The following is a 142,967-nucleotide window of genomic DNA, read 5'->3' on the forward strand; positions in this document are numbered from 1 at the left end:
CCGTCGGTGGCGAAGCTGTGTGGACTCCCTCCCCGCTATCTCCCAGTTCATCCTCCCTCCTGTTCCTGGAAGCTCCCGGGCTCCCACCTTCTTGCCCCGGGACAGGCTCCACCCAACGCGCCCTGTCTGTTCCATCCCACACCAGTGCTCTCAGCCTCTCACAGTAGGGTCACCAGGGGACTTTTAAAACCTATGGGGGGAGTTCCCATTGCGGCTCACTGGTTAACGAATCTGACTAGGAACCATGAGATGGCGGGTTCCATCCCTGGCCTCGCTCAGTGGGTTAAGGATCCGGCGTTGCCGTGAGCTGTGGTGTAGGTTGCAGATGTGGCTCAGATCCCGCGTTGCTGTGGCTGTGGTGTAGGCTGACAGCTATAGCTCCGATTGGACCCGTAGCCTGGGAACCTCCATATGCCTCGGGTACAGCCCTAGAAAAGACAAAAAACAAAAACAAAACAAACAAACAAAACAACCTATTGGGGAGTTCCTGTTGTGGCTCAGCGGTAACGGATCTGACTAATATCTATGAGGACGTGGGTTTGATCCCTGGCCTCACTCCGTGGGTTAAGGGTCTGGTGTTGCTGTGAGCTGTAGTGTAAGTTGCAGAAGCAGCTCAGAGCTGGCATTGCTGTGGCTGTGGTGTAGGCCGGCAGGTGCAGCTCCAAGTGGACCCCTAGCCTGGGAACCTCCACAGACCACAGGTGCACCCCCCCAAATATAAAATAGAATAAAACCTGTCAGTGGGCTTCTCTCCAGATGAAGTAAATCAGAACGTGCGGGGAGAGCCTCCGACTTGGTGATGGTCTGTGGAGCTCCCAGGTGGTGCTTGGGCAGCCGGGTTGGCCTCGGCGTCCAGCCACAGGTGTGGTCCTGGGAGCATCTCCCAGCCCAACCTGCTGAGCACACAGCCTGCAGTGGGGCTGGGACCCGGGTTTCAACATGCTCTTAGGGGTCCTGCATGCAGATGGCGAACAGGTGTCACCGCCTGGGGCCTTCGAACACCAAAGACGACACCTCAGCTCCCCAGACCTGTAGAAGCTTCCGTCCCTGAGAGACAGGGGCTCCAGACCCTTCTGGATGCCTCTCACACGCCTTAGGCTCCAGCTGTCTGGACCAAGCACACCTCTGACACGGGTCCCCAGGGCTTTGTGGGTGGCACCTGCCGACTCCCTGTTCAGAGGTACCCTGCCCCCCAGAACCCCAAGCCTCGGTCTCCTCCTCACCCACAGGAGGCTCCGGCAGAGCCGAGCTGGGGGTCTGGTCCCCAGTGGCCGGCAGGTTCATGGACCAGCTGAGCTGTTCCGTGTCTCTCCAGCCTCAAGCCCACTGGCCACATGGGTGAATCTGGCCCGCTGACAAGTGACTTGGATTTCAGGCCTTGGGGACCTGCCTCAACAAAGGCAATTTAGACCGGACACGTCACGATCCTGAGCCCCCGGCCCCTTCCCGAGGGGGACCGCCGGTCTGGGTCCACTCAGCCCAGTGCCGCTACCTCTGTGCTTCAAGGGGTCCCCCGGACATCCATGACCAACTCACTTAGGTCGTGTGTGTGTGTGTGTGCGCCCGCAGGTGCATCGTGAAAGGAGAACAACCTGTGTGTGAACCTCTGATGCTGACTCAGGACCCAGCCCCGCGCAGATGTGACCCCCGCCCCCCACTGCTGCATCTCTGGCCCCAGACAGGCCTTCTCCCCTCTCCCTGAAGCTCCGTGTCCGCCGAGGTCCATCACGCCACTTCCTTGTGCGCCCCCCCGATTTCCCAGCGTTCAGAGAGACACAGCTGCAAACAACTGGCAGCTCAGAGCTTTACTCGCCGAGCGTCAGCTTTATTCCCTGCTTACAGGGCCAGCTGAGTGTGGTCACGCTGGGGGGACCAGCCCCACATCTCGGTGACATTTGTGTCACATCAGCCACAGGCCAGGCTCCCCCCTCCCCAGATTCTCCCTGAGACGGGCTGACAGCCACCTCCCAGGGACACATCTTAGGGCAGAGAAAGAACTGCGGTGCAACCTGGGGGGGGACACAAGGGCCGAGTCCCAGTGCCTGACAGCGGGGTGGGGTGGGGGCAGTTCTGGGGGGGAATGGGCGGGACAGATGGCAACTCCAAAACAAAGGAGACCATCCACTGTGGTGGTTCCCTTCTTGGAGAGGAGGTGCTTCTCTTCCACAGGGAGAATACACCCCTTCCTCCCCAAGGGAGACCCTCCCCACCCCCCCGCCCCCAGGCTCCGCTTCCAGGACCCAGGATTCACAAATCCCAGCGGGCGGTGCTGCAGGGGCAGCTGGACTGGAAGGTTCCTAGATCAGCTCCTGCTGCCTCTCCCGGAAGTGGGTCCCCGGCCAGGCTCTCAGGCTTTTGGCTCAGGCTTCTGGAAAGTTCTGCCTTTCCCTGGCAGGGATGCACCCAGGGGAGGGGTGACAGAGAATGGCAAACAAAGAGCTCGCTCCACCACCCTGAGCTTTGCTCCCTTCTCAGTGTTGCTGAAACTTGGCCTCTGTCCACTGGTGCCGAAGAGAGATGCGGAGACAGCGTTTGGGGCAGAGAAAAAAAATAGCTTTATTGCTTCACCAGGCAAAGGAGGCCACAGCAGGCTGATACCCTAAAGACTGTGCCATCTTTGGGGAAAGATTAGGAGGTGCTTTTATAGTTTGGGAGTGAAAAATAGGGCCGCAGAGAAGGATCCGGATAGATCCAGGCTCAAATTCTTCTTCAAAGCTGGCGTTGAGTGGCCCTGGGACTGGTTCTGGTGGTTCTGGAATGAGATGTCTTCACCAAGTGAACGTCTTCCATGTGCTGGGGTGTTCGCTCTGCAGAGGAGCTCAAAGATGCTGTTACGTGAATCCCTGGAGGAGGAGCCCGGACCCGCCCCATGGCTGCCCTGTTGCTTCCTGACAGTTCTTCCTCCGTCTCTGCATCCTGGCCCTTCCCTGGTTAGCACCTGTTAGAACCTGCCCTTTGGAATTCAGGGAAGGTCATGGAGGCTGAATGAGGCCTACTTCCTAAAAATAAGAAGTGGTGGGGAGGTCCTGTCGTGGCTCAGCAGAAACAAATCCGACTAGTATCCATGAGGATGCGGCTTTGATCCCTGGCCTTGCTCCGTGGGTGAAGCATATGGTGTTGCCATGAGCTATGGGGTAGGTTGCAGACTCGGATCCCAAGTTGCTGGGGTTGTGGTGTAGGCTGGCAGCTGTAGCTCTGATTCTGCCCCTAGCTGGGGAATTCCATATACTGCAGGTGCGGCTCTAAAAAAAAAAAAAAAATAAAAAAAAAAATAAAAAAAGAAGAAGTGGGGGACACAGAAAGGCCTTTGTGCCCAGGAGCCCACAGGGCCCTGCTGGGTTTCCTCAGTACTTTTGAATCTAAAACACAGATGGGTTCTTGTCTTGGCCAGAGGCATTGAGTTCAATTTCCTTGAAGGGGCCGTGAAGCCCAACAATAGGCCAGAAATGGATTTATTAAGAGAGGATGATTTTGAGGGTGCAAGCCTGGCAGGCGAGGATTAGGTGGGCTGCATTTTTATGATCCAAGAAAAGACTTGTCCTCTTCCTCATTCTTCGAGTAGACGTCAGGCTTCCATCACTAGCTCCTTTGTACCCCGTGAGCGAGTCTTTGACCCTCTGAGGTCAAACCGGGACTGTCCTGCTGCCTATTCAGATCAGCAGAAGGTGGTCAGGAGGCTGCAATATCTTGACTCACCTCTGGTTTCCATACAGTGAGAGTCTCCTCCTCGGGAATGGCCTCTTTCCCTGAAATTCCTGTCCTTGCTCCGAAGGACCAACATCTTGCCGAACTTGAATGCAGGTCTCATTTCACCTTTTACCTAATGACCTGAGGCCCATCTGGTGCTTTTATCTGTGGTTTTATAGTTAAGCAAGGCTGCTTTGTTCCACGACATTCTGATAGCTTTCTGGCTCAATCGCTAACTTAGAGTGGTGGCCCACAATTTCCCTCTCTGTCTGGGGTCCCCTCTGGGGACTTTTCTACAGCTGCCTGGGTAACCAACCCTGCCACTTCCATTTGGTGCTTTTCCCCCCTGAAGATTATTCTGTTAGAAATGAAATAGTCATCTAATTTCCCACAAACTATTACTCCCATAGACGCATCAATTATTTTATAGGTTTTCTTGTTCTCAAGTTCACTGCGGTGAAGAATCAGGTTTTATCTATTTTCAATTTCTTTTTAAAAGACCTACAAAAGGCAAGGCAATTTTTGGATCATTGATTTAACATATGTAACATTTCTACCCTCAGTTTTTCTAAAACATTTCAATTCCTCGCTGTCCGTGTCTGTATCTATCTCTCGGGGACCACATTGGAGCGTCTTTGTTCCGAAGAAAGCCCTTTGTTTCTCTGCGTGTGTTTGCATGTGTGCATAACGATTAGAATCTTCTAGGTGTGGCCTTTTTACAATCAGGAGACTCTGCTTAGCTCCTGGCAGACTGAAGGAGAGCATTTATCCCGATGAGGAGGCTTGCGTATCTTTCCGGACCTTTTATTTTTTTCAGGTTTCACTGCATTTCTATCTGAGGCCCCACCCTGCCTCATATTCCTCCCCGCTGTTTTCAGTTCAGTGCTTAGTTTCACAGTGTGTCCATTTGTCCTCTGCTCAAGTCACGTGCACAAGCACGGGTCGTCAGGTTTAATCCCTGGGCACCTGTACCCACCACGTCCCCCATCCCTTCGCAGGGTCATCTTCCTTTTTTCTGACTCTGTTTTGGAAAATACTTCCTTAGCTTTGGGAAGAGGCTCTGATCTCGTTCATCTTGGGTTTGCTCTGAAAAGCCGGTGAGGCAGCCCAGGGGCAGGCTGTTTTCTGCCCTCCGTCCTGCCCCGTCCATGATGCTCTGCGGCCTCTGGAAGGGGGTGCCGTCGGCCCAGGGTTCCTGGTTTTATGTTGCCATGTGACTTTCTTCCTTTCCTTCTTAAGGATGACAGGTGTTGAACAAATATTTATTGAGTTCCTTCTAGTGCCAGACACACTGAGGAACAAGCACTGTGCCAATTAGACGCTTGGCGACAAACAGTAGAAACAAATTCTGAATAACCTAAGCAAAAAAAAAAAAAAAGAAAAAAAAAGCGGTGTTAAGCAGCTCGTAGAGGAGACTAGAGGTGGGAAAGGGGGTGGGGACGGAGGCAGAGCATGTGTGGGCAAAGTCACGAAGGGGGAGAGTGACCGAGGGCCACCACGGCCACCACAGCTCCTCCAGCCTGCTGGTGCCCCACTGCGTCCGGCTGCCACTCATTCTGCGCCACCAGGTCAGGAATCCTAGTTCAAGCAAAACCTCCTGACTGGGCAAGGGCAGGGCTCGGCCCCCTGAAAGCTGCCAGGACCTGGGATTTGGGTAGAAGCGGGCCAGAGCTTCAGCAGAGCAGGGTGAGTGTGGACGGACCAACAGGGCGGGTGGGGTGGGGGGTCCTGTTGACTGTGCGTTTCTCCCTCCACCCCCCCCCCCCAGTGCTCTGGGACATCAGGAGGCTGTCTCCTGCGAAGGGGACACCGCCTCCTCTTTCAGGCGGAGGCGCCAGGTGCTGGGTGGGTGGCCCGCCCCGTGCCCTGGGGGATGCTGAGCAGCACCCGGGCCTCTCCTCACCCTCAGTTATCCACGCGGTCCTGCCTGCGGTCCCCACCCCAGCCCCCTCTGGGTTAGCGCGTAGGTTCCAAGCCCATGGCCGAGCTCCAGCAGCAGAAACGCTGCGATGTGAGGTCAGACCCCGTGTGGTTAACAACTTTCCCAGCTGATTTTACACACCTCAGGGTGTGGGCGCCGGGAAGAGGCGGGGCGATTCGTGAGTGGGGGCGGAAGGGCGATTCGAAAGGTCGCCTTGGGAGGCCGAGGGCCTGGGAAGGGCCGGGTGGGAGGGGGTGGGGGCTGGGACAAAGGCCCGCGGTGGACGTGGAGCAGAAGGAGCAGAAACCTCTCGGTGGGGTGGATGTCACAAGGCGAACGCCCTGATCGCAGCCCTGGGGAGGTGGGCCCCGCACCCCAGTTTGCGGACCCACAGCGGGGACGACGCAGCACGAGATGGGAACGCGGGAGAATGAGCTCAGATTTGAATACGCGGGGCTTCGGGGCTGAGAGGGACCCCGTGCGTGTGAGTGGGGAGTCAGGGTGTGGGGCCTTCGGCATCCGGGTGGTCGCGGTGTTAGGACCCAGAGGGCAGGGCTGAGCCCCCGCAGCCCAACCCTTGTGGGCAAGTGGGAAGACGGGTGACAGTGGTGAGAGGGGCCTGCAGAGGCAAAGGAGGGTTTTTGTTGGTTTTCGTAGCTTTTTGTGGTATCATTGGCATATAATATACAACAGTGTGTAAACCCATATAATTTGATACGTTTTAAATACGTTTTTACTGGAGTATAGTTGTCTTACAGAGTTGTGTTTGTTTCAGGTGTGTAGCAAAATGAATCAGTTATATGGATATACATAAATCCATTCCTTTTCGATTCTTTTCCATATAGGTTATTATGGAATATTGAGATTTCCCGGTGCTGTACGGCAGGTCCTTGTAGGTATCTATTCTATGCATAGCAGTGTGTATATGTTAATTCCAAACTCCTATTTTATCCTTTCCTCCGTTTGCCCTTTGTTAACCATAAATTTGATCTCAAGATCTGCGAGGGGAGTTCCTGTTGTGGCCCAGCGGTCATGAACCCGACTAGTATCCATGAGGTTGCGGGTTCGATCCCTGGCCTCGCTCAGTGGGTTAAGGATCTGGTGTTGCCGTGAGCTGTGGTGCGGGTTGCAGACTCAGATCGAATCCCAAGTTGCTGTGGCTGTGGTGTAGGCTGGCAGCTGCAGCTCCAATTCGACCCCTAGCCTGGGAACTGCCACGTGCCACAGGTGCAGCCCTAAAAAGCAAAAAGCAAAAAAAAAAAAAAAAAAAAAAAAAATCTGTGTCTGTTTTTATTTTATTAATAAGTTCATTTGTCTTATTTTAAAATTAGACGTCATACATATAAGTGATGTGGTTAATATATTTGTTTTTCTCTGTCTGACTTCACTTAGTATGAGAATCTCTAGGTCCATCGATGTTGCTGCAAAAGACATTATTTCATTCCTTTTTTACGACTGAGTAATATTCCATTCTATATATGTACCACATCTGTTTTATCCATTCCAACCTTGGTGCATTTTGACATATGTATGCACCTGTGAGACCACTGCCATGTTCCAAACAGTAAATGTATCATCGCCTCCTCCACGCCAAACCCCCTGTGTCCTTTTGGAAATCCCCCACCTTGTCCTTCTGCACTGCCCTCCCCTCATCACCCCAAAGCAATCACTGATTAGCTTTTGGTCACAATAGATTAGTCTGCACTTTCTAGATTTCTACCCAAGAGGAATCTTCCAGGATGCACTCTTTTTTATCTGTTGTTGTTGTTTTTTCCTCGCAGAGAATCAGTCTAGTGGCAGGATGGTGGGTGTAGCAATAACTTACCCCTTGTCACTACTCCATAGAATTCCATTCTGCAGTGGGGACCACCAAGCTCTGCTGCCCACATGCCGCTTTGTGGACACTGGGTTGTCTCCAGTTGCTATCTGTGTTGTGTAAGCTTGCTCTAAACACGCAGGCACATTCCCCTTCTCTGGGGCAAATCCCTGGGGTGAGAGGGGGATTTAAGTGCTAAATGGAGGTTCAGCTTATTAAGGGATGAAGCTGGTTTCTGAAGTGGCTGCACCTTTCACATCCTCGACAGCCACAGGCAGAGTCCACACGCCCCGGCCAGAACTTGGTGTGGCCACTCTTTGACGTCTACCTGTTCTCTCGGGTCCGGGCTGGGCTCATTCCCTGCTTTGATTTGAGTCCCATCTTTATCTGCCATCTCCATCTTCCTGGGCGGAGTATCTATTCAGATCTTTGCCCATTAAAAAAATGGATTGTTCCCTGATTATTATCCCCAGTCTAATGTTGAAGGGTTCCTGAAACCACTGAAAAGGGATCAAACATTTGACGAAAAGAAATTATAATGGATTTAGAAAACACTAGGCTTACACGGACGCAGTTGTTGGATGTGGTTTTCTTAAACAATTTCCTTTGCATTTGGTAACTTTGTCCTTAAGAACGTGTCTTCTTTCAACAAGTGAAAGATGGAGATGCAGCTGCTACCTAGGGAAGATGAAGCAGGATCCGAATAAAAATCCTGAATCTGCTTCTGAGTGACCACGTTACCACGCCAGGACCCTCAGGGCCGCTTTTGTGGCCTCTCTCCTGGGAGAGGGGAGAACACAAGCAGGGCCCTCTCTTTTCATCTTGTTTGTCACCAGCAAGGAGGGGGAGCCCTGGCCCTGAGTCTGCCGTCCAATCCTGAGCCTGGGGCTGCGGCCGTCACCAGGGGAACGGGGCTGCCTTTCTGTTCCTTCCACCCCAGCCGCTCCGAGTCCTCTGAACACATCGCTCATGTAGTAGGAAAAACACAAGAGTGGAGCTTTGCCTGCTGATGAAAACAAACCACTTGGCCCTGGGCAGGTCTGCTGCCCCGGCTCCAGGTCTGGGGGCTTCCCATGGACCCCCTGGTCCCCAAGTCTGTGGGGTTAGGGACTGGGGATGCACGAAGACCCCATACAGCTGGATCTCTCAGGCCCAGCAGGGGAACCACAGGACCCTACCAAGGGGGAGGTGGTGGGAGCAGGTTGCCATGGCAACACATCCAAAGGCCTGATCTGTCCCACTGGCCTGACTGATGGATAGAGCATCCTCTTTCTGTTGGAGGGTCGGGCCTCTTCCAGCCCCTCTCACATCCTCGCTGTGACCTGCAGGAGGAAATGTGCTTTACTTAGGGATTGTAGGTCTGTGTCTGAAACAAAGCAATGCAATGATGAGAGTTCCCATTGTGGCTCAGTGGGTTAAGAACCCGACATAGCGTCCGTGAGGATGCCAGCTCCGTCCCTGGCGTCGCTCAGTTGGTTAGAGATCTGGCACTGCCGCAAGCTGCAGAGTGGGTTGGTTGCAGATTTGGCTCTGATCGGGTGTTGCCACAGCTGTGGTACAGGCTGTCAGCTGCAGCTTTGATTTGACCCCTAACCGGGTACTTCCGTATGCTGCAGGTGCGGCCATAAAAAGAAAAAAAAAAAATGTAATGACACCACCACCCTTTCTCTTACTATGTGAAAAGCAGTCTCTTCTGCTCTGTTACCTGTATAGTATATAAGACATAAGACATTATTTTCTCTTCTATGACATAAAAAATTACTGGCTGGACTCACTAAATTGAATATGTGCCACTAGTGGTTGCAGACTTGAGGTTTGGGAACCTGCCCAAATTAATGTGTCCGTACTGGGAGGGGTGGGCTCTGACTCTTCTGGTCCCTTCTGCCTTCTCCCCTCCTCAGCTTCCAGGCTGAGCCAGAGGAAGGCACACAGCCCTACAGCCCCCGTCCATGCCTGCTGGTCCCCCGGGCTTCCAGGAGCTCCCCCAAAATGCGATCAGAGGCTCGCTGGCTTTCGTGCCTCTTTTACACAGAGGGCAACTGAGGCACAGACTCACAGAGTTCCCTCCCGTGGTCCTGGCTGAAGGGGCAGGGCCTGGGCGGGGCTCCCGCTCCTGGCAACCAGACCGGACTCTGCCCGTGTCCACTGCTCCCCATCTTAGGGGGAGACAACTGGATTCTCAACAGCTCACACTGAAATTAGGCAGCCTTGACTTGAGGGGCGGCAGCTAGGATGCAGGGGCCCTGGAATATCATTCCTTCCTTCTCTTCTCTTTTCTTTCCTTCTCTTCTCTTTCCCTCCTTCCCTTCCCTTTGACTGTGCCCATGGTTTTCAGAAGTTTCTGGGTCAGGGATTGAACCTGCACCTCAGCTGTAACCGAAGCCAGAGCAGTGACAATGCCAGATCCTTAAACGGCGAGGCCACCAGGGAAGTCTCTCGTTTTCTTTTCTTTAAAATGCTTGTCTTTTTTTTTTTTCCCCCCCCAGGAATAGGAGTTCATAGTCTTAGGATTCCAACATCTCCCAAAGCCATTCGCCTCAGCGTTTAGAACATTTTCTGAGTCGGTTTCCTTCAGTTTGGAAAGTTTATGGACGTTGTCGAGACTTTTTTCTCCAGAAATGCATTTTGATCTCTATTATTTTTAACATTGAGTTCATTCCACTGAAATTTTTCTTTTTATTTTCTTTTTCAATTTTTCAGAAAGTTTTCGTGGCCACACCTTCTGCATGTGGAAATTCCTGGGCCAGGGATTGAAGCTGCGTTGCAGCTGCGGCGACGCTGGATCCTTTAACTCACTGCGCTGGGCCAAGGATTGAACCCGAGCCTCAGCGGCCACCTGAGCTGGTGTAGTCAGGTTCTTAACCCACTGCACCACAGCAGAAACATGGCTTTTTGCTTTTTGGAACTGAGTTGTAGGTAATTGACAACGTGGTAAATCACGAGGGACCCACAAGCCACTAGTATAATCACTTATTTAAAAAACAAAAACAAAACAAAATGTGAGTTTCTGTTGTGGCTCAGTGGAAATGAATCCAACTAGTAACCATGAGGACGCAGGTCTGATCCCTGGCCTCGCTCACTGGGTTAAGGATCTGGCGTTGCCGTGAGCTATGCTGTAGATCGCAGGTGCAGCTTGGATCTGGCGTTGCTCCCCTAGCCTGGGAACTTCCATATACTGTGGGTGTGGGTGTGGCCCTAAAAAGCAAAAACAAAACAAAACAGGACAAAACAAAATCTCTGCAAAGAAACACAAAATTATGAGAATTCTCACCGTAGTGTAATATTTATTTCAAATCGCAAAAACCTGGTTCTGCGCTTTTCTCTGTTTTTCTCCCCCTTCCTTCTCCCCGTCCCTCCTTTCTTTCTTCACTTCTTCTCGTGCCCCTCCATTCAGCCTTGACACTGAGTGTGACTGTCTCCTGTGAAACGTCAGCTTCTCTTTAGGGGCTTATACTACAGTCCCATTAAATGCCCGAGCCCTGCAGTCTCAGCCGCCCGAGAGCTCGGGCTGCCCCAGCACAGGCAGGAATTCCCATGAAATACCAGAAAATGGACAGCATCCCTTCCAAAGCCTCCCTCTGAAATGCGGCGTGAGACGTCCCCGAGATTAGCATGGGAACACTGAGTTGGGGTGTGACAGACACAGGGGAAAATAATGCCGTCTTTCTTCGGGGCACGAGCCTGCCCGAGGGGTGTGCCGGAACAGCTGCCCTCCGCACTGACCTCACTTCTGGGGTGGCGTGGGGGAGAGGACCCACTCCAGGGCCCTCCCCCAGCCTCGCCCCCCTGCCACCAGGCTGCGCTGACCACCAGCAGGAAGGCGACACGGCACCTGCCTCAACGGAGCTAAGGAGAAATCCCAGGAGGAGGCTTTGAGTATAGCATCCGGAGACCTGCGGTGGGAGGCCAGCCCGTGACAACTTTTCAGGAGCAAAGGCGAAGGTACCTGGCAGGTCTCCAGGATGCCACCCCGGGTTTTGCGGTGCCTTTGACAAGTCACCTGCTAAGGGCTTCGTGCTGTTGCCAGGCTCCGGATTCCAGGAAGGGGGAAAAAAAAGCCAAGGAGTAGAACAAAGGTTTGGTGGTGGCTGAGTTCCCGGGCTGGGCCCGGGCTGAGCCCCAGCGACGGCTCCGGAGGGCGGAGCGGGTCGGGACTGGGAGCCACAGAAGGACAGCTCCCTCCGCAGCGGCCACAGCGGCTGCATCCTCCGTCCTGTCTCCACAGCCTTCCTCGTCTGTAAAAAGCTTTCTCCTTGCTCTGAGCCGGTTCCGTGTCCCAAGGGAGCCTGGAAGGGGGGCCGTTTGTGGCGCCCTCTTCGGCCGCAAGGACCGAAGGAAGGCCTCCCACCCGCGCTCCCCGCGGCCTTTGCGCCCCCCCGCCCGCCCCCCGCACTCCATCCTCCTGCTGAGAGTTTGCACTTGGCAGCCCTCTCCCGGCGACACAGGGACCACGTTGTGTTAAGTGTACGGAAAAAAGCAATACCAAACAAGTCTTAGAATGAAAATCATCCTGATGCAAAATTTGATACATTTTACAAAATTTGCAATATAGCTGGTTTGCAATCTTGTGTTAGTTTCTGGTGTACAGCAAAAATGATTCGGTTTTATATATAATATGTACATATATACATATAAACATGAAACATATGCTGTTTCATATTCTTTTTCCTTATGGTTTATCACAGGGTTTTGACTGTCGGTCCCTGTGCTATAAGTAGGCCCTTGTTGTCTATCCATTGCATATATAATAGTTTGCAGATACATCTTTTTTTTTTAATTTTCCTTTTTACACTGCACCTGCTGCATATGGAAGTTCCTGGGCTAGGGGTCAAATGGGAGCTGCAGCTGCCAGCCTACACCGCAGCCACAGCAACACCAGATCCGAGCCACATCTGTGACCTATGCTGCAGCTTGTGGCAGCGCCTGATCTTTAACCCTCTGAACAAGGCCAGAGGTGGACCCCGCATCCTCACGGACACTATGTCAGGTTCTTAACCAGCTGAGCCACAATGGGACCTCCTGCAGATACATTTTTTTTTTTTTTTTTTTGAATATGTGGTGTAGGATGTCTCCAATCTTCAAAGATCATCCAAAAAAGCTAAGGGACAGAGTCTCAGCCACAGACAGTTCACCCCGCCGAAGACGAAGGAAGACAGTACAACAGGGCCTTCAGAGCAAGTAGTGACTAAATGCATCTGTCCACGAGTTGAATTGGTCGTCTTTAATATTTACTTAATATCCTTGGGTCATACGTGACAACACAGCCATTATTAGTGGAAGAAAGTATCACTGTGCCTCTAGACTAAAAGCCGATAGTTCTGGCAAAATCAAAACTTCCTTTGAGAGTATAAATTTGCAATTTCTAACAAACCTTTTTGAAAAAGTCTTTTTTTTTTTTTTACATGAATGCATGTGAAAAAAATAAAACAGCTCTTGGTCATCCACGATCACAACCAAGAACATTAACTGAAATCAACTAATATTATGAAAAATCCAATCCAGACATGTATTTGGAATTCTTTCCCTGCCTGAGTCGAGATTTGCCCCAAGTAGCAGAGGAAGCGGCCGCTCCTTGTTCCATGGCGCCCTCTAGAGGAGAAAAGGGGAAGCGACGCGAGGCGGTCCGGTCTTCAGGTGGGAGCAGCTGTGCTCTTGGGAAAAGCAGCTGTGCCCCCACATGTGGCCTCAGCAACGTCTGGTTTGAATGATTTCAAGCTGTACAGACGCTCCAGGGTCCTCTCAATTTAAAGTTGAGAAACGTGCTTCCATAGAAGAGAGCTGTGTCCCACCCTGGCTCTTTGAGGCGAGGACCCGAGAGAAGAGGGACGCGAGCCCCTCCCGTTGTGACCACCTGTCAACAGGACATCGGTGCGCTGCAGGCAGGTCCCGGGATTTGGTGGAGCGAGTCTGAGGTCATCCCGGAGCTTTCTGTGCTCTTTGTGAGGGAAGGGCAGGGTCTGCAGCCCACAAGTGTGGGCGTTTCGAGAACATTCCAGGTGCCTGTTGTACAGAGAGAGCCAGCGAATGTCCACAGCTGGGGCTGGGTGAGCTTACCGAGCATGACTAGAAGTCAAAGGTTGGAACCTTGCTGGAACCGGTGCTAACTGTGCCCTGTTTTGCAAGCTGAAGCTGTGGTCCCAATGCTTCTCCACTAGACGCCTTAGCTCATTTTCTGCGCCGTGTGTGGCTTCGGCCTTGTTGCTTCACGGCTCTGTGCTAAGGTTTGCGCGGCTGTAAATGAGGCAACTACTCGCCCTACATTTTGGGTTTCGTGAGGGCGTAATGGGTTAATTTGTATAAAACACTTGGAGCTGTGCCTCTGAGACGCTCAGCCCCACTGGCCACCCCCAGAAAGCTAAGGTCGATGAGGCGGTGGCGAGGTTGGAGCCGGCATAGCAAGGGTTGTGGGGCACACTAGCCTTGTGGTCGGAGCAAGTGACACGCAGGGAAATTCGCTAACCACATGCACCTCTGTCCTCACCCTGGCGGCTGAATGGGAGCTCAGCCAAAGCGGCCCCCTCCCCCGCCATTTCCTTATCTCTAGGCAGCTAGATTAAGCAAAATAAATAACTTTCCCCCTTACGTTGCTCATAAGTTAAAGGATACTAATGGAAGACTGGCAAATTTCTAAAAAAGTTAAAAACCCAAGGTACTAGTACTGAAAAAAAGCACAAACCCTGCCACCCCAAAGCACCACCTCCCACACCCCTAAACTTATGAAACTTATGAATGCCCACAAACAGGAACATAAACACCCAGACACACGTATGTGAGCCTACAAGAGCACACACCCAGAAACACACACAAAGGAACACAGACATGCAGACACACATAGGAACACAGACACACGGGCTCACACAGACACACATATGTAAGCATAACAAACACATGAACACACACACAGACGTACACACAGAAACACACACCTGGCCATCTGTATGTTTTCTTTGGAGGAATGTCTTTAGATCTTCTGTCCATTTTTTCTTTTTTTCCATTTAGGGCCACACCTGTGGCATATGGAAGTTTCTGGCCTAGGGGTTGAATCAGAGCTGTAGCTGCAGGCCTATACCACAGCTGCAGCAATGAGGGTTCTGAGCTGCTTCTGTGACCTACACTGCAGCTTGCTGCAATGCCAGATCCTTAACCCACTGAGCAAGGCCAGGGATCGAACCTACACCCTCATGGATACTAGTCAGCTTCTTAACCCACTGAGCCACAATGGGAACTCCCAGATCTGTCCATCTGTCCATATATATATATTATATATATATGTAATATTAAGCTGTTCATATATTTTGGAAATTAATCCCTTGACGGTGGCATCATTTGAAAATCTCTCCCATTTTGTAGACTGTCTTTTTGTTTTGTTTATGGTTTCTTTTGCTGTCCAAAAGCTTTTAAGTCTAATAAGGTCTCATTTATTTATGTTTTTATTACTCCAGAGACAGATCCAAAACATATGACTGCAATTTATGTCTGAGAGTGCTCTGCCTCTGTTTTCCTCTAAGAGTTTTATAGTATCCAGTCTTACATTTAGGTCTTAATCCATTTTGAGTTTATTTTTGGTTTTTTGGGCATGCCTGTGGCATGCAGAAACTCCTGGGACAGGTATTGAATCGACACTGTAGCCGTAACCAGAGCCACTGCGGTGACAATGCTGGATCCTTAACCTGCTGTACCAGGTTACCAGCAGGAACTCCTGGGATATTGTAATTTCATTCTTTTATGTGTAGCTCTCCAGTTTTCCCAGCATCCATCACTTCCTGAAGAGACTATTTTTTTGCTCCATTGTATATTCTTGCCTCTTTTGTTGTAGAGTAACTGGCAGTAAATGTGTGCGTTTATTTCTGGGCTTTATATCCTTTTCCATTGAGCTATGTGTCTGTTTTGGTGCCATTACCATACTCTTTTGATAGCTGTAGCTTTGTAGTATATATAATCTGACATCAGGGAGCCTGATTCCTCAGCTCCATCCTTCTTTCTCAAGATTGTTTTGGCTATTCAGGGTCTTTTGTACTATCCATACAAATTTTAAACTTTTGTGTTCTGGTTCTATGAAAAATGCCCTTGGTGATTTTAGTGCACTGAATCTGTAGATTGCCTTGGGCAAGTACAGTCGTGTTGCAGTATTGATTCTTCCAATGAGGAACAGAGTATATCTTTCCATCTGTTTGTGTCGTCTTTAGTTTCTAAGTTGAACCAACTAAGTTTTATTCCAGGTATGCAAGACTGCTTGGTATTCAAAAATCAATCTATTTAATCCTTGCTGTGTCAACAGGCTAAAGATCACACGATTGTATCAATCAAGGCAAAAAAGACAATTGAAAATATTTAATACCCACTCATGATGAAACTTTCAGAAAAATAGGAGTCGAGGGGAACTTCCTTGTTCAGGATCTATAAAAACCCCTGCATATTTAACTTTACGCTTGATGCTGAAAAGCTGATTTCTTTCCCTCTAAGATGGGACCAAGGCAAGAATATCCACTTTTAGCACACTTATTCAACATACAGCCAGATCAAGAAACCAAGAAAAGGATATAAAAGGTACACATATTGGAAAAGAAGAAATTAAAATGTCTCTGCAATTTACAATCTTTTCAAAAGATAAAATGCTTTTAACAAAACAATTACAGTGTCTTCATGTTGAAAACTATACAAAGCGGATGCCAGAACTCAAAGAAGATCTAAATAAGTGGGAGACATACCGTGTTCATGGTGTGAAAGACAACATATCAAAGATGCCAATTCTTGGGATTCCCCCTGTGGCTCAGTGGATTAGGGATCCACCTAGCATCCATGAGGATATGGGTTCAATCCCTGGCCTTGCTCAGGGGTTAAGGACCCCGTGTTGCTGCAAGCTCCAGCATGGGTTGCTGATGTAGCTTGGATCCAGTGTTGCTGTGGCTGTGGCAAAGGCTGGCAGCTGCAACTGTGATTAGACCCCTAGCCTGGAAACTTCCATTTACTGGAGATGAGCCCATTAAAAAAAAGGAAAGAAAAAAATGTCCCAAGACAGACCCACACAATATGCCAACTGACTTTAACAAAAGTGCAAAAGCAAGTCAATGAAGAAAACACAGAAATGGTGCTAGAGTAATATGATAGCCATAGGCAAAACAAAAACAAAAACAAAAAACCTGTCTCACATTTACACAAAATTAAACTCAACTAGCACATGGATTTAAATGTAAACTGTAAGGAGTTCCCTGGTGGCTCAGCAGGTTAAGGATCTGGCATTGTCACTGCTGTGGCATGGGTTTGATCCCTGGCCTGGGCACTTCCAGATGCTGTGGGCATGGCCAACATAAATAATGAAGGTATAGAATACTCTAATCCCAGTACTTCCCTGTGCTGGGGGCCTTGCTTTAATCATTAATTCCCAATTCTGTAACAGGATATTTCTTTTTTTGTAACTTTTATTTTATTTTAAAAATATTTATTTATTTAGGCCATGCTGAGGTTCCCAGGCCAGGGACTGAACCTTCACCAAGGCAGTGACCCCATAAGGTGTTAACCCACAAAGCCACCAGGGAAGTCCATGACAGGCTATTTCTTTTGGCTTGACCTTGAGTTCCTCAAGGACAAACACAGACTGAGAAATGGTCTGTGGGTGGGACCCAAAGGTGCTCCATGTGAAGAAGAAGGAGCAACAGAGACTGATGAAAACACTTGACCTTGAGTTTCAACAGGACCTTGCAAATCCAAAGAGCAAGGTACTCTGTCATCTACTGTGCTTTCAGGCTGCTGTCACGTGCTCTGGGAAGTGACTTTCAGGCTTTTCCTTCCTAGCAGCACCTGGTGACACCTCAGCTGATGGTGTTATAACATGCGAGCCCTTCGGGTTGGGTTTTAGTGGGACCCTTTCTTTCCCAGATGAGAACGTGCCTTGGAGAGGGTAGACAGCTGGCCACAGGCACAGAGTCAGGCTTTGCTCCAGGTCTGTCATCATTATCAGCTTGTCTTTTTAGAGCCAGACCCGTGGCATATGGAAGTTCCCAGACCAGGAATCCAATCGGAGCTGCAGCTACCGGTCTACACCACAGCCACAGCAATGCGCATTCTGAGCTGTATCTGTGACCTACAACACAGCTCGAGGCAACGCCGGATCCTTAACCCACTGAGCAAGGCCAGGGATCAAACCCTTGTCCTCATGGATCCTCGTCGGGGTGTGTTCCTGCTGAGCCACAGTGGGAGCTCCCAGGCCTGTTATTATTCCTCACAGCCTCTGGCGAGACGCTGCCCCTGCTTCCTGCTGCCCACCCCCTCGACGTCCCAGGCCCAGGGGCCAGAGCGCCTACAAGCAGAGCCGTCCGGGACTGGCTCCTTCCCATGTCTCGCTCTGCATCCCTTCTCCCTGCGAGTTTTCTTCTCAAGGTCCCCAGACCGTCTCCAACACGTTCAAGCTCTAATATTTATTCCTTCCCGAGGCCACGTCCCTTCTCCGCGGGTGACCCGCCGGCCACAGGAAGGCTGGACCCGCCGGGTCCCCGTTTAGGACCTTTGCCCAGGCAGCCGCCCCCTCCCTCCCCTCTTCACGTCCGTCTTTGCTCCCCGGCACATGTCATCGTGTCATCGCGGGACCTGCCACCCACGCCACCTGCGCCTGCTGTGTCTTCCCAGCTGCTCCTTCCACACTCCCAGGTTTCATTGCTTTTCCCATCTGACCAGAGCTCCGGGCACCTTCTCACAGGCCACATCTCCGTCTCTGCTGGTCCCCCAACGTGAGCTCCATGGGGACAAGGCTGTTTTCTGTTTTGTTCACCAGCGTTTCCCCAAAGCCCAGCACAGTGCCTGCTGCAGAGGAGACTTCAAGAAATATTTTTGGGAGTTCCCGTTGTGGTGCAGCGGAAATAAATCCGACTAGGAACCATGAGGTTGCTTGCAGGTTCGATCCCTGGCCTCGCTCAGTGGGTTAAGGATCCAGCGTTGCTATAAGCTGTGGCGTAGGTTGCGGATGCAGCTTGGATCTGGCGCATTGCTGTGGCTGTGGTGTAGGCTGGTGGCTACAGCTCTGATTAGACCCCTAGCCTGGGAGCCCCCATGTGCCAAGGGTGCGGCCCTAAAGAATAAAAAAAATTAAAAAAGAAATATTTTTGATCAGATGCATAAATAAAATACAACTACCCTTTCTCTGAAGCATGTGTATAGCTTACAACTGGGTGCGATCTGTGGTTAAATGGCTTGTCTGTCTACCAGGAGCGAGTCTGTACGAAGGAGACAACCACAGGACGGAGAGCCAGGCTTTCCTGGGCTTCCTCGCCCCCCACCCCCCACCCCCTCCCCCGCTTTACCCAGCAGAGGTGGCTGGGCTTCCTAGGGGCACCACGGCACAATTCTGTCACCCCGTGAGTGGTGAAAACTCCAGGTTGCGCCCCTCTTTTAGGAGCAATGTGAGCTCTGGGGCTCAGAGTGTGGTCCTTGGACCTGCAGCACGGGCGTTAGGGGGAAATGCCTCGGCGATGCAGGGTCTCAGGCCCGCCGCGCCCTGCTGGACGGGAGCCTGGCCGGCGCAGCAGCGGGTGAGGGTGGGAGGGTTGCTGCAAACTGACGGCAGACGGTCCCGGTGACCCTGGTGGGCCCGGAGCTAAGAACCCCTGCTCTGGGCCGCAGAGTGACTCAGCACCTGGGGGCTTTGAAGGGGACGCTCACACCTTTCCAGAAAGCTCCTTGATGTGGAGGAAATTCCGCCAAGCACTTTACTCTCTGCCCCACTGAAGCAAGCCCTGCCTCCGTTCCCAGGCCCGGCTCGCCCCCGCCCCCAGCATCCCCCACCCCATGGCACCGTGTGATGGGATTTAAAAAATACGCCAAAACCCTTTCTGTTGACAATACGTCGTGTCAAATGCCACTGTGGTCGCAGGAGGCTTATTTGCATTCTATTAATATGTGCATAAAATGTTGTCTGGTCTGAGCTCAAATACACAGACGGGGGCAAATCAAAGAGAAAGCCTTCCCACCTTTTGCGGGCTTCCTCCTGAACAGTTATTTGCTCTAAAACAACTTCCTCAGGGAATTTCCTTTCTAAAAGAGACTCCTCTCCATTTTAAAGGAAAATTACCCCTTATTCCTCCCTCTGTAGCCCATTTCTGACAGGGAGGCCTAATGAGAGCGGGAGATTGCAACGGGCATTTTCCCTGCCCTCCTTTTTAAAGCTGGAGGCGAGGCCCTTTAGAAAATACTCGGAGGAAATTTGCTAACTACAAAGGGCTTGCCTTTTGCCTGGAGTTTATACTAACACCCAACTAATGCTTATATCTGGGGGTGGGGCAAACAGTTGCCGAAATGCAGTCGACTTTGAACCGTGTTCCTGGGAGGGCGTCTACGAAAAAGATTTCCAACCAAATGCTGAAGGACGTTAAAGAAGAGGTTTCCTGCCCCCAAGAGCACCCAGCCGTGGAAGCAGATTAAAAATGGCACGGAGAGGAAAAAGAGGGAAACACATCAATGCCTAATGCGAAGCTTTACGAAGTCTGATAAGGTTCAGGAGATGTTGCTGGCAAGTTTTTGATGCTTCCAAGAAGTTGAAATAGGCGCTCGAGGGGACAGAAGCGTGCTGTCCCTGAGACGGATTTCCTGAAGATCTTAGAGGTTTTCAGGGATTTAGTTATCTCATTTTCTCATGATCAAGGATGTGAAACTCTTTGACGTCTGTACAGATGCAGCGTTAAACAGCGCAGCAGTCATTTGGTCCAGCGCTTTGTGGAGAAGCTGAGGGCAAGGGGGTGCCGAGGGCGGCTGAATGGGGCCTCCCGAAGCCCCCCCCCCCAAGCTCAGTATCTGAACCAGATGCTTCAGAAATTACTCCTTTTTCGGTAAGATGCGTAACAGGTTTTAACCACTGAAGGCATCGTTTTCCACTGACTGGAAGGGAACGGGTTGGGACTGCAGTTTATGGTGTCTGCAGTTTACCAGGACCTGGGAGAAGTGACGAGACGCTGCCTGCTTTGTCTCGTTAAGGCTCAGCCCTGGAAAAATTGCTGCACTTACTGTCAGACTGACTCTGGACTCTAAAGTCAAATAGACTCTCTGGAGAGCAGAGTTGATGGTTGCATCCCAAGTTCTAGGCTCCAGGGCCCCTCGCCCATTTCAGCCTCCACTGCCTGCTTCGTAAGTAGGACGTGGAGGTTGGGGGAGGGGACAGGCCTGGAGCTGCTGGACCAGAGGACACCTGGGCTCCTGTCATCCTTACGGGATATCCATGGAATTCCTCGGGTGCCAAAGCTAAGAGCTTCAGTCTGTGAGGAGCAAAGTCTTTGCTTTAAAACACATTTTTACAATTGACTTTTGAGGGATTGGGCAGATTTTATATAGTTCAAGAAACATAATTAGGTGAGTTTCCAACTTAAAAAAATGACTTTGCTTCACTCCTGGGCACCTACCCAGAGAAAACCAGGACTCGCAAAGACACATGAACTCTGATGTTCATTGCAGCACTATTTACAATAGCAAGACATGGAAACAACCTAAATGTCCATCGACAGAGGAGTGGATCCAGAAGATGTGGTCCATACACACACTGGAATATTACTCAGCCATTAAAAAGAATGAAATACCAGCATTTTTTGCAACATGGATGGACCTAGAAACTATCATGCTAAGTGAAGTCAGCCATAAAATGAGACACCAACATCAAATGCTTTCACTGACATGTGGAATCTGAAAAAAGGACAGACTGAATTTCCTTGCAGAACAGATGCTGACTCACAGACATTGAAAAACTTATGTGCTTGGGCTGTGGGATGGAAATCCTGTGAAATCAGATTGTTATGATCATCATACAACTACAGATGTGATAAATTCATTTGAGTAATAAAAAATTAAAAAATAAAATAGGAGTTCCCATCGTGGCGCAGTGGTTAACGAATCCGACTGGGAACCATGAGGTTGTGGGTTTGGTCCCTGCCCTTGCTCAGTGTGTTAACGATCCTGCGTTGCCTTGACCTGTGGTGTAGGTTGCAGATGTGGCTTGGATCCCCAGCTGCTGTGGCTGTGGTGTAGGCTGGAAGCTGCAGCTCCGATTCCACCCCTAGCCTGGGGACTTCCATATGCTCTGGGCGCAGCCTTAAAAAGACACTTAAACAAAACAAAACAAAAAACAAAACCAAAACCAAAAACCAGTATGAAGTAGAACGACCATGTGATCCAGCGCTTCTACTGCAGGGTATTCATCTGAAGGAAACAAAAACACAAACTTGGAAAGCTATCTGCACGCCCACGTTCACTGCAGTGCTATTTACAGAAGCAAGATCAGAACAACCTAAGTATTCCCTGATGGATGAAAGGACAAAGAGCTGTGGTCCATATACGCAATGGAATATTATTTAGCTATAAAAAGAATAAAGTTTTGCCACTTACAGCAACATGGATGGACCTCAAGGGCATTATACTAAGTGAAATAAGTTAGACATAGAAAGATAAATACTGTATGATCTCTCATATGTGGAATCTAAAAATAACCCCCCCCCCCCAAGCCCATAGATACAGAGAACAGATTGCTGGAGTGGGAGTTGGAGGGGGGGAGAAATAGGTGAACTGATTTTTTAAAAAGAACATGTATTAAAGATTTAATTCAACTAATTAGTTAATAAAAGGGTAAAACGTCAAGACTGATTCAACTGAGAATTTCGGGTATGAAGATTTATATAGTGGCTTGTAAACAGCAAGGTTTCATTGAGAAAGATAAATGGACAGAAACAAAGGCATTAAAAAAAAAAAAAAAAAAAACCCAAACAGAAAACAGTAGAACGCCTTAATGAGGAAATACCACACTGCACTGCAATTCTTACTGGGATTATTTAGTTAAAGTGATTTGTGATCTCCCTAAACTTCATCAGTGTTTATATCTTTGTGAGTGTCTATAGATATATTTATGATTAAATATATTCTCTTCTTCCTACAAAGAGAACTTATCATCTAAAGAAACCATAAAGAAATAATTCTCAAGTCTTAGATGATGCCTAGTGAACCCTTGTTTGCCCAAGAATCTAATGCAGACGGAGGTTCCCAGTCCAGGGGTCCAATCGGAGCTACAGCCGTGGGCCTACACCACAGCCACGCCAGATCCGAGCCGCGACTTCGACCTACACCACAGCTCATGGCAACGCCGGATGCTTAACCCACTGAGCGAGGCCAGGGATTGAACCTCGCAATCTCATGGTTCCTAGGCGGATTCGCTTCCGCTGAGCCAGGACAGGAACTCCTCCCATTACTTTCTTTTAAAAAGTTTAAGATAAGCTCAAAAGGCAAGTTCTGTTGGAAGTTCCTCTGCACAGCTAAATTCCTAACGGCATCTCCGTGGGTGGTCTGGTGCTAAACCGGGTAGGGAGGACCCTGTGGGTTCCCAGGGCCCAGGGACCTGGTGGGACGCGGCAGGGTTTCCCGGGCCGCGCTGGGCTGGCCGCGGGGCGTCGCTGCAGCAAAGACCTGGCGCTTAGCGGAGGCCCCAGGCTGGGACCGCGAGCGAGGCGCCACCTGCCCCAGCGCATCCGCCGGGAGAAGGGGCCGCCGCTCCCAAATCAAAGCGAGCTGTAAGGTATTTAAATAGTTCAGGCGGAAGCGTTCGAGTTTGGCTCTTAGCCCTTGATTGAGAAACCACTGCTACTTGACAAAAATTTTAAAGAATGGTTTGAAATTTAAGGGACAAATTGGCTATTGGAACATGTGGTTATTCAAAAAGGGCTGATTTTTACAAGAAACCGCTTCAAAAGACTCTGGAAAGTGGGTTGGTACTCACATCCCCGTGCTCGCCCCGGGCTAGCGAAGCCCCTCACCTGGGAGCCGGCGGAGCCCCCCTCTCCCCTCCCCGCCCCCTGGGCGGAGGCTCCCACTCGCGGCCCGGGAAGACGTGAGAACGTGCGAGATCACAGCATCCCAATTTTCTTTTCTCTGTCCCCCTGGGGGCCTCTTATTGGGGACGACAGTAATTGCGGCTTCTAATGGCTCGACTTGAAGGGACAGAAGACCGCGGCAGGTTTACTGCTGCCAGCGGGGCTCCGGGCGGATTGGGGGCCGCGGCCGCTTCCTCGGCGGGCGGGGCGCGCGGCGGGCGGCGGGTCCCCGCTGCGCGCTCATTAGCGCCCACTCTCCTTAATGGCTTCCTGTGGCTGGATGTTTACTTGTCATTTGTTTTCGCCTTTGTTTCCCAGCTACTGCACCGCAGACTGACGGCGACGTTTCTTTCCTTCTTTGCAGCGCGCGCAGCTGGGGCTGGAGGGCGCCCCCGCGCACAGCCTCCGCGCGCAAAGCGGCTGCCCCGGCGCACCCCGCGCTCCGGCGCCCACTGGCTGGGACCCTGGCTGGGCCGAGGGCACCGCAGGCAATCGCGCGGCCGCAGTATTCTGTGTGCGGCCTCAAATGCGCTCCATCGTCAGAATGACTCAGGAATTAGGGTCCCGCCCCACCCCCAGCCCAGGGGACCAGCCTTTGCTCTTGGAGCCTCTCTGCCCAGGCTTAGGTGGCAGCAGTGGCCGCCCCCATCAGCCCCTCGGGGACACGTGAAATGCTGGCAGCTAGACAGAAGGGGGAGACTCGAACACCCTGACCCCCAACCTTTTATGATCCGGGGGGCTGTGGTCTGTGCCCTAGCACGGACTTGGGGTGAATCTCATTTTGCAGAGAGTCTGAAAACAGCTCTGTGAGAGAAAGGAGTGTTCTACTTGGAGAGGCCCTGTTTGAATATGAGAGGGAGTCCCCAGTCTCTACAGAAAACGCCCTCCCGTAAGGACTTGCCCTAGAAATTCCACTGGAAAAATTGTCTGATGGGTGCTGATGAGATAAGCTACACTGGTACCCCCGAAACATGCCCCGATCATTTTACAGCTCTGGGCTTCCTGATTGTCGCCTTGAACTGAATGGAGAATTCCCCCCCCCCCCCCGGGTTATAAATCCCTGGGGAAGTGAGAGGGTGCTTCTCAGGAGGAACTGCTTTAAAGCAGCTACTTCATGGATCTAGTTAAACCTCCTGAACAGGCCTTATCAGTTTGACGCGTCCCCCAGTTTCTAGGAGATGAAATGATATTTAAAAGAGGTGAGAATCCTGGCACCGGTTTTCTATGAACCTGGCAAATACACCCTTTATTGTCACAGGCAGCATATTTCTATGTGACAATTCGTTTATCGTCTATGGTAACTCCAGCGTCTCCATGTCAAAGGGAGACAAAACTAGAAATTGAATTTTAAGGGCAAGGTTGCTTTATCTACTTCCTTTCATCGTCCTCAAACCTTTCTCCTTTCCTTTCCTAAAGCTCTCCTCTCCTCTGGCACCCTGTCCAAAGAATTCCCTTGAAATTAACCTAGTTACGACCTAGGATAGAAAAAAATTGATTTCCCTTCAAATTGTTTACCTTAATTTTTAAGTGTAAATAATCCTTAGAATTTAGAGGCAGACTTTCAAAGGTGCTATTTAATCATTTTTGGGTGTCAGTTACCATCAAAAACAACCCTCTCCTAACTAGACAGCTGCAAGTTATCCTTTGATGCTTAGAAATGGGGTTTCAAATTTCTAATTACCTGCCGACTTATAATTTGCCGTTAAAATGTCACTCTGCTATACATCTGTATATTCATATGTGTATATTATATGCAGATATGCTGTATCTCTACATATACACTGATCTTTTTTGGAAATGAGATTCTAGGGTTGCAAAAGGAATTGACCAAAAGTGGAATCTTGAAAAACATGCGTGACAAGGAGGATTTTTGAAGCTGCTTCAGGAGGAAGCTTGTGGGACAGAAATCAAACAAAATGCCAGAATATAAAATTTAAAAGTTTGTTTTTATTTTTTTTCTCAATTTTAATAAATGCTTTCATTTTTTAGCAATTCGTTCTGGGAAGCAGTGATATAGTCTGCCTTACAATTGGGTTAATATTATAGGAGAGCTGTTTTTAAAATACTTTTAAACTGCATTTTTAAAACTATGTTACTTTTTCATAGTTTCTTATTTAAAATAAGCACTGTAGGCGTGCCCTTGGGGGCACAGCTGGTTAAGGATCCAGCACGTCACTGCTGTGGCTTGGGTTCCATCCCTGGCGGAGGAACTTCTTCATGTTGTGGGTGTGGCCAAAAAAAGCACTATACCGTTTCACACTTCCTTTAGTGCCTCTCTCTTTCATATCTTCCTTTAGTGTCCTAAAGGCCGTGATAGCAGATATCATCAAGAACTACAGGAGTTCCTGTTGTGGTGCAGTGGTTAACGAATCCGACTAGGAACCATGAGGTTGCAGGTTCGATCCCTGGCCTCTCTCAGTGGGTTAAGGACCCGGCGTTGTCATGAGCTGTGGTGTAGGTCGCAGACGTGGCTTGGATCTGCGTTGCTGTGGCTGTGGTGTAGGCTGGCGGCTACAGCTCCGATTAGACCCCTAGCCTAGGACTCTCCATATGCCACGGGTGTGGCCCTAGAAAAGATGAAAAAAAAAAAAAAAGATCTACAGTTTATTGGGATGGAAATGCTATAAAATTGGGTTGTGATGATCATTGTACAATTATAAATGTAATGAAATTCATTGAGGGGGAAAAAAAGAACTACAGTTTAGAGGGAGAAAAAACTCCCCCCCCCATTTTTTCCCTCACAAACTTACTTGGCTGCTTCTCTCCCCCAAGAGAAGACATCTATTTCAATAAAAGTGGGACACTTCCTTCTTACTCAGACCTGATGCAACCACAAAGAGCCTAAGGGACGAAACACCGGTGTTCCCAAAACATGTTTGAGATTTGAGAATATGAGATTTTAAAGCAGGGCTGCAAGGAGTTATGTAGGTTAATTTCTTTACTGAGTCCTGAAACACTAAGACATCACCCAGCAGGTGTCCTCTCGTCGGCATCACTGATGTTTACGGAAGCATAATTCTCAGCGAGTCACAGACGGCAGTGGTTTGGAAGGGAATGAAACACACCAGCCCCTCCGTGTGGCTTGAAGTGCATTGGGGTAAATTGTTTGGTTCATGAGTTTGGTGGCCCATAGAGTACGGTGGCTGGGTGCCCCATCTTCTCTGAGGCCTATGACGGAATATTCTGGGATTCTGGCATTCACTGCTCACCGTGCCAGGACTGGCCTGGCCCGTGTTGGTACTGGGTGAACACGACAGGCTGGCAGTCGGTGGTGGTTTTTGTGTGGGCAGAGTGCTGGGCGAAGTGCTTTCGGGTGAGCAGCACCCTTTCCTGACGAGGCCTTCACATCAGGATCCTGCGTGACTATTGCAGCCTTTCTTCTCTAACCTGTGTTCTGGGTTTTACAGGCAATGGTGTCTTTCGCGTTAACCTGTGTATTGTTGTGTGCTGTTTCCATAAAAATGTCTAAAGAGATCTTACTCAGACTTGCATATTGAAGTAATTTGCCATTTCATCCGTTTAATGTGATATTTCCAGAGAAGATTTAAACATTGTTAGTAGAGTGACTTTTTAAAATTTTCAATTTAATTTAATTTTTTGTTTTGGTTGTGCTTGCAGCAGGTAGAAGTTTCCAGGTCAGGACTGAACCCGAGCTACCTCAGTGACGACGCCATATCCTTAACCTGTTGAACCACCAGGAGACGCCTAGAGTGACTTTAAAAGAATTTTTAAAGGGGTTCCCATTGTGCCTCAGCGGAAATGAATCTGACTAGTATCCATGAGGATTCGGGTTTGATCCCCAGCCTCGATCAGCGGGTTGGGGATCTGGCATTGTTGCCATGAGCTGCAGTGTCGGTCGCAGATGGAGCTTGGATCCTGCGTTACTATGGCTGTGGTGCAGGCCGGCAGCTCTAGCTCCAGTTCGACCCCTAGCCTGGAACTTCCATATGCTGCTGTAAAAAGAAAATAAATACAATTAAAAAAAATTTTGAATAGTGTGTTGGGCAAAAGAACCCGTGGTTTTTCACAGGCACGCGGCCCTCCTGAAGGGAGGTGATAGCTGCTGGCCTGCTGGGGGAGCTGCTGGGGGAGCTGCTCCAAGTGGGGAGTTAAAGCAGCTGAGGTCCCACAGGGAAGGAGGGATTTGGGGACCTGGCCTGGAGCCAAATGCAGACTCATGTGTGTTGGGTCTGAACTGCCCTTTGTTAACTGGAAGGCAGGACTTCACCCTGGTAACTCAAGGTCTCTTTGGGGTTTTGTTTGTTTGTTTTTGTTTTTGGCCTTGCCCATGGCTGTGGAAGTTCCCGGGCCAGGGACTGAAGCTGCGCCACAGCAGCCACCTGAGCCACCGCAGTGACAATGCCAGATCCTTGACCCACTGAGCCACAATAGCACTCCACTCAGGGTCTTTTTGAATGGACGTGGAAAGCTGGCATATCTGAGCAAGGGTTTTATTTTATTTTTATTTTTTTCCACTCTTCAAATTGCTTATATCTTTTTAAATTGAAATATAGTTGATTTATAATGTGTTAATTTCTACTCTGAAGTGACTCAGCTATGCAAATATATAATTTGGGGGGGGGCTTTTTAGGGCTGCACCCAGGGTATATGGAAGTTCTCAGGCTAGGGGTCTAATCGGAGCTGTTACCACCGGCCTACACCACAGCCACATCCCCAACGAGGGATCTGAGCCCCATCTGTGACCTATACCACAGCTCATGGCAACGCCGGATCCTTAACCCGCTGAGCGAGGCCAGGAATCGAACCCGTATCCCCAAGGGTACTAGTCGGGTTTGTTACTGCCAAGCCACAGCAGGGACTCCTACGTTCTTTTAAATATCCTTTTCCATGATGGTTTATCGGAGGACACTGAATATGGTTCCCTGTGCTGTACAGCAGGGCCTTGTCGTTCATCCATTCTCCATGCAATAGTTTGCCTCTGCTAATCCCCAGCTTGCAGTCCCCCATCCCCTGGCAAACCTGTTCTCTAGGTCTGTGAATTGTTTCTGTTTCGTAAAAGGTCCATTTGTGTCATTTTGTAGATTCCACGTATAGGCGACATCATACGGTATTTGTCTTTCTCTGCCTGACTTACTTGGGATGAGAGTCTCTCGGTCCATCCGTGTTGCTGCAAATGGCCTTAGTCCATTCTCTCTTATGGCTGAATAGTGCTCCATTTGAACAAGGGGCTCAAATTAGAGGTAGAAGGTTAAGCAAAACAGCTTCCTCCCTGCTGAGACCCTGCGTGTGCGGAGGTGAGAGAGGAAAGTTGTTTTGTGTCGTGGGACAGGTCAGTGTGTGGTTGGTCCTGGATACCGCTGGAGAGCCCGCTCATCGCTGGTGATCAAAGATGCAGCCACTGTGGGAGGAGGCTTGGTGTCTCACGTGAGGGGATCTGAGCGCCAGTTCACAGCCTGGCAGAGATAGCCACCAAAATGAAATAGTACTCTTTTCTAGAAAGTACCAGACTTCGATCTAAATAGGTGTCTACCAATGTTGATTTCCGTCATTTTGAAATATTTAAATGGTGTGTATAAGTAGTTCCCCTCGTGGCTCAGCAGAAACGAATCTGACTAGCATCCATGAGGACGCAGGTTCAATCCCTGGCCTTGCTCAGTGGGTTAAGGATCCAGCATTGCCGTGAGCTGTGGTGTAGGTTGCAGACGTGGCTTGGATCCCGAGTTGCTGTGGCTCTGGTGTAGGCTGGTGGCTACAGCTCCGATTAGACCCCTAGCCTGGGAACCTCCATGTGCCGCGGGAAGTGGCCCTAGAAAAGGCAAAAAAATAGAAATAAAAAAATAAATTAAAAAATAAAAATAAAAACAGAGCAGGCCATTCGGTCTCGTGTATAAGAGAGCAGAGGTGGAGAAGAAACCCGGCTGCCCTGCTTCATAAGACGATAGAAAGGCCCAGCCCTGCATGGTGGCTGCAGGGACAGTGCAGGGGAGGTGAAGATGCAAACGTCGCTGGCTGCCCTGAGTCCCACCTGCAAAGGCCTTGCAGTGCCTGGACGCTCACATGCCTGTCAACTAAAAAATATGCAGGGGGTTCCCGTCATGGCGCAGGGGTTAACGAATCCAACTAGGAACCATGGGCTGGAGGGTTTGATCCCTGGCCTCGCTCAGTGGATTAAGGATCCGGCGTTGCCATGAGCTGTGGTGTAGGTCACAGACGCGGCTCGGATCCCGCATTGCTGTGGCTGTGGGGTAGGCCAACGGCTAAAGCTCCAATTGGACCCCTAGCCTGGGAACCTCCATATGCGGCCCTAAAAGACAAAAAAAAAAAAAAAAAAAAAGGGTAAATGGTGTCTATAAAGCTTTTTTTTTGTATCTACCAAGGCAAGTTTATTTTCTTTCAGAATTTTAAGAACTAAAACATGTTGCTAGGAGTTCCCGTTGCGGTGCAAGGGGATAGCAGCATCTCTGCAGCTCACCAGGATGCAAGTCTGATCCCTCGCCCGGCGCCGTGGGTTGGAGGATCTGGCATTGCTGCACCTGTGGCATAGATGGCAACTTCGGCTCAGATCTGATCCCTGGCCTGGGAACTCCATATGCGGCAGAGCAGCCATGAAAGAAAACAAATGAATAAATAAAATGAATTCTATATTAAAAAAATTTAAAAAGCCATATATATATTTGTCTTTTTAGGGCCGCACCCATGGCACATGGAGGTTCCCTGGCTAGGGATTGAACCCTCATCCTCATGGCTACTAGTTGGGTTTGTCAACCACTGAGCCACCACGGGAACTCCACATTTTTTTGACATTTATGCCATGATAAATAAGAAAAAAATCTCCCAGCATTTATGTTCGTACATAATAATACTCTGAAATACCAGAGTAAATCTTGCATAGCTGAAGGAACTATCATGTTCCAGTTTTATACCACAAGGGAGAATTTATTGCTCAAATGTTAAACTTGGCTTTAAATATTAAGCATTATTGGAGTTCCCGTTGTGGCTCAGCGGGTTAAGGAACCCCACTTTGTGAGGATGCGGGTTCAATCTCTGGCCTCCATCAGCGGGTTGAAGACCCAGCGTGGCTGTGGCTGTGGCCGCAGCTGCACCTGTGATTCGACCCCTGGCCCAGGAATTTCCATATGCCCCAGACGCTGCCATGAAAAGGAAAAAGAAAAAAACATAACAAGCGTTATATCTCAATGTGAATTCATGTTCTTTTCTCTTTAGAGGGTAATGGAAGTTAATGCTTTAAAGAGCTGCCTTCCTTCCACCAGCCGCATGAGCACAGAGGCTCCACTCAGCGTCTTTTCTCTTTCCAGCGTCTTCTGGACGAGGAGCCAGGCTCTCCGCCCGCCACCCTTGATTGGAGAAAAGAGGTGAGATTTCTCATACTGACGAAAAAATGTGTTTTCTAATGGTATCTTTTAATTTCCATTCGGTAATAATTTCTGCCTGTCTACTATGTTCCAAGCTTTTTAAGTACTTTGTTTTCCCGGGCTAAGGCCAGATCCAACCTGCAGCTGTGGGTCTACACCACAGCCACCGCAACGTGGGATGTGAGCCGCGTCTGGGATTTCCACCCAGCTCATGGAACTCCTTGCCAAGTCCTTTGAATTCAGACATTCAAAATGGTGAGTATAGTCAGCACTTACAAATTCTTTAGTGTTGGGCTTCCCCTGTGGCTCATCGGAAACCAATCCGACTAGCATCCATGAGGTTGTGGGTTCGATCCCTGGCCTCGCTCAGTGGGTGAATGATCTGGCATTGCTGTGAGCTGTGGTGTAAGTTGCAGATGTGGCTCAGATCTGGCATTGCTGTGGCTGTGGTGTAGGCTGGCAGCTGTAGCTCTGATTCGACCCCTAGCCTGGGAACTTCCATATGCTGCAGGTGCCGTCCTAAAAAGCATAAAAAAAAAAAAAAAAGAAAAGAAAAGAAAGAAAAAGATTCTTATTGTGTGCAAAATAATGTTTTGCATCATGCAAATGAAACTATCTGGATGATGTAAGAGAACAGTGTCTTGTTTCCTGCCCGCAGAGAGAACATAGTGTATTTTGGGAGAAAAAGCAGGCACTAAGCGGGACTCAAGGATCACACGGAAATCATTGAACAGAAACACCGTTGCTGAGAACGATAGTCTTTACTCTGTAAAATCAGGGTGGAAATGAACTTCGGAGGCTCCTGAGAAGGCAGGTCTTAGCACCCTCTTAAAGGATTTGCCTTTCTGGAAAGAGAGGGCTTGTCCCTTGCGTCTATGGAGAGTTTTAGCTGATGTGGCCTTTTTAGGTCCTGTTCGGCCCTGGAAATGGGTTTCTTTCTCTCCCGGCCTCTTCCTTTTGCTGTTCTGTTCTTCCTCATCCCTCCCAGGTGGCATTTTGACTGTTATTCTGGCACTAGGAAACACCTTCAGCAAGCTGGCGTGTCACGATTTGGAAATTAAAAGGCGGAAGGATCTAGGATGGAATGCCAAAGGTCATGAAATGTGTTTTAATGCCTGCGCTTCACCGGTTGGTTTCAAAACGCGGGTACTCTTTTGCCTTGGCTCAGGGGGTGGCAGCCTCACACGTGGCGGCAGCGTGAGAACGCTGAGCAGTCTTGGAGCCAGAACAACGTCTGGGTCTGACCCCTTGTGCTGCTCCTTTGCAGGTGTTCTGAGCAGGTCCTCAGACCCCCGAGTCCACCTGGGAAGTGGTGATCACACCTCTTTTATGAGGTTATTACGAGGGGAACCTCCCGTGCAAGGGCCTGGCACAAAGTCCTTTAAAGATGCAAGTGAAGAGTGTGTGCTGTTTAAAGTAGGTTTTAGGCAGTTCCTGCTGTGGTGCAATGCAGTCAGCAGTGTCTCTGCAGCACTAGGACGAGGCTTCGATCCCTGCCCACCAGAGTGGGTTAAAGGATCCCAGGTTGCTTCAGCTGCGGCTCAGATCTGATCCCTGGCCCTTATGCCTCGGGCCAAAGTTAGAAAAAAAATAGATTTTTAGGAGTTCCCTGGTGACTCAGCCAGTTAAGGATCCAGCCTTGTCACTGGTGTGGCACGGGTTCGATCCCTGGCCTGGAAAATTCTGTATGCCGTGGGCACAGCCAAGAAAGTTTTTTAAAAAATTAAAATAGGTTTTATTTTGTTGTGCATGGTTTTTATCAAATTCTTTCTCTGAACAACTTGATATGTTGTGTCCTGAGGTTTCTCTTCATGGGGAAAATGTGTGGGGGCACACGGTCACTGGAGCCGTGGGGGGACAGCAGGTGCTGGCTCTGCCTCTTCTCCCCAGGGAGGCCCGGCTGGGCGCTGTCCCCACCCTCCCGGGGTGGGGGTGGGCGGCCTCGCACCTGGGTGTCAGGAGCACAGCACCTTCCACCTGCCAGACAGGGCAGTATTTGGGGGCTGCTCTGTCAGATGGTTGGAGGTGGCAGAAAGTGTAATTTGCGTGAACATTCGTCCTGTGTGCTGCCTTCTCTGGTGAGAAGACAAAATGCTGTCAAGACTGCAGACTCCGAAGTCCCTCTTGGCACTTTTCAATCAACATAAAGCTTACGTGTTGATCTAAGAAAGGTGGTTTCCTCAAGTAATGTGGCAAATGTGGAGCTTTGGGGAAAAAAATCAGGATCCACCCGAAAGGAAGGCTGTATCATCTCTGCACATAATGGGAGAAATTAAGTGTTTTTGACATTAACGGTTTCTGGTTGGCCCTCTGATTTCGAAGAACATACGTGTGTGTGTGTGTGTGTGTGTGTGTGTGTGTGTAGAAGTATTTGCACTGGCAAGAGTGGGAAAGGTTTTGATAGACAACTTATAAGATATCGTGAAAGTTTCGAGACAAGGATGAAATGACGTCATACTTTTTTTTTTTTAAGAAAAGGCCTATATGGTAAGGTTCTAGAAACTTCCACCCAGGAAAGACTCAAACAGGTTTACCTGAGCCCAGGAAGACACATCAAGGGAGCATAAGTGGCCTCAGACATTTGAGAATTGCCTGTGGATTTCATATTTATTTCATATTTCAATAAACATATTTCAAATGTATTTCATATTTGCTCTAAGTAGCTTCAGAGACCAGACTAGGACCAGTGGGAAATAATTACAAAGAAGTAAATTCCACTTCGATATGAGAGGGAGTTGTTTTTAATGACGAAAGGTGTGTCCAGGCTGACCTGTGGTCCGTTGGAAGTATTTGAGCCTAAACTGGACACTGCCAACCCCTCCCCCCACCTGTCCTAGGGTTTCAGGTTTGAGACAGAGGTTCACCAAGGTGGATGCTAATGTTTCTTCCGATTCAAAGTGTATAATCATCTAAATACAGAGAAAAACGACTAGAAAAATAAAAATGCACAATGTGAAAAACACACCATACGGAACCCCCCCTCCAGAAGTCTGTTTGAGAGTATATACCAGGTCCTGAGCAGCAACCACGATACACCCGTGAGGGCTTGTCTGTGTGTGATCCTGCAATTAAAGTTTTCCATTTTATAGCTTTTTAGGGACGCCAATACTTTATATAAATAAAAAAAACCCAGAGCTGAATTAATGGTTATTTATTTTTGCCCACCCCTTCCCAGCTGAATTTAAATAAGACTTATTTTACAGGCATCAATCTGAGATACTTACAGTGTTAGGGGACAAGCCTTTAGAGAATGAACTAAAAATTAAAAGTATCCTACATGGAATTCCCGTCATGGCTCGGTGGTTAACGAATCCGACTAGGAACGATGAGGTTTCGGATTCGATCTCTGGCCTCACTCAGGGGGTCAAGGATCCGGTGTTGCCATGAGCTGTGGTGTAGGTCCCAGACACGGCTCGGATCTCCAGTTGCTGTGGCTCTGGCGTAGGCCAACAGCTACAGCTCTGATTAGACCCCTAGCCTTGGAACCCCCATATGCCGGGGGTACAGTCCTAGAAAAGACAAAAAGACAAAAAAAAAGTATCCTACATAAAATATTATAATAAGGAGAAAAATGATTCTTACCTTACGTTAAAGCAGTAAGGAGTTCCCTGGTGGCTCCGTTGTCATGGCTGTGGCTCGGGTTTGATCCTGGCACCGTGAACTCTGCATGCTGAGGGCAAGGCCCCCTGTCCCCCTAAAGCAATAAGATGTGGGCTGGACAAATGACTGCAGTAATAACCCTAACGTTTAGTTACTGGGACCTTTCCAGCACTGTTCATGGATTACCCCCATTAGTCCTTGCTCAAACCCTGTGAAATCACAAACCTACTTCCTGTTTTTTAGCAAAAACCATTTTGCAGATGAGGAAATGGGAGTTAGAACCATTGAAAACTCACCTGCCCAGATACTTGGTTAGCACAGCACAGACCCTGTGCTCCAACCTGCCTGTCTCCAAAGCTCAGAGTCCCAGCCATACTGTAGTCCCAACTCTCCAGGCTAGAACGTGAAATTACCCCAAGACGTACAAATGGACAGAGAAGGGGCCTGTCTTATGACCAGTGAACATTAGTCTACCAACTTCGATATTACAGTTCATTAAGAAAATGCCTAAAGTGCATTATAAGAAAAGACAACCACAGGTCCGTATCTCTTATGACACAGATACAAAAATTCTCAACAACATATTAGCAAATCAAATCCAAAAACGTCTGCAAAGAATTATATACTATGAAGAGATGGGATTTATTCCAAGTACACAAGGCTAGTTGAACATGTGAAAATTAATTAATGGGAGTTCCCATTGTGGCTCAGTGGAAATGAACCAGACTAGTGTCCGTGGTGATTCAGGTTCAATCCCTGGCCCCGATCACTGGGTTAAGTGTCCAGTGTTGCTGTGAGTTGTGGTGTAGGTCGCAGACGTGGCTCGGATCTGGCGTTGCTGTGGCTGTGGTGTAGGCCGGCAGCTGCAGCTCTGATTCGACCCCTAGCCTGGGAACCTCCATATGCCGCAGGTGCAGCCCTGAAAAGCAAACTAACTAACTAAATAAATACAAACTCATGCTCTGTGAAAGACAATGTCTGGACAATGAGAAGACAAGCCACATGACTAGGAGAACACGGTCACAAAAGACAACATCCAGTAAAGGAGTGTTACACACAAATATGCCAAGAACTCTGAAAACTCAACTGTAAGAAAACAAACAACAGCATTTGAAAATGGGCCAAAGACCATAATAGACCCTGCACGAGAGAAGACACACAGATGGCAAATAAGCTTGTGTAAAGATGCTCCACATCATACGTCATCAAGGAATTGCAAATTAAGACAGTAGTGAGGGACCGCTGCATACCTAGTACATTCCCAGTAGAATGGCCAAAATCCAGACAACACCAGAAGCTGGTGGGGAGATGGAGCAACAGGCGGGTGTGCAAATGGTACAGCCGCTTTGGAATACAGTTGGGATGGGTCTTACAAAACTACACACCCTCCTCCCATGTGCCCCAGCGATCACGCCTCCTGGTATTTACCCAAAGGAGGTGAAACCTGTGTCTTCACGCGAATGTTCGTAGCAGCTGCCCAAAGTGGAGGCGTGTCCTTCAGCAGGTGAATGGATAAACTGTGGCGCATCCAGACAATGGAATATTATTCGACACTGCAAAAAAGAACAAACAAAGAGCTGTCAAGCCATGAAAGACAGAGGCAACTCAGTGGCATAATATGAAGTGAAAGAAGCCAGTCTGTAAAGTGCACAGACTGTATGATTCCAACTGCGGGACATTCTGGGAAAGACAAAACTATGGAAAGAGTGAAAAGACCAGTGACGACCAGGGGTTGGGCATGGGGAGTGGGGGGGGCAGGGATAAACAGGCAGCACACAGAGGATTTAGGGGCGTGAGAATTCTCTGATAACATAATGTGGAATGGGCATCATTTTATGTTTGTCCAAACCCATAAACTGCTGAGAGTGAGATCCTTACTCTAAACGGCAGGCCTTGGGTCAGTGCACTGGTTCATTCCCGGTCTCAGACCCGAGACCCCCGTGAGTGAGGCTGGTAACCAGGGGGGTTATGCCAAGTCTGTAACTTCCTCTCGATTTTGCTGTGACCCTAAAAATCAGGTCTTCACTAGGAACAAAAGTGTAAACCATGGGCTACCACGTTTATTTGCGTGCTGAAAATAAAGTGGCTTCTTTCCAAATTTCCCAATTTCAGAAAATGATGTAAAGTGACTCTCAAGCGTGACAGTCCCTTTCTGGTCATTGCTTTTGGCTGTATGTAAGTATTTTCACCAGAAGCCTTTCTGCACAAGGACCCCTCAGGCGAAGGCGGAGCTTGGAGGGGGCAGCTCACGCCAAGCTGCGAGAAGGCCTCCCAGCCTTTCATCAGGCCCGTGGGTCTCTGCCGGCCCCGGAGCTCCTGTTTGGTTTGCCTGCATTCAGGCAAACATATCTCTGACTCAATGCTGTTGCTCCAGAGCTGACCTAAGGAGGAGATGGTTCGCAGAGAGGTGAGAAAAAAATAAAGCTGAAATGAGGCAAGACTCTTTTTAACATGAAAAGGAGACGTGCCACTCGAAATTAAATCCGAAATGAGTTTAAGGTGGTGTCTCTAACAACTTGTCAGCAGAGGAGAAGTGTGGACACATCAAGCTTTGGGAGAATGACAGGGAGGAAATGAGAGAGACACAGGAGATGGGAGTGGAACGCGGCCAGCCCGCCGCAGATTCAGGCACAAACCGTGGACTGCGCTGCGGGCAGGTGAATAAATTTGGCCTGGGCGGTTTCACACTTTCTTTCTAAAACCACCTGCACTGAGTGTGGCTTCTCTGGGTGAAGCGATCCAAGTGGATGCATGGCCACGGTTGCCGGTCGAGGGGCTGGCGACTCTTACCCAGAAAGCCTTGTATCTACTGCGTTCCTTGAACTTCAGAAATTCCAGAAAGGGTGCCCTTGAGATACTGAAACCAGGTGGACCATGTGGCCGTAGGTCCCCTTCGAGAGGCCCGCATCACTTTCCAGAAGCCCAGAGGCACTTTCTGCCGAGGACACGGGTTTGGGGGGCCATAAAAATAAGTGTCTGTCCAGAGTGGGGCTGCCCCATTCGATGCCAGACTCTGAGCTGCGGCTGAGTTCTGGTGGACGACACTGGTCATTGACCCCTCACTGCTGGATTCACCATCACCTTGTCCATTTTTCTAAACCACCAAACACTCGGACACGTAGATCTTGCTTTTCACAGACACAACAGTTGTGCTCTTTGCTGTTCGGGGCAGCTCTGAAGGTGAGAGTGAGGGCACCTGTCGTTTTGCTGTAAACATGGCCCCTTTGCCAGCTGCTCAGCCTCTGCCTCTCGACACCAGCCCTCCACCACGTGGGAAGCCTGTCATGGGTCTTGTGGGCACCGCTGCGGGCATGTCAGCACATTCGGGCTTTTCTTAGCTGTCGGGACTGTTTCTGCACCATCAGCAGACAGCAGTTCATCCAGCCCCGTACTTACCCGGCATCCGTGCTTTCCAGCAGGTCCTGACCAGAACAACCCCTGGGGGCTTCCCAGAAATGCAGAATCTCAGGCCCACAGCAGACCTACTGAATCAGAAACAATCACCCCTCAGGGGTTTAACTGCCCCGTTTGATTGTAGGAACTGCGTCCACGTCTGGATCTGCCAGTGGTCACGGCCAGACTTAGGTAATGAACGGGGGTTTGTTTTGCAAGGCAGTTCTTTTGTGTGTTGCGCACCAGCCTGGGGGCTGGAGGCACTCCCCCCCCTCCCCGCTGCCCCCGCCCCCGGCCCTGCTCTAGGACACCTACACCCCATCAGTCGCAGGTGGCCGGGTTCCCAGTTGTTTCCTCACTAGCGGGAGGGGCTTTGCTCTATCCAGGCACCTGGCCATCAGTAGCACGTACTTGTGACAGATTCATCGGGGATTAAGCCATCGCACCCTGTGCTAACACTAACGCTGATGCCTGAGCCCCAGGTCTGAGCCGGGGGCTGCCGGGGTGGGCCTGATGCCCGAGCCCCAGGTCTGAGCCCGGGGGCTGCTGGGGTGGGCCTGCTGGGGGCGTCTCCGGCTGGCCAAGGTGGAAAGATGTGTGAGGGACTTCTCTTTGTGGTGTGAACAGGTGTCTGCCTGAATCCCCGCTTGGCACATCCTGGAATGAGGCCCCAGGCCCTGCAGGCACAGGGCAGTGAAACAAAACTGGTTCCCAGAGGAGTTTCTATGTGCTTGCAAGTCAAATGACCTGCACAGGACTTGAATTTTCAGCAGGCCTTTGACTTCAGTTTTAACTCCTAATAAAATAAGAATAAGAAAACAAAAATGGAACTACAAATGGAACCATATGATCCAGCAATCCCACTCCTGGGCATATATCTGGAGAAAACTATAATTCAAAAAGAGATGTGCACCCACCCCTATGTTCATTGCAGCACTATTCACAATAGCAAGACATGGAAACAACCTAAAAGTCTATCAACAGATGAATGGATAAAGAAGATGTGGTACATGTATACAGTGGAATACTACTCAGCCATAAAAAGGATGGAATAATGGCATTTGCAGCAACATGGAAGGACTTAGAGATTATCATACTAAGTAAAGTAAGTCAGACAGGGAAAGAGAAATGACATATGATATCCCTTATGTGTGGAATCTAAAATATGGCACAGATGAACCTATCTATAAAATAGAAACAGACTCACAGATATGGAGACACAGGCTTGTGGTTGTCAAAGGGGAGGGAATCGGGGGGACGGGGAGTTTGTAGTTATTTGATGCAAATTATGACCTTTAGAATGGATAAGCAACGAAGTCCTGCTGTACAGCACAGGGAACTATATCCAACTTTCTGGGATACATCATGGTGGAAAATAATATTTTAAAAACCATGTAGGTAAAAAATATGGAGTTCCCGTCATGGCTCAGTGGTTAATGAATCCCACTAGGAACCATGAGGTTGCGGGTTCAATCCCTGGCCTTGCTCAGTGGGTTAAGGATCTGGTGTTGTCGTGAGCTGAGGTGTAGGTTGCAGACATGGCTTGGATCCTGTGTTGCTGTGGTTGTGGTGTAGGCCGGCGGCTATAGCTCTGATTCGACCCCTAGCCTGGGAACCTCCATATGCCACGGGAGCGACCCTAGAAGAGGCAAAAAGACCAAAAAAAAAAAAAAAGTAAGTAAAAAATAAATAAATAGGTATGTTTTTAAAAAAACGTTTTAAAAGGAGTTTCCTGGTGGCTCAGCAGGTTAAGGATCCAGTGCTGTCACTGCTGTGGTTCAGGTTCAATCTTGGCCTGGGACCTCCTGTATGCCACGGGCAAGTCTGAAAAAAAATTAAAATCCTCTTATTACTAATAATAGCTGCTGAAGTCGGCAGAGCCCTCCCACGCTCTACCCAGGACCCCATGGTGCTCTCAGGGAACATGGGGTTGAGGCACAGAGTGGGCTGCAGGGAAGCTCACTATTTAAGAGCCCTCCAGAGCCATCATGTGGCTTTGTGACAATGCTGGTGGTGGTTTCTTTCTAAAGGCTGAACGGAGGGTCAGGTCCCCACTTGTTCCCAAGAAGCAGGTTCTATTTATTTGTTCTGAAAGTTTGTTGATGTGGAGGGCGGGTGGGTCAGAAGGAAGGGCAGACTCATCTCCAGGGAGCAGGGCTGCAGCTCCAGACCCCTGCGCTCAGCCCCAGATCAGCTCTGGTTCAGATGACACACATTTCCAGGGAATCGGCGGCCGTTGCGCCTGCCTCGTGGGGCACCCAGCCTTGTCATTCCTTCCATCTCCGGATCTTTCCTGGGACCTACTGTGTGCCCAGCCATGTTCTGCTAACTGGGTGTCTGCTAGGAGCTCTTCCGTATCAAGACTTGAGAAACTGAAGTTCAAAGCTGGCTCTTTGAAGCCTAACAGTTTGTGACGTTATCTGAGATGCTACGTCCCTCCCAGAGCCTCCGTGGTGGTCCCCAGGGCCCCTCCCTGCCTCCCTTGAGGAAATCTCCTCTCTCGGGTGGTTTATGAGATGCGGAAACATTCCTTATTTTCCATTTCAACCCTCCTCCCCTTCCCGCCCCTCCCGCAACAGCCTTCACTCAGAGCCTGGCTGGCGCGGGTTCTGTCTCATTTGTTCCCTATTGCCCTGTGCCCAGGGCAGCACCGGGCACATGGGAAAAACTCAGCAGATATCTGTAGACTGGGTAGAGGATGCGTGCTCACTGAGGCAAACCCACACATATGTTTTCATCGAACTGCCGGATGGTATTTCTAAGCCTGCCCTGAAGGATGCTGCCTGAGACAGCGCCCCACGACTGCTGGGGTTGTGAGGTGTGTGCGTCGGAAAAGGTCTGAGTTTGAAAGCAAAGATGTAACTGAGCCGAGCGTGACTGGGTCTCACTCACTCGGGCCACCGCGGTGCCCAGCGCTGTCTGCAACCGACAGCAGGGGCCGCACGTTCTGCAGAGGCGGGACGCAGGAACCATCTGCGGGCCCAGGGGTGCTGGAAGGCCGTGCTTTGTGGGGCCAGGTCACCTGCTCCGTCTCAGGACTGTCAGAATAGCTTCTTTTCCTGTTAAACCAGTGTTTAACCTTAGAGCCACGACTCTTGCCCCCTGCTGTCTTCTTAACTTGTGAATCCTTGTCAAGTCAATCTTTTTTTTTTTTCCCCTCTTTCTGGTTGGTAAACAAAAATGTGCCAGGTTTAAGGTTAAAATACATTAAAATGATATAACAATAAAGTCCTTTGCGTTCTTCAGCGCATCTCCAGAGCTGAGTGAATTTCCAATTGCCTTTGTTTGGGAGTTAGTGGCGGATGAGCCACTCAGCTGAGAAGCTGAGCTTAGTCTGTTCAGATTGTATAATAAATGGCAAACGTTGGCTTCTAATTCTGAAAGCTGAGTCCGTAGCGCTTTGTTCAACAACTGAGCCCTTGAATTTGGGAAGAGCCTTACTTTGTACGAGACAGGAAAGATACCTGCTGATGTCCTCAGACAGGACGGAGGTAAAACCAGTTGATTCGTGCATCTGGATTACAGTAAAAAGGAATTCTTTGTGGTTCTCAAACATCAAGGATGTATCAGAAACCGGAGAAGTTTCCCTGAAAAGACCATTATCTGGCCGTTCTTTACTTCTTTTTATTTTTCGCTTCTTTTAGATTTTCATTTTTATTTATCTTTCACAACCTTCCACCCTTTACAGTTTAGCAGTGAAATTTTGTCAGCCCGCTGGGTTATCGCACGCTGTCATTTTTGCTACATGGTTAATGTTGAAATCTTTATTTTCCTTAAATGTAAGTGGAAACAATATTTGTTATTGATTTGTCAGGGATAATAAACTTTTCTAACTTCAAAAAGGAAAAGATAAAATAATTACCATTATAGTAAACATAGTCTAACTTGACTTTACCCAGTTTTAAGGAATCTGAAGTTGCAAAATATCTTTGTTCAACTTTTCTGTTGATAAGTTATTTTTCTTGACAGCCTGTCTGTCCATCCTTATTTTGTCCAAAGGACTATGCTGAACGCGTTTCTAGATGTTCTGAGAAGCCATGAATAAAACGGCCTTAGGATACGTAGCGCTGTGGCTTACAAATGCTGTTCACCACTGGCAGCCCCACAAAAGGAAACCGTCAAGAGCCAGAGACCATTTTCCTCTAAAAGGACACAAAGTAATAGCACGTTGTGGGCATCTTATTTTGAGAGGCATTTGTTATATGTGGTGAATCTAAACGGATATGAAGAGTACATGTATTCGAGTGGGGAAAAGTTATGTCAATTTCCAAATACCAAATGTACACGTAAGAATACGTTTTTGATCCCAGAAACATTGAAATGCATGATAATATCTCCAAATAAGATGTATTTCATTTTTGTGAGGTGCTTTTGTACAATGAGGCAGCTCTTTTTCATGGCTCACCTGTCACTGGAATTGAGCATTTCCTGTCCTCTGCAGGCCCTGATGTCATCCCCAGCATCAGCCATCTGCCTGCCACCAGCACGGGAGGCGTCTCAGCAGCCCCCTCCCAGGGTAAGTGACAGAAGACCCTTGAGTGTGGCCTTGAAATCTCAAGGTTATTTATAACTTGATAACTGAACCAGGGCTGGGTGTGGTGAAAAGTGGTCTCCTCCCAAGACGCCCAGGGCAGCATCTCTAAGTCTGTGGGGGTGCTCATGAGACTGGCCATGCGGCAGGCTTTTCTCTGTGAAGATGAAGCTGGTTGCGCATTATTGCTGGGTGTGTATTATTCCCTTTAGGGCGAGGGTGTTGTCTTATATGTGAGGATATGTGTCTCCAAAAATCCAGTGCTTACTTCTAGACATAATCAAAATTACCCATCCATCCATCCACCCATCTTTTATTTTTTTTAATTTTTTTTAATTTTTTATTTTTTTTGTCTTTTGTCTTTTTTGTTGTTGTTGTTGTTGCTGTTGTTATTGTTGCTATTTCTTGGGCCGCTCCCGCGGCACATGGAGGTTCCCAGGCTAGGGGTCGAATCGGAGCTGTAGCCACCAGCCTACGCCAGAGCCACAGCAACGCAGGATCCGAGCCGCGTCTGCAACCTACACCACAGCTCACGGCAACGCCGGATCGTTAACCCACTGAGCAAGGCCAGGGATCGAATCCGCAACCTCATGGTTCCTAGTCGGATTCGTTAACCACTGCGCCACGACGGGAACTCCCCACCCATCTTTTAAAGTCTATTTAAAAAAACACCCAAACACAATAACTCTTCAGTGTGCAGCAAAATAGATTCTGTAAGTGATGGAGAGGAACCAACCCCTCCAGTCACTAACATGTTGCTAAATTTTTAGTATTTATTATTGTGCTGTAACTTGATTTGGGTTTTAGAAGTAGCGGTTTTTGTTTTGTTTTGTTTTGTTTTGTTTTTTTGTTTTTTTTTTTTTTGGTAGGGCCACACCTGTAGCATATGGAAGTTCCCAGGCTAGGGGTCCAATCAGAACTGCAGCTGCTGGTCTACACCACAGCCACAGCAATGATAGATTTGAGCCTCGTCTGCACCCTACCCTGCAGCTCACGGTAATGCCAGATCCTTAACCTACTGAGTGAGGCCAGGGATCGAACCCACATCTTCATGGATACTAGTCGGGTTCTCCACCTGCTGAGCCACAGTGGGAACTCTGAGAAGTAGTAATTTTTAACTGTGATAATATATGTGCAATTTGATTTTGCTGGGTTTCCTTCCTTAAAAATAAGCCCAGGAGTTCCCGTCGTGGCGCAGTGGTTAGTGAATCCGACTAGGAACCATGAGGTTGCAGGTTCGATCCCTGGTCTTGCTCAGCAGGTTAAGGATCCAGCGTTGCCATGAGCTGTGGTGTAGGTCACAGACACGGCTGGGATCCCACGTTGCTGTGGCTCTGGTGTACCCCTAGCCTGGGAACCTCCATATGCCGCGGGAGCAGCCCAAGAAATGGCAAAAAGACAGAAAAAAACAAACAAACCAACCAAAAAACAAGCCCCGTACAACAAAGGGTCTAAAGGGATTGGAAGGAACAGCTAATGAGAAAGTGTCGATGAGAATACACGCTCTCTCTTTATGTTCTCCCTGGTGGGCTCCTAGCAATTCGGTGTTTTGGTCTGTCCTCCCTTTCATCAGCTTCAGTCTGTACTTCATACGCGCCCGAAACGATCTTCATTAAATGTGGAAGGAATGCCTTAGCATTACCTTGGCAAAGATGTTCCTTAGCGGTAAAAATACAGAGCTCTTCCTGCAGCTCCTATGATTGGCCTCGTAAAGAATTTCTGGAGTTGCAGGGTCCCGCGGGGTTTGGATGACCCCCTAGAATAGACAGAAGAGGGCGTGATGGTTGGGGGGGGGTGTTCTTCCCATTTTTCTTGCAATTTCAGCAGCAAATTGTTGGCGATGCAAAGAGTTTCCTCCCTTTTCAGTTTGTCACATAGGTGGAAAGACCCTGCCTGGCTCTTACCAGGAACAGGTGGTGTTGGCATGAAAAATAAAGTTGCCTAAGAAGAGGCTGCACGCTGTCTGTCCCAGGACGCGGTGTGGATGCAGAGTGGCTTCTGCCTGAGCCCGTGGGGCTGAGTCCTAGGTGCTCAGGCCATAAACAGCCTTCAGGGCCCTTAAAGTTCTGCATGGAGCAGGTGTTGGCAGAGCCACCCGCCTTCCACCGCTGTTGGCCCTTTATGTCTGAGGCCCTATGGAGCACCTGCCTTGACTGCTAAACCCTTCTGTTCACTTTACTTCCTGTTTCAAGTCAAAGCTATTTTGCCAAACATACTTGGGGTCTGTCTGTTCCTAAAACATCTTCATTTTTGTGCATCAGACTCAGTATTTCTTGGTAAAAAGCCAAGGTGCTGGTTTTAGGGAGCACTTAGTCCTTCTGCTGATGACGAGGGCAAGGATGGAGGCATCTTTAGACCCCAGGTTGGACTCCTGAAGGCCCCCGTTCGAGTGTCCTTAAAGCAGCTGCAAACCCAGATTTCCTCGTTGATTCATCGGGGCCAAGTCAGGGCGCAGGAGCTGGGGGTGGGGAGAAGGGTGTCCCCGCGGTCCCTGGAGCATCTGAGAAAAACGCCTTGTTTCCGGGGATGTTCTTAAGAGAAACCCACCTCCTTAACTGGCAGCCTCCTGGTGGGTGACTTCCTTGTGGATTCCTTGATCATCAGGACAGAAGCCCGGGCCTCACTGTCCACGTGGGGCCTGGGTCCCCTGCTTTATGGATTTTCTAAAAGAGGCTTCCTGCTGCCGAAGGAGGCCTTCCGAGGACTTTGAACCACTTGCTGTTTCTGCTAAATCCCTTCTTGGGGCGAAGGAACCAGAATCTGAGAGGGGATTTACTTACTGTGTGAGGTGAGCAGAAATAAGTCTAAAGATGCTACTGAGCTGTGAAGGGAAGTTGGGTTCCCCTCATGTCCCCCACTGGCCATCTGCTCCTGGGCCCCACCAGACGCCTTGCTCCTCAAACACAGCGGGCGTGGGCGTCCTCCTACCCCAGGGCCTTTGCACTCAAGTCCCTTTTCCAGGAATGACTCCCCCAGACGTCCCCATGACACTCCCTCCCTCCTTCAGGTCTTTACACAAAAGGCAGCACCAAGGCAACCAGGCGGCGTTTTCCCACCGCCTCTGCCTCCCCAGCCTGACTTAACTCACCCGCGACTGCTCGGTCTTCCCTTCTTAGCACGTGCCACTTCCAACACAGTCTGTGTTTCCCGTGGTTGTTGCCTTTGTGTTTTTCTCTACCCTTAACTCTAGAGTTTCTTTCTCACTCTATGTAGTGTTTTCTATAATCCCCACGGTCTTACAAGAGTGCCTGACATCCAGGAAATTCTTGATGGATAAATGAAAAGATTTGGGTATTCACTAAGAAATGTTCTTTTTATTCTCTTTCATCACTCGGTTTCTCAATCGCGAGCCTGGACCCATGAAGGCTGTTGAGTGGTGGATGTTGTCAGACCCAGCGTTCAAGGCTGACGGTAACCTGGGCTCCCTGGGTTGGCCACCCCCCCCCCAGCCCTGGAGGCCTCTGCTGTTCCTCTCCACCCATGCAGACTGTTCACTCGGGCCGCTCACGCTTCGCCTCCCACAAGCCTTCCCAGGCGGATCCCACTGATGACATGCTTTCTCCTCTCCAGTTTGCTTCGGCGCAATTTATTTATTTTTATTTAAAGAAGTTTTTGGCCACACCCACAGCCTGTGGAAAGTCCCAGGCCAGAGATTGAACCGGAGCCACAGCAGTGACAATGCTGGATCCTTAACCCACTGAGCCACCAGGGAACTCCCGGATCCTGCTCAGTTTAGTCCATGGAGTAGGTTGTAAGTGCCTGGATATGTTCGGCCAGTTCTTCTGCTTCTGCACCTGCCCACGGCTGGCCCACGAGCAGCACTGGTGCCGGGACTCCTCTGCCAGGAGCACCTGGGGTCCTTGTGGGGCCTCCTGAGTTGTTTCTTTTCTGGTTAGTAAATGTCATTTTTCCTCAGCTTCTGCGGAAACGCTCTCCCTCTGTCGACCCCACGTGTGCACTTGATAAGGGGCAGCTGTATCTCCCACCTCGGGATTTAACCCTTAGGGACAGAGGCTCCCTTGCACAGGGTCCCACTCCAGCTGCATCGCATTCTCATCTGGTTCAAAAGGAGGTGACGGAGGCCGTCTCCGCCGGTTCTGTCCTGCGTGGTCGAAATCCCCCTCCCCCGAGCTTGCCCCTTTGGGCTCCGACAGGTGCTTCCTGAGCGGGGTCCATGCGCAGCCCCAGCAGCTCCACGGCGCATGCGTTTTCCACGAGGCGGTCGTCAGCCTCCCGCCGTCGGGATCCGGCTCAGCGCGGCACCACGTTTGTGTGTGTTTGTGATGATGCTTAGCGTTCAGGGACGGTTTCTGAGAGTCATCTTTCTTCCTAGAAACTTTTCTTGTGGTCGAAGATTCCACTTCAGGAAATCTCTTCTTCTGCTGTGAAGAACACACTTTGGCTGGAGAGAAATGATCAGACTTTCACGCTCGTTCAAAAGCGGTAATAGACGCTTGAGACCAAAACGTGGGCTTTTTGAGTGGAAAGAACAAGGAGATGGATAATGAACCAAAAAATAAGTGATTATTAGCATGTATCACTGGGGGCCTCTGCCTTTGAAGTGTTTTATTTTCCTTCGGAAATGCTAATTATTACCAGGTTGTGTGGATTCAGGTTGGAGTGTGCTTTTGTTCACCTTGTTTTCTCATTTAATCTGTATGTGAGACTGTATTTTTAGGCCAGAACTCGGTCTTTTTTTTATCTTTATGTATCTAAGTTCTAATACAGTTGCAGGCACAGAATTAGCAAGACACAATATGTCATGAGAATGGGGAGGGAGTTTCCACTGTGGCACACTGGGTTAAGGATCTGGCATTGCTGCAGCTGTGGTGTAGGTCGCTGCTCTGACTCGGATTTTATCCCTGGCCAGAGGCACTTTCATATGCTGAGGGGGAGGCCAAAAAGGGGAAAAAAAAGAAGTAGAGGGAATGAATGGATGGATGGATGGATGGATGGATGGATGAAGGATGGATGGATGGATGAATGGATGGATGAAGGATGAATGAATGAATGGATGGATGGATGGATGGATGGATGAATGAATGGATGGATGGACGAATGGATGGATGGATGAATGGATGGATGGATGAATGGATGGATGAAGGACGAATGAATGAACGGATGGATGAATGAAGGATGAATGGATGGATGAAGGATGAATGGATGGATGATGGATGAATGAATGAAGGATGAATGAATGAATGAATGAATGGATGGATGATGGATGAATGAATGAAGGATGAATGAATGAATGGATAAATGGATGGATGGATGGATGGATAAATGAATGGATGGATGGATGGATGGATGAACTCCTGAGCCACCATCCTGGGTTGTGAGGATGCTCTCTGATAACAGGTGTGGCGACAGCTTACAACTGGTCCCCAGGATTGATGGCATCGCAAGGGCCCTTCCGTGGGATCTGCAGTTTCACAGCTTCATTTCATAGCGAGGTTAGTGACTTGCGAGACACAATCCCTGCCATTGGGCTGAGTCCAAATTCAGATTCTCCGCAGTCAGAGGGCAAAGAGAGAGGGCGTTTTTCAGCTTCTTCACTGCCGCCACCTGGGAGAGTCTCAGTTCTGCTCAGAGCGCTTTACTCTTTTAGCTTTGTCGGGAAACATCTTAGACTGCAATGTGCAATGGTGTTGAGTTATTCTGAGTCAGCCAGATGTGGGCTTGAGGCTGCTTCTTCCAATTCCTGGGTAAGACCTTTCTGTTTGCCCCAGCTGTTGACCTGTCTTTAAAATGGGAGCAGTTGGGAGTTCCCGTCGTGGCTCAGTGGTTAACGAATCCGACTAGGAACCGTGAGGTTGTGGGTTTGATCCCTGGCCTTGCTCAGTGGGTTGGGGATCCAGTGTTGCTGTGAGCTGTGGTGTAGGTTGTAGACACGGCTCGGATCCCGAGTTGCTGTGGTTGTGGTGTAGGCCGGTGGCTACAGCTCTGATTAGACCCCTTGGGGGCGGCCTAAGAAATGGCAAAAAGACAAAAAAAAAAAAAAAAAAAAAAAAAAAAAAGGAGCAGTTTGGACTTCCTGTCGTGAATCAGTGGTAACGAACCTGCCTAGGATCCATGAGGATGTGGGTTCCATCCCTGGCCTCGCTCAGTGGGTGAAGGATCTGCTGTTGCTGAGAGCTACAGTGTAGGTTGCAGACATGGCTCAGATCCCATGTTGCTGTGGCTGTGGTGTTGGTTGGTGGCTGTTTCTCAGATTCGACCCCTAGCCTGGGAACCTCCAGATGCCGCGGGTGTGGCCTTAAAAAAAAAATGGGAGCAGTAATTCCTACCCCAGGCGGTTATTAAAGAGTTCAGTTAAACAAATTAAATTATACTCTCACCAACTTACCACTCATTAAATATGTTTTCTTCTTTTTTTATATCTCCAAGTTCAATTAAAAAAATTTAGAGCCCTGGGAGTTCCCTGGTCGTCTAGTGGTTGGGATTCGGCACTTTCACATTGCAGCCCGGGTTCGATCCCTGGTCTGGGAACTGAGATCCCACATCAAGCCGCTGCATGCCTCAGCCAATAGCAATAATAATAATAATAATAATAATAATAACATGATAATAATAAGAACAGCCCTGCTAGAAATATGAAGTAAAGAATAGAAAGCAAGAGAAGGAGAACATGACTACCCTGTACGTCTGCTTCTGAGTCTGTCATTATTCAGAGTAAATTCTGCATTCAGGGGGGGCCACAGCCACTTTCTCTTTGTTTTGTGAATTTAAGAGATAATTCCAAGAGTTTCCTAGTGGCCTGTCGGGTTAAGGACCCAGCATTGTCACTGTTGTGGCTCACGTTTGATCCCTGACCTGGGAACTTCCAAATGCTGAGGGTTCAGCCAAAAAAAAAAAAAAAAAAAAAAAAAAATTCCATATCCCATCGATGCCACGTACAATGTTACTCTTTTACACATGGAGCTGGGATGGGAGGTTTGGTCGAAGGACAATAGACCGATGATGTCCAGTCAAAGGTGACGGTGGGTTTTGTTTGCAGGGTTTTCTGTGCCAGGGTCCCCTTCCTGGGGTGTGTGAGTCACTTCCTGCGGAGGGGAGTGAACTGTTTGCCCGTGAACACTCCCGGCGTCACACTCACCTGCATGGTTTTGGTAAAAATAAGGAGAGAGCAGCATTCACGCGCCTCTGTTCCTTTCCCCCAATTCCTTGGACATGGTCTGCAAGCCTTTGTTCCCAGAGTTACTCCCATACTCTTCCACAAACAGTTACTTGGGTCTTTTTTGTAGCTTTTCTCCCCCAAACTTTTCAACCTGACAGAATCTCCGGGGCCACAAAGAAATGTCTCTGATTGCTTCCATGCAAAGGGATTGAAAACTAAACCCTGGGCAAGTGTGGAGTTGCCGCCGACGGACTCCTTTTGCCATGACGCAGACGGAGAAGCAGCTTCTGGTCTTCACTTCCTGGCTTCAGCTGGGAATTTTGCACGCAGCTGCCTGATCGGGGCAGGCAGCGTGGAGTTGTTGAGACCCGGCTCCTCCCGCCCGCAGGTGATCTGTTGTCTAACTCAGTGCTGTCCCCGCCGGTCCCCGGCCTGTGGAATGTGGCTGCAGTCCTGGCTCGTCCAAATGGCACTCATTACCTCAAAAGGGCATAAGCCAAATGGAGTCATTGGCTTTAGGGACTAACCGTATCCTCCACTTAGATCAAGGATCAACTTTTATTCTGCCCACTTCCAGGAAAACACGTGTTGTTATGTTTAGATTGAGCAAACGTCACCAATAAAAGGAGGAAAATCCAAACTGCATTTCCTTCTTACCTCATTTGCTCTTTTTTGGTCCTCTACCTACGCGTGCAGAAACCCGGGCTGATTTGTTTTGCCTTAATTTCTCAAAAATGTATAAATTCCCATTTCATTCCCCCAAAGGTTTAAAAGTCATATAAAATGCCTAAGGTAAAAATTCTAGAAATTCCATATGAGTCATGTACCCACCCTAAAAAGTGATGAAAAAGGTGACGTGCAGATTATCCACGGCCTCACTTAGTAACGGCCTCCTTGTTTATTCCTTGCAGATGTCCACAGAGGCTGAGATTTTGCTTAAACGCACAGACATGATTTGGTGATTAAATAAAGGCTTGTCTTCCATTATACCGGAAAAGTAGTTTTGTCCCCAGATGAAACAATCTTTGTGGTTTAACTGCAATTAGAAATCACGGTTCTGGAGTTCCCGTCGTGGCGCAGTGGTTAACGAATCCGACTGGGAACCATGAGGTTGCGCGTTCGGTCCCTGCCCTTGCTCAGTGGGTTAACGATCCGGCGTTGCCGTGAGCCGTGGTGTAGGTTGCAGACGCGGCTCGGATCCCGAGTTGCTGTGGCTCTGGCGTAGGCCGGTGGCTACAGCTCCGATTCAACCCCTAGCCTGGGAACCTCCATATGCCGCGGGAGCGGCCCAAGAAATAGCAACAACAACAAGACAAAAAAAAAAAAAAAAAAAGAAATCACGGTTCTTAAAAATGCAGATCCTCCAATATAGGCATTTCTTGGAAGCCGATAAGATGTCTGGGTTAGAAGAGGTGGGGTGGCCAGAAAGTCCTTTCAGAGATCAATGGCACTAAACACTATTAAAGTGTGTAATGGGCTGATTCCCTTTTTCAGAAAAATGTGACGTAATCAATGCTAAACCAGGAATTCAGAAATAGATTTAAAATTAATCTAAATTAAACATTGAACCCTCAACTATCTGAAGCCCTGAGAAGATACAGGAAGACGATCAGCTGAGAGGCATGGCCTTTCTTCTTGAGGTTCTTGCAGTCGAGGCCAGTATTTTCTGCAAAGGGCTAGATGGCAGCCATGGACTTTGCAGGACACGTTCATTTCTGTGGCGTGGTGGTTCTTCCTTTGCCTTTCTCTCTTCCCTCCCTCCCACTCTCTCTCTCTTTCAACAACCCTTTAAAACTATAAAAACCAGAGTTCCCACTGTGGCTCAGTGGTAACGAACCTGACTGCTAGCCATGAGGACGCGGGTTTGATCCCTGCCCTCGCTCAGTGGGTTAAGGGCCCAGTGTAGCCGGGAGCTGTGGTGTAGGTTGAAGACCTGGCTCAGGTCTGGCATTGCTGTGGCTGTGTCGTAGGCCAGCAGCTGCAGCTCTGATTCAACCCCTAGCCTGGGAACTTCCAAATGCTGCAGGGGTCACCCTAAAAAAATGCCCTAAAAAAGAAAAAAAAAAGGGTAAAACCCACATACTTGGCTAGTGTTGGCACTCTTCTGATTTAGGAAGTTAGTGATTCTCCTCTCATGAACTTAAATGATAGAAAAAAAACGAATGGAAATATGCCATGTACCTTTGGAATCCGTTTAAGTACCAAAGCCCCTTCTCTGTGATCTTTCTTCCTTCTGTTTAAACGGCAGGCTTTATTGTGTTTATCTTAAGAGCCCAAACCAGTGCCTGCCACGGTAGGTTCTCAGAAAACGCTTGCCCTCTAATAGCATTTCTTATTTTCATCTAATCCTGCAGTATTGAAAGGGCGACGCCAATTCTGAGAGGTGGGTTTTATATGATCAGCTTAACAGAAATGCTTCCTTGGGTCACCCCGCCCTGAGCCCACCAGCTTTCTGTTGAATTTAGAGTGGCATCAACAGATAGAACCCATCAAAGCTATTAACTCTATGACCATGCCGTGTGTAGAATGCAGACACAGTATTAAAGAATGAAAACAATGCAATGGTTTAAGAGAAATTCCTGGCTGCTGACTTTTTTTTTTGTTTGTTTTTTTGTTTTTGTCTTTTTATGGCTGTACCTGCAACCTATGGGCGTTCCATCACGGCCACAGCAACACCAGATTCGAGCTGCATCGGGGACCTACGCCTCAGCTCAGCCTCAGCTCACAGCAAGGTCGGATCTTTAACCTGCTGAGTGAGGCCAGGGATTGAACCTGCATCCTCATGGATACTAATCAGCTCTTAACCCACGGAGCCACAATGAAACTCCCCCATGCACAGTTTTTTTTTTTTTTTTTTTTTTTTTTTTTTTGTCTTTTTGCCACTTCTGGGGCTGCTCCTGCGGCATATGGAGGTTCCCAGGCTAGGGGTCGAATCGGAGCTGTAGCCGCCAGCCTACGCCAGAGCCACAGCAACGCGGGATCCGAGCCGCGTCTGCAACCTACACCACGGCTCACGGCAACACCGGATTGTTAACCCACTGAGCAAGGGCAGGGATCGAACCTGCAACCTCATGGTTCCTAGTCGGATTCTTTAACCACTGCGCCACGACGGGAACTCCCTGGCTGCTGACTTTTAAAATGTGTCTGCGTCCATTTTGTGTTTTGTTGGGTAGCCCTAATTATAGTGTCCTTGGGGGCAAACCCAGGACTCTTTCTTCCTCATATTTCTTTCCTGCTGCTTTTTCCTTCATTCCTGCCCCCTCCCCTGGAAGTGACGAGGTGCTCACTCCTCCGCACACAGTGGGGGCTTAATAAATGCTGCAGACCACCCCCCCCCCGTGCGTGCCTTCTAGACTGTCTTCAAGATTGTCCTGTCCCCTTTCCATTCTCTCTCTCTCTCTCTTTTTTTTTGCAAAATGCTGCCACCACGTTTCCATTTCTTTTAAGTGTGTGTTTCTCAATCTGTCAATTGCAAACTGTATGAACAGTTTAAAATTGCAGTAAATAAATTTCTTTTCTGTTCCTCCCCTTCTTTTTCAAAATATTGGCACTACTCCATAAGGCAGTATGAGCAAGGGGGTTGCAAAGTTTGATGACCGTGGACTAGCACGGAGTCTGTAATCCTCAATCTCTTCTATCACTAAAAGAAGAGGAAGAGGGCAAAATGCATCACGTTCTTACTAAGTGACTTCTTACATGTGTGATGTTCATTCGTCTCCTGGTTTGAGGAAGAAAGAGAAGCAGGTCTTGTGGGGTTCAGAAGCATTTTGTTATGGTATCTGATACTGCTGAGAACACTTTTAAATCTTGGGGTCTAAGCGTCTGGGTGAATCTGGCTTTGGTCTGCTTCCCGCCTTCCGAGTCTTGGTGGACAAGCATCGCATGGAAGCTTTTTGCTGGCAAGTGGCACGGACCTAAGGTTGGAGGGGTGTGTGGTTGTGGGACTCTGGCTTCCCCCAGGCCCCAGCCCTTGGAGCAGGGACATTTCTGGAATCCTTTTTAGGAGCTAAAAGCTTTGTGAGCTGGGCTGGCGCGGCTCACAGGCAGGGAGCTGGCTCTCCCCCCAGCTCAGCATGGGGTGTCAGGGAGATGATAAAGGGGACATCCTGGCCGCTGCCTCCCACACCTGCGGCTCCTGGTTCCCTGCTGTAATTTTATGGGCCGTGAGGAGGCAGGTTTGACGCCACGGAACACAGTCTCTGCCAACAGCTGCAGACGAGTCAGCTCCCCAGACAGTAAAATGTAAAGACGGGGGAGGGAGAGGCAACCTTTGAAGTTTACAAAAAAGCATGACTTTGACCACTTCCTTTTTCCTTTTTAAATTGGTGTCCCAGGTTTGTCGGGAGCAACTATCTGCTCACTTTACAAGGAAGGACCCACTTCCTCCCAGCACGTAGGGCTACGTGGGTCTCAGCATTTTGATGTCAGAGGGGCAACATCTGCAAGCAGCCGATGACGCGTGTGGTACTGTGACCCGAGGTGTATATTAAAGGATGATGCGAACGAGCCCTGAAATGCACCCCCGCCAGCATACAGAGGGCTCTCTGGACTCAAGTTTAAGGGTAGAGGGACGAGCCATGCCCAAGCCCCCTCCTCTTTCCCTTATGTCCCCTCGGCATTGGGTTTTCTTGCTTCTGTTCTTCAAGGAATGCTGCTAAGAAAGTGAGCTGAAACTATGGCGCTGCGGGGTCCTTTTATTTTCATAGTTTTAGTCTCCATCAGTGCTTTTCCTTTCCATGTTGCCTTCAGCAGTTTTCACCTTTTGTTTAAAAGAGGAGTCCAGGATTTTAGTTGCTCGGTCACTTTTATACGTTTGGCATAAAGAGTCCCGGGGTGTGTGTGTGTGTGTCTGTATGTCTGTGTGTCTGTGTGTGTCCGAGTCCCACTGTGCTGATTTTCAGGCGGCCCTGCTGGATTCTGGGGTTTGAGTCTCCGAGGTGAACCCTGCGCGTGGGACACGCATGAAGGATTCCTGTCCAGTTACATACCATACCTCGTATCTGACAGCTTTGTGAGTTCCAGGTGGAACTGTGTTCATTGGACCATGGATCTTATCTTCCTTTTTAATGAAATGTCGGCAAAGTGGATCAAATCTAGCATCTTTGCTATTCAGTTAAAACAAGAATTAGAATCAGGGGGAGTTCCCATTGTGGCTCAGGGGCAACAAACCCGATTAGAATCCATGAGGATGCGGGTTGGATCCCTGGCCTCGCTCAGTGGATTAAGGATCTGGCATTGCCATGAGCTGTAGTGTAGGTTGCAGATGTGGCTCAGATCCTGTGTTGCTGGGGCTGTGGTGTAGGCTGGCCGCTGCAGCTCCAATTGGACCCCTAGCCTGGGAACCTCCATATGCTGCGAGTGTGGCCCTAGAAAGACAAATAATAAGAATTAGGATCATTACAAAAGGCTGTTTCCAGGCCAGCATGATATTTCGAGAGAACAAAGAATCTCACAATTTTCTTACCTTTTCCTCAAAACCTTTTGGGGGCATAAATACTTGCCCCCTTTCTAGTGGGGTGGAAATTGACCTAGATGCCAAGCTGCCACGCATGCTCACAATTCCAAAACCTAGGACGTTGGTTTCTCAGCACGTAGTTTTAAGACTTCAAACCAATCCACTAACTTCCTGGGACTCGGTTCCCACCTTTGGAAAAATAAGGCGAGTGGCCTTGATCTCTTCTGTCCAGCACTGTAGCCACGGGTCACGTGCGACTGTGTACATTTAAATTAACGTTAACAACCTAGTCCCACGCTTGAACCAGCCACATCTCAGTGCTCAACAGCCCGAGTGGCCAGTGGCTGCTACTTGGGACAGTGTGTGGAGAGGGAGAAGTTTCTGCTGGACCGCTCGGGCGGGGAGAGTGTGTGTCACACTTCACAGCACGCAGAGCGCCAGCTGCTGGGTTCAGTCACCTCTTGCTTCCTCTCCCCTTGCTGTTGGATCATAATCATGTTATATTTATCATGACAGTTCTGCAAAGAGCCACTGATCCATCATGTTCGTGGGGAGCCAGGAACTGTGCCCCAGGCTGGGGACCCCATGGCAAAAGACATCCTGCTGGTGTGCCTGGTGCCTGGTGGCTGCAGGGGACCAGCCAACAAGCAATTTTCCCATTTGGAAGTGACTCTACCGCGGTGCAGAGCATGCTGGGCATTTTGCCAGGGTGGCTTCTGAGGGCAGGCTAAGGCTGGAGGAGGATTTAGCCTTAAGGCCTGAGAAGCATTCAGCGCTGGCAGAAATTGTTACATAAGAGGAGAAAGAGGGGATGAAAGTTCAGAAGTGGAGTTGCTACGAAAGAAGCAGCAGCAGCAGAAGAGGAGTTTCTGAGTTAAGAAACATGCTGTATCTTAAAGATTTGGAGTGTCCGCTGTGGTTAGGAATGGACACCAGAGGCTCGGGTCTCTGGGGCCAGGAGCAGCGGGTTAAAGGATCTGGTGTTGCCGCAGCTGCAGCACAGGTTTCAGCTGTGGCTCAGATTCAGTCCCTGGCCTGGGAATTTCCATATGGCCCGGCTGTGGCCATTAAAAAAAATTTTTTTTTTGAATGCCGAAATTGTCTTCTCAACAATACGAGAGCACTCAGCTTCACACTTTGGCCAACACGGATGAGTTTCGATCAAAAAAAAAAAAAATTTTTTTTTTTTTACTCATATTGCAAATAGAAAATGATTAGTTCTGCATTTCCTTTCTTATTAGTGAGAGAGAACACACTTCCATTATTTCATTGACACGCTTTTCATAGGTCACTTTCAGTATCAGCCGTTTTGGGGGTGTGTGTGCACACAGGCGTGTATGATAGTCTGATTTCTTTTTGATTTGCACCATCCCTTCATGAGAATATTAACCTTGCGCCTGCCATAGAGTTGCAAAAATGATGTTTGTCATTTACCTTTTAATGCTTATATATCTTAAATTTATGGAAGTAATGGATAGTTTTAATTCTTAAGTCATTTAAATGTTTCAGTTTTTCCTTTATGCTGTTTTATCGTCTCGAGGCAAATATCATGTAAAGATTGATCTCAGAGTTCCCTCTGTGGTACAGTGGGTTAAGAATCCGACTGCAGTGGCTCGGGTGGCTGCAGAGGCATGGGTGTGATCCCTGGCTTGGTGAGGTGGTTTGAAAGAGCTGGTGTTGCCACAGCTGTGGCGTAGGTCAGTCCCTGGCCCTTCCACATGCCTTGAGTGTGGCTGCTAAAAAAAAAAAGTAGGTTTAGGGAGTCGCCGTCAGGTCTCAGTGGAAACTAATCTGACTAGCATCCATGAGGACGCAGGCTCAATCCCTGGCCTTGCTCAGCGGGCTAAAGATCTGGCCTTGCCTCGAGCTGTGGTGTAAGTTTAAGATGCGGCTCAGATCCCGAGTTGCTGTGGCTGTGGTGTAGGCCGGCGGCCACAGCTCCGATGAGCCCCCTAGCCTGGGAACCTCCATATACAGCAGGAGTGGCCCTAAAAAGACAAAAGACAAAAAAAAAAAAAGTGGGTTTGTTCTTGACTCATTTAATATAAGCATGTTTAAAGCTAAATACACAATCATAGGTTCGTTCAACAACTTTGATGGGGCCAAGCCTTTTCCTTGGAGTCGGGTCTCCGATTAGTTTCCTGGGGTTTTTCTTGCATCACCAACAACTTGGATGCATTGTCTGCATTTTCGATCGAGGGTTATATGATTACTTACACACTCCTGTCCCCCAACCTGAGCACAGAATCCTTTTCAGACTCGTGTCTTCTCACCTGACCGCATTTGTTGGTGGTCTTTTAGTTGACTTACCTTAATCGAGCTTCCCAAAGCAGTTAGCACGGTAGGTTTGTTGCTTAGAATAACTCCCTCTCACAGTCCTGTTTTTCCAGATTGTGTAAGTAGTTAATTAAGTTATAAAACTCTGGCTATGCCTACACTTGGCTTCTGCAGGGAGCAAACACAGAGGACCTCTGACGACCATCACCCGATGGTGGGTAGAGCCACGGTCACACACGGATGGAGGTCCTGCCATTCAGCTCAGCCTGGCCAGTGCCCGTTGGTACATTTCAAAGGGCATCCCAGGCTAACGTGGTTGGGGGCTCAGTGGGGTTCCAGGGACATTCGGGGTGCTCATGAAGTGGGGGCGGCACAGGGTGGCTGTGGGGGAACCAGCGGCCGTCAGCTGTGAGCACTGGGAGTTCCTGTCCTCAAGCCCCTCCTCCGACCTGTGCCCCCTGGGTGTAATGCTAAGTCCTCATGAGGTCAGTGTGACAGCACCGAGGGACTGTCACACAAGCCAGAGACGGGACGACGGTTCCGGTCCCTCCCTCCCTCTCCTCCTTCCCCCCCTCCTGCCCCGCCCCTGATCCTCCTCCACCCCCAACCCCAGACTCCCCGCATCAATGAGGCTGTCAGCCCAGACTCCCCGCATCAACGAGGCCCAAGCCTTCTCTCCAACTCCCCATCCCAGCTGGACCTGGCCTTTGTCATCTGTTACCTGGATCAATGGCCTCCACTCTTGACCTCATTGCATCAATTTTCATCAGGATGGTGATTTCAGAACAGACCTGGGATTACGTCAGCCTCCCCTTCAAAACACTTCATGGGGCTGCTCTTAAAATCAAGATGAAAACCCCTGATCTTGATGGACACCACGGCCTCAGCCCCTCTCACTGGCCTTCGGGTCCTGAAGTGGCTGGAGCACCTGCTCACGGGGAGCCTGGTACCTGCTCCCCCCTGCCCCCCTCCTCCACCGCCCCCTCCTCCTGCCTGCCGCCCAGTCCTCCTGCTATTCTAGGTCCCCAGGCCTGGGGTCCACCCCCAGGAGCGCTCACCCAGCTGCAGCTGCAGGCGCGTTTCTGTGGCTCTTGGGTTAACAGCATCTGTGTCCCCTGAGGACCTCTGGGCTCCTGGGGACCGGCTTCTGGCCCCTCGTTGCTCGGCAGGGGCCTGCACGGCCGGCGTGGGGCATGGGTCTGAGCAAACGCGCGTCATGCAGTGTTGATGGGTGTGGACAGTACGTGTCATCGAACCTGCTGCCTGGTGTGTAAATGCCCTTTTTCTTAGGACCTCCTTTGACTCTGTCCTCGTAGTTAATCACCTGGGGTCGTGTTACCTGTTAAATGAAATATTTCAGCTTTGGGCCAACTGCATTCAACTGCATTTGGTGTGGGAGGGAGCCGAAAAGGCGTCCACCTTTCAAATGATTTCTACCTCTTCAGAAGTCAGAGCATCTGAGAAGGTGTCCTCCTCGAAGATAAGGAGACAGCAACTTTCCTACAGAGAAGTTGCAGGAGGAACCCTCCGCTGGTCTGAGTCAGCTGCTCGCCATAAACCTTCATCCCAGGTCACACACTGTCACCGTTGCAGAGGATACCAAATTGCAGCTTATTTTTAATGATATTAGACTTTTTTCTCCCCCGCGGAGAGCGCGGGAAGGCGGGGCTCCCTTTGATCCGGGCGTAGGTATGTTAATGCTAGAACAACAGGAAGCCCGGCGGGACTGCCTCCCCACCCCATTTATCTGCTCGGCTTGATTAAGGAAACCAACTTGAAAGGGCCCAGGCTCTGGGCATATTTACATCAGCTGTATCCCTTAGAAGGAACCAAAAAATAAGGGGGAAAAGTTGAAGGGATTCACGGACTCATTGGAGTCAACAGTTAGTGTGAGACTTGGGACGTCTAGCTTGTTTTGCAGGGTCTGCAAACCCTTCTGCAAAGGGCCTGGGTGGGGTGGGGGTGGGGCAAGTCTCCCTCGGTTTTGGGGGAGCCTGGGGCCCGGGAGCGGGGTCCTCACTGAACCGCAGCCCCCCTCCCGCCCTCCCGCCCCCCTTCCGCTCGCAGCAGACCCGCCCTCCCAAGGGACCCCGGCGTCCTGCTCCCGGTCCGCCAGCCGCTTGCTGGGCACAGTCGGACCCTTTTCTGCCGCCCGCGTCCGCCCAGGGCGCCCCCACCCTCGGACTTTGGCATTTGCATTCCGGGATTTAAGGGTTTTCCCAGCACTTACTCCTCGTTTTTCTTCCTCACCTGTTCAAAGCCTTCCCTTCAAAGAGCACCCGAAGCCCCGCTCTCTCCTGGCTCCCGCCTTCCCTTTCTCCCCGCTGCCCAGCTGCCCACCTAGACCTTTGCCGCGCATCCTCGGGCATCCTGCTCTCTGCTGCTGGCAAACGCCCACAGGGCAGACACCTACTTCCTTTCGCATCTCCTCTCGATTCGGCAGGTTCATGAAACAGGTAACACGCAGAATCAGTCGCTGCTCCCTGGCGCATCACAGGCAGGACTTTGCTGCGTTGCATGGCCTGCTGGCGCAGGGAGATCTGGTCCCCTGCCACTGTGGCTGCCCCTTTGGGTAAGAGCTCGCTCCCTGCACACAGAAGCCTAATCCTGAACCGGACACCTGGGGGTCAGCGGTCTCTAAAACAGGCTGCTTCAAAGACACCCATTTAGGGGAAGCAGAAGAATTCTAGCCATATTTTTTTTCCTAAAAATAAAAAAGGAATTAAATGTAACTCATTTAATAGACAGGCCAAGCCCAAATTCACTGTCCCATGTGTAAGCAGGTCACACAGCACCAGGGCTAGGCCAGGAATTGCGGAGGCCTGGAGTTTATACGGTTTGGGGGACAAAAGTGGGATTTGGGGAATTTGTCAAGCAAAAGGAATTTCTGCTGTAAGTGAAATACCCCAAGGCCACACAGGGCCGCAGACGGGTCCGTCTGAGTGGGCACAACTATTGGAGTTCTCACCACATCAAAATGCTTTAATGCAGGTCGATGAACAGCCACTGCCCCTGAGAAATCTTTCCTATGTCCCCAGTCCAGGCCAGAATCCAGCAGCTGAACCCCAGGGACAGCCAGCTTCTGGTTGGGCTGTTAGGGTCTGGGCAATACTGTTTTTTAAACATTCTGCATGTCACCCACAGGTGTATGCAATAAAGATACATTCTCAAGGGTAAATAATTTAAGAAAGATGAAACACCAGTGAAAATGCAATAACTGATGTGGCAACAGCTTTGGCAGGAATTAGAGATAGTGATTCTGGGGCAAGGTCATCAGTTTGGCATCAGCTGTGCGGTAAATGCACTGCAGCGTTCTGAGGTAAACTCGGGCAAATTGAATGGCACCCAGAAATGGGCACAGATATGCGGGATATTGTTAACATGGGTAACTTAAAAGAAAGCACAAGGCATGTCAGGCTTGTTATGATGGCGTGTGTCCAGACATGGGCCCTGGCCGTGGCCCTCTGGCACCTGACAGGTTCCTGGGCCCTTCCTGCAACACGTGGAAGAGTCTTCCAGGTCTGATAAATTACACACCTTCTTCTGTGCAGAGCAAGGGTTCCCTGTGTGCTGACCTTATCCGTCGTAACAAATGACTGCTGGATTGTTACCCTGCAGAGAATGAAAAAGAAAAACGAATCCAGATCCTTTAAGGTAAAGCTCTCACATTTCACCTTTTTTTTTTTTTGTCTGTTTAGGGACACGCCTGTGGCACATGGAGGTTCCCAGGCTAGGGGTTGAATCAGAGATGCAGCTGCGACCTACACCACAGCCACAGCAACACTGGATCCTCAACCCCCTGAGCGAGGGCAGGGATCGAACCCTCATCCTCATGGATACTAGTCGGGTTCGTTACCACTGAGCCACAATGGAAACTCCTCACTTCATTGTTTTTAACCAGGGCTCACGTTTGTGGTGCACATTCGACAAGTTTTGACAAATGTGTGACGTCACGTACCTACGGCTCCAGCATCACGCAGAGTATTTTCACTGCCCCTGCCCTCTGTGCTCTGTCTCTTCATTCCTCCCACCCCTCAGCGCCTGGCAGGCAAGGATCATTTTACTGTTTCTGTTGCTTTTTCTTTTCCTGAATGTCGTGGACATTCACACAGGGTGTAGCCTTTTCAGATTGGCCTCTCTCGCGTAGTAACACGTGTTGAGGTTTCCTCCCTGTCTTGTCAAGGCTCGTTTCTTTTCAGCACTGAATCATAGTCCATCATTTGGATGGACCACCGTTTATTCATCCAGCACCTGCTGAAAGGCATCTTGGTTGCGTCCGAGTTTGGGTAATTGTGAATAAAGCTGCTAGAAACATTTGTGTGCAGGTCTTTGTGTGGACACAAGTTCTCGTTCTTTCAGGTAAATACCAAGGAGCATGATTGCTGAGTCATAGGGTAAGAACATGCTTTGGGAGCTCCCGTCGTGGCGCAGCTGAAACGAACCCGACTAGTATCCATGAGGATGTGGGTTCCATCCCTGGCCTCGCTCAGTGGGTCAAGAATCCAGCGTTGCCGTGGGCTGTGCTGTAGGGCGCTGACGTGGCTCGTACCCAGTGTTGCTGTGGCTGTGGTGTAGGCTGGCAGCTGTAGCTCGGATTGGACCCCTAGCCTGGGAACTTCCATATACCGCAGGTGCCGCCCTAAAAAGCCAAAAAAGAAAAAAACAAAGGCATTGTCAAACCACGGTCCCCTAGATTTCTCCTATGTTCTTCTAAGTCTTGTAGTTTTGCCTTTCACATTGCGGTCTATGGTCCATTTTGAGTTGATTTTTGTGAAACTTTGAGGCCCAAATCTACATGTTCTTACTCTTTTTTGGCCGCTCTGAGGCATGCGGAGTTCCCTAGCCAGGGATCAGATCTGAGTCACAGTCAAGACCTAAGCGGCAGCTACGCTGGGATGGAACCTGTGTCCCAGCGCTCCCACAATGCCGCTGATTCTGTTGTGCCACAGCAGGAACTCCTAAATCTACTTTTTTTCTTCCTTTTTTTTTTTTTTTTTTTTTTTTTTTTACACAAAGATGTTCCGTTTTCCAGCAAGATTTCTTGAAAAGACTGTTCTTTCTCTACGGAACAGCCTTCACTCCTTTGTCAAAGATCAGTTGCCTGTATTTGTGTGGGTTTTACGTGCTGGCTCTTTAGTCTGGTTCATTGATTTATGCATGTCTTTTACAGTGAGTACTGCCTTAACTTTGGTAGGTTCACAGTAAATCTTGAACTTGGATAGTGTCAGGCTTCTGACTTTTTCTTCTTCACTACTGCGTAGGCTACCGGATTCTTTTGCCTTTTCATAGAAAGTATAAAATCTGTTGGCAATCACAAAATGGATTGGGCTCCTACTGAATCTATAGATCAATTTGGGAAGAAATGATGTCTTAATGTATTGAATCTTCTTATCCATAAATGTGAAATATTTCTCCATTTATTTAAACCTCCTTTGATTACTTTTATCAGTTTTGTAGTTTCCTTCATATAGATCTTGTACATGGTTTGTTAGATTTATCTCTAAGTACTTTCTTCGGTGCTAATGTAAATGGGATTGTGGGAGTTCCCGTCGTGGCGCAGCGGTTAATGAATCGATTAGGAACCATGAGGTTGTGGGTTCGATCCCTGGCCTTGCTCAGTGGGTTAAGGATCCGGCGTTGCCATGAGCTGTGGTGTAGGTTGCAGACGGGGCTCGGATCCCAGTTGCTGTGGCTCTGGCGTAGCCGGCAGCTACAGCTCCGATTCGACCCCTAGCCTGGGAACCTCCATATGCCGCAGAGCAGCCAAAGAAATGGCAAAAAGACGACAAAATAAATAAATAAATAAACGGGATTGTGTTTTTGACTTTAAATTTCAATTGTTCACTGCTGATATATCAGAAAGTGGTTGAATTTTTATATTAAATTTGTACCTCTAACTGTGGTATAATTACCTAGTTCAAGGCATTTTTGGTCAATTCTTGGATTTTTTTATACAGACAGGCTATCTGAACAAAGAATTAATACGTCTTCTTTCTCCGTCTATGTGTTTTTTTTTTCTCTTAATGCATCAGCTAGAATTTCCAGTACAGTGCTGGGGAAATACTTTCCTTGCTCCCATTCTTTGGGGAAAAACGTCTAGTTTCTCACCATTAAGTACAAAGTTGGCTGTAGATTTTTGATGTTCTTTATTGCTGAGGAAGTTCCTTTTAGTCTTAGTTTGCTGAGTGTTTTTATTATGATGAGTATTAGATTTTTTCAAATGATTTTTTTTTTTTTGCATCTATCTCATCTATTGATGTGATGGATTGCATTAATTGATTTTTTGAATGTTGAGCCAGACTTGCATACCTGAGATAAATCACACTCAGTCACGGGTGTAAAATTTTTAAATATATTGTTGGATTTGATTCGTTACTCTTTTCCTGAGAAAAGTCCCTCCTTTTTGCCTGCATTTGTCAGTTTGCTCCAATTTGATTTGTGGAAAAAGCAATCCCTCCGCTATTGAATTGCTTTTGCACCTTTGTCAGTTTCAGAATTTGATTCGTTAGCCTGTTTCGTCCACCTTTTTTCCTAACCCCCTACCTATAGCATGTCAATCACAGAATGGTAACTGTAGCTGTAGAGTAAGCCCTGACATTGGGAAGAAGGATTCCAATCCCTCCTACTTTATTCTTCTTCAGGTTTTGGGGGACTGTTCTAGGGTCTTTCCCTTCCCATATACACTTTAGAGTAAGTTTGTGTAAGTTTGCAAAATGTTTGCTGGACTTTTGGGAGAGATCCCATTAAACCTTGTGGATAATTGATTTCTCCAAGGGTAAGTCTCTCCAACTATTTAGGTTTTCTTTGGTTTCTTGTAATCAGCATTTGATTGGCTTCTATTTTATATACTTTCCTGTGTAGAAAATCTCGAGCAATCTACCAAAAAGCCTCCCACAGCTAATAAAGGATTTCTTACTTAGACAACCATATATCATTTACGGCACAGTTTTATTTCTTCCCTAAGATTTGAAGGGCTTTTTATTTTTCCTCTGTTACACTAGAACATCCAATATCATGTTGAAGAAGGGGAGGGGGTGCAGGCATCCCTGCCTCACTTCCAGTCTTAAAGGAAAAGAAAGGAAAGGAAAATTTTCCTTAAAGGAAAATTCTTCAGCCGTTAAATGTGATACTAGCTGTGGACTTTCTATAGATGCTCTTTATTAGGTTGAGAAGGTTGCTCTGTATTCCTAGTGTGTTGAGAGACTTTATATCACTGGGGATAGAATTTATGCAAATGGTTTGTCTCTATCAATTGATTTCTTAGCCTGTTGATATGGTGATTTACATTGATTTTTGAACCAGCTTTGAATATCTAGAAATTCTATTTAGTCATGGTGTATTAATCTTTTTATACATGGCCAGATTGGATTTGCTAATATTTTTTGAGAATTTTTGAGTCTGTGTTCATGAGACAGATTTTTCAGTACTTGCTGTGTACTCTTGGGGTTTTTTTGGGGGGTGGGGGTTGGAGGGAGGTTATATTTCTCTGCTTTCCCTGTTAGAGTAAGTAGCCTCACAAAATGAGTTGGCAAGCATTTTTCCTCACCTATTTTCTGTAAGAGGTTGTATAAAATTTCTATAAAATTTTGTGTTAGTTCTTACTTAAATGTTAGATAAAATTATCTTGTGAAACCATCTGGGTCTGGAGATTTCTAAATTTAATTTCTTTGTTGGGGATAAGACTGCTAAGGTTACTAAGCTTCTCTTTTTTCATCTTGGCTGAGTTTTGGTAGTTTGCAGGTTTTGAGAAATGGTCCATTTCATCTAAGTTGTCAAATGTATGAGTATAAATTTTACAGTGTCCTCTCTACTATCATTTTGATGTCTGAAGAATCTGTGATGATATTCCCTGTTTAATTCTTGATTGGTGAGTTGTCTTTATTTTTGTCAGTATTGCTAGAGGTTTATAGATTTTATTGAGATTTTTCAAAGAGCTGCTTTTTGTTTCACTGTTTTTTTCTGTTTCCTATTTTCAGCTTTTTTGAATTACACTATTATCTTTATTATTGCCTTTCTTCTGCTTGCTTTGGGTTTATTTTGCTTTTCTTTTTCTAGTTTTGTGAGGTAAGAACTTAGAAAATTGTTTTGAGTTTTTCCTTTTTATGTATGCATTTAGTGTTATAAATTTCCTCTTAGTACTGCTTTAGCTGCATCCTACAAAGTTTGATATGTTGCGCTTACACTCATTCAACTTAATTAATTAATTTATTTATTTTTATTTTTTATTTTTTGTCTTTTTTGGTATTTCTTGGGCTGCTCCCATGGCATATGGAGGTTCCCAGGCTAGGGTCGAATTGGAGCTGTAGCCACCAGCCTATGCCAGAGCCACAGCAACGTGGGATCCAAGTCGCGTCTGCAACCTATACCACAGCTCATGGCAACGCCGGATCCTTAACCCACTGAGCAAGGGCAGGGACCAAACCTGCAACCTCATGGTTCCTAGTCGGATTTGTTAACCACTGGCCACAATGGGAACTCCTCAACTTAATTTATTTTAAAATTTCATTTTGGATTCTCTTTAACCTAACCCTAACCCTAACCCATGGATTATTTAGGAGTGTTGACTACTTTCCATGTTTGAAGATTTTCCTTTTGTCTTTCTGTCATCAATATGTAGCATAACTCCATCTGCCACTGGTTTTTAGTGTGACTCCATTATGATCAGAGAACAAACTATATAATTTCAGTTTTTTTTAATTTGATAAATTAAAAAATTTTTTTCTGGGATTTGGTCTATCTTGGTGAATGTTCCATGGGTGCTTAAAAAGAGTGTGCATTCTGCTGTTGTTGGGTAATATGTCCTCTAAATGATGTGGATGATGTTCAGTTCTATATTCTTGCTGGTTTCCATTCAGAGGTTCTATCAGTTGCTGACAGAGGGGTGGTAACGTCCCTAAGTACAAATGTGGATTTGTCTCTTTCTCCTTTAAATTCTTTCAGTGTTTTCTTTGTGTGTGTGTGTGCGTATACATACACATATTTATATGTATTTAGGATTGTTATATCTTGTTGCTGAATTTATTCTTTGCTTATTAGGTAATGTTTCTCTTTATCCCTAGTGACTTTCTTTGCCCTGAAGTCTACTTTATCTGACATAATAGTCATTCCTTTTTCAATTTTGCATAATGTATCTTTTTTATCCTTTTACTTTCAAACTACTTATGTACTTAAGTTTGCAGTGAATTTTGTGAAGATGGCATACAGTTGGGTGTGTGTTTCTATCCATTCTGTCTAATTGGTGTACTTAGACTCTTTGCATGTAGGATTATTATTGAAACTCAGGGTTTACATCTGCCATTATATTATTTGTTTCGTTTCTTCTCTATGTTTCTCTTCTCTTGCTTTCCTGTGGATTATTACCTCAGGATATTTTGGAATACTACTTTTATTTACTTATAATATTTTGATCATGTCATTCCTCATAGTTTTTTAGTGGTTCTTCTAAGTGTTGGGCCAGTTTGAGATGGAAGGGGTTGAGCAGGACCTGATAGACGGCCCTTGGTCCTGAGTCCTGGATCGGCATGAGAGCATCAAAAGTAGCAAGAGTTTCACTGCGCATGCCGTGTACCATGAAGTTTTCTTCACCTGAGTTCCTTGTGCCTGGGCTGGTGTTGACCCCACACTGACACGAGGCTGTGAAGAGCCTATGCCTGGTGCTCAGAATGCTTGTAAAGCAGCAACGAGAGGAACCGAAACAAATAAGGAGGAAATCATCGATATTGTTACGCATCTGGTACCTTACATTCATGCTTAACCAGAAAATAAGAAACCAAATACAATGCTTACGTCTTTCATAAGACTCCAGGCTGTCACAATTCGTTAGGATAAGTCCCGGCACTATCAAACCGGAGAGCCTAAGTAATGAGGGCAACAGGTGCACATCTTGAAACTGAGGATAAAAAGTGTCACTGAAATCTGGGTCTTGGCCACGCTGAGCTGCATGTGGAATCCGAGCCTTAAATTACAGGGGGCCCTGCTCATTCGCCAGGTACAAGACAGGGAGGCAGCTTTCCCACTTTGTCAATTGCGGTGGAAGTGGGAGCAGCTAAGCTCTGCTGACAATGTCCATAAATTGAGGCAATGAAGGATGTTTGTAAAAAGGTATCTCACATTTTCCTCCAAGGGCCTTCTTTCTCGGCTTACGGAATGGAGGGAAAAGCGTGAACATCGAGAAACAGCAGACAAGCGACCCCCAGGCCTAGCGAAGGTGAGCTGTGTGTGTGTGTGCGTGTGTGCGCCCTTCTCTCCGCTGGACCTTGGCATCTTTCTCTTCCTCTCCACTGGCTCCACGTAGATTCAGCTGTTTCAGCCGAAGAGAAGGCTCATGTAGTTGGGGTTCCAAGTGTGATTTAGAAGAACCAATAGCAGAGAAGAAAAGAAAGCTCACAGACAAATGCTTTTCATTATCACGAGACTAGAAACTCGTGATTAGGTTACTGGCTGAGGGCTGAGCAAAGGTCCCCATCTCGTGTCCCACAGGAGTTGTCTTCACTGATTGGGAGCGCCAGCCTCGAAGCCAGATACATTGGCACAATTGTCGAGATCACGTCTGGATGACCTGAGCCGTATTCGAGCTTCTTTGGCATTTAATGAACAAAATTTCCTCCAAAGGCTTACAGTCCGAGATTAGGAAAGCTAGCACTGGACTCTGTTTAGCTGATTTACAGGCTGTCAGTTAAGGGGGCAGGCCCCCAAATTCTCCCAAACTCAGAAAAGTGTCAAAGACCCACACCTGCAATATGCCCTCATGCAAACTAGAAAGGCACACTGGTACGTCTCATCTGTCAAATGAGGGCATTTGACAGATGGTCTTCCTAGCGACTCACTCTGACTGTAAAATTCCACGAATGGACATATCTAGAAATCTAGGGACCAGATCACATCATCCCAAGGGGACAACTATACCGGAAACACACACTTACTAATGGCTCTGAAGCATTAAACGAAGCCTGTCCTATGGCTCATACAGTCTGGCTTTGAATCCGATTCTTTACGCAAAGAACCCAACTGTAAGTCAATGTTCTGAGGCTGTCAGAAAGACTGACCTGTCTCTCTCCCTAATTCCATCTCTCTTCCTGAGCCATCCTTGGCTAAGCGGTATTTCCCAGGTGTGCTGGACCCCAGCAGCTCCCTGGTGCACCTGTAGTTCCAGGCCTTTCCCCAAAACTCTGATGGCGTTGGTCTGTGTTAGGGCCCAGAAATCCATATTGCTATCAAGCTGCTTTGAGAGTTCCTGATTCTGATGATTAGACAAACACGGAAAATCTTGAATCAACGATCCTGCCGGCGACCACAGCTGCCCCTTCCCTCCGGGGACATGAAATCAAAGGATGACTCACGATCACGGCGGGCGACCCTTCCTGGAGCACCGACGGAACGAGTCCCAACAGAACGAGTCCGGGTTATCTGTGAAGTGTCCACACCAGGGACGCGGGGTTTGAGAACTCGACACTGTGCCGTGGTTTTCTTAGTCCTTCCGTTCCTCTGCCTTCCTGGTCCTGCTGCTTTCTCCTGGTTTCATTTCTCTTACCTCATATCCTCTCACTGGAGATTCGGTTGGGTTTTTTGGCGGGATTTTTTTGTTTTGTGTTTTCTTTTTTCTTTTTACAGCTGCACCTGCAGCATGTGGAATTTCCTGGGTTAGGGGTCAAATTGGAGCTGCAGCTGCCAGCTTACACTATAGGCACAGCAACACTGGATCTGAGCCACATATGTGACCTGCACCACAGCTCATGGCAAAGCCAGATCCTTAACTCATTGAGCGAGGCCAGGGATCGAACTCAGATCTTCACGGAGACTTATGGCAGGTTCTTAATCCATTTAGTCATGATGAAAACTCCTCAGTTGGGTTTTACGTTAGCTTTCCAGCTATTTCTACGGCTTTTCAAAATTATTTCATTCCTTTAAAAATGTGTTTCTGTGTGGCCCCGCCCGTGGCATGTGGAGGTTCCCCACCCGGGATCACACCTGAGCCGTAGTCGAGACGATGGTGGATCTTTAACTGCTAGGCCCCGAGGGGACACCTACGGTTTTTATAAAAATAATGCCTTCCCGTCTTCTGCATTTCAAGTGACATAATTTACATCATTATTTTTGGATTTTTAAAATATTGTCTCAATTCACCCTCTTGATACCACCCTTTATGATACTGTGCTAAATCATGTCCGTTTTTTTTTAACCAGTCTTAGCCTGGGGGTCTGGCTCTCCAACAGATGTCTTTGCCATCCAGCTGTGTTAGCGCTGTCTTGTCAACTAATCTTGTCAACTAATTTACACCGGAAGCACAAGGCAGATAAATTAAAGTATCTTTAGTTTACCTAGACTACTTCGACATGCATCCAAAAGCATAATAAGCATAAACTATGGAGAATAAGTGCCAGATTTTCTAGACACCAGGAGCAATACCTTGGAGTTCCTGCCATGGCGCAGTGGGTTAAGAACCTGACTGTGTTGGCTCAGGTTGCCGTGGAGGTGAGGGTTTGACCCCCGGCCTGGTGCAGTGGGTTAAAGGATCCAGCCTTGCCACAGCTGCTGTGGAGGTCTTAGCTGTGGCTCGGATTCAGTCCCTGGCCTGGGACCTTCCAGGTGCTGTGGGTGCGGCCATAAGAACGGACCAAATAACGAACGAACCATTTCTTTCAGAACACGATGACCCATAAATCAGCCGAGAGGGATTCTCGAAGTAAAACTATCTCAGTCGCTTACATCGGATGTACTCCAGTGCCATTGCTAACATGGAGTTCTCCAGGAGGTAGGGCCCTTTCTAAATGTAATATGCCCCATGTAAATATGTCTTGCACGGTCACGGCCACGGTGTCTCACGGGTGTCTGTAAGAACTCTCCTCCTGCAGCCTGGCATCAGCACGCTTTCCCAGTCGGAGCAGCGTCATACAGTCTAGTCAATAACTAAGTGCCCAGCCTAGTGCAGATCGACAAAGGACAATAACGCAGCCCTGTCCGTTGAGGCTGTTGTCGGGACCGCAGGGGTAGAGGGGAGAGGGGAGGAAGGTTACATCACTGTTCCCTTGGGGCTGCAACATGTTAACGTGTCTTATTCATACAGACTTAAAATCAGCGTTGTCCCTACTAAGCATACATGTTCCTGAGCAATATGCCAAGTCACCTGCACACCAGGAGCACGAGCCTGTCACTAGGCAGGCAAGGCGCCCACACCAGGCACAGGGTGGGTGCAAGGCCTGCTCGTTGCACGGTGGTAGGTGTGGGAACCAGCTCTGCCCATGCGCCATTGCACGATGGTAGGTAAGGCATCAAACACAAACCGGATGCTGAAGAGACACACACGTGACAAGGGCCGATGGGAGACGTAGAGACTGAGGAGGGAGCTTCCAGATGCCGCGCCTGCTGGGGGAGCCCTAACCCAGGCACGGGCTGGTGCCCACACCTGGTGCATCCTCTGATGTTGCAGGAGGGGCTGGTCAGAAGGGCACTCAGGCTGGATGCTTCGCTGCCCGGGTCAGGGCGAGGTTAGTGTGGGGCACCTGCACATCTCGCCTGTGTAGGGAGGAGGCCCCAGGCTCCCGTCTCCCCAAGACTCTGCTCCTAAGGACAGAGCGTGCCAGGTGCATGAAGGCAGAACTTGGTCCAAGCCTTCACCTGAGTGGAAGGGCTTGAACTCGGATCACGGTCCCAAGCGCAGCAGTCTTCAGCTCCCCGGGGCAAGCAGAGTCTTGGGATGTGGGGTGCCTCGTGGTAGGACTTGGGGGGGATTTTGCTGCGGAACTGAGACGCTACTTCTTTTCTTTAAAGCCAGTGGAAGCAAGGCCACCTCAGAATCAGGGTGAATTAAGATGATGGCAGCTGGGAGTTCCCTGGTGGCTCAGCAGGTTAAAGACCCGGCATTGTTAATTCTGTGGCTTGGGTCACTGCTATGGCATGGGTTCCATCCCTGGCCTGGGAACTTCTGCATGCTGTGAGCCACAACAACAACAACAAAAAAAAAGACAGCAGCCGACTGTCAAAATTTGGCCTTTTCTGGAGTTCCCCTTGTGACTCAGCAGGTTAAGAACCCTACCGTAGCCATGAGGATGCGGGTTCCATCCCTGGCCTCATTCAGTGGCCTAAGGTCCCGGCATTGCTGTGAACTGTGGTATAGTTTGCAGACACAGCTCAGATCCTGCGTTGCTGTGGCTGTGGTGTAGGCCAGAGGCTGCAGCTCTGATTGGACCCCAAGTCTGGGAACTTCCATGTGCTACAGGTGCGGCCCTAAAAAGAAAAATAAAAGAAAAAAAAATTCGGCCTTTTCCAACCAAGAATTCCAAAGTTGCACCAGATCTGTTCACCTCTTCCTGGACATGTAACAGGGAGAAGGGTTGTTTCTGAGGACACCTCCCTGGGTCGGGGCTTAGTTCAAAGAGGAGGCGCTCTTGTCTTCTCCAGACACGAGCACCCCAGCAGCTGCACCCCAACCCCCTCGGGATGTTCCCAGGCAGCAATTTAACAGACGTCTGTCCAGCTGGAGGAAACTTGCAGATTCTTGGGCCAAGGAGTGACTTGCTGGTCATTTGCAGGGAAAAGCGTCTCCCTCTTTTAGTGGCCAATTCAGTCCCCTGCTATTAGCATTTGAATCAGGCAGCCTTGCTGTTTTGATCGAAAAGAGAAACCCAGCCTTTGTTGCTGCAATTTAGGGGTGTAAGTAATTTTCTGCCCTCCTTTAATCAGGTCGAATAGTTGGGGAAATGGCCACGTCTGGGAAAAGTGTGGTCTGGCCTCGGAAATGCAAAGACAGCTCCTGTCCCGAAACTGCCCCACATCAGCCCCTGGTCCCATGTGTGACAGCTCAGCCGGGGAGGTCAGTGGGCCCCCTGGCTGGCTGTCCCGTCCATCGGGACCTGGCTGAAAGTCTCCAAAATATTCTTTGTTTGGATGAAACCAGCCTAGACAGTGACGGGAACGCAGCAGGGAGTGATTGAAATGTGATGGCCAGGTCTTCTGCCCACGGGTCCGCTTCCTGCACCCACGGGAGGGCGTGGGGGCTGGATGGCAGGTCCGCAGGTGACACCAACACTCTGGAGGCTGAGGCCCCAGGTCCCGGGAGCACCTTGGAATATTGGCCATGTGTGCTTAGGAGGCACCTGGTCCCCATTTCAAGTGAATAGAAATTGCAGAAGCTTACATTTAAAAGACGCAAGACCAAGTTTTCAGAAATCCTCATTTGCCTCAGTGTTCCTTCATTCTTCTCCCGTCACCCCGTGTTGGGTGTGTGGAGATGTGAAGCTTTTGGATTCTGAGAACGCAGAGGACTAAGGAAAACCCATCTGGAGAAACATGTCTTTTCAAGGTTGACGAGGTTGTAGCCAACCTCAGAGCCAAGTTTAGCAGGTCCGCTGACTTCACCCTGACGTGGGCGGAGGCAGCCACCCTTGCAGGAAGCTCCTGGCAGCTCCGGGGCCACACGGAGGGCGACCTGTTTGAGGATATCCCCCAAGGTGCCTGGAAAATCCTAGAGGGGGCACGAGCCTGAGGCCCCTGCCCAGGGGAGCCCTGGACCCCTGGACCCCAGCCTAGGCGCCAGCTTGGGGAACATGCAGTGGTGGTGACTCTGAAGCCATACAGCCGCCCTGCTCTGTTTTGTGATTCGGAGACGGCTGCGGACCAGGCTCGGCAACGGGGAGAAACCGGGCTTTGCCCTGGGCTTTCGGAGGGCATCTGTACACAGCAGCCGTGTTCCGTCCACTCTTCCAGCTAAAACACTTGCTAGCTTCCTTTCCCACTCTGTGCCCCTTTGGACGGCAGGCGAATTCCCTCCTCTGAGACTCCATCGATCCATCCATGCTCTCCCCCCACTTCCTGGCCACACATCCGTCACCCCTTCCAGGAAGCCTTCCAGGATGCAGCTCCTCCGCTCATGCGCTCCTGCCCAAGCTGGGGCTGCACCTGCCCTTCTGCCACTTATAGTCTTTGGCTGTGTGAGCTCTGCAAGTGCCTCAAAGGCATCAGTTCTTCATCTGCCTTCTAATTCTTCGGTGTCCTCCGCAGGCCCAAGTCCTTGCCCGAGAAAAGCAATTTGTCAAACAGCTGTTCCCCAGAAGGGATAAAAGGCTGTGTTTGCTTCTGCCTGGGTGTTTGCTGTATCATGTGTGCAGAAACGACAGTGCACAGGGCTTTGGGGCACCTGCCTCGTCTCAGGGTGAGGGGCTCCCACGCCCGGGGAGGCCCCCTGGCCCTCCGCCCCTGGGGTCCCCGGTCTTGCTGTGCGCCCGCCCCCGGGAGCTCACCCATGGGGCAGGGGTCGCCCTGTCCTTTGCTCCAGCTGTCCTGGCCTCACCAGGAGAAGGGGCCTGGCCTAGGACCGTCACGGGGCGCAGGTGACACCGGGCAGTTCTTTTACTGGCTCTAGAGCCTGTGTTCTCACAAATGGACCAGTGACGGCAGCCACTAGGCTGTGTTCTCACAGAGCCATTGGGAGAACCAGCTGAGTGCGTGGGGGGCTGCAGCTGCCTCTGCGGATGGAGACGTCCTTGTCACGGTCACTGTGGGGTCCCTACTTGGCCCCAAGGATGACTGCGGTCCCAGCCTCCTACAGGGAATTCCCCGTGAGACGGTGGCCGCCGGCCTCGGTCCCCCGCCTCCTGGCAGCCCGGGGGGCAGGAGACCGAGGGTGGGCCCAGCGCGGTGACAAACGTTGCCCCCGTCGTTAGCATTGAGGAGGAGGTGGCAGCTGGCCAGGCGGTGCCCCCTGCACGTGTGTCCCCTTGTCCCCTCAGGGCCCTGCGAGTGAGGGGTGCTCACCTCCTGTGTCGTGGGTCAGAAAACAGCTCACAGGCTGGTGAGCATGCTCAGGTCCTCAGCAGGCTGGCGACCGAGACCTCATCCCCATCAGGACGTGTCCCTTCAGGCCCCAACTTTCCAGGTTTAGGATCAGTTATGCCACCTTTTATTCCTGATATTCTGCAGGAGTGAAGGGAAACTCTAGCTCCGTGGGCTATAGGCATGGGTGGGTTCAACATGCTTCAAGCAAAATCCGCACAGCTGGTCCACGCAGGAAGGCATCTGTGCAGGGGCGGGAAACGCTCTCCCCCCCGTGGTTGACTGTCGCTTTTTTTCAAGATGAGTACGAGACAAGGGCTTCCAGCGAGAAAAAATATTGCAGCATCCTAACAACAGCACTGTGTGTTCAAGGCGTGCCGAGCCTGACAGCTTGCTTCTGTGTTTGCTTTTCTCTGTTTGGTGCTACCCCGAGCAGACTGCTGGAGAGAAGCGGCCAGTTTACAGACGTGGACTCGGAGAGCAGAACCCGAGGGCTGGTCAGTGCTGTCGGGGTCTGGAAGCTGCACAGTGAGGCTCTGTCTAAGATCTGGGCCGAGGGGTGTGGGCAGGGGCAGGTCAGCAGACTGTGCGGTGGAAGTTCTGGTGCACACAGGAGGGCTGCCTGGAAGCAGTGACCACCATTTACAACTAAGGATGGAGGAGGGTCCACCGGGGGCTGAACTCTTTCCATGCGGGATCTGGATGTGACCAGAGGACAGATCCCCCCTCGTTTTAGTTTTAGAAACATAAAAATCTAATCTGGAGTCTGATTTAAAAATAAAAAGAAACTCGAGTTCCCACTGTGGCTCAGCGGTAATGAACCCGACTAGTTCCCATGAGGACACAGATTCCACCCCTGGCCTCGCACAGTGGGTTAAGGATCCGGAGTTGCTGTGACCTGTGGCACAGGTTGCAGATGCAGCTCGAGTCCCGTGTTGCTGTGGCTGTGGTGGAGGCTGGCGGCTACAGTTCTGACTTGACGCCTAGCCTGGGAACTTCCATATGCTGCAGGTGTGGCCCAAAAAAGAAAAAAAAAAGAAAAGAAAAAAGAAAGTCAAAACAAAAAAAACAAAAAGAAACCAAAGCAGCGCTCACCGTTCTGTGATTTTTCGGCCACTTCCCTCATTGGCTTGAAAAGCCCAGTGAAGCTGCCCCTGGGAGGGCAGGGGGCAGCCCGGAGGAGGTGAGCCCAGGGACTTAAGTGGTATTTCTTAGCCATAAGGTACTATCTTCTAAGATAGCAAATAATTTATAATGAAGATTTTAAACATGAATACATAAATACACATTTTAGTGATCATTGCTAGTCCGACTTAACCAAATTCTGTTTTAAAAATTGTTTCTCACACTTTGAATGTTATGACAACAAGTTTAACAGGCAAAACGTAACATTTGCTTCTGAAAGCTGGACCACGTGTTCCCCAGTGGACACAGGCAGCGTGGAGAGCAGCCCCAGGAGAGGATGGGGCGCCCCCGGCCGGCGGGTCTGGGGCCTCGGCCAGGAGTCCAGCCTCCCCTCAGCTTCCTGAGATGCGACAGCCTGGCCAGTGGGACAAAAGATTCCAATCAAAGGACAAGAGGACACCACACAGCCCTGGGCGGCATGTGAGTAGCCCAGAAAAATGCCAGAAATGAGGAACATTTGAATAAAACAGACAACCCCCCCCCAGCTGTTTTGGGGGAGAGCGGTCATGGGAGGGGAAAAAGGGGATTGAGAAATTCTAGGGCTGGGGTGGCTTTGACTTAGGTCCTCAATCCAAGTGTCACTTTTCCGGAGTCCGGCCGGGATCCGCGAGGGAGAGGGTGGGGACCATGCTGTGCCCCCCCCATCCTTCCCATCTGGGCCTTTTCCTCGTCCCGCCCCCGTGGAGGGTCCCTGGCTTGTCCTCCACTCCCTGGCCTCTCTTGCCCCCATGTTGGAAACCCAGCCAGGGGGCTGTTTGGTGTCATGGTCACCACAGGGTCTCCTGCTTCTGGAACAGTCGGTGGTGTGCAGAGAAGATCCATCAAGTTTTCCTGAACCAACGACTAAATGGGCTCCTTTTGGTTCAGTTCTCCCTCCAAAATCTGTGCTGCCCACCTCGCCCCTTCCCACTGGGAGGCAGGATGGCGCTGTAGGAGGGCAGGACCTGCCTGGTTCCTTCTGCCCGACCCTTTCCATCTGGGGACCTCAGTGAGCCCCTGCCTTGGTGTCCCCGTTTTGTGCAGTGATGCAAGTTGCAGTAGAGATTATTTCTTCCCTACACACACACACACACACCACACCCCCACACACACACCCCTTTGTTAGTAGTGATTTGTTTTTTCCCTCTGATTTTTTTTTTTTTTTTTTTTTTGGTCTTGGGGCCACACCTGCGGCATATGGAGGTTCCCAGGCTAGGGGTCTCATCGGAGCTGTAGCCACCAGCCTACACCACAGCCACAGCAACATGGGATCCGAGCTGCACCTGTGACCTACACCACAGCTCAGGCAACACCGGATCCTAAAGCCCCTGAGGGAGGCGAGGGATCGAACCCAAACCTCCCGGTTCTCGTTGGATTCACTTCTGCTGCGCCATGACGGGAGCTCCCCTCTGCTGATTTTGGTGAAGATTGATTAATTTATCTTGCTAGAAACAGATGCTGCTTTATTTATTTAGCCAATATTCATGGTTCTCAAAATACCTTCCAAAGCAGGATTGTTGAGTATGAAGTGCTAATCCAAATTTTATATAATTTCCCCCCACATTTTGAAGACTGTTTCCAGAATTTCTCCAGTGATCAAATTTCCAGTTCGAGGTAGTCACATGATCAAGAAAGGAGGCAGGAGTTTTCCTGTGGAGCAGCAAGTTAAGGATTCAGCCTTGTCACTGCAGCAGCTTGGGTCAGCACTGTGGCACAGGTTTGATCCCTGGCCTGGGAACTTCCACAAGCTACAGGTGTGGCCAAAAATAAATAAAATAACATATTAAAAAAGAGTTCTTGGAGTTCCCGTCATGGCTCAGCGGAAAGGAATCTACTAGGAACCATGAAGTTGCGGGTTTGATCCCTGGCCTTGCTCAGTGGGTTAAGGATCTGGCGTTGCTATGGCTGTGGTGTAGGTGGCAGACGCAGCTCGGATCTGTCATTTCTGTGGCTTTGGCATAGACCAGCAGCTGTAGCTCGGATTCCACCCCTAGCCTGGGAACCTCCATATGCCGTGGATGTGGCCCTAAAAAGACCACAAAAAAAAAACCCCAAAAAACAAAAAACAAAACAAAAAAAGGGAGTTCTCATCGTGGTGCAGCGGAAACAAATCTGACTAGGAACCATGAGGTTTCCAGTTCAATCCCTGGCCTCACTCAGTGGGTTAAGGATCTAGCATTGCTGTGAGCTATGGTGTAGGTCGCAGACGTGGCTTGGATCTGATGTTGCTGTGGCTGTGGCATAGGCTGGCAGCTGTAGCTCCGATTCGACCCCTAGCCTGGGAACCTCCAAATGCCATGAGTGCAGCCCTAAAAAGCAAACAAAACAAAACAAAAAAGGAGGCAGGGTTGTTGGTAAGGAGGGGTAGGTACACAATAAGAAATTAACGGATGAAGCAGTCTGAGAAAGCCCCTGAACTGGGGGATCTATAGGCAAACGTATGGTAAACCAAGGAGCTTAACATAAGATTCAGAAGCTTGAGGGTATAAACCCCTTAAATATGCTGTATGTGATTACATGCATATGATTTTCTTGGAGACAGGATACATAGTGTTTTAATTAAGTAATTTGTTTTTATGGCAGTTTCCAGGCCAGGGATTGAATCTGAGCCATAGATCCTTTAACCCACTGCTCTGGCTGGAGATTGAATCCGTGCCTCTGCAGGGACCTGAGCCACTGCTGTTGGATTCTTAACCCACTTCACCACAGCGGGAATTCCTGTGGTGTGTGTGTGTGTGTGTGTGTTTTAGAGCCACACATAGAGGATATGGAAGTTCCCAGGCTGGGGGTCAAATTGGAGCTTCAGCTGCCAGCCTGTTCCCCAGCCACAGCAATGCGGAATCCAAGCCGCATCTTCGACTATAGCACAGCTCAAGCCAACACCAGATAATTAACCCACTGAGCGGGGCCAGGGATGGAACTCTAATCCTCATGGGTATCAGTCGGGCTAGGTACCCCTGAGCCACAACAGGAACTCCCTGTGTGTGTTTTAAATTAAGTTTTTAAGGAGGTCTGCGATGCACAAAATTTAATGTCATAGTTAATGCCATAAAGAAAAATGAAGTGGACAAAATCTTATGCTTGTAGAAAAATACATTGGTATATTAACCAATGTTAGTATCGTCTAGCAGCATTTTAAGAGTTTATGTTCAGGAGTTCCCGTCTTGGCACAGCGAAACGAATCCGACTAGGAACTGGAGGTCAGGGTTCAATCCCTGGCCTCGCTCAGTGGGTTAAGGATCCGGCATTGCCGTGAGCTGTGGTGTAGGTTGCATTCACGGCCCAGGTCTGGGGTTGCTGTGGCTTTGGCCTAGGCTGGTGGCAACAGCTCCGATGAGACCCCTAGCCTGGGAACCTCTATGTGCCGCGGGTGCAGCCCTAAAAAGACAAAAGACAACAAAAAAATAAGAAGACTTTATGTTCAGAAAAAAAGTGTTCAAATACAATTTCTTTTCCAGTTTTTTTGAGAAATAGTGGACCTCCATGACTGTACAGATTTAAGGTCTATGGTGTGATGGTTTGGTTTACATATACTGTAAAATGATTACCACAGCAGGCACAATCAACATCCATCATCTCATATAGATACAATAAAAAGAAAAGAAAAAAAAAACCTCCTATAAAGAAACTCTCAGCACCTACTCTCTCAACAATTTTCTTTCCTGTGTACCATATAGCAGTGTTAGCTCTGGTCAGCATACTGTACATTCCATACCTAATATTTATCTTATAACTCGAAGTTCGTACCTTTTTTTTTTTTTAACTTTTTTAGGACCGCACCTATGACATATGCAATTTCCCGGGCTAGGGGATCAAATCAGAACTACAGTTGCCAGCTTACGCCACAGCCACAGCCATGCCAGACCTGAGCTGTGTCTGTGACCTATGCCGCAGCTTGCAGCAATGCCCAATCCTTAACCCACTGAGCAAGGGCAGGGATCAAACCAGCATCCTCACAGATACTAGTTGGTTTCTTAATCTGCTGAGTCACAATGAGAACTCCTGGAAGTTTGTATATTTTGACCATCTTCTTCCAATTCTTTCTCCCTACAGCTCTGCCTCTGATTCCATATCATACGGTATCTGCCTTTCTCTGTCCTATATCACTTAGTGAAATGCCTTCAATATCCATCAATGCTGTTGAAATGGTAGGATTTCCTTGTTTTCCCCCCATTTTAAATTTTATTGAAGTAGAGTTGATTGACAAGTTGTCATCATTTCTGCTGAAACAGTGATTCAGTTGCATACATACACACATCCGTTCTTTTTCAGATTCTTTTCCCATATAGCTGATCGCAGAGTACTGAGTGGGTGGAGTTCCCTGTGCTGTACAGCAGGTCCCCATTGGCCTGTCATTCAGTACTCAGTGCGCATGTGCCAGTCTCAAATCCCCGTTCACCCCTCCCCCCACCCCACCTGTCTCCTTTGGTAACCATAGGTTTGTTTGCCAAGTCTGTGAGCCTGTTTCTGTTCTGCAATAAGTTCATCTGTATCTTTTTTTTAGATTCCAGGTATAAGTGATATCATACGATGTTTGTTTTTCTTTTTTTTCTTTTCTTTTTTTTTTTTTTTGGTCTTTTTGCCATTTCTAGGGCCACTCCCAGGGCCACTCCTGTGGCGTATGGAGGTTCCCAGGCTAGGGGTCGAATCAGGGCTGTCGCCACTGGCCTACACCAGGGCCACAGCAACACGGGATCCAAGCCACATCTGCAACCTATACCATAGCTCATGGCAATGCTGGAACCTTAACCCACTGAGCAAGGCCAGGGATCGAACTCAAAACCTCATGGTTTCTAGCTGGATTTGTTAACCACTGAGCCACAACGGGAACTCCTTTTTTTTTTTTTTGTCTTTTTGGATGTTTGTTTTTCACTGTCTAAATTCACTTTGTATCTCTAGATCCCATCCATATTGCTGCAAATGGCATTACTTTATTCCTTTTTATGGCTTAGTAATATTCCATTGTGTGTGTGTGTGTGTGTGTGTGTGTGTGTGTGTGTGTGTGTGTGTGTACATATATACACCACATCTTTATACAGCATATATGTGGGTCTTGTTTTTGTATCCATTCAGCCAATCTATGTCTTTTGGTTGAAGCATTTAGTCCATTTACATTTAGGATAATTATTGATATGTATGTTCTTATTCCCCTTCTGTTAATTGTTTTGAATTTGTTTTTGTCAATTTTCTCTGGCCCTTTATCTCTTGGCCTTTTTTCTTCCCTTTTGTTCTCTTCTCTTGTGGTTTGATGACTATCTTTAGTGTTGTGTTTGAATTTTGGTTTGTGGTAACCATGATGTTTTGGATTGCGGTAACCATGAGGTTTTGATATAGAAGTCTGTGTATACACATGAGATTGCTTTAAGTTGCTGGTCTCTTAATTGCAAACGCATCTCCAGGATTCTGCATTTTGTACCCTCCTCTTCTCACAATTGCTGCTTTCGGTGGCATATTTTTGTGTGGATGATTTCCTACCTTTACTAATGTTTGCCTTTACTGATCAGCCTCCTCATTTGTAATTTTCTTTTTTTTTTTTTTTGTCTTTTGTCTTTTGTTGTTGTTGTTGCTATTTCTTGGGCCGCTCCCGCGGCATATGGAGGTTCCCAGGCTAGGGGTTGAATCGGAGCTGCAGCCACCGGCCTACGCCAGAGCCACAGCAACGCGGGATCCAAGCCGCGTCTGCAACCTACACCACAGCTCACGGCAACGCTGGATCGTTAACCCACTGAGCAAGGGCAGGGACTGAACCCGAAACCTCATGGTTCCTAGTCAGATTCGTTAACCACTGCGCCACGACGGGAACTCCCTCATTTGTAATTTTCTTCTTTCTAGTTGTGGGCTTTTCTTTCTGCCTAGAGAAGTTCCTTTAGTATTTGTTGTAAAGCTGGTTTGGTGGTGCTGAATTCTCTTAACCTTTGCTTGTCTGTAAACGTTTTGACTTCTCCTTCAAATCTGAATGAGAGTCTTGCTGGGTAGACTATTCTTGGTTGCAAGTTTTTTCCTTTCAGCACTTTTAGTATATTGTGCCACTCCCTCTGACCTGCAGAGTTCCTGCTGAAAAATCAGCTGACAACCTTATCGGGGTTCCCTTGTATGTTATTTGTTGGTTTTCCTTAGCTGCTTTCAATATTTGTTCTTTGACTTTAATATATGTCTGAGTGTGTTCCTCCTTGGGTTTATTCTATATGGTATTCATTGTGCTTCCTGGATTTGAGTGAGTGATTCCTTTCCCATGTTAGGGAAGTTTTCTGCTATTATTTCTTCAAATATTTTCTCTGGCCCTTTATCTCTCTCTTCTCCTTCTGGCACCCCTATAACGTGAATGTTGGTGTGTTTAAAGTTGTCCCAAAGTTCTTTTAGACTGTCCTCAATTCTTTTCATTCTTTTTTCTTTATTCCGTTCCACATCAGTGATTTCCACCAGTCTGTCTTCCACCTTGCTTTTTTGTTCTTCTGCCTCCTGTATCATGCCATTTTTTCCTTCTAGTAATTTTTTTATTTCAGCTATTGTGTTGATCATCTCTGCTTGTTAATCTTTAAATCTTCTATTGCTTTGTTAAATGTTTCTTCTAATTCATCGATCTGTGCCTCTATTTTTTTTTTCCCCAAATCTTGGATCATCCTTACTAGCATTACTCTAAGGTATTTTTCAGACAGGTTTTCCAACTCCACTTCACTTAGCTGTTCTTCTGGGGTTTTGTCTTGTTCCTTCATCTGACTCATGTTTCTCTGACTTTTCATTTTGTAGAGCTTTTTGTGTGGTCTCCTTTCCACAGTCTAGAGGGTCATAGCCTCTCTTTCTTCTGGTGTCTGCCTCTTTGTGGGTGAAGTTGATTGATACAGGGGCTTGCTATAGGCTTCCTGATGGGAGGGACTGGTGCCTGCCCACTGGTAGGTGGAGCTGATTCTTATCCCTCTGGTGGGTGGGACATTGTCTCTGGGTGTGATTAGGGGCATCCCATTTGCTGATGTGTGGAGCTGTGCTCCCACCCTGTTTGTCATCTGGCCTTCTCAGCCCTGATGGATGGGGCCAAATTTTTCCAAAACGGCAGCCTCAGGGGAGGTCACACTGATGATTATTCCTGGGACCTCCACCTCCAATGTCCTGCCCCCATAAGGATTTCCTTGTTTTTGAATGGCTGAATAATATCTATCTATCTATCTACCACAATTTCTTTATCTATCCATCCATCACTAGACACTTACTATAAATAATGCTGCTATGAACATAGGAGTACAGTATCTTTTTGAGTTAGTTCATTTTTTTGACAAACATGCAGAAGTAGAATTGCTAGATCATATAGTAATTCTATTTTTAATATTTTGAGACCATCCATATTGTTTTCCACAGTGGCAGCACCAACTTACATTCCCACCCACAGTGCCCAGGACTTCCCTTTTCTCCACACCTTCTCCAGCACTTGTTATCACTTGTCTTTTTGATAATGGGCATTCTAACAGGTGTGTGGTTTTAATTTGCATTTTCCTAATGACCACTGATGTTGAGCACCTTTTCATGTATCTATTGGTCATTCATATATCTTCTTTGGGAAAATGTCCATTCAGGTCCTTTGCCCATTTTAAATTGGATTATTTTTATTTTTTGCTATTGAGTTGTATGAGTTCTTAATGTATTTTGGATACTGACCCCTATCAGAGACATTGTTTGCAAACACTTTTCCCATTCTGTAGGTTCTCTTTTGACTTTCTTGATGGTTTCTTTTGCTGTGCAGAAGCTTTTTGGTTTGACATAGTCCCACTTGTTTATTTTTTATTTTTTTGCTTGTGTTTTAGATGTCATACCCATAAAATCATTGCCAAGATATATGTCAAGATATTTTCTATGTATTTTTCTAGGAGTTTCATGGTTTAAGATTTTACATTTAAGTCTTTAATCCATTTCAGGTTTATTCTTTTGAGTAGTGTAAGAAAGGTATCAAGGTTTGTTCCTTAAAAGTGAATATCCAATTTTCCTGGCACCATTTATTGAAGAGACTGTTTTTATCCATTGAGTTTTCTTTTCTTTTCTTTTCTCTTCCTTCCTTCCTTCTTCCTTCCTTCCTTCCTTCCTTTCTTTCCTTCCTTTTTAGGGCCACACCCATGGCATATGGAAGTTTCCAGGATAGGGGTTGAATCTGAGCTACAGCTACTGGCCTATACCAGATCCCCAACCTACCAAGCAAGGCAAGGGATCAAACCCACATCTTCATGGATACTAGTTGAATTTGTTTCCACTGCACCATGAAAGGAACTCCCCATTGAGTATTCTTGGCTCCATTATCAAATATTAGTTGACTGTGTATGCTTGGCTTTATTTCTGGACATTGGTTCTGTTCTACTGGTCTATTTGTCTTTTTTTTTTTTTCCCCACACCCATGGCATATGGAAGTTTGCTGGCCAGGGCCTGAACTGGTGATATAGCAGTGACCCAAGACACTGCAGTGACCATGCTGGGTTCTTAACATGCTGTGCCACAGGAGAACTCCTGTTTGTCTGTTTTTAATGCCAGTACTACACTGTTCTCATCAGCATAGCTTTATAGTATAGCTTGAAGCCAGTAAGTGGTATGCCTCCTGTTTTGTTCTTCTTTCTCAGGATTTCTTTGGCTATTCAGGGTCTTATGTGGTTCTGTATAAATTTTAGGAGTGTTTTTAGATTCCTGCAAAACAAATGCCATTGGACTCTTGAGGGATTGTGTTGGGTCTATAGACATATTAACATTTTAACAATATTAATTCTTTCAGTCCATGAACATGGGATACTTACCATTTATTTGTGTCTTCTTTGTTTTCTTTCACCAAAGTCTTGGAGCTTTCAGAGTAGATATCTTTCACATTCTTGGTTAAATTTATTCCTAGATAATTCATTGTTTTTGATGTTATTGTGCATGAGATTGATTTCTTTCTCAGAAGATTCCTTGTTAGAAAATACACTCTTTAAGAGAAGGCTCTGCTTCTTTCCTTTAGGATTAACTTACCAGAACACACGAGGGGTGAACCTGCCTCTCCAGGGATGACCACAGCCCCAGGGACCACAGCACCCCTGACCCTGGAACAAGCCATTCAGATGCACCGTGTTGTGGTTGGCACCTGTCTTTTCTCTGCCCAGAGAGTTAGAAGATGTAGTTCCAAGGAGATTAAAGATTAAGTTAGAGGAGTTCCCATTGTGGCTCAACGGATTAAGAACCCAACTAATATCCATGAGGGTGTGGGTTCTATCCCTGGCCTCGCTCAATGAGTTAAAGATCAGTATTGCTGCAAGCTGCAGCATAGGTTGCAGACATGGCTCAGATCTTGCATTCCTGTGGCCGTGATGTAGGCTGGCAGTTGTGGCTCTGATTCGAACCCTATCCTGGGAACTTCCATATCCTGCTGGTGCAGCCCTAAAAAGAACAAGTCAGAGTGGGAGTAAAAGCAGCAGATGCCAGAGCATGAAAGATTGTGGTCAGAGCAGAGCAGGGACCTGAGCTCAAGGTTTGAGTCAGAACAGCTTTGGGCAATGCCTGAAGGCAAAAGAGGGAGCTCCTGTCCTTGGTGAAGTGGGGGTGAAGGTCACTGAGACTTCAGGGCTGCTGAATTAGATGGGTCAACAGCCTGAAGAGATGGAAATTCCCAAGATAATGTCAGGAGGAGGGTGAGGGGGCATGAACTGTTTCCCAGTTCTTTGGTGAATGAGAGCAAAGGACCAAGAACTTGTTATAACAGAGGTGGTGGGTGGCACACCTCTGTGGCACTTTGCCTTCAGAGTTGACATATACAGTTTTTTTCTCTTTTTTCATTCTAGGAGGCTAAGACAGCAAGTCGATATTGGACTAACTACGTGGATTAAGAATGAGACTACAGTATCCTATTTAGATGAAAAGAATGAAGAAATGTTGAAACTCCCAAAGAAATAATTAAATGGCAGATTTCTGCTTCTTTAATTCAAAATTATGAAAACAATGATGACCCAGCAAGTATATAATAATATATTTATTAGAAATGTGAGATTTTCATGCAGAAACCCAGAACCATGAATGAGAACCAGTAGAAATAAGAGTCAGCAGAATTATGTTCACAAAAAATCAAGATAATGGAAGTTAGCAGATGTAGAAATACAATAATAAGATTAATATGGTCAAATAAACTTTACAAAGAAATTTTAAATTACTAATAAAGAGTATACTATGAAAATGGATGAAACGTTTGAAAGAACTGCAATTTTTAGAGTGGAAAACATAGTAAGTAAAAGTATTTAACAAGTGGGTTAAAGAGTAGATTAGGCATACGTGAAGATAGAATTAGTGAACTATGTAGATCAAGGGGAATTATCCAGAATCTAGCACAGAGAAACAGAGTGATGGAATACATAACAAAGAAATAAAGAGCTATAGAGGGTAGAGTAAGAAAGTGCAACATTCATTTAAACACAGTTCCAGGAAGAGTAATCAAGAGAACGAAGAAGAAGCAGTATTAGAAGAGAAAATTCTAAAATGCCAGAACTGATGAAAGACACCAATCCTCAGATTTAGGGATCTCAAAAAACCACAAGAGCAATAGAATAAAAAAACAAAACAAAACAAAAACAAAAAAACTAAACACCAAATGTAAGGTGAAGTCCTTTAAAGAAGCCAGAGAGAAAAGACAAGTCACCTACAAAAGAAAAGCAATTTGAAACCCAGATGACATTTCTATAGAAACAGTCAGCAAATCCTAGGAAAGCTATTTTAGTAAAAAGAAATACAAAATGCAAATAGTCCTACAATTATTAAATGAATTGAATCCATAATTTAAAAACCTTCCCACAAAGAAAATAAGAAAAACTCTAGGCCCATATGGTTTCACTGGTGAATTTCAAACAAATAGTTAGGGAAAAAGTAATGTCATCTTTTCTAAGTAAATTCTTCCAGAAATGGAAAAAGAGGGCATATCTCCTGTTTCTTTTTGTAATGCCTGCATAATCTAAAAGGAAAAAACAGGCTGATCTCACTCAGGAATGTAGTTGCAAAATTTTAAAACAAAATATTAACAAACTGAACTCTAATATTTTGTTCATTTTAGTAATTTCTGCTCATAATGAAAATATAGCAAATTCCAAATAAAAAGGAAAAATTTAAATCTGGCAATGTGTTTTTAAAAATATTTGTAAGTAAACAATGTACTGGGATTCCCTTCGTGTCTCAGCAGTTAACGAACCTGACTAGCATCCACTTGTATGCGTGTTTGATCCCTGGCCTCTCTCATTGGGTTAAGTATGCAGCGTCGCAGTGAGCTGTGATGTAGGTCACAGATGAGGCTCGGATTTGGCTTTGCTGTGGCTGTGGTGTAGGCCAGCGGCTGTAGCTCTGATTCGACCCCTGGCCTGGGAACCTCCATATGCCACGGGGGTGGCCTTAAAAAAAAAAAAAAAAATATATATATATATATATATATATATATATATATATATATACACACAGACACACACTTAATGTTGAAATACTGAAATCTTTCCTTTTAAACAATAGAAAAAGCTGCCTATTTTTTCCTATTTCTATTGAAGCTTGGACTGGAAGTTTGAGAAGTATAATAATAAGCTATAAAAAGAAATAAAATCCGTAAAGCTTGTAAAAGATAGAAAACTGTCTTTTTTTTTAAATAGAAAAGTCCCAACACAGAAAAAGCAAGTGAATAATTATAAATTTCTGGAAAATGCTTACTTTTAAGCCCCTAATTTCAAAGGGGGGGAAGGGACTTGTGATGGGGAAGGGTGCTTCAAGGGGCCTGGGAATATGTTCCTTCCGGAGCTGAGTGGGGATTACTAAGTGTTTGTTTTATAATGAGATGTTACATGAGATTTTATTTATTTATTTATTTATTTTTGCTTTTCGGGGCCACACTTGTGGCATATGAAAGTTCCCAGGGCAGGGGTTGAATCGGAGCTACAGCGGCTGGCCTACACCACAGCCACAGCAACACGGGAGCTGAGCCAAACCTGCAACCTACACCACAGCTCTCGGCAACACAGATCTTTAACCCACTGAGCAAGGCCAGGGGTCGAACCTGTGTCCTCATAGATACTAGTTCGTTACCCCTGAGTCACAGTGGGAACGCCACATGAATATTATTAAAATGTGTAATTGTATAAAATAATTTGTGAAAGATTCCATTTATAATAGCAATAATAATTAATTATCTAAGTTTCAATTGGGGGAAACTGTGTGAGCCCTTTATGAAAAAAATTATAAAATTACTGAGACATTTTAAAAGACCTAAATAAAAGGAGTCTCATCATCACGGAGAGAAATCCTGTATATTTCAAAGACGTCAGTTCTCTCCTATCTGATTTTTGGATTTAATGCAATTTCAATAATTTTTCATGGATAATTCTTACGTTTGCAGAGAAAAGCAACCAGCTGGAACAGACAAGACGCACGAGAAACAGAAAAAGTGAGGGTGGGGCTTGCCCTACGTGATATCAGGCCCTGGTTTAAAGCCGCAGAACAATTGAAATCGTGCTTTATTAGCGGAAGGTAGATAAAAACATCCATTAATGACTTAGAATAGGGAGCCCTTAGTCAGAGGGCCACAGACGCGTTGCAGAATGGAAACTATGGCAGATTCGCTGTGAATCCTTGGTGAAACGATGGATGATTCAATAAATGGCGCTTGGACAATTGGTTTTCCGCAGTGAAAGTGGGTTCCTATCTCATCTTATGCACAGAAGTCAATTCTGCATGGTTTTAAGTCCTAAATGTAAAACGACAGAACTATACAAACCTAAAAAAATGTAAGAGTCTATCTCGGGAGTTGGAATGGCTCACCTAAACAAAACACGAGAACTATAACGGGAAAAGCAAAAGTGTGATAACTTTGACCATGTTAAAATCGAGAATTTCTGTTGGAAAAGGACTCCTCAAGGACAGAAAAGGTGAGTCGTTAAGGGGAAGAAAGTTTTACTTTTTATAAAATTGAAAAATGATTAGTATCAGCACTGGAAACTACTGTAATTGAGTTTTTAAAAAAGCTTCAAGGGGCAAATACCTTATGATATCACTTATATGTGGAATCTAAAATACGATACAAATGAACTTATTTGCAACACAGAAAGACTTACAGATAAAGAAAACAAACTTTTGGGGAGTTCCCGTCGTGGCGCAGTGGTTAACGAATCCGACTAGGAACCATGAAGTTGCGGGTTCGGTCCCTGCCCTTGCTCAGTGGGTTAACGATCCGGCGTTGCCGTGAGTTGCAGTGTAGGTTGCAGACGCGGTTCGGATCCCGCGTTGCTGTGGCTCTGGCGTAGGCCGGTGGCTGCAGCTCCGATTGGACCCCTAGCCTGGGAACCTCCATATGCTGCGGGAGTGGCCCAAGAAATAGCAACAACAACAACAACAACAACAAAAGACTAAAAAAAAAAAAAAGACAAAAAAAAAAGAAAGCAAACTTTTGGTTCCCCAAGGGAGAAAGAGGGTGGGGAGAGAAGTATTAGGACTTTGGCATTAGCAGATATAAACCGCTATATATAACATAAATAAACCAGATCCTACTCTATAGCACAGGGAACTATATGGAATACATCCTGTAAAAAACCATAATGGAAAAAGAATACATATATATGAATGTATACGTCTGAATCACTTTGCTTTACACCAGAAACGAACACAACATTGTAAATCAACTACATTCAATTAAAAGAAAAAAAAGGAGGAGTTCCCTGGTGGTTCAGTGAGTTGAGGATCTGGCACGGTCACTGCTGTGGCTCTGGTTACTGTTGTTGCGAGGGTTCAGTCCCTCCTCCAGGAACTTCTGTGTGCCGCAGGTGCAGCCAAAAACAGAAAAAGGAGAGAAGAAAAGAAAAAAGATTCGGTAGGATCCTCAAAATCCTTAGTAATCCAGGCAATGCTATTTGAAACCATGACATTTTATAACCTTCAGATTGGAAAAATTATAAAATCTGACAATATCAAGTGTTGGCCAGGATTTGAAGAGAGAAGAACCTTACAGGTGGCACATGAAACGGGTGCAACCTCTTTTGCAAATTCAGCGGATTCTGTCAAGTCCTGAAGGTGGACATCCCCCAGCTCTCTCCCAGGCGCCCAGCTCACCTATGGGAACCCTCACCCGGGGCATCGAGAGATACAGCAACGTGCCCAGCAGCTCGGGGTGGGAGGGCATGGGGGGAGAAGGAGCGGCAGCGGCCCGCAGCCCAGCTTCGCCAAGGCTCTCGGCTTGAGGCAGCTGTAGGCACCCAGCATGGGCCGCCCCGCCGCCACGATGCCCAAGAGGAAGCTCAGCTCCTCCGGAAGAGGGTGGGCAGCAAAGGAGGAGCCCCACAGGAGGCTGGCGAGGTCGTCAGCCAAACCTGCTCCTCCAAAAGGCGGCAGGAAAGGCGAAATCTTCAGACAAAAGGGAAAAGGGGAACAAAGGGAAAACAGGCGGAAGTGAGGACGCAAGAGACTAAAGATGTACCTGCAGAAAACCGAGACCCTAAAAAAACGAGGAGCGTCCAGCCCTGATGAAGCAGGAGAGGAAGAAGCCAAGTCTGATGAACACCACACGCCCAGGCCTGTCCTTGGTCCCCCTCTCCCTTCTTGTAAATCCAGAAAAATATTTTTATCAACGATTTTGTAAATGCAAGTTTTTTAAATAGCTCTAGAAACATTTTTGAAAAAGGAGGAAATCCCACCTTATCCCATTTTTTAAGCGTAAAGTCTTTTTTTTAACAGTTGCAATCATTTGCTGGTTGTTTATTTTTTTGGTACAACCAGAAAATGGTGGGATGTTGAGTGTGGGAGGCTTTGATTGTCTTGGGTGTCAGCTTAAGTTTCCATAGATGGGGTGGCTTTTATATCCTATAATACAAAGTGTACTAAAGGGCGGTTTGGAGTCAGTTTAGTGTCTTGAACACTTTAAATTCCGTCTCTTACTGTGTTGTTTTTGCTAGAATTGTTTCCTGAAGCAGACCACGCCTTGACCTTGGCTCCCCTTGGCAGAATTTTGTGCACTCTGGGTAACATCTTTGGTCTCTTAGTCCAGTTTTCCTAGTCATTTTGTTAATGGGCTGTGAACGATAGAACATGTGAGTAGGTGGTGTCTATGGTATTAAATTGTGAATTCGTGGGACTTATGATATAACCGCATATCAACACGTAAAGATGTTGGCACTTGGTATCCTGCCAAGGAAGATTTGCCCCCAGAGTTTAAGCTGGAGAGTTACTGGAGTACCTTTCAGAAAAGAATCACAGCTATATGATTTTTTAGATTTTTGGTACATAGGTTAAGAATCGTGTACAAATTGAAATGTCTGAGTGGTAAAATCCTCCAAACAACCAATCAAATCTCTGTTATGAGAAGAAAGCTATGTAAACATACAGCCGGTATTCAAACCTTAGCAGACAACTGTGCACATGCCCACAACATTCCCACATTTTTCTTTCATGCCTCTAACCTCACCCATCACCCAAAGGAAGTGGCTGCAGTAGTAGAATGGTCTTTTGAAATTTTAATTTATGTCATTTTTAGAATGATCTTTTTAAAAAGCTGGCCTCTGAGGTTAATGTTTGAAAGTTATACAACTTGACGAAGCTGAATTAGGCAAAGACCAAGAAACACGATTTGAATCTTCCCACTTCTGTTCTGGAATTACTCTAGTCCACTAGCATAACTTGGAGTTATAGTTCCAGACGCACTGTGTGACCCTGGAAAGACATTTTTACCGCTCTGATCTACATTTTATTTTATTATGCCACACTGAGAAGAAGGAGTGTGGTAATTCTGACTTTTGCAGGGAGCTTTGGCAATGCCCCGGGGAGGATGTAGTCAGGCTGGAGGAGCACTATTTATTTGGCTTTTGCTTTTCTGCTTAGCAGTCACGCTGGCTGAACTGCAAGTTGTTGAAAGCATGAGAAAATTTTTCTTCTCCTGCTCCTATTACATTGTCATCCTTTGTATTTTTTATATTAAATATGCATTTATTTATAATAATAATTATATTACAATCAAGTCAATTTAATATAGTCTCGTATGCACCAGGGTCATCCTTTGTGTTATGTAACTTTTCCTCAGATTTTTGAAGGATTTAAGCCGACCAGTTCCTCCCCAAACACACACACATGCACACACTCTTGCCGGCTTCCATTTATAAATATGGGAATATGGTGGGTGAGAGAACAAAAGATCCATTTGTTCCACTCACCATATATTAAACCGAGTTGAGTGGAAACAAGATGAGTTTAAAGTAAGACCCACCTGAACTCTAGCTGCACTGCATGGTTCACGCTCTTTGGAGCCTTAGTTGCCTGAATGTCAAGAGAACTTATCACTTTGCAAAAGCGGTGGTGTGTCTGGAGGGTAACTTATGCACAACTCCTTGCATATAATAGACCTCGGGGAATGTTAGTTCCGGGGCTGGGGCACGTCGAACCCTGGAAGCTGTGTGAGTTTAGGGTGAAGAACGTGCTAATCCCAATTTCCAAATGGGTTTTGCTCCTCTGCGGCTTCTTTTCAGCTGCCAAGGTCCCCGCGGTGGGAACCATTCGCTGAGGCTCTTTTCTCACCCAAGTGCGAAGCCCTCCCCTTCGTCCCGTTTTTACTATCAGTCTGGAACTCGACGGGTAGGGAGGATGCGTTTTGGCTCCTCCCCCGTGTGCCCCCAGCCCCCAGCTCTCCTTCTCTCCTTCCGACACTCCAGGCTCTTGCAGATTTGCTCCCAAGCCTTTTGCAGATTTCTGCTCAGGGCGTTGCCTTGGCTTCTTCCTCCTGCCCCAAATATGCTCACAGTGTGGTCACTGTCTTAATCTCCTTCGCTTCTGCCTTTATCTGCAGTATTTAAGGGAACTTGGACGGGAGCCTCTAAAAGGGCTCCAGCGTTTCTCAGATGCAGGGCAGGCCTTGCTTCCTGTCTGTCCCGAAGAGTCCCCACGGCTCAGGAGCCTGCCCGGTGCCCCACCCCCACCCCTGCCCACCCGTCTCCGTCGCTGCCCTCCTGCTTCACCCTCTCCCAGCCCAGCGGCCTCACCAATTTCCCGCCAGGCTTGACCCTCCTGTCTTAATGTCCCCCCGTCCTTATTAAATAGGGGATTGTGTCTGTGGAGTCTCCCCTGTCCTTCAAAGTCCACTCTCAGCTGTCCTGGCTTCGCTCCAGAATCAGGCACTAATCCCGGGCCCACCCCCCATCTCGGCCTCCCCCAGGTCCCCTCTGTCTCTGTCTGCCCTGGAATTCCACCTTGGCTATACTGCACGCCCTCTGTCTCTTCCACAGAAAGAGAGGCCTCCCTCCCCACCCTGAGCCGGGAACACTTACTCGGGCTGGGGCTCAGGCCCCCAACCAACCTCTCTCCCAACAGGCAGCACAACCTCTCCGAACCCTCGGCCGGTCCAACATCAGCAGTGTGTACCAGTTTCTTCTGCCTGCGTTTATGTTCAACACGTTCCTACAAGAGAATTGGTTTGGGACTTCAAATTTCCCAATGCAGTGTCAAAACAGAATTTCCCAAAATAAGGTCTAGAAAAAGGAGCAATGCCCTGTCCAGTGGTATATACAGTCACCGACGACATGACTGGGTAGTGTCCCCAGGCGTGATTTCTGGAGTAGTTTTAAGCCTAGACTGATATTCCTGCTGTCACTGCATTGATTCCCTTGGGACAGCTACTGTCTTTTCAGTCTTAGGTCTCGTTTTAGACACAACTCCGGCAGGGAAGCCTTCCTTTGCTGTCTGAAGACTATTGGCGATTTGAGTCAAAGAGAAGGGACTAGAGAAAGGCCAGGCAGGTTTGGTGGCTCTTGCAGGTCGGTGAATGTTAAGGGTTAATGCTCAACCCCTCATGGTTGTTAAGATGCTCCCCAGCAGGGACCCAGGGGGATCTGGAGGCCCGAGGTCCCCTCCTCTGTGACACACACTCCAATTTCATCAACTCAGTCACTCCATAGGGGACCAGTTGTGTCCCCAGCATGAGTCAAGTGTTGGTGTCAGTGAGTCAAACAGACCCTGCACCCCACCTGCCTCACAGTGTAGCTGTGGGGGTCTGGGGGTGTGGGCTTCCTCCATAGCCGCAAGGTCCTGCAGGCAGGCTGGGAAGTAAGTGGGAAAAGAAAATAGCAGTAGTGTAGGGCCAAGGGTTAAGGGATGAGAGGCAACGGGGCTAGTCCTAAAATGCCGAGGAGACGTGGCTTCTGGAAATCATAAATGACAGGAACGCGAAGATAAAGCCAGAAAACGGTCTGGCCTTCTCAGTAGGACACCAAAACCATAGCCCCTAAGAAACAGAGCCTCCAAGAGGGAAGGGGCTGCGAGGGGGGCAGCCGGAGGAGATGGGGGGCAGTGTGAGAAGAGCAGGACTGTCAGAAAATCAAAGCCGCAAGAGAAAAATAATATCTGCCCTGGAGTCAGTAAACACCAAAGGTGACACTGAGGCAAAGTGACAGAGTGATGTGGAAAAAATACTTCACAGGCCACTTAATACATGCAGAGAGTAGGTAAGAGCTGGAACAGCAGAGAAACTGAGAACAGGCAAGACATGGAAACTAGAAGCACAGAGAATAAGCCGCAAGACAGAGACAGAAGGAAACCCGTCAGAGCTGGAGACAGTCGAAAGGGCTCTCCCAGCCTCCCAGGCAAACGATGCCACAGGGAAGATGCCTGTGAACTGTGAGGACCGAAAAATCCCTGTACCAGGGAGGACACCAAGCTGCCCACTGTGGAAGAGACCTTAACCCAGGCGCCTACAGACTTCTCCTCTGCAGCCTGGAATTCCAAGGGGACAGGAATGTGGCCACACGGAAGCTTTCTGGAGAAGGTCCCAAACCCAAGCACTATATGAACACTGCAGCTGTACTGAGCTGCAGACTTACACATATTCTATAATGAGCACAATCAGAATTTTTTTCTTTTAGGAAAGAAGAAAAAAAAATAAAAGAAGGAACTGGGGGGCTTGGGGAAAGCCACCCAATATATGCAGCTGGCCTTGAGCCTGTTCTGGCACCATCGATACCTGCTCCTAAAGACAAATGGTTTTGTTGCTTGAGAGGAGGTTGAGTCTGGGGAAAATTGCCTCTCTGGGAATTGAAGTGTGTAAGTTGTGTGTGTGTGTGTGTGTGTGTGTGTGTGTGTGTGTGTGTGTGTGTGTGTGAGTGATTGCTTGTAAAATGTTTCCTAAGTTTTTTAAGGGGTGGGGGGATCAGCAGCATCATGAGCTCCCGCCATAAGGTCTCAGTTATTTTTCTGGAGCGGCCAGACTTTCCAACGGGAGAAGACCTTGGAAGAGAAACTGGTGGGGTGCCGGCCCCTCCTCTCCCAAGGAAGCACCTGTTATTAACTGGGGATTCTTTACAGCTGGGCGGGAGGAAGTTTTTGGCTGTAAACTGTCATGCACGGCAGCCTTCATTGAAAGGACCCAGAGAGTGGAGACGCTTGTCTGAGAACCGAGGAACAAATATCCAGAAAATCAGGCACCGAAGGGAGAGGACCCACCCTGGGCAGTGAAAGTCGGGAGACCGCGGCAGCCACCGCGCAGCCCTAACCCCCAGCTCTCCCGCGAGCCGCGCGCCGTGGCCTTTCCACGCTGAGCTCCGGGTCCCCGGCCGCCTTCTGGACGGGAGGCCACTCTGCGTGTGTTGGGAGCTCACATTCTTTGCTGCAGGGTTTTATTTTTATTTGACACCGAAACCCTTCCCGAGTGTGGAGCCGAACTGAAATCGGAACCACAGTGCTGGAGCGACCCGGTAAGCCTGCGGGTACTCACGGGCTCTTCCAGACTTTGGGAAAATCCACCCCAAATCGGTCAGAACCAAGAGAGTTCCCTCCTTAGGGGCTTGAGGAGCGTCGCATGCTGAACTCCCAACCACCCCAATTGCCTGGAAGGTCGCAGGGTCTCCCCCCCCCCCCGCCCCCACCCTCCTCTATTCTAAGTGCAGAGTCTCGGGCGGTCTTAGGGCGCGGAGGTGACCTTTAGACATTTTTAATTTCTCCGGAAAGACACACGCACAAACTCCCCAAAGCCATGGCCCCAAAAGCCGGGTGGAAGGCGACTCAGGCGGGTCTGGGTGCCAGGAGAAAATGAGTCCTTTTGGTGCTTCTTTCCAGAAGGAAACTTTTCCCTCTAGGGTCGGCACAACCTCCCCCCGACTCCCCGGGCGGCATTTCCTCGCATCCTAGACAACAAAAGAAACAGAAACCTGACGGTGACGCGGCGCATCAGGCTCCCCGACTCAGCGATCCTCACCCGGAGAGGGGCGGGAAAGCCGCCCCGGGGGCGGCAGGCGCGCGGTCCCCGGCTGGCACCCGGAAGGCACAGGCTGGACGTGTCCCTCCCGCCGCTCCCAGCAATTCTCGACCCGGGAGCGAGTGCGGCCCCGCGCGGTGCGGGAAGGGTTAGCGCGGGGCGCGGGTTCCACGTCCCTCGCGGAGAGCCCCCTTGCTGAGGCGCAGGGCGGTTCTGAATGCGATGCCCCACCGGCGGGTGGCTTTTCCCCGAGGGCGTGGGTGTGAGGTGAGCCCGAAGCAGAAGGGCAACCGAGGCTGGGACCACGCGCCGGGGTTAGAGCCCTGGGCCAGGGGATTCGAGGGCGCGCAGACGGCCTCCCGACTCCGGGCCTCTGCCTCCTTCCTGCTACCTGGGCGCCCGATTTAGGAGGAATGTTATTATCTGAGGAGACCGTATCGAACTATTTCCTGTTCATTGTCACCTTTCATGCCGGGGAGGTTCTCACCGAAAGGTAATAAACCACGGGCACCTCACACCATCCGGCGCTGGGCCGGGCCGGGCGGGAGATGCACCCGAGCCCCGCTCGCCAGGGAACCCTGGGCCGCCCTCTCCCACTCCCACCTTCGGCGAAAGCAGAGATCACACCACAGCAGTCAAGCAAACTCTCGGGTTACATTCAGTGCACGCATGGATCTCATCAGCAGAGTCCTGCTTTTATAAAGGGGAGCGAAAAAGCAGCCCCAAAGGGGTCTTTGGATGGCTTTCAGTCTATTTCCCTCTCCCGGCGTGGGCTGGACCCGTGGGCAGAGACTTGGAGTGCGGGGATTCCTTTTCCAGACAGGTGACGGCTGCGGAGAACGGGGGCGGGCGAGGCGGGGCGGGGAGGCTGATCCAGGGCCTCAGGAGTTACTGGAGTCACCCGAAGCGCCGGGGGCCGAGGGACGTGTCGGGACAGAACCCGGCTCGGCGGGTGGGCTGAACCTTCGGAGGAGTGGAAACCAGCCCGACCCGGGCGAGGCACAGGGCGCTCGCTCTTAAGCTGGGCTGTGCGCGATGGTCGCAGGCGAGGGACGAACACTGGCTGGGGGCTGGTGAGAGCCTCCGAGCGACTCCGGGCTGGCACCCACACGGGTGCCAGGGACGCTTGGAGAGCGACGAGAGCCCGGCGCACGGGAGTCGGGGCGCCTCGCGCGCAGCCCGGCAGCCCAGCGGCGGGGAGCGGGCTGGGGCGAGCTCGGGAGCCCAGCCCTCCACGCCCACCTCGTCCCCCTCCTGCTCCCGGCTGCGGGGCCCGCCCCGCCGCTTTGATGGAGGTGCAAACGTTTGGGGGAGGGCGGAGGGGCAGGGGCTGGGCCAGGGCGCGCTGGGCCGGGCTCCGGATTTACCAGAAACCCGCGCAGGAGCCCACGGTGGGCCCCCCGCCTCGGCAGCCCGCCCGGCGGGGTCTGATATGGCCGCGCGCGGCCAATGGGCAGCGGCCCCCGCACTTCAAAGGGCGCGCGGCCCAATCCGCCGAGCCCCCTCCGCCGCGGCCGCGGCTCTATTTATGCCGGGGGCGATTTTCTCTCCCCGGAGACCTACTCTCGGCGCTCCTGGCGGGAGTTCAAGTGGAATAACCTTCCCCCCCACCCCTCTCCCCCGCCCCCTCCCCCCCGAATTTCGACTCGCCCTCTGGCCGGGTCTGGGCTCGGCCCCGGTGGCCGTCGCGGGTCTGGGCGCGAGCGGCCCCTCTCCTTGGAAGGTCTGCCGCCTCCTGGAGTGACGGCGGCTCTCGGGTAGCAAGTCGGGGCCTCGGGGGGCGGTGGGGAGGGGGCGGGCGGGAGGATGAGCTCCCCCGGCACTGAGAGCGCGGGGAAGAGCCTGCAGTACCGAGTGGACCACCTACTGAGCGCCGTGGAGAGCGAGCTGCAGGCGGGCAGCGAGAAGGGCGACCCCACCGAGCGCGAGCTGCGCGTGGGCCTGGAGGAGAGCGAGCTGTGGCTGCGCTTCAAGGAGCTCACCAACGAGATGATCGTGACCAAGAACGGCAGGTGGGTGCGCGGCCGTCCGGCGAGCGCCCCGCACGCACTCGGCGGTCCGGAAGCGCGGCCGCGACGTCCTGCGCGGAGCGAGCTTCCTCCTGGTGGAGGTCTCGGCTCGTTTCGGCTCCGGCTGGGAAGAGACCCCTGCGGCCTCCAAGGGTCCCTCTGGGGCTTCTTCGTGTAACCGACCCTCTTCTGGCGTAGAGGGATTTGGGTGGGGGGAGTCTCGGGTTCCGCGCCTCGCCCACCTTTGCCCCGCCGGCGTGACGCTGACTGATGCCGCAGTCCTCGGCCCGCTCCCCTCCCGCCCTGCCTGCGGAGGCTGTGGGATGGTGCGGAGGGCCCCTGTGGATCTAGACGGCCCTGGCCCGGCGGAAACGCTGGAGTCCTCCTTGTAAATTCCCAAAGGGGCTCCTCTTTACCCCTGACGACGGAGGCCTCTGCCTTCCGTCTGACGGGTCACAGCCCGGGTCCTCCTGCTGCGCTCCGTCCTTTCCAGGAGGATGTTCCCAGTGCTGAAGGTGAACGTGTCTGGCCTGGACCCCAACGCCATGTACTCCTTCCTGCTGGACTTCGTGGCGGCCGACAACCACCGCTGGAAGTACGTGAACGGGGAGTGGGTGCCAGGGGGCAAGCCCGAGCCGCAGGCGCCCAGCTGCGTCTACATCCACCCAGACTCCCCCAACTTCGGGGCCCACTGGATGAAGGCGCCGGTGTCCTTCAGCAAAGTCAAGCTCACCAACAAGCTCAATGGAGGGGGCCAGGTAGGTGTGATGGGGGGAGGCGGGGGCTGCTGCGAGGAGGGGCCCTCTTCTCTGCACCTTCTCCTGGAGGAGGCTTGGAGGCGCTGTCTGCACGGAGGTGACATCTGCCTTCCTCAATTAAGCCCTCAGTATTGTTTATATTAAACTGCCGACAGTGACACCAAGACCTGGAGAGAGGTGAGAGGGCGCAAAGCCTCCCCTGTGAACACTCAAGCAGGTCTCAAGCGTTGGGGAACCTTCGTGTCCCAGCCCCACTTTCTTAGGGGCAGAGAAAATACCAGCCTTGGTGGTGAATTTTTTAATTTTTTAATTTTATTTTTGTGGTCTTTTCTAGGGCCGATCCCACGGTATATGGAGGTTCCCAGGCTAGGGGTCTCATCGGAGCTGTAGCCGCTGGCCTACACCACAGCTCACGGCAACACAACACCGGATTCTTAACCCACTCTGCAAGGCCAGGGATGGAACCCGAAACCTCAGGTTGCTAGTCGGATTCGTTAACCACTGAGCCACGACGGGAACTCCTTTGATGATGAATTTAGATGGTGAATACGGCACGGTCTTTACTGCGTGGAGTCTGGAGAAACTTGTAAATTGGACCTTTTCTACAAAACATCTTTTCTTGGGCACTGTTACTGGAAGACCTGGTGTTTCTGAAAACTGCGGTCGCTGTGCCCCGGCATTTAAAGCTGTTTGTAGTCACCCTAGAAGCTTTAGAACTTTATTCCACCAGGCCAAAGCATTCATTGCTTTTAATGGTATGTAGTATCTCACATTCCTTTTTCCAACTCCTCGGGGGAGCAGCACCTGATGTGATGGGAAACCCCACCAACTTCAACAGTAAAGATGATTTTCTGGGAGTGGCAGGATTTTCTGCGTCTTGGATGTATTTTTCTCAGAGCAGGACAAATGGATGCTCTGTAGCCTTAAGGGTAAGGCATTGATTATCCCCAATCCCGTGTTTGTGTCTCTCTCAGATCATGCTGAACTCCTTACATAAGTACGAGCCTCGAATCCACATCGTGAGGGTTGGGGGTCCACAGCGCATGATCACCAGCCACTGCTTCCCAGAGACCCAGTTCATAGCGGTGACGGCTTATCAGAATGAGGAGGTGAGATCCCACGAGTGGTCCCCCAGAGGTTTCCGAGGGTGCGGAGAGCCCGTGTGGGTAGTGTGCTGTAGACGGAGAATAAATGCCTTTTCGGGTAATTTACCATCACTATAAAATTGGGACAGAGGGAGAAAAGTTTTAAAAGAAGTCCTCATTCAAGCACTTTCCCCATTCATTTTCCATACGTGTCCAAAACCAGGAGCATCCACTAGATGAGGCTCACGTGGAAAGAAGAATCAAAATAATTCAGGTTCAGTCCTGCAAGAACGCCTTGAGGGGCATCTTCTTATTCTGCTTATTCTGCAAATCTTCCTGAAAAGGTTGGGGCACTGATGAGAAGTTGTGATTAGCTGGCTAAGGGGTCAGTGTTGACCACCAGCTGGAACCTGCAGCCATTCCTTCTGAGCAGCCCTGGGTTGTGTTTTAAGGCATGTTTGTTTGATGGGCTTGCACAGCATTTTGTCAGCCATCGGTTGTATTTACTGTGAATTCCGCTCAGAGAACCTGCGTGTCAAAGCTTTTCATAAATGCTCTGTCCTTTATAAAGTATTGCCATTACTTGTCTACTTCCGATCCAAACAGAAAATTATTCCTGGAAAGAAGCCTGATTATATTTAAATATTTAAAGGGGGTACTGATGGTTGCTGATGTCTTGGTGCCAAATTAACATCTCTGGCTAATGGGCAATATACTGGTAACTGCAACCTCTTGTTTTTCAGATCACAGCTCTCAAAATTAAATACAACCCATTTGCAAAAGCTTTCCTTGATGCAAAGGAAAGGTAAGAAAATTCTAGCTGTACCCTCTGGGCAGGGAAGTATGTGAAAGATGCACTTTGGCTGCAGATACCATATTCTGAATGTTCTCCTTCCTGACAATTCCACACACTTTTTTTTGACAGAAGTGACCACAAAGATATGATGGAAGAGCCGGGAGACGGCCAGCAATCCGGGTACTCCCAATGTACGGTTTGTTGCACTCCGCCACTGCCACCGCATGTACCTTGTTTGCGGACTAGGCTGCGGGAGCTGGAAGCTGGGGATGGGCAGGCAGACTTTCTGTGTGTGGTCGGGGAGCACCTGGCCCGTGTGCTCACATTGTTCCGACTGGTCGTCGGGCTACTGGCCCTCAGCTTCTTCTCCAGCTTGGGACAGTGGATGCTCCCCCGGCTCATGTCCGGGAAGCCTGCGGAGAATTTACCGAGGTTTTTTTGCTTCACCTCGAGGAAGCGCCAACCATGGCTGGGGACGGGGGGATCCCTGAGACCTTGAAGGTGTTTGAACTGCTCTGTGGGGCAAGAGGAGAACCCAGCTCTTATATGCTGGGTAATGATTGAAAGCCGAAGGACCATCTCTGGGGTGATGCTTCTGGTCCCGTTCCCCCTCGGCCCCCCTCGGTTCTGGGAACAGTGGCTCATGGGATGGGAAAGCCTGCTTTGAGTCTGGCTTCCTTTAGGAGCCCGTGAGCCAGAGCAAAGCGAGGCAGGGCCCCTGCGACTCTGTTTGCAAAAAGGCTTTGTCTCCCCCTCCTCTCCTCGCAGGGAGGGGGCTCTGAGCTGAATACCTGGCAGCTCTGGGGAGAGAAAAGTTAGTGCTTGCCGCTCACTTCAAGGGTCTGGAGGAACCAGCCTAGCTCCCTGCTCAGTCATTTTCTGTTCTGTATTTCTTTCTTTTTCTTCTTTCTCTCTTTTTTCTTTCCTCCCTCTCCTTTCCCTCCTTCCCGCCCCCCTTCCTTCCTTTCCTACCCTCCTCCCTCCCTCGCTCTCATCCTTTCTTTCCTTCAAATCTCTGTAGGGGCCGTGTTCCCGAACAGCTCTCCCCGGGGGGGCCCGTGGGCTGCCACATAAGAGCAGAACACGAACAGCTGCTCTGGCGAGTGACCAGCCCAAGCTTTGTGGCCACATCTGGACCTTCCTCTCCTTCGAATGTTCTCTCACGTGTTGTTTGTAGTTTGGGAGTTGGAGCCAGAGGAGTTGTCATGGTTCCTTCTCTGATCTTTTTTTTTAAGTTTTAAAAAAGGGAATAGAGAAGGAGGAGCGGGCAGGACCCCATTGGAACGGCTTTCTGGTCGATGTGTGAGGCAGGGAGAGGGTGAACCTAACGCAGAAGAGTGCTCAGAAAATGGGTGCCCCCGGCCAGGACAGGAGCTGCCCTGCGCAGGGAGCGAGGGGGAGGGAGGACGAGGGACCCCGCCTGGCTGCCAGCTCTGTGTGTCCTGAATCTGAATTTTGTCTGTTTTTACATTGTATTCAAGCCCTGAGAGCTGACCCGCCTGGGGGAACAGAACCTCCTGGAAGAGACTGGGGGCTGGGGGTGACTAGGTCTGGTGGAGGGGCCTGGGTGGGCTGGGGCGGGGATCTTGCTGCCAGGTTCTCTCTGGTGCCCTGTGGGTTTAGAAGCCTCGCCAGCTTGGCAGGAGCTGACCCACGAGGCCTGAGGCCCCTTTCTCGGGACCCAAGAAAAAGATGTGCCACCCCTTGGCCTCTGGCCTCTGGCCCCGTAGCTAACGGAGGTGCTGCAAAGGCCAGTCACTCAGCATTCTTCTCTCACAGCAGGGGGGTGGCTGATCCCTGGAACCAGCACCCTGTGCCCACCTGCCACCCCCCACCCTCAGTTTGGAGGCCCCCTCTCGCTTCCCTCCACGCACGGCTGTGAGAGGTATCCTGCCCTGCGGAACCACCGGCCGGCCCCCTACCCCAGCCCTTACGCGCATCGCAGCAGTTCTCCAAGTAAGTCCTAGATGGGAGCCGCCTGGCTGGGTGTGCGGGTGGCCAGAAGGCTTCTGGAAGGGGAAAGGCTGTGTGCCGGGGCCCAGAGAGCAGGCTCAAGAGGGACCTTCTTCTCACGTCCGTGTTCCTGCTGGCCCAACCCCAGAGCCGTCCAGACCAGGGGCTTCGGAGCCGAAAGTGACTCTTAGTGCTGGAGCTTTCCGCTCCAGGACTGGGGCCACATCTAGGTTTGGCTAGTTATGAACCCCTCTGAAAGGACGATGGCCACCGACCAGGCACTCAACCGATTGGCTGGACCCGACACAGAGTGTCTCAAGTATGGTGCCCAGGAGGCACCCAAAAAGCCACCCAGACTCACCACGTCAGAAGCCCTGGGGGTGGGCCCAGCAGTTTGTGGCTTAAAAGTCCCCCAGGGCATCCCGGTGCGTGGTTGAGTGGTGTGAACCCTGGGCTGGACCCTGCAGACCCCTGGGCCTCATTCTCTCTAACACCGTGGATGCCTAGACTTAATTTTGTCTGACTTCAAAAGGAGGGGAGAAGCTAATGAAGACCATAAAGCAATTAAGCAATTAAAGTCGATTTGAAATGAAAGGCGCTTCTTTGGTAAGGAAATAGTCTTGACCAGAGGCTCGAAGATCATATTTTAAATTTTGCCTGGAGTGATGGTTTCTAAAGCCCTTTTGATTCTTAAGAAATAATCCTTGGTGGAGAGACAGGTTAAATTACCTGGATTTTTATGTTTGAAGATAGTACATCCTTAATCATGGGATTGTAGGATTTTTATTTCTGCAGCTATAGATAAAGAAGATAAAGAAGAAGCCTGGGTACTGGAGTATAATTTCAAATATACACATTCAACGATAGGTATTAGCCTTTGGTGACCAGTGAAGCAGGCCAGTGGTCTGTTTGCTATAGTCACTTTCACGCATTTCGTTTGCAATGCTGGGAAGCTCTAGTTGGGAGCATTTCAATGTACTTTGTCCCTCTGGGAAGACCCCTTCGGTAATGACACTTTCTTGCATCCTGCAGCTTACGCTGACAATTCATCTGCGTGTTTATCCATGCTGCAGTCCCATGACAGCTGGTCCGGCCTTGGGACACCTGCCCACGCCAGCATGTTTCCCATGAGTCCCAGCACCGGCCCTGCCGCCAGCTCCAGGTGAGACATCTGAGCCAGGATGCGCAGTGTCCTGGGCCCTCTGAGGGCCTGTGATGTCTTGCCATCTTGTTCGTTGGCCTTTATTCAGCCTTTACCTATGGGTGTTGGGTTTTTATTTGTGATTTGACCCTTGGCCACATCTGTCTGGGCACCAGGGCAGGGGACAGCTGTGCGTTCCAGCTTCAGCCTGTTCTCTGGGGAGGTTGGTGGTTTGTTTGCTCAGGGTGGGTGGGAGCTGGGTTGTAAAAGAAGGGAACTGGGGGAGTTGCCGTCGTGGTGCAGTGGAAATGAATCTGAGTAGTAACTGTGAGGACACAGGTTCAATCCCTGGCCTCGATCAGTGGGTTAGGGATCCAGTATTGCTGTGAGCTGTGGTGTAGGTCGCAGACGCAGCTCAGATCCCCAGTTGCTGTGGCTCTGGCGCAGGCTGGTGGCTACAGCTCCGACGAGACCCTAACCTGGGAACCTCCATATGCTGTGGGTGTGGCCCAAAAAAGACAAAAATAAATAAATAAATACATAAAAATAAAGCAAATAATGCCCAACCAGCAAGCCTTTCTAGGGCGCTGAGGTCACCTGGAAAATTGCTGTAAATCCAACCTGCAGGTTAGAGCAACCCCCGCCCCCGGATTTCATTCCCCCTTGAGTTGGGCATCTTGCTTCTTTTCGTCTGTAAGATGGGGACTGTAACCTGCCCACTTACCTCAGGCTTGTCTGCAAGTTCAAACGCATCTGAAGTGCAGGACAGGGCTTGGCAAACGGTAAAGCTCGTCCAGCATAACGTCTCATTCATTGTTCGTTTCCAGAAGGACTCTGCTGTAAGAGAGAGATGTTCTCCTGAAACCAAATGCTAGCATAGCGTGACGCTCTTCCAGTGTATACTCAGCCTGGGGGATTTGATGCCCGTCTCCAGCTGCTTTCATAGGTTGGGAGACAGCGTGAAATGCGGTCACAGACCAAGGCTGATGTGACACAGCTCGTTAAGGGCACACGGGATTTGCTTCTGGGTCTAATTCTGTGGTGCGTTTCCTTCCGCTGTGCATCACACTAACACAGGTTGAGGCTGTAGGGACGGGGCCCTGGGAGCGGTGGCGGTTGAGAAGTCACTGGACAGAGGCCCTTCCCCGTTCGGCGTTCTGGAAGGGTATTCTCATGCCTCCCTCACAGAATCACTGTGCGGTGCGGGGGGCGGGGTGTGCTAATTAACACAGATGCTTAAGCCCATCCTGTGAAACATCTGATGCAGTGTATCTGAGAATTTTGGATGCTGAACAAGACCGCCAAGCAGGAGTCTTTTGCAGCAAAACCTAGCTGCTCTCTGCCAGGCTCTGCATAAAGAGCCTTTTTAGTCAGTGTCCTAATAATGACTTTATTTCTTGTTAATGGATGAGGTGGTAACTTCTCTATCCATCAGAGTGTGGTTTAATCACGCAGCGGAAGCGACCTGGTTGAGAGGAAGACGCCGTCTAGCCCAGGAATGGGATGTGGGGGGGTGCTTCCCTCCTGCCGCTGGCCTGCGCCGCTCCCCAGGTCTCTGACTTGTGTCTCTGACTTGTCTGCTCTCCCGGTTTCCCCTTTCAGCCAGTACCCCAGCCTGTGGTCCGTGAGCAATGGCACCATCACCGCAGGCGCCCAGACTTCAGGGATGTCCAACGGGCTGGGAGCCCAGTTCTTCCGAGGCTCCCCCGCGCCCTCTGCGCCCCTCGCCCACCCCGTCTCGGCCTCCTCCTCCTCAGGGTCCCCGCTGTACGAAGGGGCCGCCCCGGCCACAGACATTGCTGATGGCCAGTACGATGCCTCAGCCCAAGCCCGCCTCCTGGCCTCGTGGACGCCCGTGTCGCCTCCTTCCATGTGAACCCGGCCGATGATGTGACATCTTTGTGGTGGCAGCAAGCATCGGTTTGACTGGCAGCTCACGGGGCAAGGGATGGGAATAAGGCCTATTCAGCTTGCTTTAAATAAGAGGGGGCTACATGTTCTGTTATTTATCTGGAGTCCCACTGCCACCACCTTTGTCCATCCTCAGCGGTGGCAGTGCCGCCCTGGGTCCTTTACGCGCTGCAGGTGAATTCAAGTACAGAAGCAGTGCAGTTGGCCTAATTCATCTGGATTCACAGTAAAAACTTACTTGCTAGTGTCTAGAAACTTTGTCTCGTACAGTGCAGGTGACTCTGGCACATCAGAATTTGTACACGCCACCGGTCCTGCTCAAGTGAGATAAAAACACACTCTTCAATCTCCTCCTTGTTGCTTTCAAGTAGATGCCGGGGCCCTTGTGGGCAGGAGTCAGGGCGGAGGCTGAGTTGTGATCAGGGCAGCAGGTGGCAGTGAAATGGATTCGGGCTGGCCCTGCCCACTCGCATGTGTTTACTTTAAGCATAGGTAGCTTATGTCTTGTATCGTTAAACCTACAACTGTTTATTTTTCTTTTGACAAAGTAGCCAAAGACAATCAGCAGAAAGCATTTTCTGCAAAATAAAGGCAATGTGCAAAATCCGGTTGGTCTCCTTGTTAGCTCTCCGCTTCTAGAATGAGGTTTTGCAGCTTGTTACAGCTGGTGGTGAAGATTGTCCTGGAGAAGCTTTTCAGTCTGATAGGGATTCTAATGTTTTATCTAATCGGTGGCTGAACTGGAGGTGAAATTTGCATCTTCTTGATTACTCAAGACTGGTTGCCACAAACCTGCAAAAATGGTAAAGGATTTTCAGGAGGGTTACAACAGCCCACACTGAACCCGGCTGGATGGTGACAGAATGAACACACTGATGCCTAAAGATTCGTATGGCACGCTGACCCGATTCAAGCCCAAATGCATAAAGTGAGTTGGCAGGAAGCTATGGTTTATCGATGTAAGGGGGTCGTTGTCCCTGTCCTTTGAACAGTTTCTGCCGCCAAGCTTCCCCAGCAGTGAGCCAGAACTGAGCTGGGGACAGGTTGCGGCGAGTTCTCCATCTAGCGGCAGGTCCCTTACTTAATCCTACTTGTTCAAGCCTGATGCTCTTTCTGAACCTCTGCTGTCTATTCGTAGCGCATGAACCTAGAAGTTAGTGTAAATAGCTGCATTTTTAGTGTAGCCGTCTGCTTTCTGAGCGGGGCATGCTCCTTGTAATTATTCGCTACCTAAAAGTTTTCCTGGGTTTTATCCCTACTAGGTTTTATTGCAGCTCCTAAGTAGAAATACCTCAGATCAGAAGATGTGTTGGCATAAATGTAGTAGAAAAACGTTTTGGAATAAACCACAGCCAAGTAGGACTGGGAAGTAAGCTCGCTTCTGTGGTCTGGCCTGGGTGCGAGGTCTGCTGGAGAAGGGTGAGGGGTTCTTGGGGTGGGGGAGGGTGCTAGGGCTGTGATCCCATGATCCAGTAGCATGGGTGTCTCCCATCACCCTGCACACTGGACCAGGGTTCTGTACACCGAGGACCTCGCCCAGTGCCCGCCCTTCCCGGCCTTCAGGAGCTGCCCTGTGGGGAGAAGGGGAGCTTGGGTGCTGGGGTTACTGGAGCACACCAGTGCACGTGGCCCCGCCCCGTTTTCACTTGAAAGGGAAGGTTTACTGCTGACCCACCAGGATCTTCATTAACTCAGGTGTAAACACCTCCGGACATCAAAGGAAAAGACAGTTGTTCAATTCCAAGGCAACATAAAAGTCCCCCCCCCGCCACCCCCTCAATAAATCCCATTAAGAATCCACAGGATAGAGGGTGCACACTTCCCAGCCCCTGAACACACGTCACACGTCACTTAGTTTGAGCCGCCCAGGTTGAAGTTCCTGGGGTATGATGGCAGCTGTCGCTTGGGGCACTTATTAGGGGAACTGTCACTATCCTTTTTTTTTTTTTTTTTTGTCTTTTTGCCTTTTCTAGGGCCACTCCCGTGGCATATGGAGGTTCCCAGGCTAGGGGTTCAATTGGAGCTGTAGCCACTGGCCTACACCACAGCCACAGCAACTTGGGATCAGAGCTGCATCTGCAACCTACACCACAGCTCATGGCAACGCTGGATCCTTAGCCCACTGAACAAGGCCAGGGATCAAACCCGCAACCTCATGGTTCCTAGTCGGATTTGTTTCCACTGAGCCACAACGGGAACTCCGAACTGTCGCTATTCTAAGTGCATGGCTGTGTCTCTTTAACCTAAGAAACCTCCTCTTTGCAGAGAAAAGCAGGTGGAGGTGTAAGAAGCAGAACAGCTTGTCCAGGTTCACAGGGCTGGTGAGTGGGGACAGGTGAGCCCCACTGGCTACGGGTGTGTGGTGCTTGCCCGGCAAAGCACGTCAGCTTCCCTGGTCTCATCACGGGGAGGCCACGGAGGGTTGAGCAGGAAGCACAGGCTGCCTGGCGCACTGCCAGGAAGAAGGTCCTTGTGCGCCCTTGGGCTCCCCAGAGGCATCTGATGCCCCTGATAAGGGTACCAGAGAGAAAAGGTTTAACCCTGCTGTACAGGGACCTGAGACTGGAGGTTTGAGGAAGCGGGGAGGTAGGGCGTGGCGACCGTGATGCTGCGGTGTGAATGGACCGCGAAAGAGCGAGCCTGGCAAGTCAGCGGGTCCCCCCAAACCTTCTGCTGCTGATGCCACAGCCCCTCCCCCTCCCTTCGCAGGTCTGTCGTGAATACACACCTGGTGCCAGGCGTTGGGACAGGCCTTGGGGGGCGGTGAGGGAACTTGGCAGACCAACTACCCATTTCAAACAAGAAAAAGAATCTTAAAGGAAGACACGTTTGAGTGAGAAGTGTTTAGGAGAAGATAAGCTGCATCGTAAGGAGGGGTGGGGCCCTTTAAATAAGGCTGCGGAGACCTTCCCTTTGGAGGGGGTGCTGCAGCCCTGGGGGCTGATCCACAAGCTGAAGGGCTCAGACTGGAGCAGCGGTTACGGGGGAGGAGCTGGGGAGTGGGCAAGGCCAGAGCGCAGGAGGGCAGAGGGATGGGGGACGTGGGCGAGGGGGGCACATGGGGTCCCCAAATTGTGGTAAAATACACATAAAGTTTACACCTTGACCATTTTAAGAGGAAAGGGATTCACGTTGTTGGGCAGCCGTTCCCCACCGCCCATCTGCCCGCTATTTTATGCTTGCAATGGAAACTCTGACCCTAAACCCTCCCCCCATCCATCCTTCCACTGTCTGCCTCTGTGGGTTTGACGCCTCTGGGACCCCACTCGAGCGCAGTCTGCAGCATTGGTCTTTTTGTGAGATTGGCTTCTTTCCTTATAGCCGAACGGCCTCCAGCTCCAGCCGTGGAAAAGGAGTTTCCTCCCTCTTTCGGGCTAAATGATATTCCTCGTCTGGTTCAGACCTCATGTGTTTATCCTTTTCGGCCACAGCGGACGCTTGGGTTGTTCCACCATCTAACCCCCGTGGAAAAGGCCGCCCCACGTCTCACTCCCACCAGCAAGGATTCCAGCTTCACAGCCTTGCAACGCTTGGTATTTTACGTGGGGTTTTGGGGGAAGGTTTAAGTTTTTTTTTTATTTTTTCAATTTTTTTCACTTTTTAGGGCCACACCTGCAGCATATGGAGGTTCCCAAGCTAGAAGTCCCAAAGCTATAGATGCTGGCCTACACCACAGCCACAGAAACATGGATCCAAACCACATCTGTGACCTATACCGCAGCTCATGGCAATGCGGGATCCTTAACCCACTGAGCGAGGCCAGGGATCGAACCCGTGTCCTCATGGATACTAGTCGGGTTCATTTCCGCTGAGTCACGACGGGAACCCCTTTGGGGACCTTTTAGTAGTGGCCAGGCTAATGCATGTGAGGTGGGAGCACTTGTGTTTCATTTCGTGCACAGTGATGGTCGATGGGTTACACGAGGGGGACACCCTCTGATTTACCCCTTTTTTTTTTTCTGCGCCTCGTCCCCGTCCTCCCCTTCCCCCTCCTCCTTTTCCTCCTCCCTCTTGTCCTTCCTCTTCTTTTTGTTGTTGCTATTTTTCTTCCTCTCTGTCTCTCCCTGTCTCTCTGTCCTGAAAGTGCTGGGCTACTCCAAGGGTGCCTTGTGGCAGGTTCATGAGAGACGGTGCTGCTGTCAACCAGGGGTCACCAAATGGCTTTGCTTTCATCCCCATCAAATAATTTTTTAAACCTCTGTACTCTCTGGGACATTTTTTAAATTGGCAAGAAAAATTTTAATCATCTTTTATAAAGATTATGGTTTACAGCATATATTGAAGTACTGCATTTGTTTTTTCCTTTTTTCTTTCTTTTTTTCCCTTTTATGGCTGCACCCGTGGCATATGGAAGTTCCCGGGTTAGGGACTGAAAAGGAGCTGCAGCTGCTGGCCTACACCACAGCCACAGCAAGCCAGATCTGAGCCACATCTGCGACCTCTGCTGCAGGTTGCATCAGCGTGCCAGATCCTTTACCCATGGAGCAAGGCTAGGGATCGAACCCGTATCTTCACAGACACTACGTTGCTTCCTTAACCTGCTGAGCCATAATGGAAACACCTATTTAAGTACTGCTTTTTAAAAATAAAGAAGTTACAAAACTCCTTTAAATGTATCCCATAGAATCTAAATATCATAACAATGCAATACTTACCATTCATTCATTAATATACATGTGTGTATATGTGTGTGTATTGCTAAAGTCAATGGGAATTTTATATGGTTTTTCTCACAAAGTATACTCTGAAGCACTGTAATGAAGACTAAAAGTCTTTCATTTATTTTCCTATTGTATTTTGACACATGCACACATACACAGGGTTCTATCTGTATAACTCTGCCCGTCCATCCATCCTTCCATCCATCCTTCCGTCCATCCATCCACCCATCCATCCGTCCAGTTTATTCAGTATTTATTATCATCATTGAGGCATAATTCACATCTAATAAAATATACTGATCTTTAATGTTGAATTCTCTCTGTAACCATCACACAAGAGAAGATATAGCACATTTCTTTCAGTCCAAAGGCTTTCCTCATGTGTCTTTCCAATCAATTCTCTAACTCCCTCTCCAAGCAACTATCTTCTAGTTAGATACCTTGGACTTAACACAACTAGAATCATATGTGTGTATATATATATATATGTGTTCTCTTGAGTTTGAGTTTTTTCCGGCTTAACTGTTTGCTATATTACGAGCGCTTTCTTCTTATTGGACTTTGAAAGAATTTCAGGCTTTAAAAAACTTGCAAAAAGTAGAGCAAAAAATAGGTATACGCTGTGGTCATAGAGAACCACCGTAAAATGATCAAAACCAGAAATGAACATTTGGCGTCATAGTCTTAGGTAACTACTACGTGATCTGCAGCTCCGATGTACATTTTGCTATTGTTCTACTGACGTCCTTTCGGGTTAGCTTGTTCTTTCTTTTACTGCTTAGTGGCGTTTCCTTGTTTATCCATTCTCCCAACCACAGGACTGTTTTCAACTTTTGTTTTCAATTATCAGTAAGGCTACTATGAATGTTCTCGTACCAGTGTTTTGTAAACATGGTTTCATTTCTCTTGAGCATATAATTGGGGATAAAAATAGCTGGGTCATAGGGTAAATGAATGTTTATAAGAAAGTCCCAACAGTTCCCCAAAGTGGCTACCATATTAAACTCCCCCCACCCCCCTGCGATGAATCAAAGTTCTAATTGTTCCACTTCCTCGACAACTTTTAGTGTTGACAATGTTTGGTGTCACTTTTTTGAATCCAGCAGTTTGGTGGGTATGAAGCACTGTCTCATTACGAGTTCGCCTGAAGACTAAGGGTGATATTATGCACCTTTGAATTTTCCCGTTGCCCCTTCCTATAGCCCCTTCAGTGCGTGTCTGCTCGAGTCTTTTGCCTTTCAAAATTTGGGTTCTTTCCTTTTTTATCGTCAGTGTGTAGAACGTATTTGTATACTCTGAATGCAAGTCAGATATCTGTCCTGGGACCATGTTACCTGCTGTTTTCCTGGTGGCATCCTTTGACGAGCAGACATTTTAAAGGTAACACCATGTTTTTCTTTTAGGATGTGTGCTTTTGCTATCCTATCCAAGAAATCTTTTACTCAACCCAAAACTGGGAAGGTACTCTTTATGTTTCCTAGACTTTTTGTGTTTCTGGGCTGTATCACAATTTTTTTTTTTTTCCTGAACATGGAAAGAGGTAGGAGGGTAACTTTTCACTTTTTCCCCCATGAGGCTATCTAGCTGTTCTACCTCCAGCTGTTAAAAAACGTTCCTTTCTACGCTGGTGGAAAATTGATCGACCATACAAGCGTGGGTCTATTTTTGACTTTCTATTCTGTTTCAGTGATCTGTTATCCGATCCTTACGCCAGTATTTTACTGTCTTGCTTTATAATAATTCTTGAATTTAAAAAGTGTAAGCCCTCCAACTTTACTCGTCTTTTAACCCTTTATAATATACACTATATAGCCTTCACAAATCACTATTATTTTTGGTTTAAACAATCAATATATGATGTCATATTTACCCTTTCTGGTAATCGTCACCTTTCCTTCAGACCTGGATTCTACTTGGGAAATTCTTACTAGCTTTGCTCTCTCCCTTCCTTCCTTCCCTCCTTCTCTCTTTCTCTTCCTCCCCCCCCTTGCCCCCGCCTTTTTTGGCTGTACCTATGGCATATGGAAGTTCCCAGACCAGGGCTTGAATCCAAGCTGCACCTGCAGTGATGCCAGATCCTTAACCCATTGTGCCAAGCTGGGGATTAAACCTGTGCCACCTAGGAGACAATGCTGGATCCCCAACCTGCTGCACCCCACGGGACGGCTTTGTTGGAGATGAAGCCTTTAAGTTTCTGTCTTTCTTCCACTTTTCAATTTTGAATTTCACTGTCACTTTTGTATTTCACTCTGTAAGAGGAGCTCCAAACAATTTCTGTTTGTCCCTTAGGGATTAATAGAATTTTTCATGGCATGCGGTTTTGTTTTTTTGTTTTTTTTCCTTCTAATTTGAAAAACCCTTACAATTGTCTGCTCCCTAAGGTAGAGTCATTGTGATGGAGAGAGATATCCACTACAACATTCAAAGTGACAATTAACACCTGTTCCTGGGTCCAGCCCATCACGCCTGGCTCCTTAGCTTCCATAAAAATCAGCTTCTGCTAGACCCTTGGCTAAACAGGTGCAGTCGTGTGTGAATACAGTTAGGTACAGCGGAGGGCACTAGTCCAGGGCCCTGCAGCCGTATTGCTCCAAAGTCTACTGTGCTTTTTACCCTCGATTACTCCATGAACCCCCCAAAATCCTAAGCCCACATTGCTCAGTGAATATTTATATTTGATAATGCTCTGAGGCTCAGATTAGAATTTATTTATACTCAAGAGCAGTATGAATTTTGCAAAAACCAGAGGTTTGCATTGTGGCTCAGTGGTAACAAACCCAACCAGTATCCATGAGGACGTGGGTTTGATCCCTGGCCTCGCTCACTGGGTTAAGGATCTGGCATTGCCGTGAGCTGTGGTGTAGTTGGAAGATGCAGCTCAGATCCTGCATTGCTGTGGCTCTGGTGCAGGCCGGCAACAACAGCTCCGATTAGACCCCTAGCGTGGGAATTTCCATATGCTGTGGGTGTGGGCCTAAAAAGACAAAAAAAAAATTTTTTTTTAAATGAATTTTGCTGAAACCACATGGCCCCAAATAAGTACCAGGTAAAACTGGACCTTCCTGGCATCACCTCATGAGAAACAGGTGAGGGACAGTCCAGGATTTATGATAAGGATGCATGTTGCTGTCAGGAACACAGATTCTTTTCTCTGCTCCGCAATCTTTGCTGTGTCGAATTGAACCCTTGTTTTCACCTACACAGAAGGCTGTTTTATTTCCACGACTCCAGTTCATGTTTCAGGTAGGAAGAAAGAGAAAAGGGAAAGCATCAGTTATCTGCTCTCTGAGTTTCATTTCCAGAACACTGTCCTGTGGCTGCCTCCAGCTCTGTGGGAGAGAGAAAAAAGCTATACAAATGGGAGTTCCTGTGGTGGCTCAGCGGTAAGTAACCCAGCTAGTATTCATGAGAATGCAGGTTTGATTCCCGGACTCGCTCAGTGGGTTAAGGATCCAGCCTTGCGGTGAGCTGTGGTGTAGGTCGCAGATGCGGCTCAGATCCCATGTTGCTGTGGCTGTGGCGTAGGACGGCAGCTCTAGCTCCGATTCGACACCTAGCCTGGGAGCCTCCATATGTCACAGGTATGGACCTGAAAAGACACAAAAAGCGCTTTACAAACAGCTTTTCTAACCTCTGTGGTAGCAGCAAGCAAGGTAAAGGGGGCCAAATAAGTCAGACAGACGTGCCTGGCAGGTGACTCGGTCTTTCTCGGTAATGGGACTTGAGCGTGAGGTGGATGCTGAAGTGTCGGCAGGTGGTGGTGGCGGCCACGCTGTCCTTCGGGAGTTACACCATCCTCGATGTCGTCTTCAGACGGTGCCGCATCGCAGCTTCCTCCTCATCCTTTTTCATTGCTTCGACTTTATCCCTAATTTTCTGGAATGCAGAATTCTGCCCAGGGGTTCCCACTGCGGCTCCGTGGGTAACGAACCGACTGCAGTGGCTCGGGTTGCTGTGCATGTGAGGGTTCAATCTCTGGCCCGGTGCAGTGGGTTAAAGGATCCAGTGTTACAGCAGCTGTGGCTCAGATTCAGTCCCTGGCCTGGGAACTTCCATATGCTGCAGGTGCAGCTATGAAAAAAAAAAAAAAAACAATTCTGCCTCTTTATTTTTCTCCTTAGTAATGTTGCTTAATAATACACTAGAGGAAGAGCAAAAATGGTTTGAAAAGTTACGAGAAGTGTGGAGACAAGTTTCTTTTATGCCCTTGCTCTTCCAAATAATTTCCTCCAGTCCAGGGTTTCCATAGGCTTTTTTTTTTTTTTTTTTTTTTTAGGGCTGCACCTGTAGTATATGACGTTCCCAGGTTCGAGGTTAAATTAGAGTTGCAGCTTAGGCCACAGCCACAGCCACAGCCACACCAGACCCCAACGTCATCTGTAACCTACGCTGCAGCTTTTTTTTTTTTTTTTTTTGGTCTTTTTGCCTTTTCTAGGGCCGCTTCCCGTGGCATATGGAGGTTCCCAGGCTAGGGGTCGAATTGGAGCTGTAGCCACCAGCCTACACCAGAGCCACAGCAATGCGGGATCCAAGCCACGTCTGCAACCTACGCCACAGCTCATGGCAATGCTGGATCCTTAACCCACTTGAGCAAGGCCAGGAATCGAACCTGCATCCTCATGGATACTAGTTGGATTCTTGGCCCACTGAGCCACAGCGGGAACTCCTTCCGGAGTATTTTAGACTCTATCGTGTTCTTAGAAGCAACTTCCCTCAGAATGTGTGCTGACCATTTCCATGGCAGTGTTTGCTACTGCCCCAGTTTTTGTTTTTCGTTTTTTTTTTTTTTTTTGTCTTTTTGCCATTTTCTTGGGCCGATACCACGGCATGTGGAGGTTCCCAGGCTAGAGCTCGAATCAGAGCTGTAGCCGCCAGCCTACGCCAGAGCCACAGCAACTCGGGATCCGAGCCGCGTCTGCAGTCTACACCACAGCTCACGGCAACGCCGGATCCTTAACCCACTGAGCAAGGCCAAGGATCGAACCTGCAACCTCATGGTTCCTAGTCGGATTTGTTAACCACTGCGCCACGATGGGAACTCCAACTGCCCAGTTGTGTTAAAATCGTTTTTTTTTTTTTCTTTTTTCTTTTTTTAAGATCTCTTTTTGTCTTTTAAGGCTGCACCTACAGCATATGGATGTTCCCAGGCTAGGGGTCAAATCAGAGCTGTAGCCACTGGCCTACACCAAGCCACAGCAATGCTGGATCCGAGCCGCCTCTGCAACCTACACCACAGCTCATGGCAAATGCCAGATCCTCGACCCATTGAGCCAGGCCCGTGTCCTCCTGGTTGCTAGCTGGGTTCCATAAGCACTGAGCATGACGGGAACTCTAAAATCGGTCTTTGTTGATTCTCATTAGAGACAAGAAGGGATACCCCCCCGCCCCCCATGGGCAGCTTTGGCCTCCCTCTGGCAGAGCAGCTCTGAGGCCAGCACACAGTGGGACGGGGGCCGGTGGCCTCGCTCTGACTGCAGGCAGCATCTCCATCCAAGCTTTTTGTGTGTGTGCTCCGCTCTTAGAGGCCCAGTGTGGAGAATGAATGCCATTCCTCACCTACGTAGGAGAATTTTCTCACCAGGACGCACACAGCTGGGGCAGTGTTGCGAAACATTCCTTGGGTCTGAGTGATGGATGGCAGGTGGGCTGAGGACCAGGAGGCAGCATGCCTTCCAATTAAATGGTACATGCTTTTGAAGACAGTGGCACATCTTCCGAGTACCTAAAGGGCTTCTTTTTGATGCAAATAATTAGCTATGGTTGAACCACAACTTCTATTTGACTTTTACAAAGTGTCTTTTATAAAAGCAACTGGCATTCACGGTGACTTGTTTTTAATGCTTACTTTCATATTAGGGAAAACATTTTGATGAACGTGCATATCCTCAAGAATGTACCCAAAGACCAGTATTTTGTGAACTAAAAGAGCTTCTGAGATGGTTTTCTACTGATATGCAATAGACTGAGATGAGATTAAAGAAAGAGCCACTGAAATTATTTCACAGTTAGAAATAGCCTAGTTTTGTCATTTCATAAGAATGCTACTATGTTGAGAGTATTCAAAAGCACAAAAGAATTGCATTTTTAAAAATCTTGTATTACAGACATTTTAAGCCCTCATGAAATAGTAATTATTTGCTGCACGTTTTAGTTTACTGTACTACCAGGAGTAAAATATTTTGTTGTGTCACTTAATTCTGTGATTCAATTTTTGGTTTTCAAAGCGTGTCCACTCTATGTGGAAGTTTTGCAAGAAATAGATGAAAATAATGGTCTTAATTTATGGTTTCGTGTTTGATTTTTGTATGAGCACTGTTATGGGAAAGTATACGAAGTGTAGGAAGATAAATTCCATTTTTTAAACAGAGATTCCCCTCATCCACTGCGTCAGAATTCGTTTCTCTCCACCGTGTGGAGAGTTTCCCCGTCTTTCCCGTACTGTCGTCTCGCTTCCTGCTACTTTCAGGGGATCTATTCCACGTGTTCATATTCTGTTTCTGTTACAGTTACTGACTTTCCAGATTCAGACAGGACCTTGTAAAGGCCTGGTCCTCACAGCTCACGTCCCCAGATCCACTCTGTGCCAGGACTTACACCTAATAACGACTTCTTATTTTATCACCATACCAAGCCACCGGGACAAGTGCTGTTCCCAGAGGCGGTTTATACAGCAGAGGCAGTGGGACCTCTCGAATGTAGCACCTTCCCGAATTCCAGATGTGAACTACGGAAAACCGGAGTGGGGCAAGAGGAAATCCGCAAGTCAGTGACACAGTCCATAGTTCTCTGTCACCACAACCTCTTTGATGGAGCGGGCGTTACTTAAGTCTACTTTTATAATCTTACCGTGTCTTGGTGTTTTCAGAGCTTGTCCAAGCGTACACACTTAATGGGATGCTGAAGGTAGAACCCAGGTCCGCCTCTGTTTCTAAAGCTCATGATCCTTCCACTACATCCCGCCCAGGGTGTTTACGGGATGAGATACCCACCACATGACGCGGTCTCTTTCATCTAACGTGCCTAAGTTAAAATCACGTGGTCGGATTAGTCTTTTTGATGTATTAATTTTTTTGATTTTTTTGGCTGCACCCAGTGCACGTGGAAATTTCAGGGGCAGGGATCGAACCTGAGCCATAGCAGTGAGTAGGCCAAATCCTTAATAGCTAGGCCACCGGAGAACTCTGCATTGGTCATTTAAAAAGTTGTCCTATGTTATTTGTGAATAGCACACCTCTTCAAAGTATGGCAGCGCATGTAGCTTTCTTTTGTCTTTTTTAACTGTCGCATGGCATGTGGAGCTCCCAGGCCAAGGAACAGATCTGAGCCCCGGTTGCGACTTGCCCTGCAGCTGTGGTAACACCAGATCCTTTAACCCACTGTGCGGGACAGGGGATCGAACCTGTGTCCTGGGGTTGCAGAGATGCCTCGTATCCCCTGGGCCACAGCAGGAATTTTGACAGTGTATGTTTCAAACAGGATGACACTTATTCAATTGCTCCAAATTTCTTACACATCTAAGTTGAAAGTATTATCCTGAAAATTCACGTAACCTTCATGGTGGTAAACGAATGCCGTGGATGATGCCTTTGAAGGTGATTTTCCAGTGGAGGACATTGAACTTCACAGAAAAGATTTTAAATTCTTTGAAGATGTGACAGGACCATGTTTGCTGAGACGATTCCCAGCTTCCTATAGGTGAAGCCACAGGGACGTTGACCGCTGGCCCCCAGGTGTCCTCGGGCCCTGCAGAGCGTGTCCCGGACTGCGGCTGAGTTACCCTCTGTGGATGGTCCAGGGCCCCCAATCCCTGCTTTCCGTCCAACTAATGGAAAGTTGGGGGTGTAACGTCGTCCCCTCAGGACGACGCTGTGGCACTGCTGTGGCTATTTTCCTTCATGTCGTGGTGACAACTCATGGAAAAGCTTCTGATGGAATTTTTAGGAAGAAAATGTGCCGATTTAGAGGTCTTTAAGATGGGCTTTTCATTTGTTTCCAAAACGCCTTTTAGGTCCCATCACTTTGAATTAGATGTGGCTGGCGGTGTAGTCTGCCCTCGGGGTGCGGGTGGGTGGCCGTGCTCCAAAAACGTCAGGGGAGGAGAGTGATGTAGTCCGGGCCTGACTGAGGACATTCCCTCCAGATGAGGCAAACACAACCCGGGTGTCCTCCAACGCCTGCTTCTTTGGGAGGGTAAACAGGGCTGCGGCAGGCTCCTAAGGCAAATAGCTGGTTTGGTGACTGGCAAAGGCAGCTGTGCACAAGGGAACAGGGGCGCCCTTTGTTCTGGATGCTTTACTGGTTTAAAGGAGAGCCTCACAATTCAGAATCCGTGGAGAGTGGAGATGGTGACGCAGCGGGAGGGAGATAACTTGGGGTCCGTGTGCATGGAGGACACCTGCCAGCACCGGAGGGTTCAGCCTTCACCTTCTCCTGGCTCTTGTCCCAAGGATAAATGCCCAGATGTGTAGCATTGCCCTGGATAGTTCGCATATCTCAGTGTATAAGGGAGAAGCTGGATAGGGTGGCTGTGATGGATGCGGGTGGCTGTCCTGGGCTGGGATCGAATCCCTGCTCATCTGACTCCTAAGCTGGTGATTTGCTAGGACTCTGAGCCATCTCTTTCCAACATCAAGCACAGTGGCAGATGAAGGGTTGATAATATGAAGCCCACAGAGTACTGGGAGGGATACACCTTGAACGCCAACGCCCATATGCACAGCAGCTTTGCTCGCTGCCCTCACGCAGCCCACCACTGCCCACCCCGGACCGGCTCTTTGCGACCCCGCTCCGTTCCCCCACGATACGGCCGCCCCACCCCAGTTTGCCTCCTTCAGGACTGACTCCTGCCCCCCATCACCACAACAGTAATTGTAATTTGACTGACTTTACCGCCTATGTAAATGCTTTTTATCCTTTACGTAAAAATACCGCTATCGGGAACTCCTGTCCTGTGTATCTAACCTGTAGAAATATTTTTTGGCCACATAGTTTTAAAAATTTGAATCCAGATGCCTTTTCCAGACAGGTCCCACTCATACCTGTTGTTCTTGTCTGTCTGTTTAACTAACTGACTCTGTCTTCTTGGTCTTGAGAATACTGACTTGAGACCCTTTCTATACAGGGTAATCCGTGGAAAAGAGAAGTCGTTGTCTCACTTCAGACCGTGTCCCGTTTCTCAGGTGCTTTGCTTTGGTGGTTTTCATCTTTATTTTTTTCTGTATTGCATGTGTTAGGTTTTGCTTTTTGATCCAATTTGAGAGTCTTTTTTTTTTTTTTTTTTTTTTTTTGTCTTTTTGCCTTTTCTAGGGCCACGCCTGCAGCATATGGAGGTTCCCAGGCTAGGGGTCCACTTGGAGCTGCAGCTGCCAGCCTACACCACAGCCACAGCCACAGCCACTCGGGATCCGAGCCGTGTCTGCGACCTATACCACAGCTCATGGCAACGCCGGGTCCTTAACCCACTGAGCGAGACCAGGGATCGAACCTGCAACCTCATGGTTCCAGGTCAGATTCGTTAACCACTGCGCCACGACGGGAACTCCCCTAAGTCTATATTTTAAAAATGAGGTTAGTTCAATGGCATTTATTGTTATGGAGGATATTTTTAGTATTTTGTGGTGATTTTTACACTTACTATTTTTATTGCTTATTTAAAACATGCTTTCCATTAAATTGATCTGTGTTTGTTTTTGCGGTTGTTTTGTTTTATGTGAGTACTTCTAGTAAGCTGGACATTTGTATTTTGTTCTAGCAGTGACTTTTGTTACTATCCATTTATACTTCCTATTCTATCGTTTTTATATTTAAATGACAATTTGACTTGGTAGAAAATTCATTGGTCAAGTTCTCCCTCTGAAAATCTGCAGATGTTTCTCCAGTAACAGATACAATATTGCTAGGAATTATTGTGCAGTCAGTCTGATATTTTTCTCTTCCAAGCAACTTCGTGGTTTTTTGCTGTTTTTTTTTTTTTTTAACCCATGCAATCCTGTTCCATGCCTCCTCCTCCTCCCCTCCTCCCCCCTTCTCCCCTCTTCCCCTCCCCTCTGCCTCCTCCTCCCCCTCTGCCTCCTCCTCCTCCCCCTCCTCCCCTTCCCCTTCTCCTCCACAATGGAATCTTAGCTAACAGTTCCAGGCCACTGAAGGTTCCCCAGCATCCCCAGGGAGCCCATCTTTTCCTTGAATGCTTCTTCATGTGTTTCAGGCACAGGCTTAGGCTCCAAGGATCCAGCTATAAGACCCTTAGCCTGCCCCCATCAGGATGTACACGTTCATCATGAGAAGGGGGGATGAAAACTGGATGGCCAAGGGGTCTATGCAGGGAAAGAATGAAATACTCCCAACTTTTTGTGGCACAAGAGACATTTTCTTCTGGAACATACATCTTGAAAAGCCTAAATTCCTCTGTCTTGAGAAAAAAGCTCTTCATTTTGTGGCAACAGCTAAATGCAGATATTTTGATTGCGGTGACCCCAGACTAATGGACCAGAGGAACTCTGGCAGCACCCCGGCCTTCTGCTGCTCACCGCACACCCTTTACAAGGCCGAGATGGCTTCTGCGGTACGTCAGAGTGACTCGGTTATGCGTATACACACATCCATTCTTTCTCCGATTCTTTTTGTCTAGGTGTTTAAAGGTTTCTTCTTCACCTTGCTTTTCGGTACCTTGTAAACTGTTGTGTGTCTATTTTTCAATGGTTGCTATGGGGTTTTCTGTCTAAAGAACTGATTTCCAAAAATTTTCTCATAACTTATTGCCTATTTCTGTACATCTTATGGCTTGACATTTGCTCTGTTGTTTTGGTTGCCTGTTTGGGGGATATCTGTTATGCATTAAATATGCATTGTATGCATGTCATTTGAATGAATCACTTTTACCTTTGATTCTTTGAATTATTCTTTGTTTTTGTTCTATGTCGCCTGGTTGGCAACTGTGTCCCAAACCTCCTCCTGCATCTGGAGCAGTTTTCTTCCCAGCACCGTCCTTGTCTTTTTTCTGAGTGTATTTTGGGTAAACCGACTGTAGTCTCGGCAGTTTACTTGACCACCGATGGAAGCCTTGTAATCACATTGATATAGGAGAAACGTAGAAAGAGCCTCTAAGACATCATGGGTCTTCCTTATAAGCCTTGAATCGAATTCTATATAAGCCTTCAAAATTTATACGTTAGAGAACATTAAACTCCAATCTTTTCAACCTATTATAATTTGAGTTTTCTGTTTTATCTAGTAATACTTATCTCTTACCTAATATAACAGGGATGCATTGCAGATTACCTAATTATGGACGTTTATCTTATTTGCAATATCTTGCTGCAAAGCATGGCTGAAAAAAATAATCAAAGATCTAGTAAAATGGAGAAGTAGGCTATGTTCATGGATTAGAAGGCACTATGGTTAAAATGCTGGTTCTTAAACTGATCTATAGACTCAAGGCAATTTCAATTAAGTTTGAGCAGGCATTTTTGGTTAGATGTTGAAAACTATTTGTAAATTTTAAAGGGCAATGAGGAGTTCCCGTCGTGGCGCAGTGGTTAACGAATCCGACTGGGAACCATGAGGTTGTGGGTTCGGTCCCTGCCCTTGCTCAATGGGTTAACGATCCGGGGTTGCCGTGAGCTGTGGTGTAGGTTGCAGACGCGGTTCGGATCCCGCGTTGCTGTGGCTCTGGCGTAGGCCGGTGGCTACAGCTCCGATTCGACCCCTAGCCTGGGAACCTCCACATGCTGTGGGAGCGGCCCAAGAAATAGCAAAAAGACAAAATAAATAAATAAATAAATAAATGGCAATGAAAATGACCTCCTATAGACAAAATGACATTGAAGAAGAACAAAATCCTAAATGATTTCAAGACATATTATAAAGCTGCATTCATCAAAGCTGTGTGGCATTGGCATAAAGACAGAAAAAGATAAATTAATTAGAAAGTACAGAGATAGACCCACACAGCTATAACCAACTGACAAAGGTACAGGGGCAATTCAGGATAATCTCCTCAACAAACGGTCCCGGAACAGTTGGTAGTCATATAAAAACAACAACAAAAGTGGAAAACCTTAGCTCACACCCTTTAAAGCACCACCTTGAAAGAGGTCCTAAGCCCAAACGTAACAGATCAAACAGTAGAACCTGTAGGAGAAACCAGAAGAGACAATCTTAGTCACCTGGAGTCTGGCCAAAAAAAATTCTTTAAAAGTCAAAAGAAATCAATAAATTCGACTTTCTCAAAATGAAAACATTTGCTCTTTAAAACACATCATTATTAAAAATGAAAAAGAAGTCACAACTTGGGATAAAATATATATCCAATAAAGTACTTGTTCATATGAAGACCTTGCACTACTAAATTATAATAAGCCATTCGCTTAAAATGGACAGAATATTTGGACAGATATTTCACAAAATAAGATATAGAGATAAAAATGAAAATACCCTGAGCATAATTAAGTATTATAGAAATGCAAATTGAAACCACAATGAGCAACCACTTCACACCTGCTATGATGGCTTAAAATATAAAGGGCTAATTGTATTAATAATTGACAAGGAGGTGGGAATTCTTGCACCCTGGTGGGAGCAGTGTAAAATTGTACATCTACTTTGGAAAACGTTTGGTAGCTTCTTAGAAAATTAAAGAGATATTTATAAGCAGTCCAGCCTTTCCATTCCTAGATATTTTCCCAAGACAAATGGAAATTTTGTTCCACAGAAATACTGGCACATAATGTTGACAGAAGCTTTATTTGAAAAGCCTAGCAGCTGAAAACAGCCCAAATGTCCATCAGCAGGTGAATGGATAAGCGTATTTTGGTATGTCCACAAAACGGAATACTACTCAGTAACAGAAAAGAATATGCTATTTATACAAGAAACAACATCGAAGTAACTAAAAACAATTATGTTGCATAAAAGGAGACAGACAATAAAAGGACTAATGTATTATCCCTCTTATATAAAATCGTATAAAATATAAACTAATACTTAGCTGTAGAGCACCCATCCGCGGTTGCTGCAGGATGGAAGCTGGGAGGGAGAGGTGGACACAGAGAGGAAGACTGTGTGGTGGGGTGTGGTGGACACGCTCAGCAAATTGAATTGGTTGATGACTTGCCAGGAGTACACACAGCCTGGGAAGTTTGATCACAACTCATCAAATTGTACACATTGAACATAGACAATTTACTATATGTTATTTATATGCCAGTAAAGCTATACAAATTGCAATAAAAAGAGTTTTCAGATGTGCGGTGGAAGGGCTCGGGAGTGCTCCGAGCAGAGGAGAGCTGAGTGTCAGGGCGGGGACGAGCCAGATGACGCGGTGACTGGTCTGTTGGGGGAAGCAGGGACTCAGTTCAAGCTGGAAGTCTGGGGACACTGGCAACACCTCTGTGCTGCAAAGGCTGCTGTGCCCATCCCAGGATGCAGGATGGCAAAGCCTCTGCAGGGCACTGCTCTGGAAGGGCCTCCTTCCCTGGGGTGGGGTGGTGGGGGGATGCGGGACAAGAAGGTGAGCCTGTGACAGTCACGTTACACGCAATATGCATATTTTCCTATGGGCATACACACAGGTCCTCCTAAGTACATATTCATGTAGGTATATACACACATACTCATGCACTCACACGCATATTCATATGCGTGTCATCTACATGAGGCACACATTAATCTACAGGTACACTTAGCCACTCGCATGTATTTTTAACCTTTATTACAATTTTGTGACCGGATTCTTATCCTCATTCTGCCAATGAGGAAAATACAGAGACGGTAGGAATTTTGCTCAACAACAACGTCCTGTTAATTAATTAATAACCGAGGCGTGCCCTCCTCATCTCCCCTTGGGACACATTTCGGCAGCAGCCCTGCCAGCCTGGCCCCACGCCCTTGATCCTTGGTCCTGCGCGGCCAGCCTGGCTCTGCCGCTCAGGCTGGTGGAGCCTCGCCACCCCGGAGAGACCCTTCATAAGGGGCTGCGGGGGTTGGGGGGCGCTTGTCCCCCTGTCGCCAGCCCTGGTCCCTGCGCTCCAGTCGGCCCCACTTCTCCTGCCTCGGACTTGGCACCTGTCACGTACACCACCGTCCGAGCCGTGACTCAGCTCCCGTATGTCCAACTTGGTGCCTCGCGGTGCCCTTGGAATCTGAGGGTGAAACGCTGCCAGTGCGCCCCACGTGCTCTTCCTGCAAGGCTGCTCCTCAGATGGGGGTACAAGGAGCTTGTGTGTCTGAGAAGCGGCTTGGCTTCGTGGAGACGACACGCAAACAAACTTTGATGGGCTGCTTCTGAGTTGTTTGCCCTCCTCCCTGCCTACGGGACGCTGCTGGGAGGGGAGGTGAAGTCAGCAGTTAGAGAAGGTGCGAGTTTTCACACGGGTCAGACCCTGGCAGTTCTCCCTACCTGGGGAGGAGGGAGAAAGACCATGCCAGGCTTTGGAAAAATGTCACATCACCCTTTCCCTGCATGTCCCAGGCGCAGCCACGAGCCCGCAGGGACAGTCCTGGGCTCAGTGACAGTTCAGACGCGGTCCCACCCACGGCTGGGACCTTGGCTCCCCTGCCCCCCCCAGTGTCTCACCTCCACGTGAGTGCTGGCGCGGGGGGCGGGGTGGGGGGCCCCGCTAAGGCTCAGCCAGCATGTACTGCATGTGGAGGCCTTTGCTGCCGCCCCCGCAGTCATCACCGGTCACTCCTGCAGCCCTGATGTCATCAGTGTCACAGCACCCATCCTCCTCCAGAAAGTGATGCTGCTCGGGAACCCAGGGGTGGGGGTGGGGTCAGCGGGCCGCCTCCCCTGCCTCCCCCTTGCCTGCCCTCCAGCCCCAAGGGGAGACTCCCGAGGAAGGGTGAGCGAATCCCATGGAGCCCAGGGTCAAGCGCTGGGGACCTAAGACTATTACTAAACCAGGTCCATCAGCCCAGGGCTGAGACTGAGGTTGCTGCAGGAAAAGGGCTTCTTCTCCAGGCAACCAAGGGAGGAGATGGGAGAACAAATCTCAAATATGCTGCCTGAAGTCCCAAAGGGATCAGAATATTTATGGGATAAAGGAAAAGGGTGACCTGAGGCCTGGGAGGGTGGGAGAAGGTGACGGAGATTTTATTTTTTTTTTTTTTTTTTTATTTTATTTTATTTTTTTATTTTTTTTTTTTTTTTTTTTTTTTTTTTTTTTTTTTTTTTTTTTTTTTTTTTTTTTTTTTTTTTTTTTTTTTTTTTTTTTTTTTTTTTTTTTTTTTTTTTTTTAAAAAGTTGAGGTAATTGTGGTTCTGCGCAGGTGCACCTAAGCTGCAGGCTTCCTCATGGACGCATCCTCAGCAAAGGGCAGCTTGGCTGCCTGCGGGCGGGTTTCGGCCCTCTGACATCCAGTGGTCACTTATCAGACCCTCCCAACCCCCCAGTGAGAGGGTCAGTGGTCCCAACCAGTCTTAACTGGCTGGAGCTAGATTTGGACAGGGCTGATGCTAAGCTCCTGAAAAACAACGCAAGCAAACATCTTATTACTGAGGCTCTCCGACGCTTGGAGGACAAGCAATTTTTTTTGTAAAAAGCAATTATTATTATTAATGTGTTGGCCCTTTCTGTGGCATGTGGACGTTCCCAGGCCAGTGGCACTGCCACGCCACTGCAGTGACGACACCAGATCTTTAACCCACGAGGCCCCCAGGAAACTCTTATAAAAACCATTAAAGTGGGTTTGAGTCGTGAAGGTGGGTTACCTTCTTTCTTTTTAAGCACCTTGCTGGTCAATGGAGCCAACTGATGACAGCCCTCAGTTACAAGAGTGACTCCCAGGTGTGTTAGGAGTGAGAAGGTGGATGGTGACAGGGTTGTGGGGAGAACACAGCAGGTGGGAAACAGACGGGTTTAGACCCAGTGCTTGACATGGCAGTGAGATTGTACAACGGATTTGCCAAATTACTACTTGAGGAGGCATGGATGGGGCATCACGTCAAGGAATGGATGGCAGGCTTCGAGGCACAGCGCAGAAGAGGGCTTGGCATGGGACCGGAGGAACTGTTATTCATAAACCAGAGAGGGCAAAAAGCTGGCAAAGACCACGGATGGCCATGGGAAGCTCGGAAACAGCGCCGCTGGACGAGGGCGCAGACCTTCAAAGGGGACTAAGCTCTGTCGGACCCAGGAGACTAAAATGTGCCAGCCAACCCGTAAGAACCAGCTTTAAACCAAGGCCTGATAGAAAAGCAGCTCATTTTTTCCTCCTCTTTATTCTTATCCGCCTGCAAATCAGTCATTCATATTCATTTACTCTCTGTGAGGTTTTATTGGCTGTGGGATCCCAGCACCCAAATCAGGAGGCCATAAGAAGCTTTCGTGCCTGGCCCGGGATCCATCCTGCCCCAGAGGGCAAGGGGCTGTTAGCAAAAGCCAAAAGGAGGCTGCGGTGACTCCTGGTGGCTGTCCCTTAAGACTGAAAAAACACAAAAGCTGTCTGGCCATTGAGGATTTGGGTCCACCACGATCCTTCCCTCTTGTTTTGGCTCCATCCACATCCACCCTCGCCAGTAAGAAAGTGGAAAAACTGAAGATTTTGCTGCTTCACACAGAGATTAAAGCCAGGAGAAAATAACAGTTTCCATAGGAATCTAGAGAGGTGGGAAATGCCTGGGGGAAACGATGCCTGGTTGCTAGGGACCAGCTACGCTCTCGGTGGAAGCTATGAGTCATCAATAAGGACAAAAATAGTTCACAGGAGCGTGTGGCGCCAGGCAGATCGTCTCACTGTGCCCTCCTGAATGGCAGGTGGCGTCTCTCTGTGAACACGAAGTCAGCTCTGGGCACGGAACGAATGGTCGTTGACGGATGTTCCCTCCTTTCCCTCTGACTGCCTTTGCTTCCACGGCAGGGACAGACCCTGTCCCAGCAGAAAGTCGCCTCCTTGCACAGCCCTGCGGTGGAGGGACAAGCATCTCTGCAAAGCAAACCGATTTGCTAACACGGTCAGGTGCTCCAAACCCTGAGCTTTGCATCCTGGATCCTGGGGGACGTTCCCTGGGCATTTGTGGACTCATGACCGTGATTGCGACCATTTTTGTATTGTCTTTTTTCTGTGCACTTTCTTTTTAATAATTTGATATAAAAATATACAAAAATTTCAAAGTAGAATGCAATAAACACCTGAATATCTATCATGCAGTTTGTAAAGCAAAGTGAATTTACTCCTATATACATCTTCTGATTGCGTTCTCCACACTCCTGACTGCAGGGAACTGTTCTGAATTGTGTTCGTTTCCAAACACCTGTATTTTGACAGCATACATGTTTATCCTAAAACTGTATTTGATGTTGCAAAATTTTTATTTTGCAATAATTTTAAACTTATACAAATGTTGCAAAAATAGGGGGTTCCTGTTGTGGCTCACCTGTTTATGAACCCAACTAGTGTCCATAAGAATGTGGGTTCAATCCCTGGCCTAGCCCGGTGGGTTCAGGATCCGGCATTGCTATGAGGTGTGGTGTAGGTCACAGCTGTGGCTCAGATCCAGTGTTGCTGTGGTTGTGGTGAGGCCGGCAGCTGCAGCTCTGATTTGACCCCTAGCCTGGGAACCTCCATGTGTAGCAGGTGCAGCCCTAAAAAGAACCCAAAGGATAGAGTTTCTTCCCATGAATCCTGTGCCCAATTTACCCAAATATTGCAAAGGTCTGTAACCATTACATAACTATCAAAATCAGGAAATTAACATGGATGCAATATTATTAACCAAACCATGTCTTTTTTTCAAATTTTATCACGCCAACAACATGTCTTACAGACTATTCTGCATTAACACACAGAGATCTACCAAATCCATTGTGTACAAATAATTACTAATAGAACCTTTTCCTTGAATTGGAAATTCTGGGTGAAAGGTTATATGTATATGAAGTATTGATAAAAACCACAAACATTGCTCACCAATTTGCAGGCCCACCTTTAGCAAACAGGGTGCCTACTTAACCGCATCCTTAGCACAGCATGTTATCAAACTTTTAGACATCACTGTGATAGGTGGAGATGCTACCTCATTAAAAACCTTTTTTTTTTAATGGCCGCACCGTAGCATATGGAAGTTCCTAGGCCAGGGAACGAATCCTAGCCTCAGCTGTCACCTATGCTGCAGCTCTGGCAATGCCGGATACTTTAACCCACTGCACTGGACCGGGGATTGAACCTGCACCTCCAAAGTGACCAGAGCCACTGTAGTCAGGTTCTTAACCCTCTATGCCACAGTGGGAATGCCAATTTTTTTAATTAAAAAAATTTAAATAACAGCTTTATTGAGTTAAAATTCACATACTATAAGGTTATCCTTTTAAAATGGTTTTAGTACATTCAAGATTGTGCAACTAACACAGCTAATGTTAGGATATTTTCATCACCCAATTCCCAGTCACTCCTTTTTTCCTCCCTCCCCCACCTCCGGGAAACCATCAATTCTGTTTTCGATCTCTATGGATTTACCAGTTCTGGACCTTTCATATAATTGGAATCATATACTATGTGGTCTTTTGTCGTGGATTCTTGCATTTGGCATCCTATTGTTTAGATTCATATATGTTGCCACGTGCATCAGAATTTCATTCCTTTTTAGTGCTGAATAGTATTCCACTGTGTGAATGTACCACATTTTTTTGCCCATTCATTCCCTGATGGACATTTGTGTTGATGCTGCTTTTTAGCTATTACGAATAATGCTGCCCTGAATATTTATATACACGCTTTTGTGTAGATGTGTGTTTTCGTTCCCTTGAATATTTTCCCAGGAGTAGGATTGCTGTCGTATGATTGCACTACATTTAACGGTTTTTTTTTCTAAATCGAAATACAGTTGACATGAGATATTACGTTACTTCAGGTGTAATTACGTAACCATTTGGTGTTTGCATACATTATGAAATGATTACCAGGTCCAGTAACCATCCGTCCCTATACAAATTCTTACCATCTTATTGACCATATTATTTATGTATTACATCTCCATGGCTTACTTATTTTAAAACTGGGGGTCTGAACATCATTTGTTTTGGTCTCTTTAGAGCTGCACCTGTGGCATATGGAAGTTCCCAGGCTAGGGGTCAAATCAGGGCTGTAGCCACCAGCCTACACCACAGCCACAGCCACGCCAGATCTGAGCAGCATCTGTGACCTACACCACAGCTCACGGCAATGCTGGATCCTTAGCCTCCTGAATGAGGCTGGGGATTAATCCTGAATCCTCGTGGATACTCACTGGGATCTTGACCTTCTAGCCACAACAGGAACTCCAAGGAGGTTTGACTGTCTTACTCCTTTACCTAATTTGCCCACCACACCTGCCTCTGGCAACCATTTGTCCTCTATATCTGTTTTCCTTTTGTTTGTTTACTTTATTTTTAAAAATTCCACATGTAAATGAGATCACGTGGAATATGTCTGTTTGTCTTAGGATATCAGGTTTTCACTCGCCGTAATACCTCTAGATCTGTCCACAGAATGAGTTTGGAAGCATTCTTTCTACAATTTTCTGGAATAATTTTTTGGAAGCACAGGTATTAACATTCTGTAACTAGTTGGTAGAATTCAACTGTGACATCATCTGGTCCTGGGTTTTAGTGTGTTGGAAATTTAAAAAAATTCCTGATTCAATTTCATTATTGGTAATTGATATGTTCACATTTTCTACTTGTTCTTGATTCCGTCTTGGGGAATTGTATGTTCTCTTCTAGGTCGTTCATTTTATTGGCATATAAATATTCATAGTAAACCCATGATATCTTGTATTTCAGTGGTACTGGTTGTAACTCCTCTTTCACTTCTGATTTTGAGTCCTCTTTTTTTCTTTATGAGCCTGCCTAAAGGTTTATCAATTTTGTTTATCTTTTTTAAAAAATGAGTTCTTAGTTTTGTTGCTCTTTTATTTGTTTTTTTTTTTTTATTTTTCTGGTCTTTATTTCATCTATTTTTTGGTCTGATTTTTAAAATTTTCTTTCTTCTACTTTAGGCTAAGTTTGTTCTTCTTTTTAGTTCTTTTTGTTGTAAAATTATTTAAGATTGTTCTTGTTTCCTGAAGTAGGCTTGTAATGCTATAAACGTCCCTCTTAGGTCTGCTTTTGTTGTTTTCCCTAGATTTTGGACTGTGTGTCTCCATTTTCATTTGTATCCAGGCATGTTTCGATTTCCTCTTTGATTTCTTCAGTGACCCATTAGTTGTTTAGCAGTACATTGTTTAGCCTCCATGTACTTGTGGTTTTTTGCAGTTATTTTCTTGTATTTGATTGATTTCAATTTTCTTAAATTTACTGAGGCTTGTTTTGTGGAAAGCATGTGATCTATCCTGGAGAATGTTCATGTGCAGTTGAAAATAATGTGTTTTCTGTTGCTTTGGGGTGGAATGATCTATATAGATCTCTTGATTCCTTCTGGTCTAATGTGTCATTGAAGGCAAGTGCCTCCTTGTTGATTTTCTGTCTGATGATCTGTCCATTGATGTAAGTGGGGTGTTGAAAGTCCCCTACTAGTAATATGTTATTGTTGATTTCTCCCTTTATGTCTGCTAATATCTACTTTATGTATTTAGGTGCTCCTATGTCGGGTGCATTATCTATTTACAATTGTTATACCTTTTTCTTGGATTGATCCCTTTATCATTCTTTGTCTCTTGCAACAGTCTTTGTTTTAAAGTCTATTTTGTCTGATACAAGTACTGCTCACCTAGCTTTCTTTTGATTTCCTTTTTCCATCCCCTCACTTTAAGTCTATGCATGTCTTTAGCTCTAAAGTGAGTCTCTTGCAGGCAGCATATAGATGGATTTTCTTTTTGCAAATTTTTTTTGTCTTTTTAGGGCTGCACCTATGGCATACAGAAGTTTCCAGGCTACGGGCTGAATTGGAGCTATAGTCACTGGCCTACACCACAGCCATAGCAACGCCAGTCTGATCTGTGTCTGTGACCTACACCACAGCTCATGGCAATGCCAGATCCTTACTCACAGAGTGAAGCCAGGGATTGAACTGGTGTCCTCATGGATGCTACTCAGTTTGTTTCTGCTGAGCCATGATGGGAACTCTGGATTTTCTTTTTTAATCTGTTCAGTCATTCTCTGTTTTCTGAGAGGAGTATTTAGTCCATTTACATTTAAGGTATTTATTGATAGGTATGTACTTATTGATATTTAAAAAATTATTTTCTGGTTGTTTTTGTAGTTCTTTTATGTTCCTTTTGTTGTTATTGTTCTCTTCCCATGTGATTTGATAACTATCTTTAGTGTTATGTTTGGGTTACTTTCTCTTTTTCTGTTTGTCTATTGTAGGTTTTTGGTTTGTGTTTACCATAAAGTTCATATATAATAACTTATATATAGTCTTGATTATTTTAATTTAATGATCTCTTAATTTCAAATACATTTTAACAACCCTGCATTTTTACTCCTTCCCATTATGTTTAATGTTTTTGAAACCGTATTTCACATCTTTTTTGTTTGTGGAAAAAATGATTTTACTACTTTTGTAATTTAACCCTCCTACTAGCTTTTGAGTGGTTGATCTACTACTTGTCCTGTATGTTCGCTTTTACCAGTGAGACTTTTATTTTTTGTAGTTTTCATATTTCTTATGTGGCCTTTTCTTTTTAACTTAGAGAAGTCTCTTTAACATTTCTTGTAAAACTAGTTTAGTGGTGTTGAATTCTTTCAGCTTTTACTTCTCTGTAACTCTTTATCTCTCCTTCAAATCTGAACGCTAGCTTTGCAGAATGGAGGTGTGGAAAGTCCAGGAAGTCTCCAAGTCTTGTGCACATCACTTGAAGTGGAATAGTATTAACTCCAAGTCAAATGTGATGAATTAGTATGTATATTTTAATCCACAGAGCAACGACAATAAACACATGAAGGGATATAGCTGAAGAGCCCATAGCTAAATTCAAATAAAATACCAAAAATTCAGATTCTCCAAAAGAGGGGAGAGGAACAAAACAGGAAATAATAATGAAATAGGAGACTTGGATCCGTCGTGTCAATACTTATATTGAATGCTGGTGGTCTAAACATGCTGATTAAAAGTCAGAGATGGTCACAGACCAAACTACATGCTGGCAACAAAAGACGCATTTAAATATAAAGACAAAAGTAGGGTGAAAGAGATGGAAAAAAACTATAGACCATGAGCAAGAATAAGTAAAAGAAGGCTTGAGTGGTTGTAATATCAGAGTGTCACCAGAGCCATGTCATTACCGTAATCACAAAAAGTAACAATTCATTAGGAAGAATTAGCAATTAAATATGTACATGTGCTTAAGAACAGAGCCTCAGACGCTTAGAGCAAAAGTGGACAGAATCGGGAAATATAGACAATGCCAACACCGTGGTTAACTTATATGCCTCTTTCTGCAATTGGTAGAACAAATTGAAAAAAAAAATCATTGAAGGCATCGATGATGGACCAATGCTATCTACCACTTTTATCTAATTGATATCTTTAGAACCCTGCATCGAATGAGTGCAGAGTACATCTTTTTTTCCCAGGGCACATGATATATTCACTAAAATAGGCAAGATGCTAGCACATAAAGGAAGCCTCAATAAATTTAAAAGGATCAAAATCTTGCAGAATGTATTTTTTGAACACAATGGAATTCAAAGGTAAATCAATAACAATGAACTTTCTAGGAAAATCCTCAAAATATCTGAACAACACACTTCTAAATAATTCATGGATCGAAGACAATTAAATCAAGGTCAATCCTGTTGATCTTCATGAAAGCAAATGGACACTATGTATAAACTTGTGGGGGTGCAGCTAGACCGTGTTTAGAGAAAAGCTTGAGCTGCGAATGCTTTTTTTTTTTCGTCTTTTTTAGGGCCGCAGGTGCAGCATATGGCCGTTCCCAGGCTAGGGGTCTAATCAGAGCTGCAGCTGCAGGCCTACGCTAGAGCCACAGTAACGCCAGATCTGAGCTGCATCTGCGACCTACACCGCATTGAGCTGTGAATGCTGGAATGAGGAGTCTGAGCTTGCGAAACCTGAGGTCTGTGGTTGGGATGTACGATTAGCAGTTATTAGCGACAAGAGTAATGAGTACATAGACTTCCCAAGAAAAGCAGAGCCTCAGGGAAACGCCAGCTCTCAGGGACGTAAACACAGAGAAGGGGCTTTTAGAGAGAAGAAGGTGAGGACAGGAGGTCCTAGTAGCTCCTGACTTAATTCCACCAGCCCCTGGTGCTCCCACGATAAGAATTATTCCCATCTGGAACACAGCTCCGAAAATGCTGTAGCGTGGGAAGCCTTCTGCTGCAATAGCCCCAAAGGCCACACGATGGCGGAACAGCATCATCAGGCAGCTTCCCGGGCCCAGGTCCTAAAATGCCGGTGGTGCGGGCTCACCCTCTTCTATTCATCTGCTTCTAAGTTGCTTGTAATTTGACAAACATTTAGGACTTGTTACTACATGTTTGTGCTGCCACTACGACTCCCAACCAGACAGCTTACTCCCCAGGTGTGGGATTGGAGTCCGGGGAAAAACAAGTACATGAGTCAAAAAGGGTAATTTCAGAGAGCAGTGAAAGTCTGAGAACAACAGAATGAAGCCTTCTGGAGAGGAGGCTGTGCTGGTGGAGACGCAGAGCCCTGGGCAGGACACGGCTGTCACTCTGTGGTCAGGACCACACGGAGTGGATGGTCCACCATTCACAGGCCGAGTCACAAGTGTCCAGGGACAAGCGGACACGTGCAACTGATCATCTAGGCTCAGACTCACATTTCCTGCTCTTTTTGTCCTTCAACATCACAATAAATAGCTTTTATTTTGCCAGCTGTGATTGGCTTTCCTTCTGATGTACAAGTCCAGTCTGTCTGTCTGTCTGTCTATCCAGCCAGCCATCCATCCATCTATACAGGATTATCTATCTATCCTTCTGTCTATCTACCCATCTAACCATATTCTATCCATCCATCCATCCACCCATCCATCTAGGGCCATATTCCCCTGGGAGTCCACTTGCTTCTTCGTGGGGGGATCCTGCTGTGCTCTGCACTGAATTTCTCAGGCAAGCAAATCTCAGAGTTTTCATCGAGGTAAGTTGGGATGGGCTCAGTGACAGCAGAGTGGAGAATAAGAAATCATGCTCAAGTTGCAGGTGAAGAAACTTGGGTCATAATGTGCAGTTGAAGAAACTCAGAGGTTTGGGGCAAAGTCAAGGCAACATGAGTGTCTCTTGTACCTGGAGTGACTGTGTGGAGATCAGGTGGGGCTGACCTCAAATGCAGAAGAAAAAATGAGTGTTGGAAGCCGTTTTGGTGGGATGAATAAGAGATCTTTCTACAGTGTCTGCTAGTGGACGTGCCTTGCCCTGCTCTGCCCATGGGCATTTAGAGAAGGATATGGGGGCAGGTGGGGTGGGAGAGGTCAAACCATGGATGGTGGTTCAGCCAGATAACTTTTGAGATCCTTTAGACCCGGAGACTATCTGATTTTTTCCCTTTTTTGGTTGCCCTGTGGCATATGGAGTTCCGGGCCAGGGATCAGATCTGAGCCGCAGTTTCGACTTACACCACAGCTGAGCAACACCGGGCCCTTAACTCACTGTGCCTGGCCAGGGACTGAACCTGTGTCCTGGTGCTGCAGAGACACTGCCAATCATATTGTGCCATATCAGGAACTCTGCAATTATCTGAATTTCAAGAAAAGTGGAAAGTCAGGAGTAAGTGGAAAGAGGAGCCGAGGGGAGAGAGCAGACAAGCTGGCCAAGGTGGAATTAAAGCGAGAAAGTACCAGGTGGGACCAGGAAGCCAAGGGGAGGACCCTGGGGTCTGGGAGCTTTGCAAGGTTCTTTGCGCTGTTGAGATTGACCCTGAAGACAGAGGAAAGAATTGGCTCTCCTGTGTGTAATATATACGGCACCTGTCCCTGGGGCCTGGGCCTTCCGGGGCACGAGGAAGATGGCAGGCAGACTGCAAGGGGCCAAAGAGGGGGCTGGCACAGGGGCTATAACAGACAATTTTTATAAGCCTGTGTGTGCCCTCAGGGGGCCAGATAGTCCTGGAGCTGGTGGGGAGGCAGGAGGGAGGAAGGCTTTTTGTCTCTTGATTGGTTGGTTTGTTTAAGGATTTCGAGAGCAGAGGGAATCTGCCAGCAGAGACGATGGAGAGGGAGCCACGGATATAAGTGATCCTGGAAACCTCAGTTTATCAGGGAAGAGCCCTGTCGGCGTTACGGGCTGGCCGGTCCGTCTTGGCTGAGGGAGGAAGGGGTGTCTACCGGCCACGGCGAGGTGGTGTGGGAAGGGCAGTGGGAAGGACACGGGATAAGGAGCAGGAGAAAGCCTGGATTTGCAGCATGGCTCCACCTGTCGAATGGCTGGGACCTCCAGCAGGCTGTGTAGCTGGAGGACTCTCAGGTTCGCGTCTCTCCAGTAATAATCTAATGATTATTAGATGCTCTGACGTATTGAGTGTTACTGAGACCCAGCCCTGGGCAGAGCGAGCGCTCCCCACACATCTGCTCACGGAACTCTCATCACTTGCGAAGCGGGTCCGGTGATTTCCTGAGGTGCCTGATCCTGCAAACCCTGGGGTCCAGGGCCTCCCTGGCTGTCTGCCTCACACAGGTGTTCTAAGGGTGACTGCTGTGGTTATGGTACTGGGGTCATCACCTCCCACATTCTGATAAGTGTGCTTTATTCATATAGCCCCGTGTTGCTAGTAACTCAGTTTCATGGTGAGCATATGATTAATTAAACCTTGGGGGCATCAGATGGATTTGGAGAGTCTGTGCCACCAGTTTACAAAGGAAAAATGGGGAAATTCCTCCTTTTCAGAGTGTGTGAGGCCAGCTCACCCATGAAAGAAGCAGGCAAACTGCCCTCAGTTGAAAGAAGTTTTACTGCTGACCCAGAGCTCACTGCCCTCTCCTCCAACTTTAAAGAATTTGTTTTGTTTTCTTTTAGTCTTGGGGCAAATGCCACGTCCTTTCTCCAACAGTTCCTCCCCAAGAGTGACCCGCTGTATTTGGGAGTCAACAAAATACCACCCCCCAGCCCCCCCCCCACCCCCCACCCCCCCGGCACGCAGAGCAGGAATCGCTCTGTTTCACTGACGCCTGTTTCCAGAAGCCTCTGTGATTCTCAACAGCGAACACATTATCTCAGATTCGGGAGCCCTGAAATGGGGCCATTTCTGGGTTTCTCACTCCCTCTTGTGGCTTTTCTGTTGTATCTTTTGGAATGACCTTGAAAAGATGCTGCTGCCTCTCACCAGCTGCGCAGCTGCAGCCACCTGACTCGGTACCCGGGCACCATGGCACGTGCGGGGAACAGCAGCGTCCCAAGCGTCCAGGGCCAGGGATTTGCCTGTTTCACTTTTCCTCACAGTGAAACATCCTCACGTGGTTCTTGTGCTTCCTGCAGTGTTTGCAGTGTTTAGAGGAATGGCAGCAACTAGGTAAGTGTCAGGAAAAAAAAAAAAAAGAGATGAGTATTTGGTTGCTCTAAAACATGCAGCCAAAGCAAAGAGTACAGAATGTGCCCTTAGGATGAGTGGGTAACTTGTGTTTCAAAACCTGCTAAGGGCTATAGTGATTTTTTTTAAAAGTTATGCTACAGTGCTTTTATGCACGTTTTCAAACATCTTTTTGAGCCCATCATGTGTGTCAGTGGCCTTAGCACAGGCTAAGGGCAGAATGATGAGCAGATAAAATCGCGGTTCAGTGGGGCCGTATTGGTCAAATGATTAAGCAGCACGTGTCATACTTAGATGGTGACAAGTGACATGGAGCAGAATGCCTAGGTCAGTGACGGCTCATCAGCCTGAGGTGCGACCTCTTTCCGGAGACCAAGCCCTCAGGGATGCAGTAACTAAACTAAAATCTGGTGGGTGTGCATAGCTGATTCTTTGAGAAGATCTGAGCCTCGTTTGGGGGCTGATTTTCCTAGTTTATCCTCCACCGTCTCTTGCAGGTGTACTATTTCTGATCTTGAAGGAAGAGGAATAAAACCCAGCCTTCATCTAGGTCCCTGATTTCTCCCCAAATTGCCAACCTTCCCTCCAGTTCCTACAGAACGTTCCCTGATCCTCCACATTATAAAAATCGTGCTGTCTTATTTCAAAGCAATGAAAATAACTACATTTCCAATTATACAGAGAACACATTCCCATGTGGAACACTCAAATGAAACCGACAATTAAAGAGGAGAAATTAAAAAGCATTTAAAAACTTACGGCTACTAGAATTTCTGTAAACTTTCTTTTCTGATCTGTCTCTGTACAAGTACAGACATTTCTAAAACTTTACTGAAGAATAATTGACAGAACATCGTAAATCAACTATCATAAAAATTTTTCAAAAGGAAAAATAAAATAAAATAAAGAACATGTAAATCTAAAAAAGAATAATTGACAAATATCCGTTTATGTTTTTAGTGTACGAGGTGATGATTTGACACAACATATACACAAGGAAGAAGGAGTGTACCAAGAGCCAGGTAATTCACACACCCATCACCTCACATAGTCAACTCTGTGTGTGTGAGTGTGAACGTTTAAGATTTCCGCTCAGCAACTTTCAAGTATGTGACACAGAGTTACTCACCACCGTCTCTGCGCTGTTGGTTGGATCCTCAGGACAAATTCTTCTTAAACCCTAACTTGGACCTCTGTCACCTCATTTCCCCTCCCCCAGCCCATTCTATTCTGTTTCAATGAAAAATTTTTTTTAGATTCTACATAAAAATGACGCCATCCAGTATTTGCCTTCCTCTGTTAGGCTTATTTCACTCAGCACAATGTCCTCCAGATTCATCTGTGTTGTTGCAAATGGCAGATGGTCCTTCTTTTTCATGGCTGAATAATATTCTGGGGTGTGTGTATGTGTGAATACATTACATTTTCTTTGTCCAGTCACCCACTGAAGGACATTTAGGTTGTTTTCGTGTCTTGGCTATCGTGAAGAACGCCTCGGTGAACACAGGATCACAGATAACTCTTTGAGGTTCAGATAGATATATGTATACATCCAGAAGAGGAATTGCTGGACCATACGATAACTCTGTTTTTAATATTTTTGGGGAACCTCTATACTGTTTTCCACAGCGGCTATTTTCCCTTCAACCGTGCACGGGGGCTCCCTTTTCTCCACATCCTCCCCGGCACTGGCTACATCTTGTCTTTTTGACCATGGCCATTCTGACAGGTGGGAGGTGATGCCTCATTTCGGCTCTGATTTGCATTTCCCTGGCGGCTTGTGAGGTTAAGCCCCTTCTCTTGCACCTGCTGGCCTTCTGCACGTCTTCTTTGAAAAATGCAGGGATGGATGTGTTAATATCAATTGTGCTTTCTCGCTGGGCAGCCTTCTTTGTGGCACCACCTGCCAGGTTGCTGCTAGCGAAGAGCCGTTTCAGAGAAGCTCGGGGAGGGGCCTTTCCACTCCACTGCCTCTCCCCCTCCTGTCCGTGACTCAGGGGGTGCTTCCGGGAAGCTGGCAGGGTCAGCCCACCGGGGCCGTGTGTCACACGATTCTGTCTCACCCTCAGGAAGGTCAACATCTGGGGGCCCCGCACCTTCCTCTTTTGGGAGCCCTTTTTTCTGGTTCCTGCTCTCCGTGTATACAGGTAAAGAACTTCATGGAGAGGAATCACGGGAGAACAAGGGAGCCGTGGGTGATCACATCCCAGCAGGATGAGCAAGGCTGTTATCCAGGGGATTCTGCGGCTCCCAGGTCATGGGCACCGGCAGGGCCACCTGCTAGGTGGCTTCTCACTGGGCTGTAAAGGTGCTAGAGCCAGCTCTTCTGATCAGCAGGCCTATGGAAAAAGTTGTGTCGCCTTGCTGTGCCTCGGGGTCAACTGGCTAACAGAACACTATGGGTCACTAGCTTTATGCTCCCATGTTCGTCTAACTGTCCACTGTGCCCAGGATGGGCTCTTCCTGTATCTAAGGTGAATTCTTGCTTCTGTTAGTTTGAGACAACAGAGTCCTAAGTAAACTTTTTTAAAATTAATTAATTATTATCAATTTTTTTTTCCAAAATTTCCCAGGCCAAGGATTGAACCCGCTCCGCGGCAGTGAGAAATGCCAGATTCTTAACCGCCAGGCACCAGAGAACTCCAAGACAAAGCAGTCCTAAAGCAGACACACGAGGCAGCCACCAGAGGGAGCCTCAGCTCTGGGCAGAGACCTTAAACCCCCTCCCCCCGCCCCCGTATCGCCTCGAGCGCGCTTCACTGAGCATGCGTCAGTCCCCGGTCCCCAGGGGGAGCCCAAGGCCCCACAAGATCACTCTTTTCATTGCCGTATAGAATTGGCTTACCCAGGGTTGTTTCTTTAAGAGGATTGCATCCGAGTTCTGGTGCTAATTCTGCAGCAGACTTAGAATAAAAGGGGGTATTTTCCTCCTGCTCACATGTTGCTGGTTCAGAGCAGTCCGAGAGGAGTCATCAGTTCGGTTCTAGATTTACAGACCACTGCCCTTCCGGAGAGAGAATGCGTGTTCTGTGCATCCTCTTAGTCTCTCCCAAGAGGTAGTGGGTGCTCTCCAACACAGGAGGTAAACCAGAGGCAGAGGTGCCAGCAATGCGCCGTCTGTGGCATCAACTGAGGTTAGTTTTAACGGGAGAATCACATAAAGCCTCCCAGGTTCGGGGCTTTATGGTCTTGCTTAAAAAAATTTTTTTTTTATTTATTAAGGATTATTATTATTTGGCTGCACCCTCGGCGTGCCAAAGACTCCGGGCCTGGGGTTAAACTTCCCCCGCAGCAGTGACAATGCTGGATCCCAACCCACTGAGCCACCAGGAAACTCCTTAGGTGTGTATTTTATTAAAAAAATTGCATATGGTAAAATTCCCTTTGGCTTGGTGCACAGTTCCGTGGGGGTGTAACACTTGCTAATTTTTGTAACCGACCCACGAGCAGGATATGGAGCAATTCTAAAACCCAGTGTGTCCCCCGCGCTGCCCCAAATCCCCGGCAACCACTGACTAGCTCTCCGACCCTTGGCCTTTTCCCCAGGGTCACAGAAGCGAACGGTTCAGTAGGAAGCAGCCTACATGGCTTCCTCCATGGCCTCCTCAGCGTGATGCGCTTGAGGTTGGCCCAGGTTGTCCCCTGTATCAAGAGTTTCCCATTTCCATCCCTGAGGGGTGTCCTCCGTGTGGACAGACCACTTCGATTTTCCATCCACCTGCGGGAGGCCGCTTGCGTTGCTGCCGTGTTTAGGTGCTTATGAATAACGCTGCCGTAATTATTCATATGCAAGTTTTCATGGAAAGGTAATTTTTCTCCAGGATAGATCCCTAGAGCTGGGGCGCCTGCAGGCTGGGCCGCGTGGTCATGGAGAACCCGCCTCCGCGGGAGACCGGCCTTTCCAGCCACCGTCCCTTCCGTATCTGTGCGCTTTCCTCCGGGGACCCGCGCGTCCCATCTACGCAGGAGGAGGCGCGGATCACTGATGTCGCCATCTTCGGAAGGGCAGGCCCGTTATCCCATCGTCCTATTAATATCTCTTCTTGCACGTTCCACTGGCAACTCAAACATGACCTGTCTGCAGCAGGGCTCTCCTGTCTCCTCCCTAACAGTTTACTCCCGCCCCCGCCCCCCCAGTAAAGGGTCCTGCCACCCACACACACATCCTCGAACCAGAGGACCCCCCAACTCCCCCCTTCCACTCCCCTAATCCTCTTCCCCAGCTGGTCTCCCTGATTTGATCCTCGCAATATATCTCACACCAGCCACTCTTCTCCATCTTCATCCCTGCCATCCTGTCCACACCGCCATCCTGTCCACACCGCCATCATTCGGAGCTGCACGATCACAACAGCTTCCTGGCAAGTTTACCTGTTTCTATTTTTTGCAGCCAGATTGAATTTTTAATTTTTTTTTTTTTTTTGCTTTTTAGGGCCACACCCATAGCATATGGAGGTTCCCAGGCTAGGGTTTGAATTGGAGCTACAGCTGCCGGCCTACACCAGAGCCACAGCAACATCAGATCTGAGCATGTCTGCAACCTACACCACAGCTCATGGCAATGCCAGATCCTTAACCCAGGGAGCAAGGCCCAGGGATCAAACCTGATACGTTATGGTTCCCAGTAGGATTCGTTTCTGCTGCGCCATGACAGGAACTTAAAATTTTTAAGTCAACCACAGGACGAGATGGCCCAGCTTAAAGCTCCCAGTGGCTTCCAGGGCAATACTGGGCTCCTGCTTGGCTGTCTGCCTGCAGCTCCCATTTCTCTGCTTCCCTCTCTTAGCCCCTCGCTCTGGGCTCTGCCAGGTCCTAGAAGGCGCTGGCTCCTGCAGCAGGGCCCGCAACACCCCCTTCCTTGCCTGGCTTGCGTTACTCATCCTTCAGGCCGCCTTCAAAAGCCACCCCTGACAACACTCCCTAGGGAAGCTCACCCTGCTGTTCTCCATTGGAACCTAGTTATTTACTTCTCAGTACTAAAACCAAGCTGTAATTACTCAATTCTGCTAATTCTTATTTATTAGAATCGCTAGACTTGGGTTCTGTAATGTCCCTTTATTTCTGAGGGTATTCAGTTTTACTATAAAAGATGAATCAGTTTGCAAACCACAGGTGAGAAATTGAAGATAGTTTAGGAATGGAAAAGGGGCTAGTTAAGTGCAAGTTTGTTTAACATGCTCAGGGTTCCTAGGCTGGGCTAAGGATGGATGTGGAGTGAGTAGCACGTAAGAGTTAAGTAAGAAACGCACACCTAATAGTCATGAGTTGTCTGGGTACAAACAGTCACAATACATCAAATATACAAAGGTCCTACATATTCATGGTATCCTGAATGATTATATGAAGAATGAGCATGACACTAACTAAGTGCCTATGTCACTAAATAGTCAAGATACACTCAATATTCATGAGCACCTAATATTCATGAGGCCATGTATTGGTAGAGCTGATTTTGGCCTCGTGTACCCTGTTCCCAAGAAACACAAATAAAACCCATGCTTGTTCCTTAGGCTAACTGGCAAAGTACCGCCAGGCGCTTACCTGATACACCTGCTCTGGGTTATTGGCCTGAGGCACCTTCTTTCCATGGACTCCCCCCCTTACTCCAGCGTCTACTCTGGAGCTCATAACGGCAGCATCAGTGGGAAAGTCTGATGCAGCGGGAAGAGAGACAGAGAGACAGAGAGATAGATAAACTGGATGGGGAGAGAGAAAGATAAACAGGAGAGAGAGAGACATACATAGAGATGATAGATGGGTAGAGAGATAGATTGGAGGAGAGAGAGAGGCCGACAGAGAGGCAAACAGGAGCGAGACCTCACATACCCAGCTTTCAGATGGACTCACCTGCCTGCACCTTATCCTGACATGCTAACTTATCCCATCTCTTTCTACGTGCTTCTTGCTGTGCTGTTCTTTCTTTCTTCATTTTTTTCCCTTTGTCTTTCTAGAGCCTCACCTGTGGCATATGGAAGTTCCCAGGCTAGGGGTGGAATCAGAGCTGCAGCTGCCAGCCTACACCACAGCCACAGCAACGCCAGATCTGAGCCGCATCTGAGATCTACACCACAGCTCGTGATAATGCTGGATCCTTAACCCACTGAGTGAGGCTGGGGAATAAAACCCACGTCCTCATGGATACTAGTTGAGTTCATTACTGCTGAGCCACGACGGGAACTCCTTGCTGTGTGTTTTTAACTAATTTTAGTAGCCGTGTGATTTGAACATTTATTCTGCCCAGGGAGTCTGCCTGGAAGCTACCATGGCATGAGGGAGGCATCTGGGACCTGCTCCCCATGGGTAGCATCAGCAGACTCTCTTCTGCTGAGTCCTCAGTTGAGCTGGGATGGTGTTTGCAGTTGAAGCCCCAACAGCCACTCTTCCCCCAAACACCAAGTATGAGTAAACACTCTGGGGCTGTGGCCCCAGTGAGGGGAGCCTGCTGGATGCTTCAGGAAAGCACGTGCTCCTTTCCAGGGCTGCCGAGAGCTGACCGAGCAAAGAAAGCCAGTCACAAGGGGTAATAGAAGAATTTTGCACTAGACACTTGTTAAAACCAGCAAGACAGATTTCACTTGTACTCCTGACTTCAGTACAGAATAGAGCTCAACTTCTCGTCTGGGGAAGACAATTGCGGACTGACAACCAATGAGCGGAGTGAGGGCTCCAGTGATGGGAAATGACTCAGAGGGGCTTGATTCGACCTCAAGGGCTCCCAAGAAGCCAACTTAGTAGGGCTCCTTGATAAAATTGGGCTCAGCAGCCAAGGGCAGGAAGGCCATGGTCAAGGCTCGTCAAGACGAGGGCTCAGAGGAGCCAGACTACTCTTGGATCAGAGGACCTCTTGGTCAGAGGACAGCAGAGCCTTCCATCTGAAACCCTGGCTCTGAGATGCTGGCCCTGAGAGACCATGAGCTAATCCCAGGGTGCAATTTACCCCTGGCATCCTCGTCATCTGAGATTACAAATTCGCTCAGACTGTAGATCAGCTCAAATCCTGTTGTTGTTACTTTTATTTTGGTTGTACTTTTTTTGTTGCTTGTAGCCAGAAACATCCTAACTGGGTGAAACAGGGCTTGCCACAAATATAATTCGGGATGAACAAAAGAATTTCCCCAGGAGTTCCCGCTGTGGCACAGTGGGTTAAGAATCTGATTGCAGA

The 142,967-nt window shown here is 48.2% G+C and overlaps 1 protein-coding gene, 1 long non-coding RNA gene and 1 pseudogene across 7 annotated transcripts; all 3 read left to right on the plus strand.

The window, feature by feature from the left end:
- LOC102157949 lies at positions 3,229-86,129 on the plus strand. 5 transcript variants are annotated; one of them, XR_002342238.1, is made up of 10 exons: positions 3,229-5,373; positions 30,532-30,588; positions 42,023-42,097; positions 60,513-60,615; positions 67,085-67,168; positions 68,153-69,712; positions 74,165-74,225; positions 75,134-75,333; positions 83,858-83,972; positions 84,675-86,129. It is a non-coding gene; the product is annotated as an uncharacterized LOC102157949 (long non-coding RNA). The 5 variants fall into 5 exon arrangements; XR_002342240.1 differs by having other exon boundaries at positions 3,232-5,373; positions 69,604-69,712; XR_002342239.1 differs by lacking the exon at positions 60,513-60,615 and having other exon boundaries at positions 75,099-75,333.
- LOC110256928 lies at positions 89,007-90,592 on the plus strand (annotated as a pseudogene).
- Positions 96,878-105,274, plus strand: T (T brachyury transcription factor). Of its 2 annotated transcripts, XM_021074772.1 has the most exons (8): positions 96,878-97,083; positions 97,574-97,838; positions 98,813-98,947; positions 99,667-99,728; positions 99,849-99,910; positions 101,502-101,675; positions 102,705-102,834; positions 104,416-105,274. In XM_021074772.1, the coding sequence occupies exons 1-8, from the start codon at positions 96,878-96,880 to the stop codon at positions 104,687-104,689; spliced, it is 1,308 nt and encodes a 435-aa protein (XP_020930431.1). In that variant the 3' UTR covers positions 104,690-105,274. The 2 variants fall into 2 exon arrangements, with proteins under 2 accessions (XP_020930431.1, XP_020930437.1); XM_021074778.1 differs by lacking the exon at positions 101,502-101,675.

This window comes from Sus scrofa, chromosome 1, assembly GCF_000003025.6.
Source record: "Sus scrofa isolate TJ Tabasco breed Duroc chromosome 1, Sscrofa11.1, whole genome shotgun sequence".
NCBI lineage: Eukaryota > Metazoa > Chordata > Mammalia > Artiodactyla > Suidae > Sus > Sus scrofa.

Excerpts from the sequence above, each read along its gene's own strand:
- T (XM_021074772.1), top strand. The coding sequence starts at position 96,878 with ATGAGCTCCCCCGGCACTGAGAGCGCGGGGAAGAGCCTGCAGTACCGA. Across the intron at positions 97,839-98,812 it reads AGCTCAATGGAGGGGGCCAG|ATCATGCTGAACTCCTTACA; the intron begins GTAGGTGTGATG and ends TGTCTCTCTCAG. Across the intron at positions 102,835-104,415 it reads GGCCCTGCCGCCAGCTCCAG|CCAGTACCCCAGCCTGTGGT; the intron begins GTGAGACATCTG and ends TTCCCCTTTCAG.